Here is a 144,179-nt window from a genome sequence, read left to right on the forward strand (position 1 = left end):
CGTAAATATAGATATAGATGTATCTCTATATCTATTAATCTGTCTGTTGGTCTGTCTATATCTCTTCCTAATCCCATTCTCATTCATAGGTGAGTGCTTTAGAGTATAGAGAGTATAGAGGCTAGTATACCTGCTGAAAGGTGTAGGGATTATCTTGAGGGGTTGGGAGCAAATTCTACTTTTATTATAGTGTTCTACTACCTAAGCATGCTCTCCCGTGAGTATGAACAGTATCAGAAGAAGGCTTAGAGGATAGTGTAGCAAATCACTTGACTTGCAGCTTGTGAAACCAATTTTTTTGGAGTGTGTTGGGGGGAGATCTCAAATTATTCCCCTGAGATATGATGTAGCTTTTTTTGCTAGGCTTCTTATAACTTGATCTGCTTTTCATCCAGTCTATTCTCCACTCCTGATGCAAACTCTGCCAGCACAAATAGTACTAGCTATTAAAATGATGCAAAATCCCAAACCTCTGAATCCCTCAAACTCCCAAGATCCTCTTCCAGCTGATGGGATTCATGGAATAGCAAAGCTGAGACTGAAGCATGTTCCTTTCCACATCTTCCCTTAATTGATTGCTTCTCAGGGTTTTTCTGGAAGGTTTCCACCCAAAGCTACCCAATTTTTTTTTTTAATTCTCTAGGTTCTAAATTGGATCACTATTTGAAGGTGACGCACAGGACATGGTGGGGTTTCCTCAGACAATCTGAAAAAACATTCTGTGGCAGTTAAGTTGAAATGGAATGGATCAGGCCTTATTCCCTTTTAGTTGCACCTCTCTTCTATGATTCATTGAAGCTATGTCCTAGACTGATAATGATATCTAGGGTAAATGTGGAGGGAAATACTTATAAGAGCAACATCAACATCTGCTATGGCTCCACCTTTCTACCTAATTCACAAAAGGTCCAAGTCATGAAATCAGCATAGTATTTATTTTTTGTAAGTCAAACTAAGAAAAACACTTCAGAAACAATTATTTAAGATGTAAACCTGGAAGAAGCTGACCTTCAGGCTGTACAATTTACATTGTATGAATAGTGCCCAGGAGCCTCTCACAAGAACAATAATGTTTTATTTTATTTTTTGACTTAGGACTTTTGCATCCCTAATATGCAAAATCCCTAATATGGCAAAGTTTGCCAAAAATCAAAACCTATCCTATTTAATTTGTATTTAGCCACTTAATATTTATTTTGTACTTATTCTGTATATAGGATAGCTGGGTGGCAAGTGGATTGTCCACTGGGTGTGTGACCCTGAGCAAATCACTCAACTTTATTTTTCTCAGTTTCCTTACATCTAAAACAAGGTGGGGAAGGAAATGGCAAAACACTCCAGTATCTTTGCCAAGAAATGCACAAATGTAGTCACAAGTGAAATGACTGAACAACAACATTCTCTATATACATATTTACACATGGTATATGTATATGTGTATGTACATCTGTTTTCCCCAAAGTAAGCACCTTGAAATGAAGAATTTTTATATTTTTTGTCTGCATATTATCAATACCCAACACAGTGTCTGACATAAAGTAAGTGCTTATTCAATTGTTGATCAATTAATCAATAGATTGATTGACAAATGATTTTTCATAATTCTATGGGCCATCTTTCTCCTCCTCAGCCCCAAAGATCATCCATGTTTTGTTCTTCTCACAATTAACCTTATGAATTATCTACTGTCTGTTTCATGATTTGAGAATTGCTTCTTCTGCTCTACATCCCAAATGTATTCCTTGAAATTATCATAGAGCTATAACTAATCATTTTTTGTGTCCAAGTCAAGTAGTGTAAATTATAACTGCATGAAGAAATTCAAACTTTACCTTAGATAGCTCAGTTTGTGTGGAGAGAGAGTTGAAAGGGGAAAATGGTTCATTTATTTGTTTTGGATGAGAAACTGAGGCTATTTAGTAGCTTTTTATTTTAATAATTCTGTATTTGACTATCTGTTGTTTTTAAAACTGGAAGACTACAAAATACTACCAGGATCCTGAAACAAAATAGTAGCTATCATATCCTATTAGTAGCTTTAATTACCTCTTTGGATTAACATATTGTATCTCTGAAAGGTTCCTCTTAAAGCATGGTTATACTTGAGAAAAATAATTGCACCCCATTAGCACAAGGAATATATGTGTGTATACATATGTAATATACATATATGTTATGTATATTCATACTATGTGTGTATATATGCATATATACATACACACATATATCAGATTACTCATCAGAGATAGAATCTGAAAGATTAGAAAGCAGGACTGACTGAGATATTGAAGAGAAAGAATAAGATATTACTCTTTTTGGTTTTTGACAGGGTGCTATTCTGAGTAACTGGTAAAGATAAATCTTAACTACTTTAGAATTTTGTCTAAGTTCAACCCTATCCCATCCTTCTGTCATTTATGACGACTATTCTCTTTCTGAGAGAAGAAATATCTTCTCTTTCCTACTTCAAGCCTTCAATTCCTTCAACTGTCATCTGTCTTTCTTTTACAGGATCTAGAATGATCTTTCCTTTTTTAGGGGTAAGAAACTAAAACAGGGTTTGCCCCATGTGGTATCCATTACATGAAAACCATGGTAATGTAATTCACTAATCATAGTCTAAGCAGCATTAGTGAAGAACCTAAGCAGCATTAGTCAAAAGCCAAGATTAATGTACTGCCTGCTTCCTATATTTAGAATGGTGAGCTATAGCGGATATATAAGGATGACATGTTAAAAAGTATATGGGTCCTATGATTTCATTCTCATGCAGATTGGGTTCCCTGAAGCCATGGAAACCTTAGGGAAAAGTAAACTTTTGGGGCATTTTCTATCAAGAGAAACTGATGATGAATTTGATGTTCTATAAGATGTATTATATCTATAAAGTTTCATTGGGTCCACCATTAATAAAACACAATGCAGAACAAGGGGGAATTAGGTGACAAGAAACCAATCAGAGCACATGCTAAATTTACTTTTCGAATTCTTATTCGAATACTTATTCAAATAAGAATACAACTGTAATGCATTCAAGAAGCCACTTTCTCAGGTTTTAAGACTTTCTAGTCTACTCATCAAGTTTTAAAGAACATAAAGTAAAAAGAGATAATATTTGTCCAAAATCCCAAATCCATCTTGCTATGTGTTGCTCTCTGTCCCCAGCTAGCTATCATACAGACATGTCTAGTAATCTGGTAAACTGGGCATCTGGGTACAGCTTGTTTAGTGCGACATCCCCCTTATTATTCACCATATCATTTTGTCACAATGTTGGTCAGTATATTCAGTATATCTTGATAACTAATAACTTTTTCTTGTTCAATTGTTTTTAGTTATGTCCATCTCCTCGTGACCCTATTTGGGATTTTCTTGACAAAGCTCCAGCTCATTTTACAGATGAAGAAACTGAGGGAAACAGTGAAGTGGCTTACTCAGGGTCACACAGCTAATAAGTGTCTGAGGCCTGATTTGAACTCAAGGTGATCAGTCTTTCTGACTCCAAGCCCAGTGTTTTATCCACCGTGCCACCAAGCTACCCTAAATACAACTACATTTATACATTATTTTAAGGTTTATAAAACATTTTCCTTGCAACAGTGCTGTGAGGTAGCTAGAATAAGTGTTATCATTATGCCCATTTTACCACACTCATTTTGCAGATAAGGAAACTGATCAGGAAACAATGTAAAGGTACATATACTTCTTATATATATTATTTCTATTTTATTATTATTGTTGGTCTAGATATATAATTTCATTGTCGTAGGGATTTCCTGACGTGGAAACTCCTGATATCAGTTAAGAAATCCTCCCTTCTCCACACTCTGGGGCATCCCACTATAGCATCCCATCTGGGCAACTTCCCAATACCTACATCCTCCCTTTAAAATTGCCCTCTAGATATGAACAGACAATTTTGAGATGATGAAATTGAAACTATTTCTACTCATATGAAAGAGTATTCCAAATCACTATTGATCAGAGAAATGCAAATTAAGACAACTCTGAGATACCACTACACACCTGTCAGATTGGCTAAGATGATAGGAAAAAATAATGAATGTTGGAGGGAATGAGGGAAAACTGGGACACTGATGCATTGTTGGTGGAGTTGTGAATGAATCCAACCATTCTGGAGAGCAATCTGGAATTATGCCCAAAACGTTATCAAACTATGCATACCCTTTGATCCAGCAGTGCTACTGCTGGGCTTATACCCCAAAAAGATACTAAAGAAGGGAAAGGGACCTGTATGTGCCAAAATGTTTGTGGCAGCCCTGTTTGTAGTGGCTAGAAACTGGAAAATGAATGGATGTCCATCAATTGGAGAATGGCTGGGTAAATTGTGGTATATGAATGTTATGGAATATTATTGTTCTGTAAGAAAAGACCAACAGAATGAATACAGAGAGGCTTGGAGAGACTTACATGAACTGAAGCTGAGTGAAATGAGCAGAACCAGGAGATCATTATATACCTCAACAATGATACTGTATGAGGATGTATTCTGACAGAAGTGGATTTCTTCGACAAAGAGAAGATCTAACTCGGTTTCAATTGATCAATGATGGACAGAAGCAGCTACACATGAAGAAAGAACACTGGGAAATGAATGTAAACTGTTTGCATTTTTGTTTTTCTTCCTGGGTTATTTTTATCTTCTGAATCCAATTCTTCCTGTGCAACAAGAGAACTGTTCGGTTCTGCACACATATATTATATCTAGGATATACTGTGACATATTTAACATGTAGAGGTCTGCTTGCCATCTGGGGGGGGTGAAGGAAGGGAGGGAAAAAGTTGGAACAGAAGTGAGTGCAAGGGATAATGTTGTAAAGGATTTTTTTTCAAAATAAAAAAAAAAGAACTCACAAAAAAATAAAATAAAATAAAATTGCCTTCTACAATCCATAGCATTAAAACAGAAACTCTAATATGGAGTCCATGAATTTTTAAAATACTTTACTAATTATGCATTACCACTTGTATAATTATTGTTTCCTTTATAATCCTACTTCTTTTTTGTATTTAAAAACATTATTCTAAGAATGGATTCAATGGCTTCATCAGATTTCCAAAGGTGTCTGTGATACCAAAAAAAGGTTAGAAACCTTTTTTAGACGACCTGAACCCCTAAGAATGTGAATGACTTTGCCCATTTCATAGTTAACATGTATCTGAGCTAGCTTGTATCTGAGTCTAAATAACTCCCTATTTATACTACGCCACCAAATCAATATCTCTATATATTATTTCCTTTATTTATTGTTTTTTTTTTAACTTTAATTTTTCCTAGCTTTATTCAATCAAGCCAATATTCAATCAGTTAAGGGCCTTCTATGTGCTGGTACACTATGCTAAGCCTTGGGGAATCATGGGGATACAATACATATGAAACAGTTTCTTCCTCAGGGGTGTACTAAATTAATCAGGAAAGGTTTTAAGCAAAAGAGACTTTTGAGCTGAGACTTCAGGGAAAACAAAGATTTAAAAGGTGGAACTGAGGAAGAATATTCCAGGGATGGGTGGATGGGGGAAGGAGAGCATATAATGCAAAGACAAAGAGACTGGAGGTGAGGTATGTACATATAGAATTGTAGGAAGGTCAATTTGGCCAGACCATGAAGAACATGAAGCACAGTAATATGCAATAAGGTTGGACAGGTAAAAAGAAATATATGTTCCAACTTCAAATCAGAAATTGAAAATCTCTTTTTTGAAATGAAATTGAGATTTCTTTCTTTTCTCTATCAAAACCTGCCAACTTCCTCCCCCCCCCCCCCAGCTGCATTCTCCAACTTACTCTTTCCCCTCAAGGGCCTTATTTGCCATGACATTGGCCCTGACCCCAGCTTTCCTGCACCCAACCAGCAATAGCAATAAAACTCCAATGAACAATCTCTTTAAACAATTAAAATTGTCTAGATCGTGACATTGCTTTCCACCTCCTTTTCCACCTCCAACAAGCATACTGCTAGTCCACAAAGAGATTGTAGCCCATCCATAAATGTTTTTAATGTGATTCACTGAGCCAAAAAGGTCTTGTTTACTGATTACTGAAACACTATTTATATCTTATGCTGTTAAATCCCTAAGGAAAGAGAGAGAGACAGTTATGCTGAGGCTTTAAGGCAAATAGATACGCAACAACTAGGTCAGGAAAATATTATTTGGTGTGATGGTCTCACTCAGGTATCTAGTAGGTATAGATTCACAGCAATGGTAAACTCCTTAGCATTTTATCATTTTTCCCATACCCTTTTAGTTTACAAGCATTTCATTCTCTGTCACACTTATAAGAAAGGTTTCAATAAATTCTGGTTTCTTTCAGGAGAGTAAAATTGCCTTGAGTGTAATAAAAAAGGGGGGGGAGGGGTGTTATCCCTCACTGGAAGCCTTCAAGCAGGTGCTGGGTTAGATGTTGTTGGATGTATTGATCCCTCACTGGAATCCTTCAAGCAGATGCTAGGTTAGATGCTGTTGGATGTATTGGAGTGACAGCTCTTTTTAAAGTATAAATTAAATTAGATGGCCATTGAAGTCTTTTTCCATTTTAAAATCCTGTGATTCTGTGAATGTTTCTCTTAGTTCTTCAGAGAAAGGTGGCAGAATCAGCACTTTTTTTTCTCTTGGTGGATTGTGAATATAGATGTAGCAAAATGGAGCTCTATGTGTATGATAAAGCTGGCTAAGATTTCTGGCTAGGATTCTCTCCTTGTATGTCTAAAAGGAAGACAGAAGAGACATCTCTAGCCTTTTCTCCCCAAACTCTTCTCCAAATGAGACATTCATTCCTGCCAGAAGAAATGGGTTTGAGGCCAGAGGTCACTCTGCTTTCCTTAGAGAGGAAGGATACTGGACTAGAAGTGTATCTAGCAGCTCTCCCTTGAATATGATTATTCTAAATGTTACAATCAGGATCCATCTAAATTCTAATCACTTTGTCATTAGAAGGGAAAGAGGACCCCAAGCTTAGATCTAATATCAGTTTCACAATAAACATACATAAATAAACAGTGGAGAAATTAATTTATCCAAATTACAGAAACACAGAAATCAGAAAAGTGTCCATAGGAGATAATAGACCAGGCAGATAATATACTCCATCCTACTGGAAGGGAGATAACTCAACTTGATCAAAAAAAAGGGTCCTGAAACTCACCAAAGGGGAAATTCCTTTAAATCTCTAGAGTAGCAAGCTCTGAATAGGAGGAATCATGAAATGATTTGTTCATAGTCATACAAATTTTAAGAGATTAAATGAAAGAGTATATTTATAGTTTTATTTGTAATCTTTTTCTCTATTCTACTATGTTACAGAAATATTTGCTCATTTCTTAAGTTTGGAATAAAATGAATAAATCTCAAGGATAAAAAATTTTTTTAAAGAATTCTTAGAGCATATCTATCTGATACCAGTGTATTGAGTCAGTCCATTGAAAAGAGCAGCCATTTCACTGTTTTCCCATTTGGTCTACACTTGGCTAAATAGCCAGTTTGATTGGATTCCTGAGTGATGTGATCAAGGATTTTGAGAATAGCTTATTGTTTATACCTAGCCTCATTTGCCCACAGTTATCATTTCTTTCCTTCCTGGTCTTATTTCATTTGAGATCTGAATTTCCACGGATAATCTTGGTTTGATTATTTGTGTACACTTTGGTAAATCATGAATCTAACCCTTTATTTACACTCTCCAAGTGCTTAAGTCCTAATTTCAGAAAATGGGCTACCTACTTTTGAATACCTTGGATGCCAAGCCATTACCTGTACAAGGGTCTGCAGGGGACCTCTACTTCTTTGTAAACCAAATGCCACACATCTTCTAGATAAAAACACAAATTTAAGGAATTATAAAGCTTGAAGTCTTTAAAGGGAATTTGTCTAGTCTGGGGATTATTAATTGTAGTTTATATCAGGCATTACTTTGGCAGTTTGGTGAATCGTACGTATCCTTCTCAGGTAATTTTTTTAACAAAATAAAATCAAATGCATAGGATTATAAACAAAACAAAATACACTGAAATATACTTATCAAAACATTTTAACAGAGCAGGGATCCTGGATTAACAATCCCTGATCTGTCTATAGTTTCAGAAAGTGGTAGTTCTAGAAGAGCCTTAGAAATCATGTTCTCCAACTCACTTATTTTACAGAAAAAGACATTAAGAGTCAGAGAAGTAAATGGTTTGTTTGTCCAAAGTTGTCCTAAAACTGTTTCGAATCCTTAATTGTCAATAAATCATAATAGTGTCAAAAGATTTTGCAACTGGAAGATATCTTAGGGATCATACATTGTTAGAATATTTTTATATAGTGGAAAAATTTTCAGGACATAGACAGGACAATAGGATTATAGATTTAGAACTCTAAAGCTCCAGAGAATCCCTGGTCCAGAATTTTTCTATCTTTTTTGTCATGAACCCTTTTGCTAATCTGTTGAACCCTATGAAATCTTTCTTGGAATGCCATTTTAATGCATAAAATACACATACAATTATTTAAAAAAAAACACCAATTAAAATAACTACCAAAATATTGTTTTAAAATACAACACAGATTGGGGCCAACTCTCACTTTTCAGGTGAAGAAACAAAGAAGTTATTCATGTGTTCCAAGTCAAACAGATAGTAAGCATCAGAGATGATATTTGACCTAGGATCTCTGATTATAGAGTTGGGGCTCTTGATACTATTCCCCAAACTCCTAAAATGGGAAAAAGAATATTTGTAATCCTTTTTCAATTCCTGTCAGCATCAAAAACAGTGATGGGAAAAACACTTTGGAAAAAGTTTAAAATGATGCATAAAGTCAGACAACGTTGATGAAAGAGATGAGAGAAGTACCAGGTTTCTTCATGGAGAAGACGCCTAGGGTGCCCTTGCCTGCCCCTACAGGAGTCTGCCTGTCTGTGGAGACTCTGCCTTATCCGTGTATGGCTGGGAGTAAAGAAAAATCTGATTCATTTCAAATTCCACATACACAGGGTTTCGTTAGGGGGAAAAAAAAAAAAACATGGCTTGTCTGTATGAGGGGTTGCCATGGAAAGTGCTATTTTCATCTAATATGAAAGTGAAAAGACACATAAAACAGAGGGAAATGGCCAGAATGTGAGCTCGAAATATCCCTGGGCAGCACTAGCTTCCCAGCATTTTTAGGGAAGGCAGTTTCCTTGCGTTTATGCGACAAGAATGAAAACTATGAAAGGTCTCAATGACCTATTCCTTCCATTTTCCCATTGAGAGAGAAAACATGCTCCAAGCCACGGGCCGCAAGGACTGATCCAAGTAAGTGACAGCTTCCTCAGTGAATGATAGCCTGAAGAGGACAAGTATATAACACGCCATGGCCTCCAAAAAACACAGTCCCTTGCCTTAAAACAATAATACCTGTCTCTCCCTCCACTTCTGCCTATAAAATGAATGCATTAAAGGGGATTAATAACTTGTGGATGCCTCTTTTCAGAACATATCGTATACCAAGGGAGGATGGAAAAGCATTATGGAGACACCCAGTACGTTCCAAGAAAAACTTCACCTAAAAAGCCAGCACTGAATAGTCTTGGCATTGGCTGGCTTACCCACCTTGTGTCTGATAACAAGTGCCCAAGTGAGTGACGGAGAATTTGGGGGCTGTGTTGGCCAGGGTGGGGGGAAGGGAGTGGCTCTTGGCACTTGGATAAGCCAAAGGTCCAGGGCTTCTCTCCAAAGTCCCAGAAACCAGGGAAGCAAATATTTTGCTAGTGCATCTGGCTCCACTGTGGTCTTGCTGGCAGGACCTTTCAAGTTGAAAGAACTCTGAGGCTGAGGACATAGAGGGAACATTGGAAATTTTAGAGAGGAAGTAAAGGTGGTGGGGGAGAGAGCAGAGGAACTATTATGTGTTTATTTTCCATACCAGCTTTAGAGGAAAATAATTTCAGGCATCTAATCAACATCTTTGAAATAAATACAAAAATATGAGAGAGAGAGAGAGAGAGAGAGAGAAGAGAGAGAGAGAGAGAGAGAGAGAGAATCATATATTTGCATCTGGAAATTGCTTTAAAGTCAAATTCTTAACCTGGAATCTGTGGAATTGTTTAGATAATTCTGTTTCAATATAACTAGTTCTCTTTGTAATATTAGATTTTATCCATTAAATAAAAACATTCTGAGAAAAGATCCATAGACTTCAAAAGACTTCCAAAGGGACCCATGAAAGGAAGGGAGGGAAAAGAGGGGAAATATTTATTAGGGACCTACTATATGCCAGACTATGCTAAGTATTTTACAAATACTTTCTTATTTTATCCCCACAACTCTGTGAGTTAGGTGCTGTTATTATGACCCCTTCTATATTTGAAGAAATTAAGGCAAACAGAGGTTATTACCCCAGGGTCACTTAATCAGCCATCGTCTGAGGACAGATTTGAACTCATCTTCCTAACTTCATATCAAGTACTGTATCCACTGTACCATTACATACCAAAAAATAAAATTTTTTTAAAGCTTTAAGGGTCTATAATCTCCTTTCATTGATGAGGAAACTGAAAGTTTGAGATTTTAAATGGTTTGACCAAAGTAAAATAGCAAATGGCAGATCCAGGATTTGAACCTAGATCTTACAACTTCTGACCCAGCTGTCTAACTCAGCCACCACAAATTATTAGAAGCCATCATCAAGCTCAGTTTGTATTATACTATGATGTCAGGATTCACATTAACTAGTCAACTAAATTGCTTGCACTGCTAAATAGAAATGGAAGTTTGGGTCATTCTAAATGATAAATGATCTAAAGAAAAAAGTCATTATGTAAACCATTCCCATTTGGTTTGAAGTTATACTAAATGACCTCTTTTTATTCATTTATCTTTCTTTTTGTGTATTGTTTAGGCTAATAAGAAAATGGTGTTGCTGGCTGAGAGACAACATGGCATAATGGTTAGAAAGCTGACCTTCAAGTCAAGAAGATTCAAATACCACCTCTGATACATACTGATTTTGTCACTCTAGATTAGTCATGTAATTTCTCAATATCTCCAGACCTCTTTCTAAAATTATACTTGTAGCTGTTGAGTCATTTCAGTAATGTCCTATTCTTTTTGACCCCATTTGGAGTTTTCTTGACAAGGATATTGGAGCAGTTTGCCATTTCCTTCTCCATTCAATTTACAAATTGGGGAACTGAGTCAAGCAGAGTTAAGTGCCTTGCCCAGGATTACACATCTAATAAGTGTCTGGGCTAGATTTGAACTCAGGAAGATGAGTCTTCCTGATTCCATACCCAGCATCTATTCACAACACAACATGGCTGCCTCAAATTATAGACGAGGTGTTAATAAACATGGGTAGGAAGGGGAGATTCTGCTGAAATGATGAAATTCTCCCCAACAACAACTTGAGGAAAAAGTGACCCAGAAGCAAACTGGGGGGCAAAGAGATGAAATCCTTTTGGGATTTCAGAAATAGCAACAAACATCATTAAATGCCTCCTGTATTCAGAATACTGTACTAGATTAATTGCACATTTTAGATAAGACACGTTTATCCTGGTACAGTGATGGATCTTCTATTATATTAGGGAAATTTCACAATGCAAATAATGATAATACACAATATTATGTAATAAATTCATTAGCAAGATTATAAAGCAAATTGTTAGGTGAGATTTATGGGAGAAAGTTGCTATGGATAGAGTGAGTTTCCTCCTCTTTAAAAATGATGTGATTCCTAAAGCACCTTCTATTTTAAATCTGTGTCATTGATGACCCATAAAGGCAATATTCCACACCATCTTCTTCATGTGGAATTACATTGTCGGAACTTTGGGCAGTGTGTCTTTTGCTGCAGCAACACAGATTCAGACAAACTCAAAGTTTCTAAGGACAAATCTTTCCAACACCTCCAACAATTGTTCTACAGCCATAGCTTGAAGACTTCAGTGAGAATGAATTCTCTCCTACCTAAAGCAGCCTATTAGCCACTTTGGGATGGCTATGATTATTAGGATACTTTTTTTGTAGCATCTTCATCATGATCATCCTCATCAAGGTACCTTCCTATCATTTGTCACCCTTGTTCCCAGTTGAGAGCCAGCACCTAGGACAGTGATCATCACACTGCAGGGACCTCCACAGGGAAAAATGTCTTAACTGATTCAAGCTTTGTTTTGATGTTTTACTTTATTTCACTTTGTCCTGCAAGTTTAAGTTGTGACATGGGTTATTATTTTGGGGGTTTAAGATAGTATCAGTATTCTGTCATTATTCTTAAAATAAGAAAAACCATTTACTAAATCATAAGCTTTTAAAGCAAAATATGGTCTTAAAGATCATCTTATGGGACCCCTCTCATTTTGTTCTGATAAGAAAACAAGGCACAGAGAAGTCAATTTGAAGCTTCTCTCCTACAAGGAGACTACTGAATTCTTCTGTCCCTTCACTTTCCTAATAACTTTCATCTATTCCCTATATATCTTATATGCACCTATTTATTTACATGTTGTCTCTTCAGTAAAATGTATTAGTCCCTCCCCCTCTTTCTTTATATCTCTAGCACTTAGCATTATGCCTGGCATATAATAAGCATTTAATAAATGTTTATAGACTGATTTACCAAAATCAGCACCACTAGCTTGGGCAGAGCTACAACTAGTATTCAGGTCTTCAGATTTTCTATCTAGTACTATTGCTGCCACCTACTTGGCAATTGAAATTAGATTTTGCTTATATTCTTCCTAGATTAGAATTCCAATAGAATAGGACTATAAGTAGTTTTTTGGTTGGTTGTTTTGTCAGTCAGATAAAAGGTAAAGTGGAAAAATGTAGGAGTTGGCATCAGAAGGACCTAAGCTTAAACCCTACCTCACATTCTGTGTGATCCTATAAAAGTCACTTAACCTTCTGAGCCTCAGTTTCCCAATGTATAAAATTAGGATAACAATAGCATCTACCTCCCGGGGTTGTTGTGAGGATCAAATGCGTTAGCATGTGTAAAATCATCCTTTATATTTTTTAAGACTTACCTGTGAAAGGGACTGTTTCTTATCTCTACTCAATTAATGATGAGTTTCCATCCATAGCCCTAGTGGCACTAAACAAGGGGCAATTAAATAAGGGATGAGGGAATTAGATGTTAACTTTGCTGTTTCTCTGCCATTTCATTTACACTTGTTCATAGATTCATAGAAACTGAGAGCTAGAGATCATCATCTTGGAGCTTAAAAAACTTTAGATAGTTTCCCTAGCACAGCTATGTGACACAACTCTATAATGTGACTGACAGTTCCTGTGTGACCCTGAGCAAGTCACTTATCCCTGTTTGTTTTCATTTCTTTATCTGTAAAATGAGCTAAAAAAGGAAATGGCAAACCATGCCAATATCCTTGCCAAGTAACCCTCAAATAAGGTCACAAAGAGTTAGCCACAACTGAAAAGGACTAAACATGGCTATTCTAATATCTTTGTGTTTGTAATTTTCAGAAGTATAAAATCATTGTAAAAATGCATCCCACCTCTCTCTCTTGCAATGTACCATAGTTTTTATCTTCCTATAGGAATGAGAAAAGTAGCATCCAAAACCTCTAATGTAACCTCCCGTTGATTTTCCCCAAGTTCCTGGTAGTTAAGAGTAATTGTTTCTATCAATTTACAGCTCACAAGACCCCATTTCTATTAGATCTCCTCCAAATGAGTTAGAATAAAACATTTAACAAAACAATAAGACAAAGGAACTTTACTGAAAATAGAATTAAGTTAAATTCTAAGAGTTAAATCAAGCTGTAAGCCCTCTACTCTCACTTTCCATTTCCTAAAGCTACCTCCTTCCAACACATACATCATAAGAAGTACTGGTCACAACTTCTGTATAGACATTCTAAGATAGTCATATTGGAGACATAGAGTTTCTTTTCATGGTATGACAATCTTGGATATTTATGGTATGGTGTAGGCAAAGGAACCAGAGAATGTTGTAAAGAAAGAGACTGGTTTTCCTTTTAGCTTAGAGATTGAAGAGTGTTGTAGCTTCCTGAAAGAGAAACTGAGTAATTAGGGCATCAAAGCCCTGGTGCAGATAAAATGTTCTTCCCTGGCTAGCTTGCTCCTATCTCCTCCATCTCATTCACTACCTTCCTTGCACACTAGTCAACCTGTGCATACTGAAAACTGCTAAGCTGCCCCTAAGTTTCTAGGAGATGTAGTTCCATAATAAGCATGCCCTATTTCCATGATGACCCCTTCCAGATCATTATGTGTCTTCTTAGAACAGTTTCCTGTTCAGCCAAGAGTTCAACCCACGGTCTAGGATAAGATTTCTTTTTGTCGTGGTTAATTCCCTGAAATAATAGAAAATTGACTTGGGAGCAATGAGGAGGTTGACAATTCTGTGCTCCCTTTAATAAATATGCAAAATTCTTCAAACAGATTTGCCTCCATTAATTCTTCAATCTCCTTGTTCTGTCTCCTGCCTATCCAAAAAAGGGATTCAGTACTTGACATGTGTTTTCTGGGTTAAATGTCCTTTGAAGTCTTCAGAGGAATCATGCTGTGTAAGTCTGCGGTCTGATTATTACCTGTTTGGAGTTTTGGAACCTCTCATCACAACAGAGCCTGAAGCAGGCTAAAATGAACACATTCCCCTGAACTATGCCTGAGAGGCTCAGCTAATTTTATGAATAAGTATAGCTGGCTCTTAGAAATAATTTTGTTTAAAGTACCAAAGCTTATCCTTTTTGAAGTCCACTGCTGAACTACACCCTGATGTGAAAGTGATAGAGAAGAAAACTTTCCAGAAGTGGTAGATCATTGCTCTGAGTGACATGGTGGGGTGAATCAGAAACCATCTGCCCATTCCATCTGGAAGCAGAGAATAAGAGTGGACATGAGCAAGGGACAGAAATAGGGGAAAAAAAGAAAAAGAAAAAAAAAGCTAATATGGTGTGGAGACACAATACTCAAATCAATGTCTAAAGGCATATTTTTCAGCTCTGAAGAGGGAATGTGATGTAATGGAAAGTGGGCTGCACTAAGAATCAGGAGAATCAGAGTTCAAATCCCCCATACAAATCAATCATATGATCTTAAGAGGAAATGACTAAGACTCATTTTCCTCAGAGCCAAATTTTGGCTTCATGTCAGGAAAAACTTGCTAATAATTTGATCTGTACAAAAGTAGAATAAGGTTCCTGAAGGACTGGTGAGCCCCACTTCTTTAGATGAAGTCATACATAAAGACTGGAAAGCCATTTGCCATATCTTTTATAATGGGGTATCCACTGGGGCATAGATTGGATTAGATGGTGACTAAACTTCCTTCAAACTCTGAAATTCTGTGATTGATTCATCTGCTACATGTGTTCATTTATACCCATCTTCCTTAACTTATTCTACAGAGTTATTGTTAGGATAAAATAATAATTAATAATCAAAACTTATTTACAACATCATTTTAAGCTTTACAAAGTATTTTCTTCACAAAACCCAATGATGTAACATATATGTGTGTGTGTATACACACACAACATATACACATACATGTGTGTATGTGAAATGGCTGCCAAACCTTTAAGAGCCATACAAAGTTCACCTATTATTATATTCCCTTGGTCCAAAAATAATCGGCAATTTTTTTTAGTGAACTTTCTCCCCTTCTACTCCAAATAAGGGACATTTCCCTGTGGATAAAACTCAATTTCTCAACTGTTTATTTTTATATGAGAAAAAAGTTCTTCTAAATAATCTTCATTTCAAATGGTGTATAGTCTGATAACTTGCTGATTAGTTTATGGATAATTGCCATTTAGGACTTAATGAACATAAAACTAAAGATACTTTTTGTGGATAATATTCAAATACTCATCTAGGTCACTCCAAAATTATCCTACTATGTGTCCAAGAAAGATACATGAAACATACAAAATAGCCGCATTGAGTACATTGAATCTCTCTCCATGGCAGTGAAAAAGAGTACTGGAAATAGTGTTGAAAATCTGAGTTCAAATTCTGCTTCAGAAGCTTAGAAGTATTCAAATCATTGAACCACTCAACTTTGATTTCCTCATCTATAAAATGAGCTATAAAAGAATAGCACCTATCTTACAGGTGTAAAGATTATGGAGATTAAATGAGCTAATTTTTACGAACCTTAAGGTATTCTAGAAATGCTTGCTATTATTATCATTAATTACAAAGAACATTTTTTATTCTCCTTAAGAAAAAGGTTATAGACATAAAAAGGAAGCCAAATGTTACATAATTATAATGTGATGACCAACCTTGGTCCCAAATAATAGTGCTTAAAGCACATCAGCCTTCCTTCAGGAGAGTGGAGGAAAAAAGGTTAGAATATTGCCTGTGCATCAGATATAGTCTCTATGGAGATGATTTGCCTTTGGTGCCAGGTCATAGAAATATTTCAAGTCATGACTATAAATTTTATAAAAAGGAAAAGATATAAATATATCCATATACAGATTTTTAAAAATAATTTATTCATATCATAGATTTAGAGCAAGGTGAGAACATAGAAGTGATCTAATCTAACCCCCTCATTTTATAGATGAGAAAAAATATGAGATTAAATAACCAATAAGCAAAATGGCAAAGGTAATATTTGAACCCATAATCTTTGAGTATAAATCCATTGCCTTTTCTACCATAACAGTCTGTTAAATTAATAACCACTCTTTAAAAGGAAATTAATGAAGATGTTCATTAGCCTAGTCATTAGTCCATATTTGAAACAAATAGGATTTTTTCCCTTCCAAACACAGCTCCTGTAAAATTGTATTTACCTTGGAAACCAAAGTCCACACAGTTTGGCAACCTAAAAATTATTAACAACCTAAAAATGCTTATATTCACATAGAAGGGAAGCCCCTTTTAAAGTTTAGATTAACCCATACCTGATGACTTTATTATATTAATAAAACAGAGGCTTTTTACCTAATGGCTTATAAAATAATTACTTCTGGTTATTGATAGTGATGGTCCATTCTTTTAATTAAAACATTAAAGACTCTACTACCAAAAATAAATATTCTCATACAAAACACGTCCAGGCCATAAAAACTTTATAAGGACTTCATTGTTTTAAGTGTTTTTAAATCAGTGCTACAGAAACAAGTCATTTGCTTTTAATAGTTATTTCTCTAAAATGATGCTCAAATTTTTAAATAAGTCACATTTTCAGTTCTTGTTGAAATGTCAGCCTATTTTCCTTTTGGGCCCACCTAATTTTCTTTAAGCCCCAGTTACAATTGGGGTATTTCCGCTACTTGCATTAGATGAGTTGACTAATAAATACAGATTGAGAAACCATGTGATATAAATTCATTGAGTCATACATTGTTAGGAATCATCTGCTCAAATTCTCTCATTTTACATGTTGACATGTAGAGTCATTAACTGATTTGGCCAAAATCCAACTTCTAGTTAATGTCAGAGCTGAGATGCAAACTTGGTTCTGTTGACACTTATAGCCTTGTCTTTCCACTACACAATCCTAAGCAATCGGGAAGAAGCCAGGAAATCTATGTTCTAGTTCTGAATTTTCCATTCATTAGCTATATGACCTTAAGCATAGTCACCTGAGGCAGCTTAGTTTATGTAGATGATCGAAGGTTGAATTTAGAATCAAGAAAAGCCTGACTTTAAGTCCCAAAGTGACCATGGTCATGCCATGTGACCTTCTGTGCCTCAGTTTCCCCATTTTAATGGGAATAAATACTTGCAGTACTTACCTCACAGGGTTGTTGTAAGAATCAAGTAAGATAGTACTTGGATTTTAAAAGTCTCAAAGTGCGGTGTGTTGGAAAGACAGAATACCGTATTGAATGGGTTCTGGGCTTGACAAAGAATTGAGTTTGAACCCAGTTTCTGATACTATGTGTCTAACCATGGGCAAAATCAGATAGCCTCTTTGAGCTTCGCTTTTCCTATTTATAAAATGAGGATCAAAATATTTGTTACATAAATTTCACAAGGCTTTTGTAAAAATAAATGTGCACAAAAGTACTTGACTTTAGATATATAAGGCACTATCCCAGTACAATGTGTTACAGTACCTGCCTTCTTCAATCATGTACTCTCTTTCAATCAATGTTTTTGGTAAATATCCTCTCACTACTGCAGTTCCGGAAGTCCTTTCAGTATTCTTTCTGCCATAATTAACCAGAGGACACATAATTTGGAAACAAAAGACATTTAATAGCTTAGAAAAAATAAGTGACAAAGAAAATCCCTCCCTCGTGCACACATTTCTATGGAAACCACTCCAGAGAGGAGATATATATCCAGGAGCATCTAAATTATGCTAAGAGCATTTACAAGGAGATTATGAACATTTGGGTGTATCACTGGAGTAATGAGTGCTCCTAGAGTGATGTTTCTGTTGGAAGCCTTCAATGACCCTGGCTATTTCAGAGGCTCCCCATTCTTCCCCTCCTAGATAGACATCTATACATCCCTATATATGTACACATTTGTACAATACACATATACATATGCATATATATACATATACACATATATACATGCAAATATATACACACATATACACAGATACACATGCCCATACAGGTCCACATACCCATAAGCATATACATACAAATACATGCACATATATATACACATACATTCACACACACACACACACACACACTGATATTGTCCAGCTGAATCAATGATTTCAGATACAAGTTACTGTGTTAAGCTTTGGGGCACTTCTCCCACTCTTGGTACATCCACTGATCCTTCACTGTCAGGATGCTTTCTGCTGCCATATGCTGTTCATCTGCAGTGTTGTTATTTTATCTGAGTACTATGTTTCTCTTCATTGTCATTTGCTGAACTTCTGCTACTATGGGGCTCTACTTCCAGAAAGGAGGGCTAAATAAGAAATATGCTGCAACCAGACAGGAAGTCAATTGTTAAAATTTCAATGTGAGCATTTATATCTCAAATTAAAAAGCTCAGATTAGGCCCTGATTAATTGTTTTGTTGATTATTTAGATTTCAGAAAATTAAAGAGAAAATGTTTAAAATGTGGATTAAACTTAGAAGTGTTATCAAGCATGTATTTTTCTAGAAAGCTGATTGTTAAACTTTTGCCAGCATACCTTTGGAGGGCTTTTTACTTCTAATTGCCTCAGAAGTATCTCCTTCTTTGGTGGTTGCCCTCTCTACTTCCTCTCCAACCCTAAAGGAAAAAAATCCTTAGGCTTAGGTTAAATCTGTCTTTTGAACTCCTTTGATTTTATCAGAGCTGCTATTCTGTTAGTTTATTCCCTTGTCTGAATTAGAATGAGAAAATTCCTTTCCATTTTCAGATGCCAGTCAGGGTCCTCAGAAACAACCACCATGGGAGCTTTAATTAGCAATGTTGGAAAAGCAGGATGGGGTTAGGGACTTTATGTTCCTCAATCCTGCCAACATCAAAATCTTTGCTCTTCCTAAGCTATTATTACTGAAGTAACTATTGCTGCCACCATTCCTTGGAGTAAATAGTTTGTTTTTGTTGCCTTTTGCTAGGTTTGTGACTGTTTTTATTTTGAAAGTGGAGCATCTCAGTAAACTCTTTTTTGACCAGTATCAGCAAAAAATTCAGAAGATTCTTTAATATTCTGTACCCTCCATTTATCACCTTATCTGATAATGTTGAAGTATTTTGTAAATTAGCCAAAAGAAATAGAGACATGGTCTTAAGCTGGAGACTGGCTGATTAAGTCTATGGTTGTTTCTAAAACTAAACTTTCTGTCTCTTGTACAGTACAGTATTACACGGGGACTCTACTCTCTAGTTGGCCATACAGGAGCATCCATAGGAACTGACGAAAAGAGATATAAATTTCCATTCAGATAGATATCCTCATACATGAGAACATACACACCTACCTACCAATGGCATATTTATTTTCACAGTGACAAATGTCCTCAACCTGATGTAGAATTTAAAAAAAAAATGATTGAGCATCCCTTCTTGCCCTTATTTGAGGACTCTGATTTCTAAGGGTCCCCCATTCTATTTTTTGGCAAGGCAATTGGAGTTAAGTGACTTGCTCAGGATCACACAATTAGTAAGTGTTAAGCATCTGAGGACAGATTTGAACTCTAACTCCAGAGCCAGTGCTACCTAGCTGCTCCATGGTCCACTATTCTTATATACCTTAGTAACCTAAAGAGAGAAACTTAGGTACCTTCCCTAAACTATCCCCTTATTCAAACCTTTGCACTGACATCTTTCCCTTCTCTTCTCCTAAGACACCATTTTTTTTTCTTCTGATAACTTTATCTGTCCCACTATTTAGTGGGTGCTAGTGATTTAAAGTGTTATGAATAAATAATATATTTCCTTTTTTTTTTAACTGAGGCAATTGGAGTTAAGTGATTTTCCCAGGATCACACAGCAAGGAAGTGTTAAGTGTCTTGACTTCAGGACTGGTGCTCTATCCACTACACCAGCTAGCTGTTCCATATATTTCCTTTTTTTTTTTTAAACAAGATTTAAAAAGCTACAATTCCACAACTCACAAGAATTACTGTTACTATGGCAACTGAAATCACTATCACAGACTAATTGAAAAGTTCTAGTCAAGAGGAGTCTTTTTTTTTTTTCTGCAATACCAAATCTTTCCATGGAGGTAGATGTTTATCCCATCTATCTATACATAGAGCTTTCTCTGTGTCATACCTACTCCCATTTCATGAGTATTTGAAAAGGCACCGTTTGCTATCCATCTAATTTTGTCCAGATTATCAAGAATATAGAATTATTATATAACAATTAATTAGAACCCTGGAGAATGTTCAGGTACCACATTTCCCATTACAAAGAAGTCTTGGAAATTTTGATTAAGTCTCATCCTATCTTTGGAAATCTTTCTCCTGTCAAGAGCGAAGTTCAAGCATCTAAGAAAAACCACAGAGTTCAGTCTCTGTCTTCATCTCTAATATTCATGAACATAGGACAACCATGCATATTTAGACCACACCAGAGGGCAAGAGGACATGCCTTTTATAGACATATTCACTTTGGGTTTTGGGGTGTTTTTTTAAGAGCTGAAGAGGAAACAGTAAAAGCCTGTCACTTCTGGAAAACTGGCTAATGACCTAACAGACTAGCAACTGGCCATATTGCTTTGATAAGACTGTCTAGCCCTGTTTATTAACCTCCAGGAAGGGAGACAACTCTGGTATGTCCCATGGCTTTAACCTGGAAGCTATCAGGTTGCTGAACTTGGAAGCTGGCAAGAAGAGATTCCCTGAGCTCACTCCAGTGGAATGAAAGGTGCCTAAGTTGAACAAAAGCATCTGCTTAAACAAGATCACAGCTAGGGCTTTAGAGACAAGAGCCACACCTAGATTCTATGGTTGTCTTTGTTTTGAGAGGTTGGCAACGGCCCCTCCAAACTTGAATTGGGCTGATTCTTGGCACTTGGGTGGTTTAAACTACGTCAGAGATCACTTTGAGTTTCCTTTTTTTATTTTCAAAAGGAAGATAGACATTCTGATTCCTGCTTTCTTCTTGAAAGTCATTCAATACAAGTTGGCAAGCAGGGCTTGCCCTTGAACAGAAAAGGCTATTGCCTACATAGCCTAATTGGAAGAAAACCATTCATTCCTACAATGTCAAAATTCCATTCTTAGTCCTTTAGGTTTTTCTTCCTATACAATTCCCATAAAATGCAAAATAGAGTAATCAATTTTGGTTGAATTACTCTAACTAGGTATTAGTGACATCAGATCCTTTTTGTTCTAGTAGGAGGATTTTGGTGACAAGGAGATGAGAGAGGGAAGATTAGAAGGATGACAGGATAACTAGAAGGCATCTTAGCCTCCTTCACAATTTCCTCTGGGTCCCATGATGAGAAAGATGATCATGGAGGATCTTCTGTCAGATGCCAAATGATCTTCCTTAAAATTCTTGTTGCTCTTGGATCTTTCTTGAGTATGATTACATTGGGCAGACAGAGCAATCACTCACAGTGGGTGGCTGCAAAAAATAGTGCAGCATAGTAATAAACCTATTATTTTATAAACAAAGGAATAAGATAGCTCAAGGTAAAGAAGTATGCTTTTATTTCTAACGGTTCAATGTCGTTCTTCCATCTTCCAGGGACTGATGGATATACATTGTGGACATCAGCAGCAGCTTAATAAATGTTAATATTAATTGACCACATTATTTATTGGAAATACGATAAGTGATGACAGAGAAAATGCTATCAGGTTGTCCTTGTGAGTCTCATGGTGGGTCTTTTGGTAAATGGAAATACTCAAGTGTTATTATGGCAACAATGTAAATGGAATATCTTTATCACCAGAGGAAAAAAAAGAATTCTAAACAATTCCGAGATATACGAATCAATAACAGCCACTATATTAATGACTGTGGGTGGTAGGCAACAGCACTGGAGGAGATTCACAGAACTTACAGTTAGAAATTTTGGTGTGAAAGCCAACTTATAAAATTAAGGCCTGAAGTTATTTAGTCTAGAACAAAGATGGTTATGCTGAGATTTAACTAGTGTTTTCAAATTCTTCTGAGAAATTTGCTAACAGTTAAGAGTGACAGAGGTCAAGAAGTTATATGGCAACAAGATAAAATTAAGTGAGGCAAGAAAGATGTTCTGGAGCGAATAACCATTTCCAAATCTCCCCAAGAATAGTATCTTATGAAATAAAGTATTTCATTATAATGAACACAAAACTAATTCTCCATTTAATCTCCCTAGATTTCCATTTTCTTATGTGTAAAATGAGAGGGTTAGATTATGTGGATACTATGTTTCTTCCAGTTCAAAATTTATGATACAATGAGGCTATTTAAAGAAAGGGATTCAACAAGATAATTAAAGATAGATAGAGACTTAGAAAGGACTTCAAGACCTTCTAGTCTAACTTCCTTTTTAACAAAATCTCTTCCAATTCTAGGCTCCAATTTTAATTCTTTGCATTTTTTTTTTAGAAATGCCATTTGGAATCAAGAGAAACTTCGGGTAAAAATTGGATTTGCTGTCATTTTAGTCATATTTAGTTATCAATGACATCATTTGGAGTTTTCTTGGTAAAGTGGTTTGCCATTTTCTTGTCTAACTCATTTTATAGATGAGGAAACTGAGATAGAGTTAAGGGACTTGCCCAGGGTCACAGAACTAGTAAGCATCTCAGATTGGATTTGATCTCAAGAAGATAAGTCTTTCTGATTCTATGCCCAGAATAATATCCACTACAATTAGGTACAGTTAAAAGTGTTCATCTGCTATTCTAATTGTAGGGCATCTTTCTTTGCTATTATGTCCAATTCACCATGTTGAAAATTAAATATCATTTCCTCCAAAACCAGCTTTATCGCTGGTTTTGCTATTGTCCTACTAGTGATTTTTGAAGGATCTTGGAGAATCAGGATAGTACTGTAGGAGTTTAGAAGGACAAATGTTGAACCTATTTACAAAGGAAGGAGAAAAAAAATCTGTGAAATACAGGCCTGTGAGTCTGACTGAGATTCCAAAATATCATGATTTGCTTCAGGAAGTAGTGGTCCTTACAAATCAATGAGACGTGTACTCCTATCAGCTGATGAGAGTCTATCATCAAATTTTCAGTGTGAGCATTTATGCCTTGGAAATCATCAAATGCTACAAATCAAGTCTTGATGTATTTTTTGTTATTTTTCCAAACTTAAGAAAGTGATGGAGAAGAATGAAAATAATGCAGACTGAATTTTAATTTCTCATACATGTACATGTCTCCCCAGAGAGGAAGTTGCTAAACAAGCACACGGCTGGTTCCATCTTATTGGAGGATATCAAGCAACAACTTGATGTTTGTTTGTTGAAAAAGTTGTCATGGGAATTCTTTTTCAAGTTGGGATTGTATTTGTTGGCTTCTGATGTCCATTCCATCTTTGAGATTCTGTGATTCTCATCTTCATTTCTGTCACTACCACTCATAATCACCCTGCTTAGAAAGTGACTAAGTTTCTATGATCTCCCTGTCTTTCTTTATCCATAGTATCAGTTCATTTGGAATCACTTGAGTTATCTGGAGTGATACTTAAGAGACTGCATGCTTTAAACTATAGTGAGTTCTAGTCACCACTCCAGTTGATGTACCATTCTACCACCCCATAAGATACCATTATCCAAGACCCTTTGAGATTCCAATGCCCTTTGATTCGTTGCCTTTACCTGATAAATCATTCACATCTGGATAACAGATGTGGTTTTTATTTGGTTGTTTTAGATTTTAGGGTGTTTTTTTTAAAATGTCATAATAAGTACCTATCATACCAACGCTTTTTCATTATCTGTACAAATAAGTACTAGTCTAAGACTCCAAGATTCCATCTAGATAACTACTTGTGGCCAAACTATTGGTTTGGATTTAGGAATGAAGGAGAAGCAGAGCTATATCTAAAGTTGCCATTAATAAAAAAGTTTAAAATTATTTATTGTAGAATCAGGGAGGTACTAAGGGATTTTGGAAGGGCGAATGTTGAAACAGTTTCCACTGAAAGCAATTTCTCTAACACATCAAAATTTAAAGGGTACTAACAATACTTATACTCTATCAGGGAAAAACAATTGGACTTAGCTTCTAATAAATAAGAATAATTAGTTCAAATAAGCAGATGCCCTTCTCCCACTTTCAACTACTGGTCACATCCTAAAGGAAATTCTACCAGTCTTTTGTTCCCAGTCTTGCTACCATTATTGTAGATTTCCCCCGATGTATTCCAGATTTTCCCATGTGCTGGGAATAGAGAGACTGGGGCATCTAGGTGGCACAGTGGATAGAGATCCCCAACCCTGAAGTCAGGAAGACCTGAGTTCAAATCTGGCCTCAAACACTTTACATTTCCTAGATGTGTGAGCCTGGGCAAGTCACTTAATCCTGATTGCCTCAGAGGGAAAAAAGGGGGGAATAGAGAGACAGTATTCTAATGCTAAGATTTCTATTTTACCTCAGAGTGGTAGTCAGAGAGCTCTTCTCCCATGTGGCCTTATAAGCTGAAGACCAAGATTTTTCTGTGAGATCTCTTTTCCCATAATCAGTGTTTATATCATAATTGTTAGTTATTATTCTGAACAGAAGAAATTTACAAATGAATTCAAAGTTTCCAACCTCCAAATATGACTAAAATAGTGGCAACAAAGACAGAAATAAGGGAATGGGAAAGGAGATGGTTTGGGAAAGAAGAGAATGAATCAGATAATATAATTTGAGTGGATGGCCAATGAAAAATGGAAATATCCTATACAAAGTTGGGAATATGAGATTGGAGTTCAAATGGAAGGTCAAAGGAAATGTAAACTTTGGTATTATTAGACATTTAACAATTCTTATTATTTAATTGATCTTTCAATAGTCAACTAGCAGTTACTGAATATTGGTGATGACCCCAACACTGTCCCTAAGAAGCCAACATCTGGATTCCTGCTCTGGTATATACATTCTACTCTAGTATCTACCCAACCTAATATGAACAATTTATAAACCTCCCAAGTGACAAAAGTTTACTAAGCTAACTGATCACCTACCACAAAATCTGACTCATTGAAGTCAAGAACAATTGTACTACTCTAGGACAAACTTAGGTAATATCTTATTTCTATATGAATCATTTCTAAATGATGTCTAAATATCTCCAAATTATCTGACAATCCCTTAACTCACAAACTAATCCCAACAGAGAAGGGTCAGAAGGGAATGGGACTAAACTATGTTCTCTGTGGATGCAATTTATTTTCATGTGAAGTTTAGGCCTATTTTTGCAATCAAGTATATGAGTCACATTTTTTTGGTTCCTGGAAAAATTTAATGTGTGTAATAGATTGCTTTAAATCTATATTAAGATCTAGCAGATGAGAGGTGCTGTTTGGATACAATCTTTTCTATTTTAGTTTCTTTCCTTCAATGTGCATTCAAAGTCCACATCAATGTGTGGCTGATATTTCTGGCTTCAGTTATTCTTGTTGAAAGTGAGGCTTTCTCTCTATTCTAAGAAGAGACTTCCAATGGATTCCTTCTCCTAATTCTGGAATATATCAATGCAACTTCACCAGCATAGAATGTTTAATCCCACTCATCTCTTGCCAATTGATGCTTTCCTTCATCTGATTTCTCAAAAGCTATTTGCCTCTCAATAGGCTCCTTGGCTGTCCCCAGATCTTCCCAACATTTTGGCTCCTGTTCTACAGAACAGGAGTTAGAGAAAGCCTCGAGAATACCCCTTGTCAGAGTACACAGTGACTATTGTTAGAAACTCCAGACCTGGCAAATGCACTTCTTGCCTTATGTTGGGATGAATGAATATTCCCATTGCATGAAAATTCAGAGGATTAGAGATCTAGAACTAAGCAGTTTTAGATTTATAGATTTAGACCTTAGAGACTACTGAGTTTGGCTCTCTTATGTGAGGGTAAGAAAACTCTAATCCATTTAAACTGGTTTACTTACAGTTCCTTATTCCTCTTATCCCAGCATCTTTTCATAGTTGTCTTTACAGACAAGGCTCAGCCCTTTCATCTTTTAGCTTCTTTGGTATCAATCAAGAATTAGTTTCTGCCTTCCGAGGGCAGGGGTGTCTTTCCTGGTCTCTCCCTTCCCCAACTACTCTTTCCCAATCTGATTGATTTCATCTACTCTCTATATATCCTGTATGTTACTAGTTAATTATATATTGCTTCCACACATTTACATACTTAGAATGTCTACTTCTTGAAGACATGAGTTAGTGTTGGATGTTTTTATTTTAGTTTTTTTTTACCTTTCATTGTAACTCCAGGACTTAGTACAAGGCCTTTGAGATATCAAATACTTTTATCCAAAACCAAGCATCAGAGAGATTTAATGATTTACCCAGGATCATTCAGAAATCAAATGGCTAAGGCAGGATTTGAACCAATGCTTCCTGATTTTAAGTTCAGAACTTTACCCACTATATTATACTGCCTCTCTACTTTAATCTCTTCCCCTTACTTTACATTAGAAAACTGAGAACCAGGATGGTTAAGGGACCTCCTCAAAGTGCCATATGTTGGTAAGTGTCTTCCTCTGTTTCCAAACCCAATGTTCTTTCACTGTGAATCTCAACATTCATTGAAGGAAATGTCAGACATTGAAGGAAACACAGATGTAAGACATAACAGTGCATAAAGAAGTTTAGTAGGTAATTTGCTTATGCACAGGACATTTCCAAACACACACACACACACACACACACACACACACACTAAAATCTGAAAAATAAATTTATGAGGAAACATCAATAAAGGAGGGTTAGAAGAATGATTGCTTATTTCTTTAAATGCTCCTATAGTTCTTCTGTGTGTATGAGATGTCATCATATAGATACTCTCTCCAACAATACAGATCACACTTTCCATCTATAAAATGAGAGTATTGGACACTACAAGCCCAAATGTTTCTTCTTGTTCTAAATTTGTGAAACTATCCATGCCTAATAATTCAGTGTGATTCCTTTCTATGTTCTCCCTTTAATCTGCCATATTGTTGTTCAGTCATTTCAATTTTATATGACTCTTTGTTATCCCATCTGGGGTTTTCTGGGCCAAGATATTAGAGCAGCTTGCCATTCCTTTTCCAACTCATTTTACAGATGAAGAAATTGAGGCAAACAAGTTTAAGTGACTTGCCCAGGGTTATATACCCAGTAAGAATCAGATCAGATTTGAACTAAAAAAGATGAGTCTTCCTAACTCCAGGGCTGGCACTCTAGCCAATGTGCTACTTATCTGATCCTTAATCCACCATAGAATCATAGATTTAGAGCTAAAAGGTGACCTTAGAAGCCATCAAGTCCAAACTTGTCATTTTCCAGATAGGAAACTCTTTAATCCATCTAAACAGGCCTACATACAATAGATGGGGTATACCCAACATAACAGAGGTCTTCCTTTATCTTCCTTTGGATTTTGCAAGTGTGGTTCCACCCCATCCTTACAAATAGATAGCACTGCTAAAATGTGCATAGATTTTAGGTACTGTGTTTCCCCAATAATAAGACCTATCCCAAAAATAAGCCCTCCCCTTACTGTGTAAGAGTCCTCTAAAATAAGCCTTCCCCTGAAAATAAGCCCTATTGAGATTGCTATTGTAGTGAAGGTGATCCCCTGCACTACATGCTACATTACGGTACCCTCTGTATGCACCATCTGCTCTCCGCTCCCCTCCCCCCCCGGTGAAATGCATGCCACGCTCCGAGCTGCATCCAATCAGAGTTGCAGCAGTGAGCACGTCTTCCTGTTCTTCCCCAGTGATTTGCTTGCTGGCGCCATTGAGAGCAGTGCCGCAGAGGAGAGCTGAGGCAGGACAACATAAAACCCGGTATGTAAGCGGGAGTGAGGGGGCATGATGGAGGATAAAAGGGGCATGATGGAGGATAAAAGAAGAACTCAGGGGGCATGATGGAGGATAAAAGAAGAACTCAACACTCACTGTGCTAAAGAAATGAAGAACTTCCTTGCAGAGAGAAGAATAGATCAAGTAATGATTCCTGCAGGAATAACTGCCTATCTCCACATCCTTGATATTGCAATAAACAAGCCATTCAAGGACCATTTGCGCATGGAAGTCAATGACTACATTGAAAATAGAATGGAAAGAAATCAGGGTGGAAACTTTGTGAAGTCCTGAATGCAAGTAGTCGTGACTTGGGTGAAGAAGTCATGGGATAAAATTACTGACAGTTGTGTCACCAAGGCACTATGAGCAGGTCACCTGGACAAGACATGTTCATTTAAAGAGAGCTATATTGCTGGACATGACAGATTGGGTCCACTTCTTCTGAAGGAAATAGAGGTGCAAGATATCCAGGATGGAATTCAGGGTATGGACACTTATGACGATGTTGTTGAAGAAGATGACATGATCATTATTGAATAAAGGTACTTTTTTTTTGTTCACATTTACCTGTTTATTAAAATTGCTGTCAATGTTCATTAAAATAAGCCCTCCCCTGAAAATAAGCCCTCTGGTGTTTTTCTGTCCAAAAAAATAATAAGACAGTGTCTAATTATCGGGGAAACACGATAATAGTTACCAGATTCGTTGATGATCTTTCTCAAGAGTTGTAGTAAAATAATATGCTGAAAGAGATATAATTTTTCTGGCAGGAAGGAAATCAAATCTCAATTAGCTAGGCTCATTTCCTTAACAAATCCGTCATTCCTACCTTCATATTATCCCTCATCTATGCACTCTTCTCTCCTCAGATATTGCCATCACCCTAGACAAAGTTTCATTAGCTCCCACCTAGATTATTGCAGAGATCCAAGTCTTCCTTCACTTAATTCATCCTCCACTCAACTGTCAAATTGTTCTCCCTAAAGTCAAAGTCTTATGTCACCTTCACAGTCAATAAATTCTAGGTTCTCCCTGTTACTTCCAGAATCAAACATAATATTCTGTTTCTCTTTTAAAATCTTCCTAACACTGCTCCCTCCTTCCTTCTAGTGTTTATAATATACCTTACTCCCTTCTAAGTACTTTACTCATCAGTGATACTCTTCTCCCTGCAATTTTCTCACACATGATTCCAAAATGATTCCAGGAATTTACACTGGTTGTTCCTAATGTCTGGAACTCTCTCCCTTCTATCTTTCTTCTAGCTTCTCTGGCTTCCTTCATGGCTCAGCTAAAGTCCCACCTTCCACAAGAACACTTTCCCAGTCTATTTTCAGTCTACCGCCTTTCCTTTGAAATTATCTCCAATTTATCTTTTCTGTGTCTTATTTGTATATATTGTCTGGAATGTTGTCTACCCATCAGACTGAGCCTCTTGAGAACAAACTTTTTTTCCCTTTTCTTTGTATCATTAACTTTTAGAACTAGTTATCTCATAATGGAGACTTGATAAATGTCTGTTGACTTGATTTTGTTATTTTAATAACTGGCATTCCTATAGTACCCTAAGATTTTTAAGCATTGTATACATGTAAACAATTGCTGGCATTTCCATGGTACCCTAAGTTTATAAAGTATTATACATATGTGAACAATAGGTGGTGCTGAAAACTGAAAAAGGCTGAACTTTCAATTATCCCCTGAGCTAGAGGACCTAACTGAATAGGTATGGACAACTTGTTTCCCCCTCCCTTTGTGTGGGTGAAGCTTCCCTACTAGTGAACTAGTGAAGTAGTAAATTCCTTTTGCAGGTATGTTAGTTTTATAACCCAGTGAGGGAAAAGGAAATAGTGGCTGCTGGGGAAATGGGAAAGTTAAAATGTGTATACTTTGCTCCTTTATAGTCATTTCACATTAATTTTATTTTGAGAGATATCCGGATTTTAGACCCTTTGCTAAGTATCTAATAGTTTCATTCAATGGTCATGACCACAGACAAATGGATATTTGGGAAAGATCTTAATTTAGAAAGGTCTAGGTCACCCATTACATCCTGTGCTATTACTGGTTGTCTTGCTACTGGCCTCCAATGACTGCAGAAGAAAGAACAAGGGTGATGACTTAACACAGCTCTGCCTCTCTCCAACCCAATTTATGTGCAAGTCTAGACATCACGCTGATAACGTCATTGATCATTGTCAAGAATAAAAGGTGAACAACAACATAGACACATTTTTCCCAAAGTATGCTCTCCAAGTCCATACCCTAACTTAGGTAAATTTTTTTGTCTATGGAAAGTAGTGTCATCTATAAGCTTAAACACTAAGTGAAATACAATAACACACTGATTTTCCATTAATCAACAGTAGTTTTTTTTTTTTAAACCAGAGTAAGAAACAAAGTAAAACCATATAGAACAAAGGTATATTGTTCTCCAGTTCCTGAAAAAAATCAAGGGGTTTCAAATGAGCACAAAACCCACAGAAGGAAAGAGGAGGAAAAAGAAGTAGCATCAGTCTCTATCCCTACCCTAATCCAGAACCACATTATAGATTTCACTCAGGACAGAACTCACCCTTGAGGTATCCACCCTGCCCTTGCTCAGGACTTATTTGCTATACCTCCACCTCCTCTTGATGGCTCTGAATTTGCTTCTCTTGCTTATGATGGAATGTGCCTTTTTTCCTTATTAGCTTAGTTAGATATTCTGGCTTCTATATTTCCCTCCCCATTAATCCCTTTCCTAGGTTGAGTTCTGAGAACCATGAATAATCTCTTTCCATACTATGTTGCAATTCAATTTTGAGTGGCCACTCTACTCAGTGTTTTTCTTTTTTCCTTCCCCATCCTGACACTCCTTCCCTGTCTATCTCCATCCTTTATATTTGAATGATACTATAGGTCAGCAATGTCTCTGTCTTGTGAAAATGAATGGAGAAACCGGAAACACTGCATTTCATTCTGATAAACTGACCATCTTCCTCCAGATTTCCTTCCCCCCACTGTCATCCCCACCCTCGATGAGCTGAGCTCATTGTACGCTTCCAGAGACAGTCACTGGAGAAGCATGGCTGGCCTTCGTCAAGGGGATTTAGTGCCTTCATGCCTTGTTAGTCAAGTATAGTACAGACTCGTCATTCTGCAGCACTCTGTGATCAGCTTGCTTTGGAATTCTACCCCTTGACAGTCTAAGCATCACACTGGTTCTCAGCAAGCCATTTTTCAGGATGTGCCGTGGTGTGGCAATCATTCTGAAAATCCTCATGTTAAGAAAAAGATTCAGAAAATGATCAAATAATAATGGTTTTACCAGTCACTTTTCTCCCTCATGGGACTCATGGAGATTTCTTTTCAGTGTTTCTCTGTCCAACCATCAGAATGAACTGTGCTCCACAATGTACATCAGGCCAATCCCTCAATAATTACAGGCAGAATGTCCAAGAGAGAAGTTCTGATCATATCCTTCTCTCCCTGAAAAATTGTCCAAAGTAGAACTTGTCCTATATATTAGCTGAGTATCACAGGATTGAAGTTACAAAATTAAGAGGACTGTCATTTAGCTCAAACCCAACATTTTACTGATAAGGAAGAAAAGTTAAAGCACGTCTTTCCCAAAGTCACAAAGATAGTAAATAGCAAAAGGTCCTCTGACTATGAATCCAGTGTTCTTTCTACTATACCATGCTGCCTAGCACATAAATAGTTGATACAATCTTGCAGTACCCATTTGTATTCTCCCCTGTGATATGTATTCTCCCCTATTCAACAGTCTTATTGGTATTATTTTTCTCTTTTTTTCTACATATTTCTCCAGTCATCTTCCCAAGACTTAATATTACAGTTCCAAAGGGCTCATCCATTTGAAGTCAAATATGTCAAACATAGTGTAGCCAACTTGGCAAATAATCTGCAAAATATCATATAAGAAATGTAAGAAGTGAGGGAAGAAAAAACTCAGGTAAATTCAAATATTTGAAGGTGCTTTGTGTGGGCAAGGGAAAAACATTTTGTATATCCCCAGGAAAAAAAGAACTAAGAGTGGGAGAAGTTATTGGAGGAAAAACACAGATCTGAGCACACAATATTAAATTAAAATCCTTCTGACTCTTAATTAATTTTCTCAAATAGCTGTCCAATACTAGCTGCTAACGTGTTAATAAAGCAAGGATTTGAATCCTGCCCCAAACCTTGTTAGCTTTGTGGACCACCCTCCCCAGACAAATCACTTACCTTTCTTGAGTCTGACCACTCCGAGTCTTAATTTTTCTAATCTTCAAAATGAGATAATAATAAGGCAGCTAGGGGCACAGTGGATAGAGCACTTAGCCTGGAATCAGGAAACCTCAATTCAATCTACTTTCAGATACTTGCTAGTTGTGTTAGTGGTGTGTCCCTGAGCATGTCCCTTAACTCTGATTTCCATCATCATCATCATCATCATCATCATCATCATCATTATCATCATCATCATGTTCTTCATCTTCATCAATTTTAATTTGGGTTAGTAACACTTTTTTATCACTTAATTTATCTTTGAAAAGTATTATGGATGCATTAGGTTTTACATTATAGACTATTCAATGGTAAATGCCTAATAAGTATTTGTTGATTGATTGCTCCAACCTAGTTCTATAGATCTCCTGAGAATCATAATCCCATGGGAAGAATGTGGAGTATTTGGATTTACATTTTTGTCCCTGATATATCCATGGAGTTCACATCATTGGGTTAAAATAATGTAGTATCAGAATACAGTCAAATTAGTTTCTCTTGAATTAACTGGACCAGATCAGACTAACTAGCCTTTTCACTTAAAGAACAGATCCTGAAGTTAGGGGAATCAGGACAGGTAAATTTTAAAGAAAGAAATAACGAAAGAAGGTAAGAGATGGAATTTATTTTTATATCTACCTCACTTATACATAATAAGGTACAATAATATGTATCATGTACATAATATTTATAATAATAACAAAGGTTTATTGAATCAATTATGCTATACTCAAGAGAATAGGTATAAATAAGTGTAGTTAAAGATAAGAATAGATATAGAGATGATGGATGAGAAAATGAAAGAGGAAAGAAAAACATAAACTTCATCTATTGTACTTGATGTATTTCTCTCACTAGCAAACCATAAAACTGGCTCCCTCATTTTGAGGGTCCCAAGCTGATCAGTTATGACTTCAGAAACCTTCAATCTAAACTGAGTGAATGTTACCTTTGTACCTAAGTCACTATATTACCCTCATCATCTTTTTGCAGATAAAAAATCCAATATTCTGTGAGGGAAATTATTACCTGTAAAAACAATTTACAAGAGTTCAAATAGAAAAAAACTCTAATGAAGGTTTTAATTATAATGATGTGATCTAGGCTTTGTCAAGGAACTGTCTTCAATCTAAGAAACAATGATTTCACCGTGCTTAATTTGCTCAAAAAAATATTGACTGGAACAGTGTGTCTCAAACTTTTGTTCTCAGTATCCCTTAATACTATTAAAAATTATTGGGGACAGCTAGATAGTGCAGTGGATAGAGTACCAGTCTTGAGTCAGGAGGACCCAAATTCAAATGCGGCTTCAGACATTTTATACTTCCTAGCTGTGTGACCCTGGATAAGTTACTTAAACCCAATTGCCTCACCAAGAAAAAAAGAAAAAAAGAAAGAGAGAAGAAGGAGGAGGAGGAAAAGGAGGAGGAGGAGGTGGAAGAAGAAGAAGAAGAAGAAGAAGAAGAAGAAGAAGAAGAAGAAGAAGAAGAAGAAGAAGAAGAAGAAGAAGAAGAATGAAGAAGAAGAAGAAGAAAGAAGAAGAAGAAGAAGGAAAAAGAAGAAGAAGAAAGAAGAAGAAGGAAGAAAGGAAGAAGAAGAAAGAAGAAGAAGAAGAAGAAGAAGAAGAAGAAAGAAGAAGAAAAAGGAAGAAGAAGAAGAAGAAGAAAGAAGAAGAAGAAGAAGAAGAAGAAGAAGAAAGAAGAAGAAGAAGAAGGAAGAAGAAGAAGAAGAAGGAAGAAGAAGAAGAAGAAAAGGAAGAAGAAGAAGAAGAAGTAAGAAGAAGAAGGAAGAAGAAGAAGAAGAAGAAGAAGGAAGAAAAAGGAAGAAGAAGAAGAAGAAAAGAAAAAGGAAGAAGAAGAAAGAAGAAGAAGAAAAAGGAAGAAGAAGAAGAATAAAGAAGAAGAAAAAGGAAGAAGAAGAAGAAGAAGAAAGAAGAAGAAGAAGAAGGAAGAAGAAGAAGAAGGAAGAAGAAGAAGAAAGAAGAAGAAGGAAAAAGCAGAAAAAGAAGAAAGAAGAAGAAGAAGAAGTAGAAGAAAAGAAGAAGAAGAAGCAGAAGAAGAAGAAAGAAGAATCAGAAGAAGAAGAAAGAAGAAAGAAGAAGAAGAAAGAAGAAGAAGAAGGAAAAGAATCAAAAGAAGAAAGAAGAAGAAGAAGGAAAAGAAAAAAGAAGAAGAAGAATCAGAAGAAGAAGAAGAATCAGAAGATGAAGAAGAAAGAAGAAGAATCAGAAGAAGAAGAAAAATAAGAATCAGAAGAAGAAGAAGAATCAGAAGATGAAGAAGAAAGAAGAAGAATCAGAAGAAGAAGAGAAGAAGAAGAATGAAGAAGAAGCAGAAGCAGAAGCAGAAGCAGAAGCAGAAGAAGCAGAAGAAGAAGCAGAAGAAGCAGAAGCAGAAGAAGCAGAAGCAGAAGCAGAAGAAGCAGAAGCAGAAGAAGCAGAAGCAGAAGAAGAAGCAGAAGCAGAAGCAGAAGAAGAAGAAGAAGAAGAAGAAGAAGAAGAAGAAGAAGAAGAAGAAGAGAAGAAGAAGAAGAAGAAAAGGAATGAGGATCTGGAAGAAAAAAAGGAATGAGGATCTGTCCTAACAGTTTTTATTTGTGTGGATTTTATTTAAAGTTTAGAAATAAAAAGTAATTTTGGATTTATAGATCTTCTGAAAGGTTTCTCTGGATTCTCTGGACCATATTGTGAGAACACTGGGCTAGAGGAACAAACCTACTTTCCTCTTTAAGGTCCTTCCCACAGGAAGTATAAGATAAATAGGGGTCTTGCATGTGTGAAGAGTTTTCTAATAATACAAATGAGAACTAATCACACAGAGAAGTTTTAGCTTTTCCTGGAATCAGGAAATCTGAATTCATCTACTTTCAGATACTTGCTAGTTGTGTTAATGGTGTGTCCCTGAGCATGTTCCTTATGCATGTAATCACCTTATGAATATTTTACATTTATTCTGCAAGTGTGTCAGGGTCTATACATAACACCATAGAAGATAAGCTTCTTGAGAGGAAGAAATGCCTCACTTTTTGTCATTCTATCCTCATCATTTGGCACAATGTTTGACACATTATAGGGTCCTTAATAAATGCTTTCTTGACTGAATAATTTATTAGTAAAGACAATTGAGAAAGATCAAGATACAAGGTCTCTGGAGTCAGATGCAACTCAATAATTTTCTATTTATTTTCATTTTAATTTTATTCTGAAGTTAATTACATTTCAATGATACACAAAGATGCCAGTTGAATTCAATGTCTATATTAACAAACGGTTATCTATCATACTATTTATTATAGTAATGATAGTGAGAATGTGTCTTGATAATTTTCAAAATCTGTATGCCACAGAGACAGTGAAAAGAACATTGGTTGTGAAGTTCAAAATGAGAATTTAGGCAAGTCATTTAATTTCACATGGTATTCAGTTTCCTCATCTCCAAAATCCCCATCAAGATGAACAAGATGACCTCTAAGTTCCATTTCAGAGGTGGATCTATGATTCTCTGACTCAAATATTGGATTTTCCATCCACTCTCAGTTTTTGGATTAGTTAGTCTCTGAGTTGCAATTTCTTCATATTAAAAATTAAGAGATTATATTAAAAGACCTCTTTACAATGCTCCCAATTGTAAGGTCCTATGACAGAACTCCTATATAGGGTCAGAGCTAGAAGGAATATTAGATATCAAGTCTAGCTCCCTCTCTTTTTTAGGTGAGGAAACAAAAACTCAACAAGATATAGTGAACTATCCAGGATCATAGAGCTAGTAGGGATCTGAGATGTGATTTGAACTCAGATCTCCTGTATCCAACTCTAGCCCCTCTATCCACTATACTAAATAATAGCCTCATCCTTCATGCCCAGTATAGCTTCTTTCAAAACTACATACATAATCCCTCCATTTGATGTATTTCTCTCATTAACTAACCATAAAACCGGCTCTCCCACTTGGAAGGACCCAAGCTGATTAGTTATGATTTCAGTAACCATCAATATAAACTGAGTCAGTATGTCACCCCTGTTTAAGTCTATATATAATGAACCAAAACTGAACTTGCTACAAAAGACCTACAATATCCTCACTAGGAAAGTCCCTTATATTGAGTTTGTCCATTGTTCCTGACAAAGACGTTCAAAGGAATTCTTAAATAATGATTTGGGAACCACAAACATTTCTTTCAATCATGACAAGTACTCCTTTTCCATACTGAGAACATCCCATTCACACACATGTCTCAAAAGCAAGAGGACTTTTTGAAATAACAAACGACATGAATCTAGGTTGGATTTTACAGCCAATCCAGCATTAGTGCTCTGAAGACTAAAGAAAGATCTTTTACAGTGGTCTTCAGGACCCTAACCCAATACTGACTCAGAAGATTTATCTGGCAATGAAAGTGCCTTTAAACATGAATTTGGGACCAATGTTGTGGAGAAATTGAGCCAAGGTGTGAATATGAAAACAGAGGAATAGACCAGAAGTTCATTCCAGTTGTAAAACCTTTCTTTTCATGACATTATGATTTTAGTTTATCAGGGTGACCAGCCAAAATCAGTCCCCACAAATTGTAATAAGCAACTTCTCGGCCAAAGCTAACTAATCTCTAAGGTTTTTAATTCAGGATGGATATAGTCCAAGAAAGCCTGTCTGAAGTTCTTAAATAAGAAGATATGTAACTTTGTCTTGACTGTTGACAGAGGAATGGGCTCTGTAGCTTAATAGAAAGAGGATTGAAGTTAGAATCAAAGAACCCACAGTTGAATCTTGGCTTTGGCATACATATGTGAACTGGAAGAAATCCTCCTTTTTAGGGTCTGTCTTTTTCTATTAAAAAAAAATGAAAGATTTGTAGAGCATGATCTCTAAATTTAGGAGTTTAGATTACTTAATACTAAAAATCATTGTAATGAGAACTCTAACCAAACCTTCCTGGGCTAGATCAATGGAATCTAATTAAAATTTGCTTATATTAGAACATTATCATTAAATTATTTATTTATTAAAACATTTTGAAATATATATTGATGAAAGAGTTTCAAATTGCTGGAGGATCATGGAAGTTCATTGTGTGTTTTTCACACTCTAGTGAGGTATTATGCAGTGAGTAGTGAAAAAAAACCTATAATTAAGAGCTAGAAGACTCACCTTCTCCAGGATCTGCATTTACTAGCTTGGACAGCATTGTTGACTACTCTAAGACTTATTGCCTCATCTGTAGAGAGAAAAAAATTGTTATCCCCACTCTCACAGGATAATTATGACAAAAAATATTTTATGAATCTCAAAGCACTGTATAAGAATGAACAATTTCAAATGGAGTCATAATGTGTTATAGAGAAGTGAGGCTTTAAAATCAGGTGTTTTTTTTGAGATGGTAAGAGTCAATCAACTAGTATTTATTAAGCATCTACTAAATGCTAGGAATATTCACTTTTTTGAACCTCATCTTGGAAAATGGGAACAGTAGTACCTGTCTTCCTAATCTAATGAATCTGAGCAATTGATAGATTGAAGGAGGATTGTTTGTACACAAACACACACATACACACACACACACACACACACACACATATGTTAAAGTAATTTAAGAAATGGGAATCTGGTTATTGACAAGCTTATATGGTGTACTGAAACAGCAATTGCCTAGATTTAGGAAATAATGTGATATAGTGGCAAGTGATATAGAATTAAAATTCTAACACTTGCTGTATGACACTGGGAGAGGCACCTAACCTTTCTGTGCCTCAGTTTCCTCATCTATTTTGGGCATCTAGATGATACAGTAGATAGATTGTTGATGTTGAAATCAGGAAAACCTTCAAATACTTTCCCCAATACATAGTAACTCTATGAATCTGGTCAAATCACTTAATCAGCCTAGCTTCCATTTTCTCACTTATTAAACTTGAAGACTGAACTCAATGGCCTTTCAGGCTTTTTCCATCTACATAGATGATCCAGATTCAAGCTTGGACTCTCCAATATTCTAGCTATGTGTCATTTTATCACAGATAACAATTCCTGTACTGCCTACCATGGGCAGCTAGATGGCACAGTGGATAGATCACTGGACCTAGAAACAGGGAAACAAATTTGACCTCAAACTTTAGCTGTATGATTTCGGCAATTCAGTTAACCCTGTTTGCCTCAGTTTCCTCACCTGTATAATGAGTTGGAGAAAGAAATGGCAAACCACCCCAGTACCTTTGTCAATAAAACCCACAAATTGAGTCAGAAAGACTAAATTAACTAAACAACACCAATAAAACTACCTGTTAGGAAATTCAAACTAGATAATGAACGAAAGTGTTTCGTAAAGCAGCTCAGAGGCTTAGTGGTTAGAATGTTGGGCTGAGAGTTAGGAACATCTAAATTAAAATCCTGCATCAGATAATTACTATGAAAATTCTGAACATTCCATGTAAATATTGTTAGTATTATTAAAACCTAAAGTATATGTAAAGATCAATCATTATTTTTAATATTAACTGGAATGAGCAGCAGAAAATATTGCTGAAGAAGTGATGAAAATAATTTTATTTGAGAATTTGTTTGTTTTTTTCTTTTTAATTATAGCAAGGAATAACATCTCTTTTACTGCTCTCTTTGATTCATTTAAGACAGGTCCAAATAGAAGGTTTTCTGGCTTTCAGCCATTGCCTATGTGATGCCCCTGTTCCAAGGCCCTGCTATAGAAAGGGCTATTCATGGTGAGGTTATCCTCATTAGTCAATGCTTATCTTGGCTCATGTCTATTTGCATTCCATTTAATAAGACCCCACTTCAGGGGGGAAAGAGGGAAGTAGTCCAGACCTGTGATTTCATCAGTATAAGGAGCACCCATGATAGAAATTCCTTCCACAGAAACAAATTGGTTAGTGTTAGGGGAAAAAAATTCATTTATGTAAATCTGTAAGATTTGTATCCTTAGAGAGTTGGGTGGAGCATTAAAAGGTTCACTGATTTACTCAAGGTCACATAATTAGTATGTGTCAGAAGCAAGAATTCCTGACTCTAATGTGAGCCTTATCTTTTACTAACAGAATGATAATTTTTAACATGGGAAGACAGGAAAAGTTCTTCATTGGTTAAATAATAGGACCAAAGTAATAAGGCTTTACTTCTGCTTAAAGATTTATTAGCTCAACCATTGGAACAAAATAATCTACAATAATGCTGCTTGGCTTTAAAGTCAATTAGCTCAATTGCTTCTTTTTTTAAATGTATTTACTTATTTGTATTGTCTTTAAATATTTTTGAATCTAAGCAAAATAAGAAAAAAAAACAGGACAAGAAAGATAGAAAAAGAAAAAAAATGAAAAAAAAAAAATCCCCGGCAGAGCATGGGAAAGATTCAAAATATATAACAATAAATTTCCATTTCAAGAAAACGTATATAATAATAGAAGAACATTGTATTTACAACTGCCCATCTTTTCTTTGTTTTCTTATAGATTTTTTTTTGCTCTCTGCTCTGAACTTTTTACTTAATTCTTTTTTTTTCCTCTCCCCTCCAACCTCCTCCAAGCAGGCTGCAGTTAAGTATGGATATATTTGTGAATACATACACACATACATATATGCACACATATACATACACAAATATATACATGCATATATTCCTATACATCTAAGACCATATTAAAATGACTTTTAAAAAATGAAATGACTTCTTCATTTAAAGAAGAAAACACTGAAAACTAAGGTTATATTAACAAGGTTAATAATAGGTAGAAGTTATTTAGCACTTTAAGATTTGAAAAGTCCTTTATATAGATCCTCATGACAATATTGTGAGACAGTTGCCATTATATTTTCATTTTTATAATGAAATGAGATACAAGATGTTAAGTGACTTTCCTCATATCATACAGGAAATCTGTTGTGAAATTTCAATCCTGGACTTCCTGACTACACGTTCAATGTTTTATTCACTATACCAGTCAGGTGCGTCTAGGTTAAATGATTTGTACAAGGTCTCACAGATAATAAGGGATGGAAATAGAATTCCAATGCAGATACTCTGATACAAACTCAGAACTTTTATCACTTTGCCCTTCAGACTTAGAAATGGGTATCATTAACAACTCATTTTTAAAATGCCACCTGCCAAAAAACAATGACAAATTAACAGAATCCTTAAGAATGACCTATGGAAAAAAAGGAAAAGGTGGTCAAATGATTGGCCATTTTTTATTATTTTTAAGAGAAATTAAAGCCCCTTTCAAGAAAGTATCCAAGGAATAAAACCTTAAAAAAATACTACCGATGAAATGACCAACCTTGACTATAAAGAATTGTTAATAAAACATATGGGCAGCTAGGAGAAACAGTAGATAGAGCATTGGACTTGTAGCCAGAAGACTTCTACTTCAGGCAAATCCCAGGTGTGTGATCCTGGCAAAGTCAATTAACCTCCTTTGATCTCAGTTTTATCTCCTATAAAATGTGGATAAGAATAGCATCTACCTCCCAAGGTTATTTTGAGAATCAAATGAGATAGCATGTATAAATACTACAGATTATTATATAATCTTCTCTCAGAGAGGTAGAGGATTTAAGTATAGAAAAATATAATATCACATATGATTATATATCATTACTTTAATATACTTTGTAACAAGGAAGGATTTTATTGGATGATGATATTGAGAAGTAAAAACTATGTTGTTTTTTTTAAAGCATCAATAAAACATTAAGAGGAAGGAATGATAATATACAAGGCATCTAAGATTCTAAAGAATGCATTTATGAAAACTAGTCCTCTCCATCCCCTATTTACCTCCCCCACTCCTGCCCAAATTCTCCTCTTCTGCTAATGAGCAACACATCTTGGAAAGCTGTTAAATAGCAAATTTCATATTCTAGGTGTTTTGCCCCCTAGATAATCACTAATATCTGGCAAGGGAGTGAGGTAGACAGGTGGCAGTGCCAGGTTCCAATCAGGAGTGAGAAAGGAAGATAAAAAGAAATGTGCTCTCTCAACAGGATTAAAGGGGTCTGGGTTTAATCCCTTGTCTGGAAAGGGAAAAAATGCTTTCAGGGCCCAGATCTGTGATACTCATTAAAAACAAAATGATGGTCCATCACCAGACAAGGAGGTATAAAAAGAAAAGGTTTGGCTGGCTTCATTTTACAGGAGTCACTAAGTCACTAACCCAATATCATCAAGCAATTTTCAGCCCAAGTTGAAAAAACTTCCCTTTATATAAGGTACTAGCACTACTGCCTATAGCAGACTGATTCAAAATAATAATGTTTTTCTTCCCTACTCCACCACACCCTTCTTCATTCTCCATGACTTTTCCTCTCTATGTACTCACCAGTACTTCCTAAAGTGAAAAACATTTCCTATGGCAAATAATAATGATTGTGTTGAATCAACTTGAACTACTCTCCCTTCTCTCATTTTCTTTGTAAGATCCCTCACTTTTTTCAAGAGAGAACAATGGCTACAGCCTCCTAGAGACCTCTCCTCAAACATCCTATTATTTTTTATAATTTATAATTTTTTTTTATTTTCAAAACATATGCAGGGATAATTTTTCACCATTGATCCTTGCAAAACCTTGTATTCCAAATCTTCTCCTCCTTCCTCTTCCCCTCCCCAGGATGTCAGGTAATCCAATAATGTTAAACCTATTAAAATATATGCTAAATTCAATATACACACATCCTATTATTACCATTCATTCCCTCTTGAAATGATTTTGTATAGAGTATGCAGGTAAGGGAGCAGAGAGGGACAACGTGATGAACCCTGGGGTCAGAGATCTTTGGTTTAAATCCTGTTTCCTATGATGTGCGTCACTTGAGAAAGTTTTGCCTTCATGGGCCACAGTTTTCTCATATGTAAAATGTAGGAATTGGACTCAGTGGCCTCTGAAATCCCAATTCTCCATCTGTGAACATTTTCATATCATTCCAAGAGAACGTAAGCATGACGAGTGTCTCACTTTTGTCTTTACATCCTACTACTAGTCCGAAGCCCTGCACATAGTAGGTGCTCAATGCCTGCCGATGGAATTGAATTATTGAACGGATGGAATTGAGCCCCGCCACCATTCTCATGAATGAGCTGCCTGCCAGGGGAATCTATGGACCAAGGAATTGGCTCACACAGTGACATTATCTGTAGGAGGTCTGTCATCCCTGCCAAGCTTTGTAATTACTTGCTCCTCGTTCTGTTTCCAACAAATTGTAAATCACCTCCAGGGCTGTATCTCCCAGATTACCAGAAAATGTTAACAGGCCTTGGAAAAAATTAGTAGATTTTGAGTCAACACTAAGACTACAAACCTTGCCCCCTTTCTCTTAAGTCAGAAATGGTGGGAAGGGGAGCATGGCTCAGAGTTTATTTTTGGATCCAGTTTAACTAAATAGACCCGTGTTTTCTTGGTCAAATCACACTCCCTTTTGGCCTGAATGAATGACTAAAGGCCCTGCTCCTCCCCTCTCTTTTCCTTTAAAGGCAATGGTAGAGGGTGGGGTGGGGCTGAGGGTGGAGGGGAAAGCTGGGTACAGTCTAGTCCAGATCCCGAGAGTGTGAATTCCCGTCTCCCTGCACACACAGCAGCTCCCAGTCCAGTGGGACAGATGTGAATCAAGCCTCAGGCAGCTGGCTCAGCTTCCTGAGCCTGACGTCACACTGGGTGACACCTCTCCCCTCTCCTCTCTGCCTCCCAGGCAAAAGGGACAGTAGGAGCAAAGCCTGAGCCTGGGATTGGTCAGAAAAGTTGGCAAGTGCTCGACGATTGGCTGGCAAGGTTTTAGAGGGAGTCCTGTTCTCCAATTAAAGCCGCCTGAAACAGCCTGGCTGGGTACAGAGCTCACAACTGGAACTAGAGTATTATTATCCATCTCTCAACATCTCCCAGACATCAGTCATTCAAACAAGAGCTGTCAGAAGCGCTCCCCACAGCTCTCAGTGCAGTCAATCCATAGCACTGCAAAATCTGACCCTGCCTCTGTTCAAGAAGAAAAGGGAAAATTGGCCATGGATCTGAACCCTGCAGTCCAAAAGGTGAGTTGAGATTTTATTTAACCTGGTTAACTTTCTTTTTCTACCTTTCTGCTTTTCTGAAATTTACTAGGAATTCTCAGGAGGATCAAGTATTTTTTTTTTCCCCCTGATTCTCACTAAACCCAATGTCACCACAAAAAAAGTTCCAGCTACCTCTAGGCACCAAGGTAATGGGCTCCCAAAGCCATTAGTTCACAGTCACTGAAAACCAAACTAGATCCTTTGAGGTAATCTGATTCCCATCATTGCCTTCATGAAAGTTTAAACAGAAGCTTTAATTTGACAGATGAAACTTGTCTGTTCTCCTACTCTCCAGTACCAGGGAGGGAAGAACAGATTTTTCATTTTTCATACTGAAAATGTATTTTGCCAAAAGGGAAATTCTTCTTTTGCTTTCATCCTTGGGGTTTCTCCTCCACTCGTTCCAGTCATAGCCAAAACTGCTTCTTCAGTGGCTGACATTGGCAGCTGGAGCAGCAATTCAAGCACAAGGGAACTGATTTCTGTCCCCCGGGGTCTGCACATTTCCCTCTTGAGAAGGGCTGGCCAGAAGCCCAGCAGGCAGCGTGAAAAGAATCACAGGTCACAGGAAATCAAGCTGAAGGAGAAGGTTTCAGTTGTTCCTGAGGCTCAAAAACATGCTATTTACCTGGCCCATGGTCAAAGGGAAAGGAAAAGTTTGAGAATCACAGAATGCTAGAGAGACCAGGAAGGGAACATAGAAAGTGTCTAGTTGAACCCTCCTATTTCATAGCTGGGGATTTTGTGACTCAAAGATGAGATAATACTCACATAGCTAGATGACTAGAACTGGTTAGGGACTAGAACTCGCAACTCCTGCTACCTAAAGCACTTTCCATGTCCTATGACACACCATGTAAGGTTAAGCACTGAAAGGAATCTTAATAGTTCACCTGCTCCAACCCTTCATTTTAGAGAAGACAAGACTGGGAACCAGATAGAGAAGTGATGATTTGTCCAAGATCATTCAAATAGCAAATGGTACAACTGGTTTTTGAACTCTGACCTTCTTACTCTCAGACCAGCGTTCTTTCCAATACACCTCACTAAAACTGGAAAGTGGAGAATTCACCAGGGAACTTAGGCAATGAGAGAAGGTGAAATGCCAATCAGTCGATGTATTTCCTTGCTATTAATTCTGCGAAAAGAGCTATTCACATACAGTTTTCCAGAGGTGGATCATTGAAGAATCCCTTTTATGGGTTGATCCTCACTGCAATCTCTCTCCTTGATCACATCTGCTTAAAGGCTTCTCTAGAACCCATAGACCAGAATCTATAAATTACACGGAGAAAGTCCATGATCTGGAATACCAGCAATAATCATTATTCTCTTCCAAGACAATATCTAAATTCAGTTATAAAATAGCAGGCATTTTATCCACCTGCTTAAAAATCCACAGAACAATAAATAGAACAGAACAGAAGGATATCTGTCTGAAAACCAAATCTGTCTGAAGTCTTATCAAAAAAAGAATTACACAAATAACAATAGATGTTGATAAATCATAATAGGGCAGTAGCATAGAGCAATTTGAAGTATTTACTTGGGTTATCTCATTTGAGCTTTCAAATAATTCTGTGAAATAAGAGTCATAATACTTAATCCCATTTTACAGATGAGGAAATTGAGACTTAGAGAGGTAAAGTTACTTTGCCATGGTCACAGGATGTCAGTGTGGTGATGTAGTTTGTCAGATTATTTCAGTAAATGATCAGAGTCCCCAAATAAGAGCATGTATACCCAAAATATGGGGGAGGGGAAAATACATTATCTAAATAGTGATATGATCTAAATAGTGATAAGCGATCGTCTTCATTTTTCTTTCATAGAGTAGGGAATTATGAAAGATTATTCTACCAGCAGATAATTTTTGTCCAAACCTCTCCTCCCTAGACCTACTGAAGAGAGCAAAATTTCCTCTTGAAATTTTGTAATTTTGTCTTTTGGCCCAAGCCGATTAATTGCTAAGAAGGATAGCAGGTCCAAGCCTGCTCCAGCAGCAGGCAGACAGCCCTTTTGCAGTCCTATTTTGTTTTTTGTATGGCAATTTTATTTTCTTTTGCATGGGAAAACAGGATTATCTGGTTTAGAGGAAGAACATTTTCTCCTCCTTGCCACTCTCAAATGCCAACTTCCCTGGCCTACACAGAGTGGATTTTCCATTAGGATCCAATTACAGGCTTAGAAAAGGTATGTGACGGTGCAGACATGAAAGGAAAGATATTTAATGCCTCTTGGGATTGTGACAATCAAAAAGATGAGTATAGCTTTAGAGGTTACCGAATGTCTTATGTACCAAAAAAAAAAGAAGGAAAAATAGTAGGTGGGGAGGTGGCGAGGATTGGAGGAAGAGCATGGTTGGCTATTCTGAAAAGAATAGCAGTCATAAAGTTTCATGTCTCTCCAAATGCATGTTGGAATGCTTTATTACCTTTTTACTTATTAAATTCACAACTGGGCTGCCTTATACCGTTTGCCTAGTGGATACACAATCACAGACATTTTGAAATACTTTCATAAGTATTTAGATTTGAAGAGGATATGCTTACAGATGGAGTCATTTCAATGAACTTACAAAAGATAACAAAATAATTCCTCTCCCCTCAAAAAAAATCTAATGATACTAAAGTGCTTCAAGAGCCCTTGCCTTGGTGATTTGATTTTTACTTAATATAATAAACTTAACAGCTGCACTTGGAAGTCGATGCATTTGCTACTCAGAGAGAGGGGTGTCTGAATGGAAAGAGCGTCCTACAAAATGGGGAGATTCTGTAGTCATAGATTTAGAGTTGAATGGGACTATGGAGCTCACCATATTCGACCCCCTGCTTTTGCAGATAAATGACAAACATCTGACCTTTCCACGGTTATGCAAGTGGAAAATTGCAGGATTGAAATTTGAACCCTAATCCTTTGGCCCCAAACCCATTGTTCTCACTACCCAACAACATTGTCTGTCGCTATTAGATATGCCAGTCAGTGCTGGGTCATTCTGTTAGGCACAGACTTTCAGAATCCATCTCATGAAAACCATACCTGAACAAGAATTTCTTTGACAATAAACACTATATTCTTCAATGAGAAGGAACGCGTCACCTCCAGATATGGCTCCTTTCACTTACACATAGCTGGACTCGTTAGTCATGCTTCTTTATGTCAAGCTTAAATTTGCCTTTTTCAACTTCCTCTCATTGTTCTTAACTATCCTCTAGGACCAAAGAACAAAAGTAATCTTTATACTCCATGGCTTCTGTTTTGATACTAAAGTTCCTATTAACCCATTAATTCATTAGTCTTCATACATCATAAAGTTGAGGCAATTCCCTAGAGCAATTGCCTTCCTCTAGAGCCCTCCAAGTTTATTGACACAGCCCCTAAAATGGACCACTCAGGACTGAACATATACTCCAGATGAGGTCTGAACAGGGCTTTTTTATTAATTGATATAGAATTTACTAATGTCTTTGGAAATGGAAAAAAAAAATAACAAAACCTGATGTTTATATTGCTCATGAAGGGTTTTTTAAAGTAAATTTGTAGTGATTTCTTTTGATTCCTTTAGAGTTTGCAAAACACTAGGATCACATTTGAGGCTCACCACACACAACTCTTTGAGGATTACTGGTGTTATTATTCTAATTTTTTAATTGAGGAAATTGAGACAAAATAACTTGTTTATGATTATACAGCTAGCAAATGTTAGTATCAGGAGCTGAATCCTGGTGTCTCCTAACACCAGCCCAAGGTTCTTTCCACTACACTGCCCTATTAACTACGTTGACATTTTATTAAAGAGTACTTGCAAGAATAACATTGATCCAAGGTATTTGCTAAGGAATTTTGCAGATCTGAAACAAGGCATCAGGAAGCATCTTATCGCTTTTGTGGGTGTTGTGTTGTCTTTTAGGAAACTAAGGCTAAGAAGCTGTACAATTGATAGAATTATAAAGTATCTATAATTGATATAAGCAAAAGAACTCTTAGAAATCATATTTTATTTTTCAGTCATTTGGTCATGTTTGATTCTATGTGACCTCATTTGGGATTTGCTTGTCAAAGATACTGGAGTAGTTTGCCATTTCCATTTCTGGCTCATTTTACAGATGAGGAAACTGAGGTAAACAGGATTAAGTAACTTGCCCAGAATCACACAACTAGAAAATATCTAATGCTCTGTCCACCTACCCTCCCTGATCACTATCAACTTTATGCAATTACAATGTTGTAGATTTAGATATGGAAGGAACCTCAGAAGTCACAGGGTCTAATTATCTCATTTTACAAATGAGGAAACTGAGGCTCAGAGAAAGGCTTTGAGTAAAGTAGAGAGAGCAGCAGAAGAATTCTTTCAATGTCTATCCAGCCTGAGTCTGTCCAGAACCACAATAATGCATGAGCAACTGTCTTTTGGACCAGTTTTCCCATAGGCATTTCCTAGGCAGATTATTTAATTTCTTAGAGTCTCTATTTCTTCATCAAGCAAAATGCAGGCATTTAATAAATGACCTCTAGGTTCCCTTTGGGCTTGAAATCTGTGATACCATGTGGCTTCTCAGATCATGTTGGGTGTCTCTAGACTTTTCCCCATCAATCTTTCTTCCCATTATCTTGCTCCAGGCTAAATCTCCCCCTGGTACTCAGTGGACCTTTCCTGATTTCACCTCTCATTCCTACACTGTGCTTCTTGGCAAGGTCTGCAGGCAAGCCATCCAACATAAACATGGCTCCTGGGGAATTGACATTGGCTCCTTCTGTCTTCAAAACATACTAAGCCATCCCTTAAAGACTTTAATTACTATGACATTGGAAGGATGCCCGTAGGTACAGCTCCTTAGGCCCAAAATGAGCTAGAGGAGAATATTCCCTGTGCCAGTGCCTCTGAGAATCAACACTGAAGATGTGATTTTTTAAATTGTGGATTTTTATGGTATTATGGGAATATGCTTCAGTTCTCAGATTGGTTGAAGATTTGCAACTGACATGCAAAAACAGCCAATTTTAGATTACCTGTGGCTATGGGGATCATTAAAAGTTAGAGAATAGCCAGCAATCTAAGCTTTTAAGCCTTTAGTTTCAGAATCAGCACAGAGCTTACCAATCTAGCAAACATCTTTTAGGGGAATACTGAATTCAGGGAACTGTGGTAGGTGCTGGCATCACAAAGAAAGAAACAGTTTGGTTCCTGCCCTCTAAGAGCTTACATACTGGGGGTAGGATTCAACATATACTAAGTATATTTAATTTGTAGAAGGAAAAGAGAAAGAGCTTATCTGATTCTATTAGTATGTAAATATATTCACTTATTGGAGTTGTCTTCCTTTCACTCACTGCTCATCAAATGATGAAAAAAAAAAAAAAAAAAAGCAAGTTCCTCAAAACTGTTTAAAAAAAATAAAAAGAAATGGTTCCTGGAAAAGAAAAGACTCTAGGAGCAACATGATAGCTGTAATAACTTTTTAATTGATTTCTTTTAACTATTTGCCTCAATTCTCTCCCCAACTCCAGTCCATCCAAAGCAATCCAAAATACAAGTCTGACCATGTCTTCCACTACTTACTATATTCCCATGACTCCCTATTCCTTCCAGAATTAAAGACAAAGTAGTCTGTCTGGCATTTAAAACCCTTCACAACTTGATTCCCTTCTTGCTTCTCACTGGACAGAGAAAGAAAGTGTTTTGCCCAATCCACCCAACTAGTGATAGGTAGAACTTGAACTCAGGTCTTGCTAGGTTAGTCCAAAAACATATCTCTGCTGGAGGTAAAAGAATGATGCTTTGAAGGCTCTTAGTTCAAGAGCTAGAGAGGATTTCAGAAGCCATCTCCTCCAATTCTTTCATATCACAGTGAAGAATGCTGAGATCCAAGGACTTCAAAGGATCTGCCCAATGTCATATAATATTATGTCAGAAGCAAAATTTTAATCCAAGGTTCTGTGGATACAGATTTCAAAAGACCCAAAAGCCAATGTGAGAAAACTGCTATTTTCAAAAATGTCTTCATTTAAAAAAAAAAAAAAATGAAAACATTCTTTTTCTATACCTGACAAAGACTTTCTTTCTATTCCATTCAAGGGCTTCATTAAGATGATTAAATGGGTTTGACTTTGTAAGGATAATTCTTAAACTAGTCTCTGAGGGGATAATATATACACATCCTTTAGCTCTGGAATTTTCTAGTGCATCTGTTGGCAATTTACAAAATTAAAAAAAAAAAAAAGCACTATCAAGGGCACTTAAAGTACTCCATAGTGAAGAGAATATGGGCCTGGAGTCAAGAAGACTTGAGTCCAAATGCAACCTCAGATATACTTCCGAGCTGTGTGACTCTTATCAAGTCACTTAACTATGTTTGCCTCAGTTTCCTCATCTGTCAAATGAGCTAGAGAAAAAAATGGCGAACCACCTTAGTATGTTTGTGAAGAAAACCTTAAATGGGGTCACAAAGAGTTGGACAACACCAAAAAAAAAAAAACAAAAAAAAAAAACAACAGCTAACCAATAACAATGAGCTATCAATCTCATCTCATGTATGCTCGATGACATTTCTAATAGTTTTCATCAGCACTCTCATCTCATTCAAGCCCATGATGGAAGAGTATAATTTACTAAAAAGTCACATTTTCTAAATTATTATTGGACAACAAAAGAAGATGGCTTTAAAAGAAACATGTCCCATCTGTGCAATACACACATATGCACACACACAAACACACACACAAATACACACACACACACACACATACACACACAAAGTATTTGCTTTTCTTCAAGCAGCCAAGTTTCTCTGGACTACTAATTGAATTTCTGACCAAGTTGCTTTACCTTTTAGGGATAAAAATGGGAACAGGTAGAGGTCCAGGAGTATATATTCTGCGAAAACAGGGATTCTAGAGGTCAATGGTTATTATTAAAAGGCTTTATGTGCAGATTGTAAATTACACAAAAAAATCTGATCCAGGATTCACCAAACAAGTCCCCAGATGTTATACAGAAACTCCTTCCTCTTCTGACCACCCACTTTGCACTGCTCTTTATTGGTCCAAACCAGATGCTTATTAACAACAAGCTAATGCCATCTCCAGGGACTAGCTACTTGATGGTTGCCTGAGGCTGCTGTTGCTCCTCCATGCCATAAGAATGTCCCCTGTTTCCCCCATGGACTTCTAAACTCTGGAGGCAAATGGGGAAAAATAAAGGTGATAAATTTAAAGGAACTAAAAACACAATTTTAAACTTGAAAACTCCCTAAGGAAAGACTACAAATTTGATATTCACACACTCAAAATATGTTTACCACATGTAAATATGGTTCACTTATTTCCTATATCTAGATTTGGCCTTCAAAAGAATCCTAGAGATCCTCTGTCTTGAAGCTTCCAGGAAATACAAGTCCAGGGCACGTATTTGGCCTCTGGGATGTGTATCGTTGCTTGTCTAATTGGTCTGACTCATGGTCTGCCTTGTAACATGTGAATCAGAACCAAACAAAACACCGGACCCAAGCCCCCACTCGGACATACTTTAAAAGGAAATGCTATTTCTATTTCATAAGCCTCTGAACACTGAGGAACCCGTTAGTAAATCCTTCAATCTGAAGAAAGAGAGCTGAACACTGGTTAGATAGCAGCTGTTACCAATCCTGACTGTTTGTTCATAAATTGATCTTGGTTTCTGTACTTAAACATTGGATTTTTTATTAAAATTCCCTTTGAAGATAGAGTATGAATTAAGCATAGACTGGTAAATTCAACACAAATTTAAGTACTTACTATGATCTAGCCAATGAACTTGAAATTGAAGATATTAACACAAAACAAAATGATCCTCACTCTCTATGAGCTCACATAACTTTTAATCTAGGTGAAGGGAAGGGAAGGAGACTATATTAAGCAGATAAATAAATACAAAGGTATTATTATTGTTAGTAAACAAAACAGTCTCCTGCCCCCAAGAAGTTTAAATATTACTAGGGATTAAATATTCAATAAAGAAAATAGATTGATAGACAGATAGGCAAATGAGTAAATATAAAGAATAAACAAAATTATCTCAAGAAGGAGTGAATACAGAGACTTTTTTTCAAGAATTTGAGACTCTATTCCATGGAAGGAACATTGTATTTTCTCCTGGGAGTCAAAAACGAAGGCAGTAGCTGAAAATGACAGAAGCAGATTTCAACTCATGGTTGGGAAGAACTTCTTAGCAAACTACATTGTCCCAAAGTTCTGTAGGCTGAGTTCTGGATAAGTAAATTGACTCTTCACCAGAGGTCTTCAAGGCAAGAACCCTTTGAGATCATAAGATCATAGACTAAGAGCTGGAATGCAAGAATTGAAACCATTGACTTTAGAGTTAAGGATGCTGAAAGGTTAAAAAGGATGCATAAAAGTTAAAAATGGCTAGCTTAAAGTCACAGGGATATTATTTTCCTAAGTTGGGATTTGAATTCAAGTGTTATTATTCCAAATTCAGCAAGAAGGTTTAGTCCTTTTGTTCCCTGCCATACGTGGATTTTTCATCATTGGGTACAGTCCCTTCTTTTGTCAAAGAATGACAAAGACTTGGCCAAGATCTCATGTCTATTTGTCATGAGTACAAGAAACAAAGCTAAGTTCTCTAAACTACTAATCCACTGTTCGCTCCTCTCTCCCACACTGCCTTGAATGCTAAGCTAAAAGACAGACATGTTTTCTTCACTTCTTGGCCAGGAGAGAGAGCTATGTCATCCCTCATTCTTTCTATCTCCACATGTCTAGGTCAAATATGGATATCCTGTAGCCTATAAAAGTCAGTCCTAACTTCACTGGTTATTATCATATTATATGAGCAGACATAAGAGAAACAATATAAATCTTGTAGCATGTCCTTTGTACTTTATCATTTTTTGAGTGTTTTCATCTTTGATTTGGAGTCAGTAGATCAAGGTTCAAATTGTGTCTCTGATATTTCCTAGTAGCATAAACCTAAAGCAAATCGCTTGCCTCTCTGAGACTCGGTTTCTCTTCCTCCAAAAATGTAACTAATAAAACAAGGAAAGAAGAATGAAATAAGCATTTATATAGCACCTACTGTGTGTCAAGCAAAGTTCTGAGAACTTTTAAAAAATTAATACTTTCTCATTTGATTCTGACCACAACCTGCTCTAGCCTATCGCAATAGAAATGGAAATACACTATTCATCAGGATATTTTTCCCCACATTAGCCTTGAGAGGAAAATAGATCAGGGATTGTTGTCCTTCATTCATAGGATTGATCAGTCATTGAAGAGGGAACTGAGAGAAGGGAATTGAACAAATTCCCATAGTTAGATAGTAGCAAGGGCAGGATTCACCCAAGCAACTCCAAATTCTGTGCTTTCACATCAAGCTATCAATAAAGAACTTTGGACATTGAACCCTAATGAGACCAATATCAGGCCTTAGGCAAAATTGTGAAGTGGGTGGGTACTAGATTACATTTTATCCCTTTCATAAACTACTCCCATTGACCCCTGGGACGTCTTTCTTATACAGGTTTCCCATCCTTACAAAATCACAAACTCTCTAAGCTACAAAGGAGCCTAAATGCTTTTTAGTCTAAGCCAACCCTGAAATGTTTCCTTCATAACATCTCCCACAAGTCATCATCCAGGCTTGGCTTGAAGAAATCTTGCAATGGGAATCCCATTCCCCCTGTCAGCTCAGTACCCTTTTGAAATGCTCAAATTGTTAAGACAATTATCTACATTAACATTGTCTATCTCTTTGACACTCCCTCCCATTGGTATTAGTTTTAGACATCAAATGAATAAGTTAAATCCAGAGTCACACTAAATAAGACTGATCTCTCTCCCACTTGCCAAACAGCTATTATGCTCCACCCCCAATTAAAGTTATTAAGCATTTAGTAAGCATCTACTGTGTACCAAGCAATGTGTTAAGCACTAGAGGTGCCAAGAAAGGCAAAATACAGTCCCTTCTCTCAAGGAACTCGCAGTCTAATGGAGGAGACAATATACCAAGGGGAAAAAAAAAAAACACCTATGTATCAGTAAAATGGATGTGTGTGTGTGTGTGTGCGCGCCCGCGCGAGTGTGTGTGGTAAATTGAAGATAACCTCAGAGGGAAGATACAAACGTTACTAAATAATGGGAAAGGCTTTCTGTTGAAGATTGAATTTAAGTTCCTTTACCCTAGTGGTTCTCAAACCTTTGTTCTCAGTATCCCTTTATTGTATTAAGAAATATTGTTCAAAGACAAATTATTGTTCAAATATTGTCCAATTAAAATTATTTATCCAAAGAGTTTTTATTTATGTAGGTTATGTATGTATGTGTATATATGTTTACCATATCAGAAATAAAAACTAATTTTGAATTTGTAGATCCTCTGAAAAAGTTTCAGAGATGCCTGGGATACTTTGGACCACTCTTGAGAACCATTGTCTTACCCAATCTTCATGTAAACTCAAGGGCCCTCAACATCCTTATTGCCCTCCTCTTAACATTCTCTACTTTTTTCAATGTCCTTCTTAAGATGCAGCATTTAAATCTGACCCTTTACCAAGTCCTTCCCTCCCCAAATTAACCAATTCTGAGTTCCAGGAATTCATAAACCTACTTCAATCTCTGCTACCAAAATAGTTAAAGCTACTAGAAGATTGCTGTTTTATACTGTCCTAGGGATTACAGTTGCATTTTTAATGGGCTTCTTTGGAGCAAGTGACAAAGAGGACATAGGTAGGTTGGTATTATTTTGGGTTGGGCAGGCTTTTTAATACTTTACATCATGCCATTAGAGTGGCTACCTTTACTACCTTTGTGTAGGGCTTTATCTGCCCAAAATATTTTTATTTTTGTATAAGACAAATAATTCTTTTATGAACATTGAAAACTTTATCATGTGTTAGCAATGTTAATACAACTAGGGGAGAGCGATGCTTAATTAAAGAAGGATGATCCAAGAAGAGCAAAGTATTACCTCTCTTCTCCCTGAGTAAGCATCCTGTCCTTAAGATGTTCTCATCTATTTGGACAGCATGACTAACAGGTTTTTCCAGGTACTGATTCACAAGGTTCCCTACAGAGGTCAATGAGAACATGAGTCTATGAGAAGCCAAAGGGAATCGGATCTGTCTCATGACTTGTCCAACTCCCTTATTAGGAAAGTGACTTCCAGAGATCCCTGTCTCCCCCTTGCCCTGGTTTCATTAAAGACATATTGTCTGTCACCTGTCTCTCCAAATACATGATTGTACAATCCTGTTTTATTTTCTTATTTCTGGCTTCAATGTTTAAATTTGTATAAAAAGTAATCATTTCTTATATTCAGCAGTTGTCTCGCTCAATTGAGAATGGACTCATAGGATTATGTTTTTAGAACCAGATAGGACCTTAGAATTCAGTCCTTTCATTTTATACATAAAATGAAAGTCCAAAGTAATTTACCCAAAGTCATGCTGCAGGCAGCCAATAGCCCATCTAGAGTTTAAATCCAGGTCTTTTGACTTCAGATTTCAGTGTTCTCTGCAATCTCTTTTGAGTAAAGAATTGAATTTTTAAAGCTGATTGTAGGGTAGGGTTTTTTCTTTTGAAACTATAGTTGTGATTTATACAGTATAGGGAAATAAAAGTGAATAAAATCTCTCTCTGCAATCAAACCAGCACTTGCTCTTCATTTTATAGGCATTTCCACATGTCCAGATCATTAGGAAGTTAAATGACTTGGGGAGAATGAATTTAAACCTAGACCTGCTTCATACCCACTATGTTTACTAATTCTGGTGCCTCTTTCCTCCACTGGATGACTTGCAAGAATATACATTTCATGGAAGGGCTTGTGATTTAGAGTTACAAAGCACTAGTATACTCTAGGTCTACCTCCTATTTTTACAGATGGAAAAACCAAAGCTTAGAAAGTGAAGTAATTGACTGGTCTGAGGTGACACAAATAACATAGAACTGATCCAAGATCCTAAAGAATGGTTCCCTGCTTCCAACTCCAGTAGGGGAGAGGGGCAGCTACATGGTATAGTGGATAGAGCATTGGATCAGGAGTCAGGAACATTCATCTTCCTGAGTTCAGATCCAGCCTCAGGCATTAGCTGTATGACCCTGGACAAGTCACTTGCCTCAGTTTCCTCATGTGTATAATGAGCTGGAGAAGCAAATAACAAACTACTCCAGTACCTTTGCCCCCCCCGCCAAAAAAAAAAAAAAACTCAAAACAGGATCACAAAGAGCTAGACATGACTAGACCCTAACAGTGCTCTGTACCTAACAGGTATATAACAAATGCTTTTGGAATTGATTGAATCTTGAATTCATCTTTGACCCATTTGTCCAAACTTTGGTAATCTAATAGTAGGATCAGAAAGAACATGAATCAGTGTTGCAGAGAAGTAAATTTCATTTTCATTTCCCATCCCATCTATCTGAATACTAATTGGGAAATGAATAACTTTGCCCTCTCCTTCACTCTGCTTTGTGGCCTGAGGATACATGTTTTAATTTCCCTATCCATATAGGAACAGAACTCCCTCCTTTTCATCTGAGCTCTTACTCTCTTTCCCTTCTAGCACAAATCCATTCCACGACAATGAGGTGGCAAAAAGAGCCTGCCAGTCTGGCACGGTGAGAACCTGGGAAGGCTGTTACTTGAGAGGCCCACATTCTGAGAGGAAGCCCAAGAACAGTTAGTTTCTTAATGTCCTCATTCCTAGTGAGCCTCGCTGTTTTAAGTCTCAGCTTTGCTCACTGACCAAAGGCCCCAAGAAAACATAGGGAACATATGAGAAGAAGAGGGATCAAAAAATGTACTCACTAACTCAGTCCAGGAATGATGATCTATATAACCATTCACCTGCCAAACACGGTACTCTATGTCCTGGCAAAAGACAAAATATACCATTTAAGGTGTCATGTGGAAAGGACATGCTCGGTACTTCACCTTTAGTTTTGAAACCATTTAAATAATTAGAGGAAAGAAAACTTGAATAGGAATCTTTAATGAACTGTGAAGAAAAAAAACTTTTCTGAAATATGAGAATTCAGTTAACAAAGTCCAAAATCTCCAGTTAGAGTCAGTTCCCTCATGGCGTTCTCATTGCAGATTTTGTCAGGCGGTAATGTATATGTTTTCTCGTGATATTCTGGAGCATTAGAAAGCCTGTCCTGTGCTGAAATGCTGAACACACATGGTTTTGATATCAAAATGCCACTTGGGTGATTGTTCTTGACTTTTGACAGTTGCTTATGGTTACATTAGAAAGAAACAGACAGTCTACGTGGTTCTCTGCCAGTTATCTGGAGAATGAAATTAGAGGGATCATCCTTCTGTTTATAGAGGCCCAGGGACTAGACAGGGGTAGATGGGAAAAGTATCCCACCTCATCCTTGCCTCCCTAAACAGCCATCAGAGTTAAATGGATGGTGGAAAATAATTCTGTTGAAATAACTTGGAACTTGCTAGAAGGAACGTGGAGCTAAGGATGGACTAACCAGACTAGAACTTTTCAGTCTTAAAAGAAAAGAATGAAATGGGAATCTATGCAAGTTTCTAAGCACTTGAAGGGGATCAAGAGAATGAGTGGGGCAGAAGGGTTTCCCCAAATCTTGGAATCTGAAAGTGTCAAGAGTTCTGGGTGCTTCCTTGAAACTTCCTGTTTAAAAGCAACTCCTGCAGAAAAAGAGGTTACTTTGGGACAAATATATAGCTAATAGGGATTTTAAGGGACATTATGTCCATGACCCCAAGACCCCAAGGGAATAAGGAATCTGAAGTCAGAAAGATCTGAATTCAAATTTGGACTGAGATACTAACTGGCTGTGATCCTGGGTAATTTGCTTAAATTGCCATTTGCCTCAGTTTCCTCAACTATAAAATGGGGATAATAAAAATGTACCTCAAAAGTATTGCTTTAAGAATCAAATGAGATAATATTTGTAAAAATATATTTACACATGCCTGGCACATTTCTTTTCCTGCAACTGAACTATAAGGTCTTTGATAAAAGGAACCTTTTTTGTATTTTCCCCAGGCTCTAACACAATGCCTGCCATGAATTAGGGACTATGGCAGGTGTTTAATTAAAAAAAAAAAGAAAAAGAGTGAAAAAATATTAGAAGAAAAGTTGGAAACTAGGCAAGTTTTATGAAGAAGGATTTGAGCTGGACTTTGAAGGGAAGAGAGAAAAGAATTATGATGCTTATGGTTGAGAATGCTGGAAAAAAATTATATATTGCCTCAGGTATCTGTTAATAAATATTAATTAAGTGCCTTATTTTATATCACTGGGAATACAAAGAAAGGTAAAGAATAGCCCTAACTCCAGTAGCGGGTCACTGGTACTACAGGTGGTAATCCTTACTTTAAACAAATTACCCTTAGCCAATATTCAATCCAAAGGGCCCATTGAAATGAAAGCCAGAGTCAGTATTAGAAATTCTGGCACCTGAGACAAATACCACAAAGTGTGCCCAGAGAAAAATATGTGAAAGATATATTGAATTCATACTTTAAAGTGGGGAAGAGATAATGGCCAAGGAGCATAGAGATCCTGGGATGCTATCAAAGGAAAGACATGGTTGGAGACAGAATTGGAGAGTTGGAAGGGACCACTCCACTCACAAGGGAATCCTCCCTCTAATATACTCACCAAGGAACTATCTATCCACTACTTGAAGATCTCCAAGGAGGAGAAAAATCTATCACATCTCAAGGCAATCCATTCTACTTTTGAAAAGCTCTCATTATTAGGAAGCTTTTTTATTATTTTTTTCTGATATCAGCCTGAATTGACTTCTTTGCAATACATACCCATTACTCTTGATTCTGCCCTATAGGACAAAATAAAGCAAGGTTAATAATGTCTAGCAATTACTGAGGCGGAATTTGAACATAGGTCTTCCCAATTAAGAATCCATAGAAAATAATCAAGTGTAATTTCTCCACAATGTAAAATCATGGATAAGAGGACTTTTAATATTTGAATATAGTAATGATTCTTCTAAGACACCTGAAAAGTCTATTTCTAGGAATTCAGCCATGGATACAAAAAAAGCAGGATAAGGTTGGGCCAGGGAGGACTTCCCTTGGACCATAGCCAAATAAATAGGGGAAAGATTCACAATATGCCACCTTCTTATTTTAACTAATTATTATTGCTAGTTGTTTCTACTTGTAGACAGAATACAAGAACTGTCAGTACCTTGGAACAGAGGCAAGCAATTCTGACCTAATTATGATTCTGATTATAGAAATTATAGTCAGAGGAGAAATAGAGAAATTTGAGGGTGTGGGGGAGGTAGAAGAAATGGAAATGAGAACCTTTTCCAATTAAGACCCCTAGACTTTAAATATAGTATACAATGATTTTGGCCAGCATCATTATTCTCCTAACTTGTTTTGTTTCGTGACTACTTACATAGATGAGCCAGAAACTGGTCCACTTTAATTATGGCCATAGATTTAGGTTTGCAAGGAATTTTAGAGGTCTGAAGGTAATAATAATAATGATAATTAATATTTATATGGTGCTTTAGTATTTACAGAACACTTTGTATTCAACACCCTGTCCTCATTTTCAAGATAAGAAAACTGAGGTCAGGAAGCTAAGTGATTTGCCCAGTGTCACAGAGCCAGCAAATGTTTGAGTCTTCCTGACTCCAGGGCCAATGTTCAATAGGGACTATCTCATGCTTCCTTAATTGTTTCAAAATCTATGTCTTGAACTTCAGTTAAACCACCCTACTCTGCCCAGGAATCTCAAGAGGATAGACTTTTCAACTGAAAATTCTTATTGGTCCACAACCATTATGTTAGCAATAGCTCGCTTTCTTTACCATTAAGTGAGTCTGAGTTTGTGATCCAGAGTGACAACTTTAAAAGTTACCAAAAATCTGTTGGAAATTACTGAAAGTTTACATCATTTCCTAATTTTCAGTTTCTTAAGTTTGTTGGGTTTTCAAAGCCCAACTTAAGACAACTGGAAAAGTTCTTTTCTCATTGCATTACAGGATGTCCTCTCCCCACCCCCATTTCCTTTCTTTTCCAGAATTCTTTTTTTTTTTTTTTTGGCCAAATATATGCTCTTCAGTGTACAAGACAGTAGAGACTCTGGAACCATCCCATGTCCTTTTGCACTGCACTCTGACTGTTGGCACTCCCATTTTTAAAACAAGGCTCTCATCACCTATTGCTCCTTTGTAATTTTGGCCAAGTCCTTGTTTTCATGGGAAAAATCCCACTGTTTTGAAAATTAAGTCAGCTAGGTGATGCAGTGGATAGAGCACTGAGTAGAGAATCAAAAAGACTCTAGTTCAAATCCAGCTTCAGACATTCACTAGACATGTGATCCTAGGCAAATCATTTAACCTCTCTCTGTTTTAATTTCCTCAATTGTAAAATCGGATGATAATAGCATATGTTTTCCAGGTTATTGTGAACATCAAATAAAATCACATTTGTATAGTGCTTAGAGTCAAAAAAGACTCTAGGTCAAATCTAGCTTCAGACACTCACTACATATGTGATCCTGAGCAAATCACTTTACCTCTCTCTGCCTTAATATCCTCAACTGTAAAATGGGGTGATAATAGCATACACTTTCCAAGTTATTGTGAGCATCAAATAAGATCACATTTATACAGCACTTAGCACAGTGCCTGACCATAGAGTCAAAAAAGACCCTAGTTCAAATCCAGCTTCAGATACTTACTAGATATGTGATCCTGGGCAAATCACTTAACCTCTCTCTGCCTTAACTGTAAAATGTGAATAATAATAGCATATGCCTTGCAGGTTATAGTGAACATCAAATAAAATCATATTTACACAGCATAGTGCCTGACATATAGTAGATGCTTAATAAATGCTTGCCCCCTTCTCCCTTTTCCTTTTGTAAGGGGAATAATCATCCATTTACTTATCAATTTTGTTAGCCCAATTTTGGATTTCAAAGGACAAAGACAGAACTCTTCAAACAAATGAACTAACTATGGGGCTTACATATATTATATAAATAGATATGAATTCAAATATTAGCTTTACAACTATTTGTATGAACTCAACCAGGTCATTTCAACCATTTAAATCGAGCCAAATAATTTCAGCAATTTGAGCCTCAATTTTCTCTTCTATAAAATGAGAGTTGGATTAAATGACATCTATGATTTCTTCCAGCCTAAAATCAATGATTCTCTCAATCGAAGCCATTGGTAATACACAGGAAAAGTATGTTAGGAGATATGAGCTAGAACCCTTTAGGAATGTGTGGTTTTTTTTAAGGCATTTTACCTCAATTACTTTCCAATACATCAATCCTCAGTAATCTGGCTGAGGATGAACATAGACTTGGCAAAAAAAAAAAAAAATTAATGTCAGTGTTCAGGGGCTATATCTCAATCTATCACTCACCTTAACCCATTTAGTGTATTTCACTGATTCCCTCTAAAAAATTGGAGCCTATTTGGACAATATTGCAACCTCTACTCATTTTTCCTAACCACAGGAATTTGTCTTTCCTAACCATGGGAGCCCCTCCATATAATCAATATAATGAACATTACTGGGCAAAAATTAAAAAGAGAGGAAAATCATTCCTTGAAAACACAATTTCATATCGCTTAAAAGAAACTCTTATTAGAGAAGAGGCAAGGAAAGCAATTTGAAAACAAGGTTCATTTTAATTCTGACCTAACTTTTTACTTAGCTTGTCTTCAAAATTCAAACTATGACTTTTACTATTTAAGATATGATGGTTTGTTTAAAGAAATCTTCTTCCTGTCTATCTCTTCCTCATTCCCTTTATTGTCTGGTAAAAATGCTTAAGAAATCAACAATGAGACTAGCAAAAATACTTTTACATAAACAAAGATTTTAGAATTATTTTAAAAATATACATTTGTAAAGCAGTTACTTTTTTAAAAAGCACTAAAAATTTAAAATATCCAAGATATTTTAGCTCCTTACTAAAGATATCTTTTCCTGAGGCAAACCCATTTTTAAACTGAAAACTAATGAAAGTATATTATCCTTGAAATCCTCAGTCATCTTGAATTAGGCAAATTTTTTTTCTTTCCTTTTCATCCAAATTTACCCCTAGTAAACATCTTTAAAAATCATAAGAAGAAGACAGGAGAGCCTTATAAAACATGGGATATTTGTAAATCTAGACTAGGGAAATATCACAAAACATGGGATTCCAGATGTTTACTTATAAACCAGCCTGGTTAGAGTAGAAAAGAGAGAGAGAGAGAGAGAGAGAGAGAGAGAGAGAGAGAGAGAGAGAGAGAGAGAGAGAGAGAGAGAACAATAAAGACAATTCATTTTTTAAATGTCAAAGATAACCTTAAGGCATCATTTGATGGTAGGGATCATTTGTGTTCAATTAAGAAATAGAAAAATACAATTTTTAAAAAGCAGAATGAAGAAGATCCATTACAATAGTAACTTTTGGCTTTGGGGTTTCCTTGATCTTGAATCTTCAAAATTGGATGGGAAATCCCTGCACAAATGATTCCCAGGAGACTTCAGTTACCGACTGCTTGTAAAAAAGTATATGTTGGCAAAAAAAAGGAGTCCCCAGAAGGAACACAAATCCTAAAGGAAAAGTGAACTTTAGGGAGCTTTTTCATCCATTCAAATTCAATTTTTCTCTTTTTAGATAAGACCAAATCAAGTCATTCCATATTAACCAATTTTTTTTTTCAGTTCTGAAACACAAAGGTTATATTTGGGATGGGAAGTCTTCAGTCATCTTAAAAGTTCCCTTATAATTTAAGAATTGTTAGGGATCTAGCAGAAAACATTTTCCTTCCCTGGCTACTAAAATAAGCCATAAGTCCTTCAAATAAAGGCCAAACAATTTGTTGGAAATGTAGGCAGTTTACAGTCACATCAGAGACAGGGTCACGATAATTCCACTGATTCTGCCAGTCTGCATTTGTCTTTACCAGGGGCAATGTCTCTGTCTGGTTCCAAAGGAACTAGTGTCAAAGGAAAATATTAGCATAGCACTAAAGTCCTATCAGTGCTATCCAGTCGGGGTCTTTGTACACATAGGATTTCAAAGGAAGACTTTGGCCACAAGTACATGTAAACATCAACTATCAGCAAGAAACTGGCAAGAGAAGGACTGGTTTCCTTTCATTGGTCAGTCATAATCATTTTGTTTAACATTCTTCTGGCAGACTGAAAAGGGACCAGTATACTTAGCTGGTACTCCAGGATGGCTTACTCATGGAGGCTTCCTATTTTTTCATGTTGAACCCATTAACCAAAGGTGGTCCTGGCACCTGGTTGCCAAATGCTATATTGAGGAAGACTTGGTCCATAAACAACTTTGCTTCACTCATAGGATTCTTGGGGTTACTTTGTTTTTTTCAAAGCAAGGTGGTCCTATCTTTTAACTTTGAAAAGAGAACATGTTAACTATCAAGTGTAGTCTAGACAACCTCCAAGGATGCATTCCAGTTGGGAGAGACAATGTCAAAAGTTAAAATTACACAGAACTTCTGTGCCTCCTTTGTTAAACCATTTCTAGTATCCAGCTATTCCAGTTATTCCCAAAAAATGACTTTTTCATTCCTTTTTAACTTATTTGTCTTTGTCTGAGATGATTTTTTAAAATCGTTGAAATTTTTTTTAGTTTAGTTTTGTTTTTAATTGTGATAGAAAGAATTAGAGAGACTGGGAAAATCCATAAAATTGGAATATTCAGTTCTCTACTAAGAGTTAAGCGTATTTTGGCTATATATCTTACAAATTAGTAAGATAAGAAAAGTCATTTTCATGTAATTCTGTGAACCAGAATGTTGGGATTTCAGAACTAGAAGGAACTTCGGTATTCTTCAATCCAATCTACATCTAATTATTTAAAATTCCTTCTATCACATACCCAACAAGTAATCACTCTTCCAAAGACTCTGCCAACAGCTACTTGCAGCTGAAGCAGGAACTGTGGAACACCTTTAGCTTGGTAAGACATTAAAGACCTCAAGGTTCTCTGCTGTATCCTGGGCCATTGCCAGTGGTCCTAACTTTTTCTTTGCCACTGATTTTGATGACTCTGGAAGAGAAAGTGAAGCTGGTGACTTTGCTTTACTCTGCCTCATTTAAATCTAGTTCATACACAAGTTAAGACATCATCCAGTGATATTTTTGGTCCTCTTTAAAAATGAAGGACAATGATAATTAGTATTTCCAAATATGAACATTAAAATAGTAAATGACATTATAAAAATGGCCCCAAGGTCTAAAAGTGATATCTATGCCCTCTGATCAATAAATGATATTTCAACTGCTGAAAAGGACAAATCAATATTCTCACTGATGTTGATACTCCCTTCAATACGTCTATTCCCACCTGTCCTGTGTGAAGATCATTTGTATCTTTGTGTAATTCCCTCCAGGGGGCTCATCCAAAATATAATTTCTTTACATCCTGAGGTGAGTAGTAAAGCACATGGGACATCCATAAGTTATTTAGCTTCCATACCTACTTTGCCATCAAAACTAACTTTCTTTTCTGATCGTTCTTGTCTTTCATGACATCTTTTACATTGTCTTTCCTTCATAATTTCTTGTTTGTGTGTTGCTGTCTGTTCATATCCACTTTTTGGGTGACCCAGAACTTCAATTATTTAGAAATGGCAGTCTTCCATGATTCATGGACATATAACATCCTAAGAATAATATAAAACACTAATCACTCACATTTTTATAATTCTTCACTATCTGCCCAGAACTTTCTTAATAATTCTTAGAAGTACCATTGCCCCATTTTACAGATGAGTAATTTGAGAGCATCAGTGGCTTGCATATGTTTACACAGTTGGTCTGTGTTGGGAAATTCTGCCTCTAGATCACACTCAAATGTATTCAAAATAATTTTATTATTAAATATATTTTTATTTTATTTCAATTCTTTGGACTCAGGTCCATTCAAATAGGATTTATGGAGCATAAGTACCAGATTAACCAAAATGCCCCATTATATTATAATTCCATGCCCATTCTGGACAGAAAGGTGGCCCAGTGGATAGAGTACTAATCCTAGAGTGAGAAAATCCATTTTCCTATGATCGAATCTGGCATCAAACACTTACTAGCTATGTGACCCTGAGTAAGTCATTTAACCCTGCTTGCCCAAATTTCCTCACCTATAAAATGAACTGCAAAAAGAAATGACAAAATATTCTGCTATTTGCACCAAGACAACCTTAAACAGGGTCACATAGACATAAATAAAATTATAAAACAACTGAGAAGCAACATGTTATTCCTAATAACAAAGACTTCTCAAAACTAGTCTGAGTTTGATACCATGAAGAATGGAAGTTTTCAGGTTTTATTTTATAGAATAATAGTTCATTATTATAGCTTTTTATTGATTTTTATTTGTTTTTATATCACCTATATTTCCCAAAGTCCCCTTCCCTTGTGAGGTTAGACCATTCTTAATTTGTTTTTTCCTTGTCTCATTGTTGAAAGACCTGAGCTGATTGCATAGTTACTCTGGCAAATTCATTACTCTTACCATATGTCAGAAATGAATCTACAGCCACCCTAAATTGTCTACTTTTCAAAAGAAAAAAAAAACCACTTTATTTGGAATACTAAGATAACCCTGAGAAGACATTTATCAGATCCCTACACTTACATATAAGTAGGTCTAAACTTCATTTTTTTATAAAAGAAAAATGAATAGAGTCAAATTATAGATGGACTGTTTAGACTACCAAAGAAAAATTCTACTCAAGCATTTTAGTTATTCATTTGCATATAATTAATGCAGTAGATCTAAATAATTCATATCTATTCACTAAAGCAAGTCTAGTGAGACCTCGCTTTGATAGCCCCATAGTTCAAGCTATTAGATGAATATACTTGAATTTAATCAACTTCATTTAACAAAGAAACATAAAGCAGAGTTTTCAGGAGTTCAGATGGAGCTTCATCCTCAAATTATTTCAAATTATAAGATTTTGCTGCATTAGTATTTTTATTTTAAAAGAGTAGGGAAGACAGAATTCATCCCACAAGGAAGGTTAGCCCAGTGAAATAAAATAGAAATAAAATAGAAATAAGATAGATAGATGGGGGCCATTGACATTAAACAGAAAAGGCAAGGCACCATTGCTGTTATAGACTTTTGGAATGGCTCCTTAACAACTTAGCCAACTTGAAGATAAACAATAAAATATCAGAGGAGATTTAGAGGCAATCAGGTGGGACTTTTGTATTAAAAAAAAAAAAAAAAGATAGTAGTGATCGGGAATCCTGGGGAATATTTCTCCCTATGTGTGTTTTTCCCATGTTTTCTTCCGAAATTCTTCTCTTTCTGGAATGGAGATCAATAAGTGTATTTCATGGTATGGGACAGATCTTGCTAAATTATCTTGAGTCAAGGGTTAGAGCCCAGAAACAGCAAAGTAGAAAACAGTTTAAGATGAATCTCTTCTTTGAAGGTTGGAACTCTCCGCATTCTTAGAAGAATGTTGGTAGACATTAGTATGTGACATAGGAAAGCAATGAAATAAGGTAACAATAAAAGAGAAATCTCTAAATATATTTGGCATTTCCAAGTCATCTTCAGCAAAGGAGGGAAGAATAAGACAAGTGAAATCACATCCTTTCCTATTAGGAGAGGTAACCATCCTCCTCTTCTCTAGGCAGCATGGAACCAATTAGCCATAGTTTCCATGTCTAATGATGCACAGTTTTTATAAGAAGAATAACTATGAGAAACACTCTTTGGAAACATTCTTATTTCCAGGAGCACCATTTTGCAAAAGTGTGACCTGATCATTTGCTATACTACATACTCCCTAATTCTACTAATGGCATTGGAGGAGATTGGGAAGGAGAATGGTTTGTGTTTATGGATGTGAGTAAGGTATTGGGGATATAGATAGACTGGAATTTTCTGCCACATTCATGAGATATATAGACTAATCAAAGAAAAAGTTCTGAGGAACATTATTGTGGAAAAAAGGGGTCTATATTTTGGGATCTGTTCCTCCTACTCTGTTTGGTTATACATGAAACTGTTGGATGAAGAGTGAGGATGACTTCAACTTGTAACCCTGGACAAGTCATTGGACTCTAAACCTCAGTTTCTCCATCTGTCATGTGAAGGGAATGAACTGGATGCTTTCAAAAATCCCTGGCAGCTCAAAGTCACTGTTTTTAAGCCCATGGCTCGGACCCCATCGATGTTTTTAAAACTTTTGAATGAGGTTAGACATCCATGTGTATTTGCCTCTTATTATCATGGCTCTGAGTGTTAGGCAATTCCTGGAACCAGCCCCAGGGCACGGAAAACTGGCTGTACATTTTAGACAGAGAAATCTTTCACTTTATAATGTTTCCTTCTCTCCATATGGAGTTGCTTTGCTAAGTATAACTACCCACTTACTCTTGCTCAAATTTCATAACCATATTAACCCTTCATTTACATTCAATGTCAATACTGGGTGAGGAGCATGGAAAGTAACCAAATTTTTCACATATTTCATAAAACTAACCTACTTTCTCTACTGATTTTTAACATACACAATTATCTGTAATGTGGGCAATTTGCATGATTATACATTTAAAAGACTAAAAGTATTTATCTCTTTTAAAGTAATAATTTGACAGCTAAGTGACAAAGCATTAGGCTTAAAATCAGGAAAATCAAATGGCTTTAGACACTCACTAGCTATGGGACCCTGGGCAAGTCCATTTACCACAACTGGCCTCAGTTTCCTCAATGTAAATGGTGATAATAGCATTTACTTCCCAGAATTGTTGTGAGGATAAAATGGGATCTTTTAAAAATGCTTCTCATTAGAGTGTAGCACATAGTAGGAACTTAGTAAATCTCATTGCTTTTTCCCTTACCCCCACTAAAGCACTCCTACCTTCTAATGCTTTTTTTTCTAAGAAGCAAGTATACTTAGTAGTATACAAAAATAAGTGATATCCTGCTTTAGAACCAGAAAACCTATGTTCAAGTGATTCTGTTGTTGCTAATCATCTGTGTGGAAGCAAGTCACATTCTCATTCAACTTCATTTTCCCCATCTGTAAAATGGATGTAATATAGTCCTATATCACAAGGTTGTTGAGAAGTTTAGATGAGATATTAAATGTAAATAACTCAGAAGAATTTAAATTATAATATAAATGTAACTTGAAGCTATTATTCTGCCAACATAAATAGGATCTTCTCGATGGAATCACTGGAAGGTCTTTCACAGCTGGAACTAGAGGGTACATGTGTAAATCACGCTGCATTTCCCACCATCACATTGAGTTGTCTGAATATTAGTTTTTAAAAAAAAGCAAGAGAGAGGTAGAAAACTATAAATGAAAAAAGCTCAGGATATCTATAGAATAAAAAGAAAATCTGATTAACTCTCCAGATGAGAGGTTGTGAAACAGAATCCCATTTGCATTCCTTATTTCTTATCCTGTATCTGTGTGACAGATCAATACCAATTGAATATTTGGAGCAGAGGAGAAATTTCCTAGCATCTAACTACCTCTATGGGAGATATCACTGTGAGTTTAAATAGTAGGGGAAAATTCCACGGGGGAAATAGACTAGAACTAGTCAATGAAGTATGGAAAGCATTTCAGACTAGAAATCAGGGAATTGGGCTCCATTTTGGCTCTATCACCACAGAAGTGTTCTTGGGAGAACAATAATAAGAGCTAGAGTTTCTATAGCTCTATAGGACTTCCATAATACTTCCCTCACAACTTAGTAATGGATGGAGGGATAGATAGATAAATAAATAGATAGATAGATAGATAGATGAATGGATGGATATAAAATAAAGATGTAATTATCCCCATTTACTTATCTAGGGCCATAATATAGATTAGGCTTGGGAATCAAATTTCTGTCTTCTGATGCTAAGACCAACACTGTTTTGAGATGATTGGGCTAGTAGTATCTGAGAGTTTTTTTTTAAATCTGTGAGCCAGATTTTCTTTATTTGTGAAATGACTAATCAAACTAGTAAAATTCTCTATATATTCTAAAAATGTATGATTCTGTGAATGGGTAGTGTTGGATTAAGAGATAAGAAGTAGGTATGACTTCAGTGAGGGAGAGCTCACAGTGAAGTTCAAAAAAGAATAATGTCACAAAAGTGGAAATGACTAAGGCTTATTGAGGAAATAAAGGTGCCCATCTAATGTAGAAAGTTCATGGTAGGGGGTTAGGAGGAGATAAGTAAGGTGGAGGCAAATTGAGTGAGTCTGATGCTCTACTTTAGAAAATACCAATATTCTGCTCTCCATCAAATCCCTTAGTTCTTTATATCAGGAGCACTTAATTAAAATTTAATAAAAAAATTATTTTTATATATCATACATCACTATTTAGGCTGGTATAGATTATGAACTCCTCAGAATAATGTTTTTAAATGCATAAAACAAAATACATTTATATTCCAAAAGAAAGCAACTATAGTTCTCAAAAAAAATTAACCAAGTTCATACACTCCAAGTTGAGAACCTCTGATTTAATACATCCTAAAATTAGATGAACAATAAGAGAAACTACTTAAGAATCAGGAATGAATTAGTTGACTCCTATTGTCTGTTTGTGTGTTTAGTGATGATGGTTTCTAGGAAACTTGTCTTCAAGGTATCTTGAAGATCTCCCTACCCTGCTTCCTCCTCCACCTACATTCAGAACTCAAATGTGATATTTCTCCAGATTTTTATTGGTGCAAAATGTATCTGGCATGCAAGTCTGCCTTTCTCTTAAGGGGCACAAGTTTAAGTAGTGAATTTTCAGACTGGCCTTTCATGGGAAAACTATGTGAAACCAGGGCTGTTGTCCCTGTTTCCCTCTAAGGAAAGCCATCATTCTGGTCCATTGCCCATTGACAGTTAGCACTCATCCATTAGAAATATCCATCTTTGTGTTGCCCTGAATATTTACAAAAGGAAACACTTAAGTTTATTTCAAGTAACAGGGCTGGCTTTGAGAAACTCAGGACCCGGGTGAGAGTCACCAATTTGTGCTCTGTACCCTTCAAACCGAATCTCCCAATGCCCCCCTTCCCGTCAGATAGATGATTTCGCCATCTTTGGCCCCAGCTGGCCCGCTGTCATAAGTCAAAGCTAAAGACCGTGAGAAGATCTAAAATCAGAGGGAGTTTCTCTCACCCTCCCCAGGCTGACATAGCCAGCTGGGCCACTGTTAAAGAATGGCATCTTGATAGCCTGCCTGTTGGAAGACTTGGATTGGTCCAAGAACGGCCAAGCTTATGTATCCTGGGATAAATTACAAAGAGACCCTTCCCCTGAAGCAGCTTCCACCCAGAGATTTTCTGGAGGAAGACCCCTTTCCTTTCTTTTTAAGAGGACTTGATTCCCTTATCATCACCATAGTCCCAAGACTGTATCTTCTCCCCTTTGTGATATGCTTTGTTCTGTAAGCTCTCAGAAGCATTACAGTTTGGAAAGTGAGAACAATGAGTCTTAGCAATGTTTCTCATTTTAAATCAGTTTAACTGGACCTTATCATCCATTATTATGATTTGCAAGTCTCCTAATTAGCATAGATGAAATCAGGAAACATTAGAGCAAGTTTATGATGTATTATGGAATTGTTGCTTGGAAAAAACAAAACAAAAATAAATGTTTTCCTTTTTTTTTTTTTTTAATCCATGATAGACTACAGTAAAAGTAAATTCAATTGTCACCACCCAACAAACCACCCATGCTCTAAGTAACTGAGTTCTAATAATCTAAGGGAGGGTGCTATTCTACTGATTGAATTAATGAATGAATGGAAATCATTTCTTTATCACTTTTATATCAAGCACTGCAATCATTGCTGAAGATACAAAGAGAAAATTATGACAATTCCTGCTCTAAGATCTCAATCGGCTTTATCACAAATTTAATTTATCCTATAGCATGTAGGGCTATGAGAACTTTGCTCTTTTTTTCCTGAGGGTGAAGGTAGGATGGAGTACAGGAAACTTGAGAGCATGAGGAACTGGTTCATATAAGCATTGAGTAGCCAGAATGCATAGTGAAGGCACTAGTACCTGGGTATCCAGGTGAGCAGGGGAATATTGGGGAGGACAGTGTAAGTTACTAGAAAACAAAGCCTGTTTTTGTTTTGTCTTTTTCATGTTTGCTGAATTAAATAGATTCAAGGAGAGAAAATCATTTAGGAGAAAGGAGAAACAAAAAGGAAAGGTAAATTAAGTAGAAAGAAGACAAAGATCACAATCTTGGCGAAGGAGATTCATTTCTACTCTACCACACTGTGAATCTAACTGGTACTTAGGCACCAACTTAAAATCTTTTTTAAAAAGCACTTAAGTAAACAAAAACCATAAATAACTTTTACTTTCTTTGTATCTGAACAAAAATATTTTGCTAAAAATTAATCTATGGAAAGTTCATACACTGATAAAAATTAATGGAAAAAAGTAATGGAAATAAAAATATAGAAGAAAACAAAAGAAAGACATTACTTTATCCCATGCCACGTCTATGTCCCACTCTGTAGAATTGCTTTCCAGAACTCTCCATAGGCCAGGGCTCAAAGGTCAATGACTATTTCTAAGCATAGCATGGGAAATTAAAGCAGTCAAACAGGGACATAAGGAATGTTACAACTATGGGGCTATCCATCACTCTTCGTATTTCCACAGATTATAGTTCTGGTCCTTGTCAACACTTGGACCCTGAAGGTTAAGGAAATCTCAGTCTCTGGACAAGGTCTATGTGCCTTCAAACTTCCTAGCAGTCAGTTCTACAGAAGAAAGAACCACAACTCAGAAATGGGATGTAGCTCAATTTTCTGGTGGTCAACCAAGAGAACCTTGATTCTTTTCAATTTTTACCCATTGCTCCTAGTTTTTCCCTCTGGGAACCAAGTGAAACAGTTGGAGATTTCTCTTCTCTAAGTAAGATTAAATATTCCTCAGAATCAGAAAAAGAAAAGGAGGAGGAGAAAGAATAGAATGAGTAAGAAGCATGGATGATAATACCTTCTACTGATCTGGTGCTCCAAAGCTTACAGAGCAATACACTTATAACAGACTTGTGGAATTGGTTATATAAGTATTATTACTATTAGGATTATTTAAATAAGTAAATCTGGTTAGGTACTGTAATTTCACCAATTTATGAAATGCTCAGTGTGTAAATTGTCTTCATCCTTGATAGCTGGTACCTTTGTAACTTATCATCCTAGAGTATAACCAGAGACCTTGATATGTTAAATGAATTTCCCATCATCACAAAGCTACTTGACTCCCAAACCAATCCTCTCTCCAACAGAACATATTGCATCTCCCCAAGAATTATTATAATCTCTGTTTTTCAATTTGCTGATCTACCTACTCCCCCTACCCCACACAGACTTTTTGATAAACAGATCTGATTTCTTTGCCCTTTTAGAACTGTCCTTGATAATCATTTATCACTCATTCCACACAAATAGGTATGGTAGGGACTGAGAGAAGGGGGCATATGTTGACGTTATTTGGCTTTCTTGATCCTAAATTTCCCAGGGTAGGCTCAGACCTGCCTAGCACTTTTGGAATTCTTGACATAACTGTGTTTTATCAGATGCATTAACATACAGTAAATAGAAGATAAAGACTATTTTGCATTTTGTTGTGGCTGTCCCCCATCACAGGCAAAAGCTCCACAGCAGACATTGTCTTCCTTCCAAGTTATCCCTTTAATCTTTCCTTTTAAGTTATTTTATTCTTGGCTCCTGTGAAAAAGTATAAATTCTTTTGATAGACAGTCCCCATTTAATAACCTATATGATTTTAAACATTGTTTCTGGGTGAGTTTTCCCCCAATAAACAAAATCATCATTTTTCTGAGTTCCTTCTCACAACACTATGGTTTGTCCAAAGCTTGCATTATGCTGATTTCTGAATAATGGCAGGGAAAAAGCAAATGAGAATTTATTATGTTCTGCCTTTTGCCAGTGGCCTGGCTGCAACTATAACCAGATTGCCAAAGTGTATTTCTTCCCTGGTAGGGACACTTATTTTTTTCCTTCCTTTAGGGGCTTCTGTCACTATGGAAACCATCCACAAAAAAATATAACAGAGAAATGTGTCAAGACTGAATTTTCTATCTTCTCAACATACATTTGAATCAATGATCTCTTTTCTCTTTGCTGTCTTTTCTTTTCCTTTTTTGCTTCTTACTCGTTTTATTCTTTCTCCTCCTCCTTTTCTTTTTCTTATTCTGAGGAATATTTAATCTTACTTAGAGAAGAGAAATCTCCAACTGTTTTACTTGGTTCCCAGAGGGGAAAACTAGGAGCAATGGGTAAAAATCGAAAAGAATCAAATTTTGGTTTAATACCAGGGAGGAAAACAACTTTCTAATAATTAGAGTGATTTCAAAGTAAAATGGGCTTCCTGGGGAATCATGAGTATTCCTTTACTGGGTGTCTTTGAACAAAGGCTAGATAAGTAATTGAATATATTACAATAAGGTTATTTGGTTTGGGTTTTGATCCTATTCCAACTCTGAATTCTCATGAGTCTATGGGGTATATATATCTATATATTGACCCCTTCACATGCTGTGCACCATGCTCCATAACGGGAGGTCCTTGCTCTCAATTAGTTGATAGTCTAAATAGAGAGATAAGACTCACATGAGTGGAAGAAAAAATAAGGATAAAATAATTTAAATTATAATGTAAACAAGTAGTAAAATAGGAGTTCAAAGAGAACCTCTTCTCAGGATCTCCAAACTGAACAAATATACTGAAATCTAGCTCTAGTATGAGAATAGGACAAAGCCCTTCCTTCTGTGGCATCTGTGGCTGTTAAGGTGGCTCATTGGATAGAGTATCAGGCCTAAAGTCAGGAAGATTCATCTTCCTCAGTTCAAATCTGGCCTTAGACACTTATTAGCTATGTGCTTATGGGGAAAATTGCTTAACTGTGTTTGCTTCAGTGCCTCATCTGAAAGAAAAGGAGGAAGGAAAGAAGAGAGGGAGGAAGGGAGGGAAAAAGGAAGAAAAAAGAGCTAGAAAAGAAAATGGCAAATGACTTTAGTATCTTCAACAAGAAAACTCCAAAAAATAGTGTTTCAGAGAGTCAGACACAACTGAAATGACTGAACAGAAAAAATCAGAGGCATTCCTCCAATACTTTAGTGAATAAATGTGCATTTTCTCTTCACAATGTGCATCCTCTCTCCATAACTCTCCCCATCTCTCACTATCTTTCTATTTTGCTAATTAGGAGGTCTAGTATATTACAAAAGGAAGAGAGTTGAAATCGGAGTCAAAGGACTGCCCAAATTCCCTTTCTGCCATTACTATAAGGTGACTTTGAGCAATTCATGTAAACTTAGGGTTTCATTTTCCTCATCTATAAAATTAAGGAGTTAGATTAAAAAACTGTAGAGTTCCTTCCAGCTCTAAGTCAATGATCCTTCCATAAATTCTCCTTAGAAATTTTCTTATGGAATAATGGCATTAGAATTTACCTCTAGTTCCATTTTTATATGTAATAATGCAAAACATATACATATTCAAGGGGAAAAGATATATCATTTTAGAAACATATAATGTGACCAGAATAGCAATCTTCCTTACTCTGGGAAGGGCTTTCCAGTTGACTATCTATAAAAATCTCAAGCCAGGAAGAGCTTATTAAGAGTCTAATTGAATATGTAAGTGGTAAAACAAATTGTTGAATGTTTGATTATGGGAACCTAAATTATTGTCTAATAATCTACTTTCTTTGTATGACATAAGAGAATCCCAAAAGTCTAGTTAAATGATGCTATGCATTAGATGGACCTGGCTTGTCTTGCAGTTCCATAATAACATACCATCCTCTGGAAAGATAAGGCTGCTACTAAGCATGTGAATAAGTTTCTTTTCCTTTTAATTTGGCTACTCATTCATTTTCCCTCCAGTCTTCCAACTCACTGGTAGGTGAGACTTTCCAGGAATCATGACTGAAAATGAAAGGAGTGTTGAGGTTAGGGTCAAGGACAATCAAATCCCAATTTTGCCACTCAAATATTTGATTTATAGTCAGAGGACTTGTCATTATCCAAATCTGCCACTACTGGATAGGTGACCACTTCAACTCCCTGGGCCTCCATTTCCTACAAAATGAAAGGAGTTGGGTGATTTGACTCCTAAGATCTCCAACTCTAAATCTATGAACCTATGATCCTATCCAAGAAGGTAATGGTCTATATTGGTAATTGGCTGAGAATCAGGAGAGTGATTTCTGTTCCCACCTCATGAAAACTTCATAAACAAGTCACTTCATTTCTTTGAGCCTCAGTTTTCCCATTTGTAAAATGATAGAATTGTAGTCGATATCTTCTGGAGACATTCCAAGATTTAAAATTCTATAATGTTTTAAATATGTTTTACTTTTTGTTGTTGTTGCGTTTTTTTTTTTTTTGTTTGTTTGTTTGTTTTGTTTTGTTGTTGAGGAAATTGGATTAAATGACTAGCCCAGGATCATACAGCTAGGAAGTGTTAAGTGTCTGAAGTCAAATTTGAACTCAGGTCCTCCTTTTTTCTGGGCTAGTGCTCTATTCACTGCACTACCTAGCTGCCCTTTGTTTGTTTGTTTTAAAAACAGAAATCATTTTAATCACTAATTGTAAAGGGCCCATATTATCTCCATTGGTAAAATTTAAGCATTCTCATCCAAAGAATAGAAATTATCCATTTTCTAGAGTAGCAAATTCTACCCACTGACTTCATCAGACACCAAATCTTTGCCTTGAAAGTTGATAAAGATCTATTTTATAATGCTTTTCAATTCCAGCATCAGTTTGGTTCTAAACATGTTTAAGTCTGATCAAGTTTTTCTCCAAATACATATTATACTGCTCTTTCCTCCCTAGAGCTTACTATCCACATTGAAGAGACAACTATAATAGAAGTACATAAAGGATCTCAACAGAACACACCATGTTGACCACGTCCAGCTAGAAATTATCATTTGGAGTTTTAGGTCTAGAAAAACAGCATTTTTCAGGATAATTTTCCCAAGTTCCTCTTTGAGAAGGAAGCATGTTGAGAATGTATGGGTAGACATCAGGGAACTATTTGTGCATTTTTTACAGATTGGGTTCAATACACATTATGTACTGTGGCTAGTTGTCTCTTTGCCCTATAACAAATACAGAATATCTTCCCTTCATCAGAAATGGAGGCCCACTTGGATCTAGCCTCCACACATTAAACATTTCAGCAAAAATATTTAAGTTCTATTTCAGACCATAAACATGTGGTGGAATAAACATCTGTTTGTGTTTGCCACTCTGATTTAATCATGCTCTGTCCATAAATCACAGATAGATGAAGCAGAGAGCCTAAGCCCAAAGATTCCATTGCAGTGAGGGGAGGGAGGGATAGAAGGAGATGGGAAATGGGACAGGGGTTTAATTCACTTCTGAGCATTTGAAATGTTGCCTTGGTGATTCACAACAACAGCAGAGGCCCTGGGAATTAGCACCCCCATATTTCATCCTGAAGAACCCCACCCTTTCAGATTTACATCCCGGAGAGCTACTTCCCTAGCTGCCCTTCATGTAGCCTTGGTAAACAATAAGTGATGGCTTATTCATCTCAAGCCCTCTGTACTCTACACAATTCCTTGGCCCTCTAGCCAAGTTTTTTTTTTTTTTCTTTTGAGGTCAAGCATCCCAGTCCAAGATGTTTTGAAGGAAAACACCCTTTTTTTTTGTCTCTTTTTTCCAGATGTCCCTAGGCCAACAGCAATCAGCCAGAGGTGTGCCTTGTTTGAGATGCAAAGGGACGTGTGCGGGCTTCGAGCCACATCCTTGGAGGTAATGGAGCGGCTGTAGGAAAGGCCCCTGCCTTCCCTGATTTCCTAACTGTCCTCTTTAATAATGTTGGTCATCCCTCTATGCCAGGCCTACTTAGCTTACATGCCACACTAAGTAGAAACAGTTCAAAATGGCCTGTACTGAGTCCAAAGTGAATGCACTTCTTACTTTTCTGAAATTTATCTTATTCAGCATGAGGCCTTGTCAATTTGAAAAACAAAAAAGAAGAAAGAAATATTTGGCAAATGAGAGGAAGCACAAAGCCTGAGATTAACTCTTTATAAACCTTTTAAAGGCTTCATATGCCTAGTTCTATTTGATTCAATTCAGTTCAACAGATATTTCTTAATTGATTATTTACATAGTTGGCAGCATATTAGATGCTAAAGAAAGAAAGGAGGAAAGGAAGGAGGTAAGGAAGAAGGAAAGGAAGGAAGAAACAAAGAAAGAAATAAGGAAGGAAGGAAGGAAGGAAAGAAGGAAGGAAGGAAGGAAGAAGGAAGGAAGGAAGAAGGAAGGAAGGAAGGAAGGAAAAGAAAGAAAGAAGGAAGGAAAGAAAGGAAGGAAAGAAAGGAAGGAAAGAAAGAAGGAAGGAAGGAAGGAAGGAAGGAAGGAAGGAAGGAAGGAAGAAGAAGGAAGGAAGGAAAGAAGAAAGGAAGGAAGGAAGGAAGAAAGAAAGGAAGGAAGGAAGGAAGGAAGGAAGGAAGGAAGGAAGGAAAAGAAAGAAAGGAAGGAAGGAAAGAAAGGAAGGAAAGAAAGGAAGGAAGGAAGGAAGGAAAAGGAAGAAAGGAAAGAAGGAAAAGAAAGAAAGGAAGGAAGGAAGGAAGGAAGGAAGGAAGGAAGGAAGGAAGGAAGGAAGGAAGGAAGGAAGGAAGGAAGGAAGGAAGGAAGGAAGGAAGGAAGGAAGGAAGGAAGGAAGGAAGGAAGGAAGGAAGGAAGGAAGAAAAAAGAGAGAAAGAGAGAGAGAGAGCACGAGCACGCGAGAGAGCAAGAGGGAGGGAGGGAGGAAATTAGTTAAGAATTTCACAAGAAACTTATATTGTAATAGAAATGTGGGGAGAGGGGAGAGAAGGAGATAATGTATAGGCTGATAAACATGTGCAAAATTTATACAGAGCAAATACAAAAGAATTTTAGTGGGGGAGAATAACTAGGTCAGTCAGGAAGGACCTGCTCTGCTCTTCATTAAACAGCTTCCTAGTTTGTTTAGCACTAGCCCTGTCTCTATCCCTTCCCCTACTTTTCCTTACAGCCAGAATCATACATAACTATGATTTATATTATCTTGGTCAAGAGTATGGCAGAGGAGGTCACCTGGAATGAACCAACCAGGCAGAAGAAGCATGCCCTTGGAAACTGTAAAGTTTCTATAATGTGGAAAAATTAGCTACAGCTGTAAGGTCGGGGAGAGCAGAGGAGAGGAGGAAGCGTGTTCCACATCAGGGCCCCATAAATGTCAGGGCTCTAACACAAAGGCTCTACTGCCCCATTGTACCGTGATTATGGCCATTCATTCTTGGAAGCAGTCACTCAGCTAGTAAGCAAGCGCTAATTAACTGCTTAAATACGCCAGGCTGTGTGTAAAGTTAGGGATATAAAGAAAGTAAAAACGAATTTCACCCATTTCAAATGCGGAGACAAAATACAAATATCTATGGACCCATATGTCATATACAGTGTCAATGGGATGTGATCTTGGAGAGAACAGCGTGGAAAAAAAAAAGTGAATATTCCAGGTTGTTCTAGATTCAATTTAATTCAACAAGAGTTTATTGAGTTCCTCTTAGTATTCTAGAAAAGAAGAAAATGAAATGGTCTTTACTCTCTCAGATCTTAGGCTCCAGTGGAGGAACTTGTGTGTGTGTGTGTGTGTGTGTGTGTGTGTGTGTGTGTGTGTGTGTGTGTACACACACACAGAATAAATACAAAGGTTTTGATGGGGAAAGAATACTAGTGAAGAGAGGAATAGAGAAAACTTATAGAAACTAGCTTCTGACCTCTCTTTGGTCGGAAGTGAGCAGTTGGAAGAGGTGGAGGTAAAGGAGAACATTCCAGGGATGGGCATTTAAAGCCTGGGCAAAAGCACCCAGGCTAAAAAAAGACCTGAGGCTCTTAAAACGCATTCAGTCCATAACAGACTCTACTTGTAATCACCAAGGCAAAAGAGGAGATCAGGAAGGATTTTCCCTTCCCTTTTCTATCCCAATCCATGTTGGCTGCCCTTCTGATGACATGTTTTTCTCTTCAAAGTTTCCCAGAATATTTATTTGAACCTAGATAGAAATGCCAAGAACAGGGGGGCACTGGTATATAATGGGATGTTTTTTATCCCTCTGCCTAAGGCCGGTCGTTCTTTACTGACACTGATGCAAAATGCGGGCTATGTTGTTAATCAGGGAATATGTGTGAAGTAAGCACATTAGACAAGGGGTTCTCCAGAGCATATAAAAATAATTGTGATACATGATATGTACACGCCTCTACTAAAGTCCATCCCTGGTGCCTCATGGCCTAGAAATGACCCTAGATTCTTGAAGGCCAAAGAACAAAATCCCTGCTGGAGGGTCTTAGTTAGAGAGCTTTTTAGCATAGACCTGGGGGTTTGATTGGATTCAAAAACATTTATTAAATACTTATTATGAGCCAGGAATGAACATATGTTGACTGTTTGAGAACCAATCCAGCTAAATTAGGAAAAGCTATAAAGCAGATGGTTGATTTTTTCTTTTGTCTTTTTTTGGGGGGGGGGGTTAATGGGGGATTTTGTTTGTATGGTTGTTGTTTTGTGGGTAAGGTGATAATCACAACAAATTAATGAAACCACCTACAAGAATCATATCATGGAGGATCTCTGTATCCAGATTTATGGAATTAATTATAATTTCACAGTGCCTTTCAAACACTTTCAGAAATATATAATCTTACCTCAGTTTATGCTTGAAACATTTGTGAAGTATTCAAGAGAGATGACATTATGTTCACTCTATTCATGAGGATACCACCTGAAATTTCACCCATATTATATCACAAATACAGAAAATAAAAGTCAAGTTGGCCATAAAAAAAGAATTTATTCTATCTAATCTTGAAAATACCTCTTTTTCCATACTTTTCTATTTCTATTAAGACTACCACCATCCACCTTGTCACTCAAGCATCCTTTACTCTTCCTTCTACCTTACCCTCCATCATCAATCAATTGCCAAATATTGTAAAAAAAAATTCTACTTCTGCAACATCTTTGCCATTCATCCTCTTCTTTCCATTCACATGGCCCTTATATCTCACTGGAACGTTGCAGTAGCTTCCTGAATTGTCTCCATTTATAATCTTTTCATTTTCAAATGCATTCTTCTTATAAACTTCCAAGGTAAAATACTGATTTATTTCATTTACAACGAGCTCACATAAAGAGAAGGAATGGAATAAATGTAGAATACAATCTCATTTTATACTTAAAACTATCTTACAAGGCAGATGCTATTACTATTCTTATTTTATAGTTGAAGAAACTAAAAGAAACATAGATTTTCCCTTGGGTGGGTAAGTCAGTTAATCTGTTTCCCTTAGTTTTTTCAACTTTAAAATAAGGATAATAATAGCATCTACCCCGCAACGTTGTCTTGTGATTTATGCAGGATCATACACTATGTAAGGCTGTATTTGAACTTGGATTTTCTTGATTCTAGGCACGGTGATCAATTCACAGAGCTATCAGATGCCTTTGTGATTTAAAGTCAGGGGTGACCTATGTTTGGCCCAAAATGGCATTTTACTTCACTGAAATCCCATTCTGAAGTCCTATATTGCCATGGAGTTGATACTGAGTACTCAAAGCATATTTAAGTAGAGGATAATTCTATTGGATCCTACCAAAGTGTACAGGGTTCAAGCCTGTTGATGGGCTTTCATTCAAGGACTACCCTCACTTTGGAAAGGCTCACCTCTTGAAGATTAGGTTTGTGCAGTTTTTAGAGATAACACTAACAAAGTGAGCATATCTCCTGAAGTTTGAAGGAATTCAAACACAAGAAAGGTATAACAGAATAAAGAGCTGTGCTCAAAGTGAGAAAAGCCTTGGATTTAAGTCCCACATTGTAACACATGCTGGTTGTGTGATCCTGGGCAAGTTCTTTGAGCTTTAATGTCCCAGAAACTCCCTAAAAATAGAAATTGCAGAAAAAATATTAGATTTGCATTGGAAGAAAGAATTCCTGCACTGGGACTTTTTTTTAAAAAGCTTTAACCCTACCAAGAAACCTCTTGATATGTTAATAAATACTACTATGACTAATGATGATGATAACTTCTGATTATATGTGGAATTTTAAAATTTATAGACCCTTTTATATACATAATTTCATTTGAGCCTCACAATAGCCCAACAAGATTAAATGATTTGTCTATACGGCCAGTAAGAGTAAGAGGCAGGATTTGAACCATGTCTTCCTGACAACTATATTCTGATATTTTGCCTCTGGAGAAAGGGCAAGAAAGGCAATGAAGGTAGACAAGAAGACTATCGTTTGGGAATTGAAGCAGCCCAAAACAAGATGACAAAGAATTGTACTGGCCTAGAGCTACCACAAATTTCTTAGTCTCTGAATGGAACTTTCAGTCGAGCTAATTTGCTATAAAGGTTAATTCCCAGTTAACAGGGAAATATGATTCCAGAGTACAGTGTTGAGGGATTTCTTTAGTGCAAATACCATTCACAGTATGTATGTCTAAAGGGGTTGGGTTTTCTGAACATGTGGAGAATTTCTGATTTCATTTAATTTTAGCCTTCATTTAAAAGCAATCTAGCTTTAGCATTCTACATACCTAGAACTTTCTTACATGTCACTGAAGGGAGAAAAATCCCAGGTGGTAAAGGGGGAAAGAAATTGGAGAACAGAAACACACACATACATAGTACGAGGATCATGTGGCAATTGTTTATTTTTAAGTGTTTTTTTTAAGACTATGGGGTTAAGTGACTTGTCTAGGGTCCATATAGTGTCTGCTTTTTATCTTAAAAATGTTCATTTCTCTTAAGGCCTACTTGTGGTAGACTCCTAACAACCTCCAACTCTAGAAGCAATTCTGAACCAGAAAATTCTCTGCAACAATTTCATATTTATCTAAATTTTTAGCAACCTGTCTTGAATATGATTCAATTTCTCTATATTCCTTTTCTGGAAGAAATTATTTTCAACCTATATTTGATAATAATGAATAGAGTTTCTTACCTCAGCTAACTATGGTGCTGTATATTTTATAGTGATGTCTTTGGATTGATGCTTAATTGACATTAAGTAAGGCAGAGTTTCACAAAGTCATCAGCTTCACTCTCTTCTAAAGCCATCATTTTCCAAAGACATGACAGAGTCAAGATGACTGGTGATGGCTCAAGATGCAGGGGATGACCTTGGTGTCTTTGAAGTCAAATCAAGTTCTAGGCACTCTACAAATGAAGAGTTTTAGCTGGCCGTTGGGACAAATTTTTCTCATCAGCCTATTCCATCAGGAGAATCCTCCACATACTTGAGGTAGACACCCCCTAACTCACCATAGGGTTTGAGACCCTTTCATTATCCCCAACCTGGTTTGGCCCATTTGTTGAAATGGTTTACTGGGATGCGGCCACTATGCTTGCTAACAGCTACTTGGAGCCACAGGTAAGGGTTAGGTGGATCAGGTGGACACCGAAGGTGGAAAGCAGCCCTATAAAGAGCTGGGCAGCCTTCATCCCAGAGGTACGAGCCTTCCCTGAACACACCTGTCACCTCTCTATGTATTTACTATATTTTTAAAAGAAATTCTAGCCTGTCAACCCCTTGATACCTACAGCGAATGCAAGAATGATAGAGAGGGGGAAAATTAGATTACCTTCTACTCCAAATCTTTCATTTTGTAAAGGGGGAAAGTGACACAAAAAGAGGTAAAGTGACTTGCTGAAATTCACAGGACTAATAACTGACAGACTTAAAACTAGCGCCCAAGTATTCTGACTTCCAACCTACATTCCTTCATATAACGTTATGCTCCCTACAAGAGATATTTTTAATTCATTATGTACAAGACCCTATGCTAAGCAATAGGAAAACAAAGATAGAAATAAAATATAATTTGCACTCAAGGAATTCATAGTCAACTGGGATAAGAATGTGTATATGAAAAGCCCTTTAAAATACACATGCAGCAAATAAACAGTAATTTTCAGGAGATAAGACTAATAACCAATATTCAGGAAAGATCTCACGTCAAAGGCAATGCTTAAAACTAAGTCTTGAAGGAAGCCAAGATCCAGGGGTGTGGGAGTGTATCCCAGGCATGAAACACAACCTAGAAAAGGAAGTAGAAGTAGGAGATGTTATTATGTACATTGAACTGAAAAGAGGCCAGTTTAATCATAATGCAGAATTATTGGAGGATAATATAAAATTATTCTGGGAAGATCAGCTTCAGTCAGTTTGTGAAAAACTTTACATGCTAAAGGATTTTATATTTTATCCCAAAGATAATAAGGGGGCTAGGGAAATGACATGTGCAAATCTGTATTGTAGGGAATGTCCATTTCAGAGTTCTACAGAGGATAATTTGGAGGAAGGGGACATTGAAGGCAGAGTGACTTTTGCAATAGTCTAATGCTTCTAATTTTACAGATGAGGGAACTGAGAACCAAAGAGTCTAAGTCCAGCACAGAATCCAATTTTTTTCTGTTTCATTTTTCTTTCTACTATTCCAAATTTCCTCCAAATCCCTTTGGTATACCCAAAGCTTTTCCTAGAATTATGAGACAATATGCTATGAAATATAATTGCTAAGCTCAATTCCCATTCTCATCATTTCCTAATAGATTTATACAAATTAAAATTCATGGGATGTTAGTCTAACACATCCTTGGGCATCCTTACAACTTGAAACTTTTATAACCTAAAACATCATTTACTGATCTTCTTGAGGAGACTCAGAGAAAAAGAAGAAGAGATTAAAGGGCAGCCCTAGATGGGGAGTCAGGAGACTAAGCTCCTCATTTTGGTTCTGCCCAACTGGGCTGCCTTGAGAGATTCGATTGTTTCCTCTGAGCCTCATCTTCTACATGCTCTTCAAGGACTTTCCCAATGCCTAAAAATTCTATAACTAGATATAAACTAGGTAAAGCCAAGCTGGCTTTTCATTCATGTAAATGAGGCAGCAGAACTAGAGTGTGGGAACAAAGTATCTTCCCTTTTAAGAAACTACCCTAAAGCAGAATTTTCCAAAAGAATAAGAAGCTTCCCTTCAGAAACCCTCCTAAGAAAAGGAATATAGAGTAACTAGAGTTTAAAAATGGCAGATACTTCCTTCTGTTCTATGTTCCTGTTCTTCATCCCTCCCTCCCTGCCATCCCCTCTGTGACCTTGTCATCCTCCCATGTCTCTGCTATCCCTTGCCCCACATCCCTGCCATCCCTTCTGTGTTTTTGCCATGCTCTCTTTGTCTTTTCTCAGAAAAGGACAAATATAAATATAAAATGTGCCTTGAAATAAAACCTGTTGGCAAGACATGATGGTGCATACCTGTAATCCCAATTACCGAAGGATCCTGAAACTGATGATCTCATGATCTGGGGATGCAAAGGGTTCTGCTGATGGGGAAGCTGTGTTAAGTTCAGCATTTAATCTGATGAGGTCCTGGGAATGGGAGATTGAGGGGGCTGCCTCAGTCCAAGTGAGAAATAAAACACACAGAAAAAGCTCAGATGCTGATCACTGCTGAACTCCACATAACTGAATAAGCTTTTAATGCATAAAAGTTGAGGAGTCAACAATTTAGTCTATCTCCAGTAATCCTTTGCAAGGGAAAGGACTGATTTTTCTACAATTGAACAGTAACAGTGTCTGGATATCTAAGGTTTAGCTGCATGACTTAAAGTAGCCAGATTCTAACATGAAAAATATTTGACAAATATCAGAATTTCAGTGTTACAAAATGATTCTTCTTTGCACATACACTGACACACAAACATACACCCCTCAGATTCTTCCCCTCCAAGTTAAGTAAGATTTCATCCATCCCAATATCCCCTGCTTAGCTTTTAGCCTTTTAATAGGTTTCCTTTCCTCTGGTGCTGTCCACTCTTCCCTAAGAAACCTCACAGCTGCCTTCTGTCAAAAGTACACTAGCTTAGCCAAACGTACAAATGTCTGTTTTTATGGGGCCCATAAATCTTGGGGGAAACTCCTAGGAGCATCTTTTTAATGAATGAGCCTACCCCTGTCACTACAGGGCATAAAAATCAGCTGGTTGGTTTTTTTGTTTGTTTGGTTGGTTAGTTTGGTTTTTAGTTTTTCATTTATTTATTTATTTATTTATTTTTGCAGAAGAAAGGTGGGGGACATTCTCCATTTCCTCATGGGAAAATAGTAAAAATCTGTCTCATATTTTACATTCCTCGCAGAACTATCACGCTGACTTTTCCCAAATAAGGTTTTCAATCACAAAGGCGGCTCCATGTCTAGGGTCACAATCTGATCCTGCCGCTAACCTTTCCAAGGGATTTAAGTTAAACTTTGAGCTTTCAAAAGAGCAAATGCCGCCCCAGTCCTGCTCATAGCCAAAGGATGATCTCACTTGTCCCACCATCCTCCCCCCCACAGGAAAATATGCAAGTCATGTAAATGCAGCTATGAAGATCACAGCCTGAGCTCTGAAATGGAAGATGATCGGAAAATTGGCCGCTTGCTGACAGATTCCAAATACTCCACCCTCACAGCCCGAGTCAAAGGCGGAGATGGCATCCGCATTTACAAGAGGAACCGGATGATTATGACCAACCCTATTGCAACAGGGAAGGATCCCACTTTTGATACTATCACATATGAATGGGCTCCTCCAGGACTGACTCAGAAACTGGTAAGCACATCTCTCTAGTCATGAAGCACCTCCTGAAACTCTGAATTTGATAGACTGTTGCTTAGTAGCAATAGAAAGAGATTAAGTCAAATCATGCCTTTCTTCTGTTCAGATAGCATATCCAAGTCATATTTCTTATAGCTTGTTACTCAACATTTACAAACACAGGATATCAGAGGTGGCTGGTTACCAACTGGATGACCATGGCAGTGCCCTGGATCACAACTTCGTACGCTGTGGTTGCTGGTCATGTAACTGACTGTGAGGGTTACAAAAAATTTGGCAACAGTAAAAGGTTTCTAAATGCAACAGCCAAAAATCAATTCAAAATCAACTATGCAATGAATATGAGATGCTCTGGCAATATTTACCTGTGTTATATTGTGATTTTACTCCAACCTTGGTTTTGAACACAAAATATATACTTCGCACTTCGCATGCATACGCTGCCAGAAATGCCTCCCTTCAGATTTGGGACAAAGTCATATAAAAATTTCTTGGATAAAAAGGAGTTATGAATGAAAAAAAGTTTAAAAGGCCCTGCCCTAGCTATTAGTTTACTCATTTGCAAAATGACAAGATTATAAAGAGTGGTTCCTGAGGTCCTTTCCAGTCCTAGATGCATTATCATTTGTCTATCTATTCACTTACTTGGTCAAAAATTCAATTCAATTCAATTATATTTAATTAGCACCTGTCTCTAGGTAGGCACTAAGTTAAGTACTGAAAAAATAAAAGTAAATTTCATTATTTCTTTCTCTCAAAGAGCTTACATTGTTCTGGGGAAATACAACATTAAAAAGATAAATGAATGCAAGTGTGAGAAGCAATATGAAACATGGCAGAAAGCATTATACAGTGAAAGGAATGCTAGATTAGGAAGCCTGCAGGTAGATTATACCAGGAAGGAAAGAAGGAAGGAAGAAAGAAAGGAAGGAAGGAACATAAAACATTATTTAAGGAATTTGAAGTGGGAAGATACCCCAGCAGCCATGTAGTTCAAACCACACACTAAGTCCCATTGTAACATACTAAACAAATAAGAATGTAGCCTCTACTTGAAAATTTCCTAACAGAGGAAGCTCCCATGGCCTATATTTCCAGATTCAGCCCAATCCATTTTGAAATGGCTGGACTTGTAACTAGCTTTCAGTTTTTGTTTCCTCCCCAACCCAACACAAAATTGTATTTCCCTCTTCGCAAAATTCCACTGAATTGTTCCTGGTATTGCCTTCTTCTTGGGCCAAATAGAATTACTTTTAATTCCTCTTCCATATGACAAACTTTCAGATACTTGAAGGCAGTTCACACTAAGTCCTCACACTTTCATGATGAACATGTCCACTTCCTTTATTTATCCGCATAGGTCATAGATGCAAAGCCTTTATATCTTGATTGCACTCCTCTGAATATTCTATATACTTTGGTAAAACTCTCCATTATTCTGGTCTTCTTTTGCCTCCTATGTAAAATAAGAGAGTGGAACTAAATAATATTGAAAATTCCTCATTTACAAACCCCTAATTTTAAAATCATGCTCATCTATAGCTTGGGGTTTCACAGCTCAAAAAGAAAGGTGAGGAGGGCAGGTAGATAGCACAGCGGATAGAGCACCAGTCCTGGTGTCAGGAGAACCTAAGTTCAACATGGTTTATCGCCATGTAAAAACTCTGTGACCACTTGCTGGAGAAAGAATTCAGGTTCAGGTACAGGTTGGCCAAGATGGCAGCTGAAGTCCCTACTGAAGCTGAGATCTTATGAATCAGAAATGCATTGCTTCATTCTAACCAGGCTTATCCTGCATGGAAAAGAAAGTACACATCCTGAGCAGAGAAAGTTTCCTCTCCCTTTCTTACCCAAGAAGGCTGGATTCAAAACAAGAAAAAAATAAGATTAATTCTACCCTCATACTGAAATGGTTTAATCCTAGTAAGGGAGTCCCAAAAGAATGGAAATGCAATGGAATTTTTGACAAAGATTTTAGAAATGTTATAAAAAATAAAACCCAATATTCCTTCAACAGAACAACTGTGATTTTTAAGCATTTATTCAAAACCAAAAAGATCAAAGAAGTCTGGGAAAGCATACCTCTAGGTAGGAAAAATCCAGGATAGTTTTACAAATATAGTTTAGTCGAAGTTTTTTAAAGTAATATTTAACTTTGGAAACATAATACACAAATATTTCTAAGATTCCTAATATACTTAACATGCCCTTCCTCTGTTGTTATTTTGTTTCATTTTGTTCTTTAGATTTTTAAATGGAATTTTCTTCAAATGGATGTTTCTAACCTTATATTTCATTCTTTTTGCCTATACCTTACTTCTCAACAAGATGCTTTCTTGAAAGAGTTTAGTTTTATTTCTGTTTCTTGGGTCATAAATACCAGTTGTTGTTTTTTTTTTTTTTTTGGGGGGGGGACCTATTAATAGCAGGGTTCAAAATAGATGATCGTCAAGGTGATATTGTCATAGAAAACTAAATATGGGAAGGATTTTAGAAATTATCTAGTTCAGTATTTGAGCTACAGATAAGGAAACTGAAACTCAAAGAGTCTGATTAAGCTACTCAGATATATGCAGCTGATTATTGGCTGAGCTGGGCTTAGAACTCTGGTGTCCAGACTCCCAGTGCAATGTTCTTTCCACTACAGCATACTTAATGAGCATGATATTCTAAATTTGTACTCCCAGGTTTCTTTTCCACTTTAAACTGTAGTTCATTCATTTCTTTGTGTCTGCTGACGCCATTATTGATGACTGATGGTCTGAGCATGTTGACTATCATGATTCAGCAGTTAAGTCTACAGACCTACAGATTGCCTACTTTCCTCAGTAAATCATCAAATGGCCCTCTGCATCTGGAATTGCATTTTTGGTTCCTCTTTAGAGTGATCTTAAGGGCACATCTGAATTCATTCATTAATTAAAGGCTCAGGCTGAACTGTTTTAAAGTTACCCAGTGGCCTCTTTGATAATGGCACAAATAATTAGCAGTTCAACTATAATATACACTCAAGATTGAAGTGAAATTAATGTATTTGTATTCTTTAACTTAACACGTGAAAGAGTCCTTAACAGATTTTCTTTTGCCTTTAAAATTAATATTAAGCATGGAATATTAGACTATGAATCTGAAGATTTTACTGTGTAACTTGGGACAAATCAATTGCCCTCTCTGAAGAATTGGATTATAATTTCTTTTAGAATTCAGGTATAGCTTTTAAAGTTGCCAATATGTTATCCCTGACCCACCACCCATAGAAAAAACCCAAAGCAAAGTTTGTTTTCCCTTTATGAGAATAGGTTCATTCTCTCACCCAAACTGGTATGTGGTAGTTCACAGAAAATGTAATCTCATGATCTGAGTCTCATTCACACCAAATTCTAACCTACCCAGCCAAATGTCATGAACCATGCCCCAACTAGTCTTGAGCACTTAATGTTCTCATTTCCTAGCAATAACATCACCCTCACCCAAAAGACCATCATATTACCCATCAACAATATATATATAACTGGCACTTACAAAGTATCTACTCAGAATGAGGTGCTTCACGAGATAGTGATACATGAGACATGGTTCTTCAAAAACTGATCCTCTCATAGGGAGATGACATCTACAAAAATAACAATATAACTGAATATGAAACATGACTACAAAAAAAAAAAGATATAGAACTCTAGGCAAGTTCTGGGAGGAAAAAAAATTTAAACCATTATCTTTGAATAGTGCTTGAACATTGACAGTGGCAGGTAATATCATAGCAGAAACACAGTATGTCATGGTAGAAAGAAGATTGAATTTGGAGTTCAGAAAAAAAGAGATTTAAATCCTGCCTTAGACACCTATTAGCATTGTGAGTGGGGACAAACAAACAAAAAAATAAAATAAAACCACTTTTCAGAACCTTAGAGTCCTTAAGTGGGAATAATAATATTACACTATCCTATATCATATTTTTGTTGTAAAGAAAATGCTTTCCAAACCTTAAAGCATTAGATAAATATGAATTTTAAATAGTTTCATATGAATAGAATTATAAATAGAACAGATCTGACCAGAAACTGACTGTCTGCTGGATAAAAACTTGTAGCAGCCAAACTGCTCCCTTTCCATCGCCCAAGGCATTTCCTCCAATCTATTCCCATACATTCCCAACTTCTGTTCACCAAGCTCCTGCAATGCCCACCCTTTACCACTGACCTTGAGTCTGACTTTCTGAAACTTTTCCCTTTATCCAAATTGACCCACAGATAACAGAACCAGAAGCCCATTTGAATACTAGTTCTGCCATTGGCCATCTGGGTGGCACCCCACAAGACACTTAGCCTCTCTAGTTCTCAGTTTCCCCAACTGTAAAATGAAGTTCATATGAATAACCTCTAAGTTTCTTTCTAGTTCTAGGTCTATAATTTATACTCAGAACCATCAAGGTTATTGACAGGCTAAAACACTTGTCAATAGTCACATAGTGAGAATGTGCCAAAGGCAAAGATTGAAATCAAGAGCCTACTAACTCCAGGGCCAGCCCTTTATGCACTAACCCCAGGCTGCCTTTCTAAACATAAACTAGACCAAAATCATTGCTGAGCTCAGCTCTGCTTTTATGATGTTATGGGAAAATCCTGAGCCAAACCAAGGTCAGGATGCCATAAAATTAGGATGAATTAAAAGTCAAAAGGGAAAAAAAGCTCCAGATCTGATAACACATTCCTTGCCTTGCCTTATGTTTGGACTCTGAATAGCACAAGACAGATATAGTAACAGATGTCAGAACCTCCAGGTGCAGTATTCTAAAGGGTAACAGGCAAGACATGCTCCTCTCGGGCTGCTATTTCAGCAATTCAATCCCTAATTTGTCCTAGGAAGCATGATTCTCTTTTCCCTTGCTTTCCTACATTTTCCTTGTTTTCCTCTGCCTCCTTCCCTTTTATTCCCCTTCCTTCCTCTTTCTTTCCTTTCTCTTTATCTCCTATTTCCTCTCCCTTTTCCTTCCTTTTCCTTCTCTCCCTTTCCCTGTATGTAGAGTGTATGTCTGTATGTATATAAGTATGTTATATGTGTGAGTGATTTTGTGTGCTACATGTATGTATATGTATTTGTATTATATATAGGGAGTAAATGTATACATGTGTGTGAATGCATATATGTATGTGGATGGTATATTTATGTGTGTATGTATATTATATACGATTGTGTGCCTGCATGTGTGTATATGTACATATATGCATATGTGTGGATGCTTACACACATATTTCATGAATATATAATGCATCTGTGTGAGCACATGTGTGCACATGCACATGCTCATGCAAGCCCATAGCATGACCTCATTCACATGCATGTATATGAGCATGCATGCATGCATTATATGAGTGTGTGTGTATATGTGTTGAAAATGTCTGTGATTACAAGGTGCTTTTGAATGAATGCCCCTATTCTACAGAAGAGAAAAATAGAATCAGAGAAATAATGCAGAGTCCAAAGCCACCGAGCATTAGGTTCAACCTTAGGATTCCATCCCTAGTCTTTCTGATTGGAAGATAAGCATTCCTTCAATAATGCTTCTTATCTAGCCAATTCCAAAGAGTGAAATTAGAACAAAATTTCCCACAATCACTTAAAATCTCAAAGGATAAATTTTCTTCTTTGGTTATAGTAAGGCAAGTTCTTAATGTTGACTTTGAACACTGAATGAAAATAAAGAAAATGGAAAATTGTGTTTTAATATTATTTCTCCCTCTTACTGCCTGGATCACTTTGGACAAGTTAAAGTGACTTCCTATCCCTCAGCCTCAGTTTTCCCATCTGTAAAATGAAAGAGGCAAATCGGATGATCCCTGAGATGGCTTCCAGCTCTCCCTCTCTGTATTGTTAGTGCTATTTCAAGAGCTGGATGCTCTCCAAAGTTGGATTGCTGGCATTGAGAGCAGCCAACAATATTCGGGGACAAATGGCAGTCATCAAATCCAAGAGCTCCCCCAGCCACCTCCTTTCCATTAATTTACTTCATCTAAAAAACAGCAAAGTCCCAGCAGCCTTTTGGCAGTAGAAATGCAATTTAATTCAATAAGCATTTATTAGACATCTCTTCTGTGCCCGGCACAGTGCTAACCACTGGGCAGAGACTCAAAGACAAGAATGAAACAGTCTCTGCCCTCAATAAGTATGCAGTCTACTAGGAGAGGATGAGGGAGAAGGAGTCACACACTCAGAATTGCAAAAACACAATCAGATGAAATACATGCAAAGTAATTGGTGGGAAGAGACAGTATTAACAACTGGGAAATTAAATGAAGGCATATTGTAGGAAGTGGCATTTGAATTTAGCCTTGAAGCGAGCTACAAACTTCTAAGAGATAGATGGGAAGAGGAAAAATGTTCCAGGAGTCATGGGAGAGGCAGCCTAGCAAAGTCACCAAGAGGAAGGAGATGAAAAAAGGAAGAGCACATGATCCAGTTGGGCTTGAATGTAGACTATATGATGAGAAGTCATGGGGAATAAATTGGGAAAGGCTTTAAGCACTAAACATCGAGGTTTGTATTCTATCCTAGAGAAATAAGGAGTCGCTGAACCTTCTGGAGCAGAGTAATGACATACTTAAATCAAATACTTAATATTCTCGATTTTAGGAATATTACTTTGGCAACTTTGGGAAGGATGGATTGGAGAGAGGAGAGAGACTAGAGCTAGGAAAACCAGGTGGGAGGCAATTACAATAGTCCAAGGGAGAGGAAATAATATCAATTACCTTTATAATAATTTAAGGAAGGAAGGAAAGAGAGAGGGAGAGAGGGATGGAGGGAAGAAGGAAAGAAGGGAGAAGTGTTGCCTAGTCCTCAGTGGTTCTGGAAGACTCATATGAGGGGCAAGTAAGAGTGAAGAACCAAAGACTGATGGCAATGAGCCCCATGTCTTTAGATTCCTTTGGAACTTTCAGAGCTGTCAGCTTGGAGGAAGATGCATGTTAGTGGTATCTTGGAAGTGTTATAGAAGCTCCTTTAACTGGAGGAAACCAAGCTACCAGAGGCCAGAAGGGTTTGCGAAGGTCACACTGCCAGTAAGTTGCAGAACCAGGATTTGAAGCCGGGGCCTCTGGCTTTATACCAGAACTCTGTGTCAAATTGATTCTTAAGCAAGTCACTCCTTTTGGGACATCTCTGATATAAGGGGATTGGATTGGATCACCTTTAAGGTCTTTTCCATTTCTAACGATGACCCAAGGAACTTATCTCCACATTTTCCACTGTTTTCTAAAAGGGAAGATTCCTGAATTGTCTTTTAGCATGATCCTATTTATATTTTTGCAAACCATTTTTGATTCTAAGGGCTAGGCAGAGATATCTCTGAAAGAAAGGGTAATTCATTTGGAAGATTTTTAACATTGAGCCAATCTTTTCAACTAACCTTTCAAAAAGCCAGAGGCTAATGGGGTTGGATTTCACAACCAGTTTTCCTGGAGGTTCAGGACAGCTCCAGGTAATTGACACTGAAGAAAATCTATCTCCTCATCTAGCCACCCACACACAGTTGGTCATTGGTTGGCTTCTTACTTAATCCCTAGCCAGCCATGCAACTGCTAACCATGTACAAGCACATCTGTGGCAGTTGTAAGTGTGATCTTTACAATACAATGGCAAAAGGCCAACTAGCCAGCCATGCTTAAAGCTACAATAGGAAAAAGGGTCTCCTGGGAAGGAAACTCCCTTCTCTCCCAGGCTTCTGGCCAGAAATCAGTTAACTCATTGGTTCCCCTAACTTAATGTAGAATTCTACTAGAATTCTACTGGGCATCCTGAATTCTCGGGAAAACAAATAGTTGTCCATCCAATAGATACTATAGAAAACAGTCAGGTAGTCAAGGTCATTTTACTTAAGTTGATAAGTTAAGATACAAAGTAGTATATATTCTGTTGTTGAGGACCAGATAACACAGCTAGCTTCCTCCCTCCTTCTCTTCTTCTCTCCCTTTTTCCCTACCTCCCTTCGTTCCTTTATTATTCCTTCCCTTCCTTCCTCCCTCCCTTTCTTCTTGCTTCCCTTTCTTGCTTCCTCCCACAATCCCTCCATTCCTCTCTCCCTCCCTTCCTCCTTCCATATCTTCTTCCCTCCTTCCTTCCTTCCTTCTTTCCTTCCTTCTTTCCTTCCTGATCGTGAAGTTTACCAGATTAATTTCTTTCTTAAGGACCATTCCTTAAAACCAAATCCCTTTGGCTCTTATTGAGTGGCTAATAAAAGGTCCCAGACCAAATCCCATTTCATCTTGGTTTGAGTCCTGATTGCCTCAGAGTGAGTATAAATAACAATCACAGTGGTTTGGCCAGAAACCCTGAAAGTCTACTCTTCCCAGACTGAACAGATCAAGAAGAAAATGAGAACTTTTTCTAATGCTCAGGAACTCTCACTTTCCCCTTTTGCAAATTACTTAAATCCAAAATTGACCCAGACATCACCAAAACAAAAGTGCCTTCTAAATGATCTAGGACTCTTGGTATTTAAATAGCAAACTCCTACAAGGGAAGGAACTAAGCTAATCTGATTTGGTTTTGTGTGATGCTCAGACTTACAGGCAGTGTCTAGATCCAAGCATCCCGGATGTAAATCTATGGAAGCTTTTACTGTGGTTTCATACCAGAGAAGATTTTGCCCTTTAACTTTATAAGACCATTTTAGAGGTAAAAAGACATCTGGGAAATCATCTAATCCAATAATTTTACAGAAGAAGGACCCCAAGGGATATTGTGCCTACATGCCTCAGGTAGTAACTAGCAGATCCAGGTTTCTCATCCAGGTTTTCTGATTCCTCAGGATTTGGATTCAAGATCCAATGCATCTTCCACCATTCCACAAGGCTGACAAACAATTCCTCTCTAATCATAGGAAACTGAATGCTCTTCACTTGGCTCTGGGATTAATAGAAGTAAATATTTGAGACTTCTTTCAAACAGAGGCTCTGGTAAACTGTAGACAATCTGAGAGCCTCAACCTCAGAAACTTCCCATGTGGCAATTCCTTCACCAAGGCAGATATCAGGCTATCAATGACTTAATAAATAAATCCTAGGAAATTGCTTGAGCCACATAGAGGTTAAATGACATAACCATAGCTGATAATTCTCTTTTAACCAGAGGAAACTGCATAATGTTGACCTGGTTCTGAGATGAAATAGAAGTATTTATTTATCTTTTTTAAATCATAACCTTAGTCCCAGGGGATCAAGTAAACCATAGGCAAATGTGAGAGCCTCAACCTTGGGAGCTCCTTAAGTATTGAATTCTCCACCAAGACAAATCCCAACTCATCTATGATTTAATAGAGAAATCTTAGGAAGTTGCTTTTAAGAGATTAAAAGCCTTGAACATAAGAACAAATGCTATTTTTGTTGTGGTTATTATTATTGTTACCACATAATTAATGTATGTCAAGAGATAGGATTTGAACCCAAGTCTTCCTAAAAGTGCAGCACTCTAACTACTATTGCTGTGCTACCCCAAAAATGGAAAGAAGAGAATAGGAACTTTCCTTTTAAGATTTCACTTTCTCCTCTGTTCTGGTCTTTAACATGGTTAATAATTATTTTCACATAATGAGTCAAGAACCAGCCAATTATGTGTAAGACAATTGATTATATTGACTCTCCAAATCAATTTCTAAATTTTATTTATCTTGAAACATGCTAATTTTACTCTTTAGGGCATAAACATCAATGCTTTTGATCTCAGCAAACTATGTACTGCTTTTAAAACCCATAATGATTTCATTACAATTTTCTAGGAAAAGCAATATAAAATTACACTGCCAATTTTTAATTAAATATGCTGCCTGTATATGAAATCGGGAGCTGAATTTCAATTTCGAAGGAAACAAAATTCATTTAGCAAAACCAGTAAGATAGAATTAATGTCAATTTCAATTATATAATTGTTTAGGGAAATAAATGGCCCTGCCACATGTTGCCCTCCTCAGACCACATCTGAGTATAGTGCTGAGTTCTTGGTACAAAGAAGAGCATCTAGAGAGTGAGGCAGTGTGGATAATGAAGAAACTTAAGTCCATGCAGATAAAGAGCCACTAAAGGAAGTAAGAACATTTTAGGCTAGAAACATAGAAGATTTGGGGGAGGGAAAAATAAAGAAGTGGGGGAATGTAAGGAAAGAGAGGGATGACAGTTATCTTCAACTATTTGAAGGTCACTTGTATGGAAGAAAAATTAGATTTGCTTTGCTTTTAGACCCAGAAGTCAAATTAAGAAAAATGGATGGAAGAGATAGAGGCAAATTTAAGCTCTGTGGCAGGAAAAACTTCCAAACAAAACACTCAAGAGTGGAATGAAATGCCCATTAGGAAGGAGATTTCCTATCATTGGAAGTCTTCAAGAAAATAGGGACTGAGTGTTTGTTAGGTATGTTGATTGTTCCTAGGCTGCCTACAGTATATGGACTTATAGAATAATTCGATAAACTTCCTACTGGACCGCATATCATATCTTGAACAGTATGAACTCTTCATCCACTTTTAGTTTTTCTTGTATGAACCACTAGGCCATAGGTCTCTTGCTAGTCCTCTCACAGAGAAGCCTTAAAGTGCTTCAATAAGAATGAGATAATAGCTAAGGTTCTTTCAAACCCTCAATCTGTGACTCTATAATCCACACAAAAATAGTATCTGGAGAAGCTTATGTGCCATCCAATACAATCCAATAAGCACTTACTATATTTCTATATGTGTAAGACACTGTGCTATGCACTAAGAATACACAAAACAATGAAAACTAATCCCTGCCTCAAGAAGTTTATATTATATGAGATGGACACAGCAGTAAAGAAACAAAGAAAATCTGAGGTCAGAGAGAGCTCTACCAGTTTATAGAAGAATTAGGAATTTACTATTGTATTAATTTTTTTATAATCTTGATAATTTTCCATATCATTGAACAAAGTTATTTCTGAGGTTGTATCTCTCATAGACCTTTGAATGATCTTATCCGGGGCTATGAGTTACCCTTTGGGAAGAAAAACAAAGTTTTGCTCTACTAGATAGTGTTACTTTTAATAATAAGCAAACTCTAGCAATAGCAATATTTTATATTCTGTACACCAAAGGTTCTTTAACTTCTTCTGTAATAGACCTCATCAGTAATCAGGTGAAGCCTTAGGATTCTTTCACAGAAAAATATTTTTAGACATATTAAATAAAGTGCATAGCACTATCAAGGGAATCAACTGATACAGTTTAAAAGAAAAAGGTCATCGACCTCAGAAAAGGAACCTATACTCTCCGTCTTTCAGATAATTATAAGATTATGAAGAAGGGGCCAGTTGTAACTTAGCTAGAACACAGTTTATGTGAGGTAGAATAGTATGAGAAAAGAGTAGGCAGGTAGGTTGAAGCTAGGTTGTAGAGGGTTTTAAATATCATGATCAGTAACTACTCGATTTTCTCAGAGTTGGAAGCGATCTCACATTAGTTTAGTACAATCCATACCTGAAAAATAATTCCTTCTGTAACATAATTAACATATGGTCATTCAGTCTCTGCATGAAGATTTCCAGGGGAAATCCACGACTTCCCAAAGGGTGCCATTTTACTTTGGTATAGCCCCAATTGTTAGGAAGTTTGTTCTTAATACTAAACCTAAATTTGCCTCTTTGAATTCCTAACCACTACTCCTAGCTCTTCTTGGTGAACAGAACAAATTGAAATCTGTCTTCCACAGGAGAGCTCTTTTAAATATGTATAGAGAGCTATCATGTTCCCATTAAGCATTCTCTAGACCAAGTACCCCATATCCTTCAATGAATCCCTACATGCTTCAAATTTGAGCATCTTCACTATCCTGGTTGCATTCATATGGACATAGTACAGTGATCACTGTCTTTCTCAAACATAATGATGTCCAAAACTGAACTTAATATTAACTCAATATGATATGACTAGGGCTGGGAAATTTTCTCCCTTCATTTTGTAGGCACTGGGGAGCTTAAAAAAAAGATTTTAATATAGAGGAGGTACATCATCATTGTCCTGTATTAAGAAGATGACTAGCAATATATGGATAATGTCCTGGAAAAGAGTTAAAGGCAGGGCAAGAGGGAACTCATGTAATTATCACATAGATAGGCAGACAGATAGATAGATTACATATATTATGTGTGTTCTATCTTCCTCTCTTTTTCTTTCCATCCTCTCATCCCTTCTAGATTTTTAAATTCTAAGTCATTAAGACAAAGTTTAAATAATATTTGTATCTATCTCATTCTCCACAAATTCTTTGCACACATTAAATATTAAATAAATAGGAGGACAAATGAGTCTAGACTGGCTTTTGAAGATCGATTAAGATTTGGTAAGTCTAGGGAAAGAATGAAATAGGGAAAACAACATAAATTGAGGCATCATGGGAATGATCATGGAATGATTTTTGTCAGAGGGGAGTTCTGGTGGACAATAATGGGACTGGCCTGACAATAACCATCAGTGTGGGAATGGAAGCAGGTTTCATTACTTCTCACTTTAGAATGAAAAGTTTTATAAATTGATACTTGAGCAGCCTGAGAACAATCCACAATTTCTAGTGGGTAAGTATGAAAAAATGATTTTCTTTTTAGCACCTGCTTTCCTATTAACATGGTGAGATAGTCCAAGTGATAATAATATCAATTATTCTTTGCAGAAAGATATGTTGGCTTTTAGTGCTTATTTGCAATGCTCAATTAAAGATTGTTCTGGGCTCTAGCCATGTCCTGTTTTTTCACTGGCAGGCTATCCACTATATGGAATTGATTCCAAAAGAGATGCAGCCAGTCACAGGGACTGAAGGAGCTTTCCTCCGCAGGCGACAACTCATGAGGCAGCTGCCAATTTACGATCAAGACCCTTCTCGATGTCGCAGCCTTTTGGAAAATGAAGTGAAACTGATGGAAGATTTTGTTAAGAAATACAAAAGTGATGCCCTTGGAGTGGGAGAGGTAGCTCTCCCAGGACAAGGTGGGCTCCCCAAAGATGAGGGAAAGCAACAGGAAAAATCTGAAGGAGCAGGAAGCACACCACCTACCACAAATGGAAGTATTGGTGACTCAACAAAGGAAGTGGAATATGTAAGTATTTTGCTTACTCTGCATTTCGATTCCCATGTTTCCTTCTCTCTCAAGCTAAGGGCCAACCCAGGCTAGAATTAATTTAATTTAATAATCCTTTAAATTAATTTAATTTAATTAAAAATTAAATTAATTAAATTAAAGACTCTGCTTTGTGCCCAGCAAAGAGGTAAGCATTGGGGATACTAAGAATGAAAGTCTTTGTTCTCAAAAAGCTTACATTCTACTGGGATGTAGATGGATAAGCAAATCTAAAATATATTCACATGAAATACAAAGTTATTTGAAAGGATATCATTATTAAGGAATGTGGTAGTTGAGCTGGATTTTGAAAAAAAAAAAAACCAAGACTTCTAAATGTAGATGTGAAGAGGTAGAATATTCTAAGGATAGTCTGTAGTCAGATCAAATACAAAGAGGAAAAGAGGTTTCTTCCAATTCTGTCATCCTATAAAATAGTTGAAGTTGCTGCTTTAAGGGTTTTTTTTTTTTAATTTTGTTTTTGTTTTTGCTTTGCTGAGGCAATTGGGGTTAAGTGACTTGCCCAGGATTACACAGCTAGGAATGCTTTATGATTCTTACAATAAACTTTATGTGTCTTATTTTATTCAAGCCTTACAATAACCCAATGAAATATGTTGAACTATATTTGGTTCATTCCTGTGATTCCATTTGTGGAGGGAATTCCCAATGAGGAAACAGCTGTATAACTCATAGTGAGAAAAATTATTATTTTACTATTATCCTAATAATCAATTATTAAACTAAGATCCAAGCTTTATTTCTCAATTTTCTCATTAAGGCCCAGCTCTTGTTAAAGAGCTGGACAAGATAGATTGAGGAGATTATCTCTAGCCTCAAGAAATTTCTGTTTAGAGTGTAAAGAGAATTCATTCAGGGTGAGTTCTCACTTTGTGGAAAGGATCTTCTGTCCTTGTTGCCCCTCCATTAGAATATAGGGTGACCCAGTTCATGAAGAAAAAAAAAAACAATGGATGGATGGAAATGGATTTCTCTGTCCAGATTGTTGGAAACTGCTGAATGTCATGATTAAGTCATGTACTTAATAGAAGGCTTTTAAGATTTCTACTCCACTTCCCCACTAAATGTCTACTAATCAGGGTTGATTGTCCTTAGTGAGGGACATTCCTTTTTACAAATGTACTTAAAGCTTCCAGGGTCTCCATTGGGCATCTTAAATTACTAAGAGAAACCACTGGTCATCAATTTATTAATTGCCAACTAAAGCAATGTTTTCTAATATATATATATATATATGTATATATGTATATATATATATATATATATATATATATGTATGTATGTATATATGTATGTATGTATATATATGTAAGCTATTTCTATTGAGATTAATGTTTTCATCAAGAAATACCATCTTAGACCTCTTGTCATGTGTTAGTTGTCAAATACATATTTTCAGGAGCTTGGGGAATATTGACTCAATTTATCCCTGCCCAGGAGTTTTCTGTGTGGGAGATCCTTTTTTAGACAAATTTACATTTTGGTTAGCATTTAAGTAGTCTTTAAAACAACAATCAACCTCTTCTAACAGTGTTTTCTCTGAGAACTTAGGCAAATGGTAAAACTGAAGGTTACTTTTTTTTTTTTCCCTTTGGCTCTTAATGGACAATGATTTTATAGTTGTATTTAAGAATAAATGGCAGCCCAATGGCCCAGGGAGAAAGACAGATCCAATTGCATTGCTCTATTTCATAATCCATTTGTTTCCCACCAGCTGACTGCCTTAAAGCTGGAACAAATTGGATAGAATGCCAAAGAAATAATCAAGTTTTCAAACTCTCTGCAACCTCCCTGAAGGAGAGCTAGAAAGGACCTTAAAGTTATATTCCAACCATCTCATTTGCTTTTGAAGAAACTGAGACCCAGAAAGGCTGTGACATATGCAAAGTGCAATTGCCAGCAAAAGGAAAAACTGAGATTTGAGTATCTGAACTGAGAATCTAAATCCTTGGACCCCTTTTCATCATGTAATGGTGTCACGAATCTTGCCATTCATTTTGCTCGAAAACAAGATGCACTGCTCTAGCAATGCTTTTGATTTTTTGTTTGTTTTCCCATGTTCCCCTAAAACAGGAGTCCTTAACTTTTTTTATGCCATGGATCCCTGTGGCAGTCTGATGAAGCTTATGGACTCCTTAGAATAATACTTGTTGCCTACATTTGTAATTGAAGAAAATGTTCAATTTCAGTTACGGTTAGTGAAAATAAAGATGTGATATAGTTTGTTCCTATGCAGGATCACTTCAACTCAGGTTAAAAACCCTGGCCCTACGGGTCAAGTGCAGGACTCTGAGACAAAAGGCTATAGATTTAAAATTGGGAGAGCCTTTAAACACCATCTAGTCCAACACCTCACTTTATACATCAAAAGAAAAGAGAGTTTTTGTAAATCTTAAAGCATTATAGAAATGCTAGTTATTGTTAGCTATTATTATAGTACAGATGAAGAAACTGAGTTTCTGAGAGATGAACAGACATGGCCCACCTGACTTAGGTGGGGTAGAGTCAGTATTTGAACCCAGCAACACTGAACTGGACATTAGTCATTTAGGAAATCTAGAAGGTGGAACTTGATCTGGGGAGAGTTTGGTTGCTCTTCCCCCGTCGTGGGGAGACTATACTTTGTCCAAGTTTTAGTACATAGCATTAGGGAAAGAATTTCCCTTCTGTGAGTCCCTGTTTAGTCTTTGGGAGTAGGGAGCAGAAGCTGGTAAGAGACTGTATGTGATGGTCTGGTAAACTGTCTGTTTCTTATTTAGAATTTGCTCTAATATGTTAACATTAGATTCCTTTGTGTGGATACAAGTGGGGATGTCCCTGCCTCTGCAGTTTGGCCTGGCGCCTAAGAGGGGCCATATTTTGTGGATTAAGCTGCTCCTACAAGAAAGCCTTTGTGCTGTGAGCCTTGTTTGCACCTGTTTATTTTCTGCTCTGCACTTAAAACAAAATTCGGGGTGGGGGTGGTCTTAGAGGAAGTGCTGTAAGTCTGTGCCCATTTAATAAGAGAAGCTAATTTGACCAGAAGTCAGAAAGGCAGCTAAACCTGTAGGACTAAAGTCTATGGAAGATCTAAATTTTGTGGGGAAATCATAATCAAGATGATGATGTATAAGAACATAGAGAAGACAGAGACAAAATGAGGGAGGAAAAACAGTGGGAAAGGGAGAGAGAGACAGAGACAGAGACAGAGACATAAAGTTGGGGTACGAAGAGGGTGAAAGAGACACAGAGAGAAAGAATCCAGAAAATTTTTCATTGAATTTGCTCTTAAGAATTATCACTGTAGGGCGGCTAGTTGGTGCAGTGGATAGAGCACCCACTGCACTAACTAACTGCCCTACTATGATAATTTGTCCTGAAGTCAAGAGACCTCAAATCTAGTCTCAGATACTTAACACCTCCTGGCTGTGGAACCCTGGGCAAGTCACTTAACCCTAATTGTCTCAGCAAAAAACTAATTAATTAATTAATTATCATAGTAAGGTAAGTCGGGCTTATTTAAATTAGAAAATTGTCCTTTCCAACAGCTACATGGATTTCTAAAATGAAGGGATGGATGAGATGCATAACAAATCTCGTCTAATGTATCTGAATATCAGCAGTGTTTTAAAAAGTCACAACAGTCTGTCTCTATCCAATGAATTAATATGCATAAATGTTCTTTACATTATATAAATGCTATTATTGTTGTTGTTAGCTTGTAGAGAAAACAGAAATATGAGCTGACTGGTAGTGAAGGAGACAGAGCAGTACAGAAAAGGCTAAGGGTTCTGCAATTGGTTCAGATTTTACCTCTGATACTTAGTACCTGTGTGGCTGTGGACAATTCATTTAATCTCTCTGGGCCTCAAGTCCCTGTCAACAAAATCAGGTAGTTGGAATAAATGAGCTGTAAGGTTTCCTCTAGATCTGGAAACATTTTTTAAGGTGCTGGTCCCCCGTTACAATGTCCTTCACTTCTACTGTCAGGTAGCTCATCCTAAGATCCCATCTGTGTCCATAATGATCCTGTGTCATCAGCCTACTTTAATACATGTCTTCTGGAAAGAAGATTCCTTGAAAATATTCTTTTTAAAATTTTTTTTTATTACCAATGTCTATTGATCAATAACTAAACATTTATTAAGCATCTGATATGTGCCAGATAACTGTGCTAAGAACATAAAGACAGTGAAATAGTCCCTACCCTCTAAGTGCTTATGTTCTGTAAGCCAATCCAAATAGTACACATAGAAATTGTTGCTGTTGTTTGTCCTTCGATCTCAAAGAGGACCATGACATGCAAGTGAAATGAATTAAAGTGAGCAAGGGCTGTGCAAAGTCATCAGGCTTACTTTCTCCTCCAGAGCCATTTGGGGCCAATGGCAAGATATCAGGATGAGTGGAGATGACCTCAGGAGGAACTGAGTTCAAATCCATCCAATTCATCCATCAAATCCTTTCATCTACTTAGCACCATGGGCAAGTCATTTAACTCTGATTGCTTTATCCATGCCCCCCAAAAAACTCATAGAGATATGTACTAAATGCATATATATATAATTCCTGAACCCCTTTTCCAGCAGAGCTACTAGAGCAGATTTTCATTTCCTTTTCCAACTCATTTTACAGTTGAAGAACTAAGAGAAATAAGGATTAAGTAACTTGTTCAATGTCACACAACTAATAAGTGTTTGAGGCTGGATTGAAATCAGGTCTTCCTCACTGAGCTATATTCTTTCCATTAACCAATCCCAATAAAATGCACACATTCCAGCCAACTTTTCTGGACTGATTATATACTATTCTACCTCTCCATCTTCTGATGTCCAGATGACCAGCCTGAATCATAAGAAATTGGTTAGGCAATATATACCTACTTAAAGACTGTATTGAATTCCTTCATCTACTCATTGGTTCATTCAAGAAACATTTATTCAGCATATTTTAGGACTATAGTCAAGGAACAGACTTTTCTTGCCTTCAAGGACTTTTTTAGGGTAATGATGTGTACATAAAATGAGGAGATTGGGCTAAATGGCCTCTGACATTCCTGCCATCTCTGTTTATGATACTATAAATACATATCCAACATATTACTATAAATAAATTCTAAAAATTAATATAATATAATTAATTTATATATTATATATTCAGGAGGGTCCTAGCAGTGAGAGAGAATCAAGAAGGGCTTCATGCACTTGATCTGAGTTTCAAAAGAAGCCAAAGATTCTAAGAAGTGCAGATATGGAAAGAATATAGGAATCAGGAAGCAGGACATCAAATATAGGGAAGTATAATTAGTCATCCAGTTTTAATAAAACATAAATCCAGGTCAAGGGGAGAAATGTGTAATAAACCTTGGAAAGGTAAGTTGGGCTCAAAGTGTGAGGATATTTAAATACTAAACAGAGAAGTCTGCCCCTTAATTCCAGAAACAATAGGGAACCCTTTGGATTTTTCAGTAGGGGAAAAATATAATTAAACTTTTCTTTGTCTTTTTTGAAGAAACCCATGAAAAACTACCCTTTTCTCTAGATACCATGTTAAAGATGTGACAGAAACTAAAAAGGAAAAAAATTCAGGGACAGTATATGAAAAATGAATATTATGTAAGGAAATATTGTTTAAAAATATACAACTTAATAATTTACCTGTCATCATTCATTAACTATTAATTGGATTGTCATTATTTTCTCATTAAATAACTGCCCATTAGTATTAATTGCCCATTATAGCAATTAGACAAACTTTATAATTTAAAAAAATTGAACCACACTTCTTACCTTTAATTTTCCCACTAGTTTAGGTGGAGGAAGTTCTGGTGAATTCTTAGCAGGTCCTAAATAACAGGAGGATCAATGTCACTACTGTCTATCAGAATCTAAAGGTTTAAATAACAATGCTAGTTAAATTTGTAAATTTCTAGTCCTGTATTTTGAATGGTTAAGATGAGGAGTCAATCCTTGAATATTTCTCCAGTTTCCCTATCTCTTCCCCGAATACACTTCCATAAGTCATGGGCCCCTAATAATTTGGTTTTAAAGAGTATTGTGTCTGGTAGGCAGTCAGCCTGAGACAAGTTTGCCTCAATCTCATCACCATCCCTTGTTTTTCAAGACCTTGACCCACAGAGATGAAATTTAGAGGTGTCCCCAGGCTTAGGCAGCTGGGCTAAAATCATGAGTGTCAGCATTTACGTCAAATGGGCTCATTCATTTCATTCATTTAGGCTTTCAGAAGGCTTTTACATTAATAGGATTCCCAAGTTTCCAAGCAGATACTTTGGCCCAGGAATTCTCCCTTCTTCTACAAAGCACTGAAGTATAATGAAAGTTTTGTTGGATTTGCAATCAGAGAAACTTGGTTCAAATCTTATCTCTGTCCTTTATGACCCTAACCAAGTCATTTAGCCTCAACTATAAGAGTTATACTAGGAAGACTATAAGATTTTTTGTTTTGTTTTTAATCCATATTTCCACTCCATAACTCCAGTTAAAGAAGCCACTGCAGGTCATAAAGTTTTACTTAATCCCCATTAATAGATATTAATTTTTTATTGTTCTAGAATCTCTTTTGTAAAGTCAAACTATTACATTAAAATCTTGAAATAAAGAGCCTGATTGGGGGGAAAAAGGAAAGAAAAATAAGGACATTCCTTCCATTCGTAAAAATTCCACTAATTTGATCTGGAATTTGACAGTGGGGACAGGGAACACATAGAGTCCAATCTCCCAGAGTCTGAGCAGATGAACGTTCAGGGGCCATATAAGGCTGGGAGGGTCCCGAAATATATCCTTGTCCCAATCTTAGCAGCCAAATGTCTGGGATGCAGATGGAAACTCCAGGCAACTTGAGAGTTTAGTTGGAGTTTGCATAGGCTGCTACTAAGGTACATTCTTGTGGGCAAATGAATCTTCCAGGATGTTGTCCAAGCAAATGTTTTGCTTGTGGGTTAATCGACTTTTTTCTTTCCTGTTGAATCTTCTCTGGAAATTTGAAAACACAGCTCTCCTCAGTCACTAAAAAAATAAAGTATCATAGGATTTAGAACTGAAAAGGACTGTGGAGATCATTTCTTCCAGCCTAGCCCCATTGAACAGAGAAACTGAGGTCCAAAAAGTTAAAACTGAGGTTTGAATTTGTTTTCAAACTCCCTTAAATGTTTATGCATCATTTAATCTATAAGACGAAAGAAGAAAGAAAAGTTGAGAAAAAGCAGAGTTGGAATAGACATCTTATTTATCCTCCCCCCCCCATCAGAATAGCCCTTAGAATAGTCTTAATTAATTACCAGCTTTCTGGGTTTCCTAAACCCTGTTCTTTCTTTCAGCCTAACCAGTGCCTTTTTTGGCAGAACCAAGTAATTACCAGTTTACCACTCCATTCAGTACTACAATCTCATAGATTAAAGCTAGAAAATGCAATTTGGTCCAATTGCTTTTTTTTATGGGCGAAGAATTTCTTACAGTCTCATATTCAGAGAAGTTTGAACTCAGGGCATCTGGCTATAAATTCAGTGTTCTTTCCATTGTATCATGTTATTTCTTCTTTATATGTGGAAATAGTCCAAAGGACCATTGGACCCTATAGTTCATGAGGCTCAAGGGCACCTCATAGATTCAACAGCTATACTACATATGAAATCTACTTCTCAAAAGCAAATAAGATACAGTGACTTGAGACATTTCAAGTTAGAAACTGTTGATGTTTTTACCCCGATGGTAGAGAACATCGTGTTCAATAACAAATCCATTTGTTCTTCCCAAAGAAGCAGAGATGGCAGATGAAGGAGGCATATATAATAACTATTATAGATATTATACATATTTGTCCTTAAATATTCTCAGCATGAAGAAGGGGATAATGCTACAGACCTCAAAAACAACAAATGGAGGAAAACCCCTCCCTGATGATCTGTTTGGTTGCTAAGTGAAGATAGTGAATGATCACCATAAGAGGAAACAGGGAGATTGTGTTTATAAATAAATTGGAAGTATTTGCTTTGGAAAGAAGCCAGAACTTGGATTTAAGGCTCTTGTGTTAATATTTACTGTGCTGTGATAGTGAAATTTTCAGAATCCTCTTTGGATTAATGTGGGTCAGCAAGTGAATAAGGAGTTTCCAAAAAGAAACATCATATGATGTAGATATGACTCTTGGCTGTTCAAACCACTGGGATTATAGTGTTAAGCCACCACAGTCTAGAGGGATTTTCTCAAACATCATTTTAAGATGGTGAAGTTTTAACCAAAAGAATAGTGTGTAGCTATTAATCATATTAGTCTGCTATTGCTTGAAACAAAATATAAATTGATTGCTCCTACTAGAAAGCCCCCTAGGGATGCTATCAAGAATAAAAAGAAATTTTATGATTATCAGAGAATTTTTGATTCTCTCCATTTAGGGATTTTATCGATTCCAATCTCTTACCTTCTTCTCCTACCATGTAAACAGCGACTGCTTTTATCTTTGTTTTCCCAGAATTTTGCTGACTGTTTGAACAAGAGTTGGGCATTTAATAAACACTTATTGAATTGAATTGTTGGGAAAGGATACAAAAGTACTAATTGGTTTGTAATTCTGTGTACTATCTGGGAGGATAAAAGATTTACAAGGCAACTAAATCATGCAGTGGAGAGTGCAGGGTCTGGGAATTGGGATGACCAGAGTTTAAATCCAGCATCAGACCTTACTTCTTGTATGATGGGAAAAATTATTCACTTTTTTTTTACACACTTTTTTCAACTGTAAAGTGGGCATAATAATAGCACCCACCTCCCACTATTGTGAGGTCAAATGAAATGATATTTATAAAAATACTTAATACAATATGATACATAATAGTCACTTAATAAGTGTTTCATCTCTTCCCCTCCCCCAATCTAGACAAATTTAGAAGGTAAATGCTTAAACTCTGTAAGTGACCAGCTTGTTTTAAGTTCTTTGAAAGCAAATGGTATGATAATTATAAATGATCTTTATCTATCCCTCAAGAAGAACCCAGATAATCTCTTCAAGATAACACTGTCTCATTCTCAGAATACATTTGAGAATCACAATTTTTTTTTCCTTTAGAAGATTCATTAGACATTTCTTACCAAAGCACTTTGACCTTTCCTACAATTTGGAATTTTTTGTTGTAGTTTTCTATAAGAACATTATATCTCTATAAGAACATTCTATAGAACATTTCCATAAGAATGTTATGTTTCCTTTTTCTTTACAGTCAAGAACATACCACTCTTGTCTTGAATAATGCCTGCCTCTCTGATTTTAAAAGTTCTCCAGGCTTTAAAGGGAGGCCAAAAGGAACATATAATCCAGTTTTCAAAACTTACTATCATGATATTCTACCCTTCTGTAAGATATTAGCTTCAATTCTACCTGCTCTCCTCACTATGCTCTTACAGCATGTTTATTATGAGATATTTAATTGTTCAACCAAAGCACAATGATTGGGGTTCAAATGGTGCTCAATTGTCCTACCTCATTCTGCAGTAATAATGTGACTTTGCTCTCCATCTGACTTCTTGCTTTTAACACTGTTTATGAAATATCAACTTGATTAAGTATTCCTAATCTGGGACTCTGGCACCAATTCCCATTTTCCAATAATAACAAAGGGATTCAAGATTTCAAAGGATAGAGAAAGAATCTTGTGTCAAAGTCCAGAAATTTGGGGTCAAATCAGACCTGAGTTCAAATTCTTACTTTTCTCCTTATTAGTGGTATGACCTTGCACAAGTTAGTTACTTCTCTGAATTTCAGTTTAGCAATTTTTAAGATAAAAAGATTGGATAAGATAACCTCATATGGCTCTTCAAAATCATAGATTTCTGTTATTCTATGTGATAAATGAGGACTGAAGTTATCAAAGAAGGCTTCATGGAAGAGACAAAATAAATAAAATAGAACTTAAAATTAAGACCAGATTTGAATAAGGAATATGTAGAAAATGGAGGAGGTATGAGAAAATCAGAGGAAGAAAAATGTACTTTAGTCATACATTTAAAACTGAAAAAAACTCAAAAGCCATTAAATCCAACTCTCTCTTTTATAACAGGCTAATAAGGCTTAAATGACTTTCCAGAAGTTCTACAGCTAGTAAAAATCTGAGGAAAGATTCAAATTCAGCTCTGCTTTCCTCCATGCCTTCCACTTTCTCCATTGGCCATCTAGATCTAGATTCTATAAATTCAGAACAATAAGGTTTGACTACAATGCATAATGTCCCTTAGGAAGGATAGCAGTTTAACAAAGTGGCTGAATTGACCCATGTCCTAATGAATAAAAACTGAATTTAGGGTGAAATATCAAAGGAAAAAAAAAAAAAAAACATCATCCTTGAGCTGACACATGCTTCGGCGGTGAGACCAGAAGAAAAAAAAAATCTTTGGGTCTTATGCTTTTCCTTTCTCCATTTTTATTAGCTCATAATTAAAAGTAATAGTCATGATCCCGTCCCAACTCCATGATGAGATCAGAAATTTGGGGTACTAGAATTCTTCTGGGTCATCAAAGTCACTCTCTGGAATCTCTTAAGATTTCACAAGAAAGAGACATGGAAAACAGCTCATGGCAAAAAAAAAGGAAATTAATTCCTGACATGTGCTGACAGACCTTATTATTTGGGACATCTTGTTTTCATAAAATGGCAATTAGACTGTTTGCTTTAAAGGCTACTGGAAGAAATAAAGTCTGTTGTAGAGATGTTGTAAGATAGTAGAGGCATTGACATTCCCAAAAGCATTCTGGGGTAACTGAAAAAATTGAAACCCATAGCAGATAGAGCATCCATGAGAATTAATGTAGCTAGGTAAATCAAGATTATAAGAGATCAGAGAATCTCCTTCAAGGAAGAGACAGCACCTAAGACAACTCTGGTATTATAATGATGAAAAAGCTTTGGATTCAGGGGTAGAAAATCTGGATTCAAATCCCAATTGTGAGGTTGGACGAGTCTCTCTTGGTCTCAATTTATACATTTTTAAAATTGTGTTAAAGAAGGGATTGGATTCCATAACCACTAATTTCCTTCAGCTCTAACTCTTCAGGTCCTTTGATATAGGATTGACCTGCTTTAGACCAAGTCCAAAAGTTCACCACTTTTACAAATAATCAGTTGTAAGGACCAGACCATGTCAAAGAGTTGCATGTCAAAGAGAATCTAAGTCTCTTGAGATCAAGGGCTCTTAGGGTTTTAATCTTTGTTTCTTAAGTGCTTAGTAAAATTCCTAGCATATAACCATAGCTTTTGATTAACCTGAAATGCTTACCTTTTTAGGTAAGGCTGAGGATGGAAGTTGGGGCGATCTGGAGAGCTCTACCTAATAATGGGGCATGCTGGGAATTTGTCCTGCCTCTTCTTTGGAATGAGCTACAGACTCTTCCATTAGTCCCAGGGCAGAAAACATTTTGCAGTTAGAGAACTCACCTTGGTCTAGTTCTTCTAAATAATGTACCTGTTTCCCATTGTTCTGACAGGCTTTCCCTTCTTTAATCAATAATGCTGTTTTATATGTGTATAGATAGATAGATAGATAGATAGATAGATAGATAGATAGATAAATAGATATAGATATATAGATGTGTATATATATATAGATAGATAGATAGATATACACACACATATATATGCTCTCTCTCTATATATATATTTATATATACATGTTCTCTCTCTCTCTCTTTATCTATCTATCTATCTATATATATGCGTTAAGACTAGTTATTCCTGGATCACGGCAATCTTGATGTTTTCAGAATAAAAGTTTGTTTCAGAAGATTTGTGCTAAGGCATGATCCATTTCACAGAGTAGCAGCATTTTATAGTTGAAAGGGTCCTTCAAAAGTCATCAATCCAAACTCCCACCCAGTAGAGAAATTTTCTGGACTGCAAATACCAGGCAGACCTAATTATTTAAAAACACATACTTCAGGCCTTCAGGGACTCCAGACAATAGAAGAAAATTCAAAACCCTGAGCTTTCCTTTATAAGACTCGGTGGCTTTTGAACATATACATCAGAGTGGGGAAATAAGCTAATTCCTTTCCCATGGGAGTCATGACCTTAGAAATTGTAAAACTTTTAACGTTTTTAGCCAGCCAGGTAGAAAATGTACTTTACATCCAAATAGCATTCACAGCATACTCTTCCCAGCTATTTTTAGGTTATCATGAAACTAATGAATTAATCAATTAATTCTAAGACCCCTGGTTAGCTCCAGGCCATCTAGAAAAGTTTGTATACACAGTCACATTAGGAAGTCATATTAACTGTGCATCACATTAGATCTTAAGGAAAAGATCTTAAGGAAAGCCTCTGAAGGCTCTAAAATGGAATTTTACAAAGGATAATTTTAAGGAAGTAGGAAAAAAGGAACAATCATTTTTATAGAGCTTATTGCTAAGCACTATATATATATATATCTATAAATATATGCACACATATGGATATTCTTATATAATATGCACAACATATATATATATATATATATATATACACACACATACATATCAAATAAGACTATATATATATATATGTAAAATCTCATTTAATCCTCATAGCAATGCTCTGAGTAGATGCTATTATTATCTGCATTTTATTATTGAGGAAACTGAGGCACAAAGAGGATTAAACAGCAAATAAGTGTCTGAGGTCATATTTGAATTCAATTCTTCCTAACTCCAGGTCCAGGGCTTTACCATTATGCTTTTTGGCTTGGCTTAGAATCAGAAAATCTGGGTTCAAGTCCTGCTCCTAACACATCTTGGCTACCCAACTGACAGGTCACTAAGCTCTGAGTGCTCTAAATGACTCTCTAATAACATTACTTGGAAGATACCAACTTGGTAGAGGGATTTTTTTTTTTGGCAAAAAGGAATTTACTTACTAGGGGAATTCTATTCTCCAGTGAATCAATCAACAGGCTTCATAGGGGCATTTGCAGGTGGGATTTTACTACTAATAGGATGGACATTAATGCCACCTTTCTTGGCTACTTCACAGTGCAATCATGAAAATAAAATGAGAGGAGTCAGTCAACAAGCATTTATTAAACACTATGAACAAAACAATATGCTCAGCTTGGGGAATACAAAATATGGTTAAAAGGCAGTTTTATGTCTTGATGGAGCTCACATGATGTTAGAATTCTTACAAGGTGCTAAGGCAGAGGAACTGATAGAGACAATGGTTGTTCAGCAGGGTGCTTAACAGTTCTCTAGATGTAATTAGTACTTATTAGAGTTCACACCTTTAAGAGAGCATATATAAGGAGGAGCTCGCAAGCCCACTAAGAGACAAGCCCACTCAAAGAGGAGGAGACAGATTCATTCCATCTTCCACCTTTGTGCTGGCTGGAGACTGAAGCTAGAGAGGCAAAGGACTAGTGGCAAGAGCTCTCAGAACCAAGGAGAGAGATAGGCTTCTAAGAAAGCTAACCAGGCCCAAGGAAAGAGACAAGACTTAAAAGGAAACAATAAAGGACTGGACTTTAACTCCTGCCTGAATTTGAGGTGATTATTACATTGAACTGAAACTAAGGCTGCTCCCAGAAGCCCCCCAAGAAACCTGCTCCCAAAGAACGATTATATTATAGAGAAGAATATTACACATTCCAATTAAGGCATGCAAATAATAATGTACATTCAAGATCTACATGGTATAGATGGAAGGTCATCTCAGAGGGAAGGAAGCAGGAGTGGGGAAGAAATGTGAGCTCAGAAAGGCTTCCTGTATCAGGCAGCATTTGAGCTAAGTCTTAAAAGAAACTATGAGGGAAAGAGGGAGGAAAAGGATTATAAGCATGGAGGGGTGGGAGATACAGTCCAAAGGTTCAGAGAAAGGAAGCTTAAATGCCCTGTGCCAGGAACAACAAACAGGCCAATGGACCTGGGATTTAGAATAACTAGAGGGGAGTAAAGTGTAAGACTGGAAGAACAGAAAGGAGATACATTAAAAGAGAATGAAAAGACAATTTTATATATGATCCTGGACATACTATGGAGCCATTGGAGTTTATTGAATTGGAAATGGTGGGTATAAAATGGCTGCTTCTGTGCTTTAGGAAAATCATTTTGATGGCTGAATGAAGGGTGGATTTCAATGAGTGTGGGAGTAGACAGGTGATCAGTCAGATTTGGCCAGGGAGTTTGAGCAAGAGATGCCAAATGGGGCTGTCACAATTTCCCAATGTGGCAAAACCAGGTTAAAAGGTAACTGAGAAATATGAGACGAAATAAGTAAAAATACAATATTATACAGATGATGTTATTTTTGGTTTTCTGAGAAAATATGAGGTCCATAAAAATCCCTTCCTATTTGAAACTGATACCACTGATCAGAACAATTCTGTTTAGTACTTAAATATGTTTGTCTCCTAGTGCTTATTTTTTATGCTTCTGAGCTTAATTTCCCCAATAATACATGTATTCATAACTCATAAAGGGAAGAGAATGTATACTTTTAGATTGTGGGACTATTATATAGAAATGCAGGTGAGAAAACCCCTTCTACCCATGAAACTGCTTCATTGACACATTATTTAAGGGGTACTTAGAATACCACATGGGTAAGGGACCCATCCAGGGTCATAGAGACAATATGTATCAATAGTATAATGTAAACCCTACTTTCTTTGACTGATGCTGACTTTTCTTTATCCTACTGCCTCTGGAATGTTTTTTTAAATAACTTTTTATTGACAGAGCCCATGCCTGGGTAATTTTTTTTACAACATTATCCCCTGCACTCACTTCTGTTCCGATTTTTCCCCTCCCTCCCTCTACCCCCTCCCCCAGATGGCAAGCAGTCCCTTACATGTTAAATAGGTTACAGTATATCCTAGATACAATATACGTGTGCAGAACTGAACAGTTCTCTTGTTGCACAGGGAGAATTGAATTCAGAAGGTATAAATAACCCGGGAAGAAAAACAAAAATACAAGCAGTTTATATTCATTTCCCAGTGTTCTTTCTTTGGGTGTAGCTGCTTCTGTCCATCCTTGATCAATTGAAACTGAATTAGCTCTCTTTATCAAAGAGATCCACTTCCATCAGAATACATCCTCAAACAGTATCGTTGTTGAGGTATATAATGATCTCCTGGTTCTGCTCGTTTCACTCAGCATCAGTTCATGTAAGTCTCGGCAGTCCTCTCTGTATTCATCCCGCTGGTCATTCCTTACAGAACAATAATATTCCATAACGTTCATATACCACAATTTATTCAACCATTCTCCAATTGATGGGCATCCATTCATTTCCTCTGGAATGTTTTTAATCCTCCCTTATATTCCCCACAATGTCCAGGAAAAGCTCTTTATATATTTTTTGCTGGTTTGCTTTGTAGCGTGGGACTGAATTAGGACACCCACCCACTGTGTGCCTTTTTGTGTTCTGCTTTTAGATCTGTGAGCACTGTAAGCAGGCTGCCCCCTCAGACTGCCCTGTGGTGTATGCAGACCGAGCTGGTTATGATAGGCAATGGCATCCTGCCTGCTTTGTATGTGCCAAGTGCTCTGAACCTCTGGTGGACCTGATCTACTTCTGGAAAAATGGGGTTCCCCTTTGTGGGCGCCATTACTGTGAGAGTGTACGGCCCAGGTGCAAGGGCTGTGATGAGGTAAGCATATTATTTCTTGCAAAGATAGTCTTTCCCATGCATCCCATATATTCTGGGGAAGTATCAAGTAACAGAGGGTCATAGAACTCAAGTTACAGTGGACTTCAGGGGCCATCTATTCAATAGAGAAAAATCCACAGAGGTTAAATGACTCATCCAGGAATGTGCTGGAGAAACAGAGACAAAAGTGTAATAGTCCCTGCCCTCAAGAAACTTATATTTTACTAGGACCACATGTCATTGCTTTGTACCTCTTGCCCTAAAACACCACCATTAGGAATACAAAGGAATTATATATATATATATATATATATATATATATATATATATATTTTCCAACTTTTGGGGAGAAATGATATCTCTCCCATAAGTAAGCAAATCTCTAGTCACACAGAAGTTTTGGTGATGTAAAAAATAACAACATAACATAGAAATTACAACTATAAAGAGCTTTATCCAAATCCAAGTATAGTCACATCAGTCATCTCATTTAGTTCTTACAGCAAGTCTATGATCTAAAATGGGTAGCATCATAAACCCCATTTGACAAACTAGCAAACAGAGATCCAAAATGTTTTAAAGATTTAGTCAAATTTCAAATCAATACCAAGTATTTTGACTCCCAGTTAAGCATCCTTTATTCTTTTTCTGAGACTTCAATAAAACATGACCCCTTTTGGCCTGTTTTTTTCCCCTATTCCCTGTGGTTTTATTGTTCATACCAAACTGAGACAACCAAGATTTCTAGGACTGAGGTCATTTCCAAGACCATGTGAGTATATTGAAATATAGTGATTGGGAGTTTAAATGATCTACCCACATGATTTTGACCTACACAAACTTCAAATTTATTCACTTGCTTCTGATGCCCTCAAATCTTAATCAATGACCAAGCCCTGGAAGATCACTAGTTCCACAAATTCACTGCATTTGGATTTACCTCAGTCAGAGAAAATGCCTTTTTAGAAGGAAGGGTTAATCCATCAGGCCCAGGGGAACAAGGGGACTGAGAGCTGGGTTTTGGTTTCAATCCAAAGAATATCACAGGATATCATGAAGCAATAAATTGACTGCAAGTAACCTCAATCCCCAAGTGAAGAATCTTTCACATCTGTGGCTGGGAATGCTATATACCACATCCCCCAAATACCATGTTTATACACAGAGAATAGTGGAAGAAGTTCTCTCCTGACTTTCTTATGGATCAATTTAAAGATGATTTTTGTTTGTTTGTTTTTTAAATAGTCTGAAAGCCTAGACTCTTAAGTCTATGATATTGCCAGGTCATTTCCTTTTGTAAATCTGGGTGAGCTCTTTTTTCCCTGCCCAAGAACTGAATTGAGTTTTGTGGCTTATTTTTTTCTATTCTGTCAGATTATATTCACCGAGGACTACCAGAGAGTGGAAGATCTGGCCTGGCATCGAAAGCACTTTGTCTGCGAGGGTTGCGAGCAATCATTGACTGGCCGAGCTTACATTGTGACAAAGGGCCAGCTTTTGTGCCCCACCTGTAGCAAAACCCAGCGTTCTTAAGGGGTGTCCCCTTGGAGCCTGAGTGGAGGGAGACGGCCAGAATCCCTGCCATCTCACCCTGAGGCAGAAGAGAATGTCTGAGCTCAAGCAAGCAACTAATACATATTTCAGTGGGATATTTTTTAAAGGAAAGATACTTGTGGGTAGATAGTTTCAAAACCAAAAAATGTTCTGTGTAAACATGGGGAAGAAAGCTATTTTCAGATGAAAGGAGAAGTGCTACATGGCACCACTGGTGTTTTATAGAAGGAGTTTCCCAAAATGCCAATGTGAGAGGTTAGATCATATAGGAATAGAATCTGAGTGCCTTTTTCATGAACACAGGAGCTCCTGAAACATCAAGGAGTTAGAGGGGGGTGGGTGGGATGTTGGATTCCAAAGGTTTTTTTTTCAGCCTCCTTTTCAAATATAATTCAAATTTCAAAGTGCATTTTTTGCATGTTAAGCTTATTCTCAATAAAAATTCTATTAAATCAAGATATTTCTCCTTATTTGGCTATTCACACTGTCCATTGTTTGAAAGATTTTGGTTAATGATCATTGTATATACTAACAGCAATGTTGTTTTAACTAGAACTTTGGGCAATTAAGTCATTTTGATTATTACAAATATCCAAATTAATTACAAAGGACCTATGAAGGAAGATACTATCTGCATACAAAGAAAGAACTGATAAATAAAAATGTGTATAGAATAATTTTTATACACATACACATATTGTGTCTACTGGTAACAAATAGCTAGAGAAAAAGCAAAAAAAAAAAGAAAGTTACATTACATCTCAGAGTTAATTTATGCTGGACCATCAGAATAGAAGAAAATAGAAGACTAGACACAAAAGATTAATCTGCAGGGGGAAAATAATAAACATTACTTCTTACTTGTTCCTCCTTCATTTCCCTACCAAAGAGCTGAACCAGATGCTTTTACCAGAGCTGTAAAGATGGTACTGAAAAACCTTATAGAAACAATCCAATCTAGAGGTTCTGAATCTTTTTCATCTCATTGATCTTTGGCAGTCTGGTCCATCTTCAAAAATAATACTTTTTGAATGAAGTAAAACACATAAGATTGCAAATGAAACAAACTACATTAAATTATAATTACCAACAAAAGTAAGTTTATGGACTATGGAGTAAGAATCCTTGATGACCTGGCTTCTTCACATTATAGAGAAGGAATGGCTATTCAGAGAAATTATGACCTGTCCAAATTCTCACAGATAATTAGTTGATATCAGGATAAAGATTAAAAATCCAGTTTGTTTAATTGTCAATTCAACACTCTTTATACTACGTAAATTAAAGAACAGTAAAAACCAACTGGTCTACATTTTACAAACTTTCATTTTAATGATTTCAGTATAATGTAGTCTGTTGAGGTTATGTCTGATTTGGTATACAATGTGCAATAAGGTTTTAATGAGGTGATTCTGTCACTTTCCCCTGGGAAATGATTATCTGGCTAATGCCAAATTCCACATTGTCATGTGCTAACAAGGAGATCACGGACTCCCTCTGGGAAGTGATAATGAGAGGGAAATGGACTTTAAAATGCAGGAGGACAGGAGATGAACCCAAAGGTCCAGATGTCCCACATCTGCATTTTCATCTTTTAAACCATCAAAATTCAGCTGCATTGGAATTACAAACATGAGCTCAAGATACTTTACCTTATTTAACCCTAATCCTAAAAAGCCAGGTAATAAGGGTATAGGTTTACCAGAAATACTTTTCAGAAATTTCCCTCTCTATTTTCTTCTCTTTTCTACTGCAGTCAAATTTTCAAGTATCTTAAGTCACTTCTACCTAGAAACCCTAGGCTAATCATGTTTAGGGACTATTCATTCATACAATCATTGTAAACTTAAAAGAGAGAGAATTGAATAGAGAAAGAGAAAGAGACAGAGACAGAGACAAAAAAAAAAAAAACAAAGAAAGAGATACAGAGAGAGACAGAGAAATAGAAAGACAAAGAAGGATGGGGAGAGACAGCACAGGGACACAGAGAGACAGAGAGAAACACACAGAAAGAAAATGACAGACACATACACTGAGTGAGAGAAACAGAGAGAGAATATCAAAATTATCTAAAATTATTATTATTAGTCCCTGCCCTAAGAGTAAAGATATAAATGTTGCCTGGATGAAGCAACATTTGTTTCCATTATCTCAGTCTGCTTAAAAATATCATATATCTATCATCCAGGAACTATGTCTGGATCTAATGCTAATTCCCATTTCCTAGATTCATTTGCCTTGAATACGTGACTCTTTCACAGACCTTCTTTCTCCCTAGCTTCCATGTCTATCGCCTGTTTTGAGCCCCACTACCTGCCTCGCCATGAATCAATCCCCATATTTTAGACCTCATATTACCTTGATACCTCGCTGTTGGCCTAGTTTCTGACTTCACCTTGCCCTACTGTAGCCTTACTCTGACTAAACTGATTCAAAGTCTAGGTACGCTCCTAAACCAGCCTCCCTTCTATTCCTGATTCCATCTTGATTACTACTGTTCAAGGTCTTCCCTTCTGTTTTACTATTATAATTAAAAAAAAATGTGTGTTTCAAGTTTCATAAAATGCTTCTCAAATATTATCTTATTTGATCTTTGAACAAGTCTGTGAGGCAGATGCTATGTAAAGATGTTATATTAAAAAAATGTTATTTTACATGTAAAGAAGGTGAGGTCAAAAGGCATTAAGTGACTTGCCCGTTTTTGTACAAACAAAACTAATGCAGACAAGATTAGAAGGGAAGCAATAAACTGGGAAAACATTCTTACAGTCAAAGGTTCTGATAAAGGCCTCATTTCCAAAATATATAGAGAATTGACTCTAATTTATAAGAAATCAAGCCATTCTCCAGTTGATAAATGGTCAAAGGATATGAACAGACAGTTCTCAGATGAAGAAATTGAAACTATTTCTAGCCGTATGAAAAGAGGCTCCAAGCCATTATTAATCAGAGAAATGCAAATTAAGACAACTCTGAGATCACTACACACCTGTCAGATTGGCTAGAATGACAGGGAAAGATAATGCGGAATGTTGGAGGGGATGTGGGAAAACAGGGACACTGATACATTGTTGGTGGAACTGTGAACACATCCAGCCATTCTGGAGAGCAGTTTGGAACTATGCTCAAAAAGTTATCAAACTGTGCACATCCTTTGATCCAGCAGTGCTACTACTGGGCTTATATCCCAAAGAGATACTAAAGAAGGGAGAGGGACCTGTATGTGCCAAAACGTTTGTGGCAGCCCTGTTTGTAGTGGCAAGAAACTGGAAACTGAGTGGATGCCCATCAATTGGAGAATGGCTGGGTAAATTGTGGTATATGAATATTATGGAATATTACTGTTCTGTAAGAAATGACCAGCAGGATGAATACAGAGAGGACTGGCGAGACTTACATGAACTGATGCTGAGTGAAATGAGCAGGACCAGAAGATCATTATATACTTCAATAACAATACTATATAATGATCAATCCTGATGGACGCGGCCATCTTCAACAATGAGAGAATCCAAATCAGTTCCAATAGAGCAGTAATGAACTGAACCAGCTACACCCAGCGGGAAATGAGTATGAACCACTACATAGAATTCCCAATCATTCTATTTTTGTCCACCTGCATTTTTGATTTCTTTCACAGGTTAATTGTACAATATTTCAAAGTAAGATTCTTTTTGTATAGCAAAATAACCGTTTGGACATGTATACATATATTCTATTTAATTCATGTTTTTAACATATTTAACATGTATTGGTTAACCTGCCATCTGGAAGGAATTGGAAGCATCTTGGATTTTTTTTAAAGTATATTTCAATACATAAGTTTGTATTCATGCTTTAAACAAATAGTATAGTTCAAAAATGAGCAAGAAACTAAACAAAAGTATGACCAGCACTAGCATTAAATTTTTTTTCCAGATTCTTAATGTTAGTCTAACATAGTGTTAGTTACCATGCTGCACTGAAAAGTGTAATGGCACAATTGGAATCATAATTCATTAAATACTAAACCCTACTTCCCCAGAATACTTAGGCTGGTCACAAAATCAAGAATGCATAAGTAAATACATAAGCATAACCTGTTACAGACAGTTATTTGTACAAAATGCTCTTAGCAATACATAAACTGTCTCCCAACAGTTATGCTCATTGATCGACATTCAATCATACTGATAAAACAGCATGTCCTGAAAATATGGGCACATGTTAAAACAGTAACAAGACAAATCTGTTCACCATTACAATTGTCCCACAGTATGATTGACTACAAGATCCCACTTCAGAAACAAAAGCATTTTAATCAGTATAGTGCATGATTGATTCAACGTAATTTCCAGGGAAAGTGGAGAGAAGGAGGAGAAAAATTGGAACAAAAGGTTTTGCAATTGTCAATGCTGAAAAATTACCCATGTATATATCTTGTAAATTAAAAGCTATAATAAAAAAGTAAACCCCTCCAAAAAAAAATTGACTTGCCCAGAATTACCCAGCTGATGAGAGTCTGAGATCACATTTGAAGTCAGGTCATTCTGACTTTAAGTCTGGTATTCTATCCATGATACCACCTAATTTCCTCAATCTACTACTCACTATATTCTTGCCACTAATGTTCCTCAATAAGGTATCTTACAACTTGTTTTAGAGAGGTCTGGGAATTCTTTGGTTATTCTTCTTAGGCATCGTTGCCATATTTCCATTAAAAAACACAGTGAGAAAGAAGTCCCATGAAAATGAGTAAATCACATTGATTGGATTTGTTAAATTGATGGGGTTTTTTTCTGTCCAGGTTATATATGGCAACAAAGATGATATGAAACCAAAATATATCAATAAAAATTGTTAAGGGAAAGGGGATGTATAGAAAAATGTGTAGTATTTTACTTGATAGGCTTTCTTGAAATGGAAATTTATTGCTTTATATTTTGAATCCTCTGCCGTATACACGGATTTTTTTTTCTTTTTTAATTTGTATTTAAATTAAAAATAAATAATGAAAGAGAAAAGAGATGATGGGACATTTCTACATTTGGTCAGAGGCTAGAACAAGTGATTTTGAAGTCGTCACTCAGTCGTTAAGCATTTATTAAGCACTCACTGTGTCCCAGACATTATGCTAAGCCCTGATGATACAAAAAAAAGACAAAAATAGTGTCCTTATTATAAAGATATTCTAATGAGAAAGACAATATATACATCACTTTGTACATAAAAGATATGTATGAGATGGAAGATAACATGATCTTAGGGTCAAGGCGCTTAAACCATAGCCTTATTTTAATATGTTGGATTCTTTTGTAATCCCATGTATTTTTATGCATATAGATACATTATTCTGAGAGGAGATCCAGTCTAGTGTTTACCAGATTGTCAAAGGTATGCATGACCACAAAAAGGTTAACTTTAGAACTTAGAAGAAAAGGCTTTAATATGTTAAAGGCCTTTTGTAAAAAGTAGGATTCGAGTTAAATCTTGAAAAAAGCCAGAGAAAGCAGAATATTCCAGGAATGAAAGAGTATAGCTAGTTAAAAAATATTGAGAATAGATAGAATGTTGTGTGGATAGAACAGTAAATAGGTCTGTATAACTCATGGTATACAGACCCACTTACTATTCCATCTACACAACATTCTCTGGAGGGAAGAAAAATATTAAATGATTGGAAAGGTAGGAAGAGGTCAGGCTATGGTTTTAAATGTCAAATCAAGGATTGTATATTTGATCCTGGATATAATGGAGAGATCCTGGAGTTTATTAGGGGTGGGTGGTGAAGAGAGGGAGGCTGGTCAGATCTTCATTTTAGAAAAATGCTGAGGGGAAGGTACATTAAAATAGGGAGACAATGAGGTAGAGTTTTTTTAAGACTGATGATGGAAAATAATGATAAGATTCTGTGACTCCATAATTCACAGTCTACTACAATCTTATGTACAAATCTAAATGTATAGTTTAAGCAAGCTGGGTAATTCTGATGTTATCCAAACACGTATTCTTCAGATATAGTAGAGATCAAAGGTCATATATAAATTTGTACTATTTCTGGCAGCTAGTATGATTTATGTACCACCAACCTTCCAATATGCTGCAAAAGAAAAATTTAGAGATAGGTAATTTAATGATATCATGAGGAGTGAGACCATCCAACAGCTTTTACTACTTACCAACAAAATTAGATCCCTAGAGAGGAAACCTTGCTTGTCCACATTACTACCATTTATATCTATCCTGTCGACCAGGAAAGTTTTAATTGAGCAAAGTTTTAAGGAGTCCATACCTTCACATGGAATCACATACCTCTTTTCAAGGAACAAATTGGCCTACAAAGCAAGGGGAAATTTATTTTCTACATTAGGTCTGCCTTGAAATAGACAATACAGACATAATTGAGACATATTGCAGTTTTGGCACACCACTGCAATAAAATTGAGTCACACATTTTTTTGGTTTCCCAGAGTATATAAAAGTTATGTTTATTCTACACTATAATATATTTAGTATGCAATAGTATTATGTCTAAAAACATATACATATATATGTCAATTAAAATACTTTATTACTAAAAATGTTAACCATCATCTGAGTCTTTAAAAAATTGTAATCATTTTTTGTTGTACATCTTACCTTGATGTTGATAGTTGCTGACTAATAGGGTGGTGGGCAATACACGCTTAAATCCTTCCTCTATTTTTAGCTTTCCATAGATACCAGCATAGCAATTAAGATATCTATGTTCCTTTACTGCATAAATAACTACCATACTATATGATTAACCCATCCCTTTTTCTATATATTAATTTCTGGATGATATCCCTTAAATTATTTTTGTATGCAAGTCATCATTTGTGTAGTGCTCTTTCAATGTAATCCCAACTCACAATGGTATTAGAAAGATGGAGTCCCAAAAAAATTGACTGCCACCTTGAGTTCTAGAGATATCCATATCAATGATTGCTTCTAATACTGTAATCCAGAAATTCCCACCAGTGTGTTCTTCATTAATACCCATCTAAGAGATCCAACTAGTTCTTAGAAAATAAATAAAGAAACCCACCCCCACTTCTGGCATTCTATTCAATAACTGGAGTCCACTTCTCCTACAAAGACATTTAAAACAGAGTGGAGCAGAGTAGATTCAGATTTAGAGGAGTGACTCATTTGTATAGAAAACACACCTGGCCAAATCACTCACAACTGAATAAGAGAACCTTTGTCCATGTCCTCTCTTTCTCTGGAAAGTCCTCAAGAAGTTCCCTGCAGGATAGAATGAGTCACTCTGCTGCTAAGCTAGTAAGCTCTCCACAGAACATGTTCAGCTAGACAGGGAACATTTCAACTGACAATCGGGAGAATACATTATAGGCGTGGGAGAACAGAGAGGATATTGGGAGACAGAAAGTGATAGTCAAATTTGTCATGATTATAAATAAGCCTAGAAAAGTGCAAAATTGTAAAGAGCATTGAATGTTCAAAGACAATGGATTTTAACCTCATCTGAGGATAACAGGATACCACAGAATATTTTTGAACAGATGCTCGACAGGATCGGATACAGGCTGAAGGAAGTTTACCTGGCAGTACTATGTTGAATCAATTGGAAAAGGGATTTATTTCTTCATTTTTACACCTTGATTATTTCCATTGGCTTGTGTAAATTGTGACCATATTTTTTATATAATACTAATTATGTCACAAGATAAACTTGATATTTTAACTAGCTAGTATAGAGGATGGTGAACTGGATTGGGAGACATGTGAAAATCTAATAGAAAAGAAGTGAATCTGATTTGTCTTAGGTAACCCAATAGATATAATTACTGAATAAAGATGAAGTTGAAGGAACTAGGGATATTCAACATGGAGAAGAAAAGTATAGTTATCCCTTCCACATTGCAACTTTCCCCATTTAGAAGTCAAAATATGACAGGTCAACATAAGAAATTAAATGGGGATTTGGGGGTGAGTTTTGCAGAAGTCTTAGATGAGTCAGGAAGGCCAACAAACAACACAGAAAAGGTTTTGGAAGTCAGAAATACATAAAACAAATACATAGCATTATATAATATCAACTCAAATTTTATAAAAAGGTATTATAAACACCCCATAAAAGAAAAAAAAATCAAACTTCTCTGGTACAAAAGGAAGGACGAAAATATTATGCATATTTCCAGATGGCGGCAGTTGTATGTCCCTAAGCCCCACATTGTGGAAGGGATAACTGTACCATATGAACTTGAGCAAGTGTCCTCAACTTTCTAAGATTCACGTTTTCTCTTCCAAAAAATAAAGGAGATTAGCTGGACTAGATAGCAGAGGCAGTTAAGTGATGCAGTGGATATACTACTTGGTCTAGAGTGAGGAAGGCCTTAGTACAAATGTGGCCTTAGACACTTACTAGTTGTGTGACCCAAATCACTAGCTCTGTGGGCAAGTCACTTTACTTGTCCTTCAGTTTTCCCCACCAGAAAATGAGGACAATAATAAACACCTACCTCATAGTTGTGAGGATCAACTGGGATAATAATGGTAAAGTATTGAGCAGTGTCTGGCACATAGTGGATGCTTAATAAGTGCTTATTCATTGGATGATATCTGAGCACCTTTCCAACACTAAATATAGGATTCTGTGAGAAAACTGAAGCTCAGAGAGGGTCCCATGGCTAATAAAAAACTAAAACAGGATTTGTAACAGATTTGTCCTAACACCAGACTATTATGCATTGTTTTGCATTGTCTCATGTTACCTCATGATGCAGCAAGTTTTCCATCACCAGAGATAGTCAATCAGAATCTAAATGGTCACTTTCCAAGAATACTCTGTAGAGATTCCTTCATTGAAAAATTGAAATATATAGCTTTTTCTACTCCAAGATACCAAGATTCTGGATTGCCCAAGAAGTTGCCATAGCTGCTTGGAATTTATTTAATTTAACATTCCCACTATCTTCCAAGTCTTTCCTTCTTCCATGTTCTCAATTTTTATACCTATAAATTGACAACATTGAACTAAGGGACCTCTAGAGATCCTTCAGCTAAAACAGAACATGAGTCTATTATTCTAGATCAATATATACAACTTGTGGGCTTTGAAATCTAGAATATGTAAACTTTCTACTCATACCGACACAGACACAGAAGGGAACTTCCTTCCTGTGGAATTTCTTAAGCCCACACCAAATATTTTATTTTTCTTAGAAGTTGTGTTAATTATTGATGAGTTACAATAAATGTCTTAATAAAATTGCATTATCTAAAAAAACCCTTCACAGTTTTTTATCCCATAAAAGATGAGGAGGTCTTACTGAATTCCTTCCTTCTTTTTTTGGTGGGAAGAGGGGAGCAGGGCAGAAGCTTAATAAATATGAGGGATGTGTTTCCAAGAGTTCAAATAAGGAAAGGTTTAAAATAGCAAAATGACACAATCAGCTAATTATTTGAATATGCTACATTTTACTCACTGTTGGCAATCTATCTGGTTTTTAATAAAAGATAAAAATTACGAAAGTTTAGTGACTAGTCTTTGCCCCTATATGGGAAAACTCTTTGCTTCATTGACAGGAGGTTGTGGAATCTCTCTTCTCTAACTGATAAGAAGAAGAGCAGGAAAAGATAGATCTGAAGTGACCCCTAAGGACTTGGCTTAGCAAGAGTGGGGAGGATGCTAAGCTTACTCAGTAGGATATATACTGACTTAAAGTGGATGCCAAATGGGAAGGATTTCATTTTTCAGATAAATTGCCTGTGTGGCCTCTCTCTAAGAGAGTTTCATATTTCTTTCCCTTATTCTTTGGAAATAATCTCTTCTTCTAAGTGAAACTTGAGGTCTGTGGTCCTCTTACCTTAGGATTAATATGGCCTACTGGGAAAAATATGTTGTCTATAAATGTGTGCTTCTTTTGGCGTAAGCCCCCTTCCCAGTTCAGCTTAGCACTGCTAAGACCATCTAAAATGGGCAAATTATAGCACATGAGCCAAATTCAGCCCACCATCTGTTTTTGTATGGCCCTCAAGCTAAAACTGGTTTTTACATTTTTAAATAAAATTTTATTGTACTTAACTAAGAAACTAAAGAAGCTTATATTCTTTTTTTATATTTTTAAATAAAGTTTTTATTATTTTTTTTAAAAGAAAAATCATTCTTAACTCACAAGCCTTACAAAAAGAGGCCATCTGTCTGGATTTGGCCTAAGGGCTTGTAGTTTGCTGACTCCTGCTCTAAACTCAGATTTTACTAGATAAGGAAAATGAATTGTAAAAAAACATTTAATCAGGACTTTTTAAAAAAATAAAGAAAGCAATATCTGCAAACACATTGTCTTTAGGTTCAAGTCCCATTCCTGAAGAAATAATGAAGAAAAGAAACTAATCAGAACCCTTGGATGTAAATATTTTTTTCCCAGTTTTCTGCTTTCCTTCTACTCTTGGCTGCATTGAGTTGGTACAAAAACTTTTAAAATTTAATATAATCAAAATTCATAAAATTGATAAATTCAAAAGATGTGGATTTTAAAAAAATAAAAAAATAAAATAAATTTATATTTCTCCAGTTTGAAACATAAAATTTACTATTAGATTGTTTCCTTTATTATTTCTGTTTCTGTCTCACTCTTTCACTCTGGAATAAGATGTAAATAGCCTTCATTGTAGCATGTTAGCTTGTAGTTTACATCTGCTGCCATCAATTTGTTCAAACTCAGTTCTTTGCTTTCAACAACCATTGATCTTTGTGCTATGGAGTCTAAGAAATTTGTGATAATTCCTCAGTTTCTAGGTACCATAACTGTAGCCTCTCCACTTGACTTTCTCCTCTCTAAAAGTCTCCATCATCCTTATTAAGCAATCATCCCATGCTGGAAATTTTTAGTCTCAGTGGAATAAAATCCTGGAAACTTGAATCCGTCCCATTCTTGAAGCCCAGAATCTAATGGAAAATGTAGTTCTCTCCCATGGGTGTTCACTTATTAGTTTATATTCAAGATAGAGTATTTAACTGGGAATAATCTAGGCCAGTGGTATCTAACTCACATAGAAACAGATCCCTGAAGTGGTAAAATAGAAAACTACACATTATCTATGTTGCATTGTATTTTAATTTATTTTAAGCATTTCCCAATTATATTTTGTTCTGGTTTAATTGGTGCTCAGGTGAATGTGACCTAAGGTTTGAAAGCTTGACATTTCTACTTTAGACACATCTTTCCAGTAATTGTCTGTGTGATCTTGGTAACTTAGCATCCTGGATACCCAATTTTTTCTTTCACAAATTAAGGGATTGGACAAGAAATTCTATAGGGCGCTTTTCAACTTTACTAGTCTATCACTCTGATATTTGTTATGAGTATACATGCATTATCATCTTGAGTAAGGACTTTGGTACAAACAACTTAGTATACTATCCTAATTTTGTCCCTGAAAAGCAATTGTAAATGAATCATTCGTTCAGTTTCTTTAAATACATTACCACTGTTCCTAGTTTGCCATGTTCGTTTTCTTTGTCTTCCAAACTTTTAAAACTCAGTGAGCTACACAGTGATTAGGCAACTTTCCCAAGATTAAATAGGTTGAGAACTGAGATCCAGGATTCAAGTTTTCTGACTCTAAATCTAATGTCCTACACACTAGTTTAAGTTGAATTGTACTAAACACCTGCTGCCTTCCAACCAAAGTCACAAGGCAAGATTTAAATCCAAATCTTTTGAATTTATGGCCAAAGAAGCACTAGAGTACATTAAGAAATGCAAAATGAGTAATTTTGATTATATTAAATTTTAAAAGTTTTTATACAAGCAAACCCAAAGCAGCCAAAATTAGAAGGGAAGCAGAAAACTGGGGGGAAATTTTTACATCCAAGGGTTCTGATAAAAGCCTTATTTCAAAAATAGAGAACTGACTTAAATTTATAGGAGCACAAGTCATTCTCCAACTGATAAATGGTCAAAGGATATGAACAGACAATTTTCAGATGAAGAAATTAAAACTATTTCTAGTTATATGGAAAAAATGTTCTCAATCACTATTGGTCAGAGAAATGCAAATTAAGACAACTCTAAGATACCACTACACATCTAAGGCTAAGATGACAGGAAAAGATAATAATGAATGTTGGAGGGGATGTGGGAAAACTGGGACACTGATGCATTGTTGGTGGAGTGGTGAACTGGTTCAACCATTCAGGAGAATAATTTGGAACTATGCCCAAAGGGCTATCAAACTGTGTATACCTTTGATCCAGTAGTATTGTAATGTGGGAGACACCTGACAGTGGCTGCTGGAGATCCAGACCTGCAGAATGGATCTCCTCGTGTGAGAGAATGATACAAGGAGACTGAGAGGCCATTGTGTTGTCTGACCTCTCTCCTCTTCCCTCTGCCTCCAATTTATTTCATTCTAGTCCACAAGCAAAACCTTTGTCTGTAAAGGCTGCCCCACAACTCCCTCAAGAGTCACAATCCACAGCTGAGGAAGCTCTCGGAGAATTGACCTACCCCTTCACCCAGGCGTGGTCCTTAACTCAGCAATGTCTCTACTGGGTCTATATTCCAAAGAGAACTTAAGAGAAAGGGACCTGTATGTGCAAAAATGCTTGTGGCAGCCCTCTTTGTAGTGGCCAGAAACTGGAAACTGAGTGGATGCCCATCACTTGGAGAATGGCTGAATAAATTATGGTATGTGAATGCTATGAAATACTATTTTTCTGTAAGAAACGACCAGCAGGATGAATACTGAAAGGCTTGCAGAGACTTACGTGAACTGATGCTGTGTGAAATGAGCAGAGCCAGGAAATCATTATATATTTCAACAAGATTATAAGACAATCAATTCTGATGGACATGATTCTTTTCAACAATGAGATGATTCAGGCCAGTTCCAATGGTTTTGTGATGGACAGAGCCATCTGCACCCAGAGTGTGGATCATAGGATAATATTTTCACCTTTTGTTGTTATTTGCTTGCATTATGTTTTCTTTCTCATTTTTTTTTCTTTTTGATCTATTTTTCTTGTGCAGCACAATAAATGTAGAAATGTGTATAGAAGAACTGCACATGTTTAACATATATTGGATTGCTTGCCATCTAAGGGAGGGATTGGGAAGAAGGGAAAGAGAAAAATTTGAAACACAAGATTTTGCAAGGGTGAATGTTGAAAACTATCTTTGCATATACTTAAATTTTTTAAAAATTATTATTAAAATAAATAAATAAAGCCAAATCTCCCAATATCAATTACTTGTGTGACCTTGGGCAAGCTATGGGATCTCCTTGGGGCTGTTACCTCATCTATAAAATAAGAGGGTTAGACTAAAGAACCTTTGAGATTCCTATGATCACATGATCCCAACATCAGGGCTCTCACCTCTATCTCAAGAAGGTAGCAATGACTTCCTTTTTATATTAGTTTAGGTGGTGGGGGACTAAAGATAGAAACAGTGCTACAACACTATCCAACAGTTTTTTTTTTTTTGTCCAACAGTTTGTTTATGCCATTTTCAGTGTTTTTGTTTGGCATTTTCTTACTCTTTTTGCAGCCTAAGAACTTTCCTTTCTTGAATCTCTTATAATTAATACATGCTTTCTGACTTATGGGAAACTGATTAGATGCTCCTAAGTGAAAACTTCCCATCCCTATAAGAGCTCTGACTCTCCTCAGAAGCAAAGAGTCACCCCACTCCATGCAGTGAGTTTGGGAGAAGTGGTCAGAGCTTGGTGAAGTGATACCATCAATCCTGAGAATGGACTGTCACAGGACCTCTTTGGAATTCCTCTCATATTTATGTGCAAGAACTGCCTCCCCATTTCTAACTGACCCTCTGTAACCTATAGTGTTTACCTGTACAGCCAGTTATTGAGATCAGATCCTGCATATCCTAGCCAATTCCAGATTTCCTTGTCCTCTTGATGACTTTGCACACTGTACTTTGCTCTCTCTGGATTCTGGCTATATCTGGTGCTCTTCTTTTAACCCCAACACTTCCCTTCTTTTGGGCATCTTCAATTAAAACAGGTAGTTTTTCCTCATAAGTTAAAATACTCCAGATAAAAGGGCTTATTGTTTTGGATATTTATTAGCTCATTTGATTTGTCCTTAAAGTCCCTTTTTTATCCCAGAAACAAGTCCACTTCAGCTGTATATATGTTATTGATTTGGAGATTAAACCTCCTTCAATATAGGTAGGTTATTTCTTTGCTCTCGAACTGTGGTTATTCTGAAATCTCTCTATCCCATCATCCAACCCTAAGAGGCAATCATGAGATTAGAGAAGGGACCAGATGTAACCCCATAAGAAAAGAAAAAAATCCCACATTCCTCTGGATATAAAAAAAAATCCATAATGAAACTTTATAAAATGAGGTAATCAAGATAAATAATATAAAGATGTGTCCCTAAGATCTGGCAACTAGAATCCCTTAAATCAAGAAGTTATTTTTCATTCTGAAAACTCCTCCAAATGTTTCTGTATGATGTCAAAATGAGATTTCTTGGAAACTCTTAGTCTTAGGGAGCATTTATAAAAAAAAATCAGTCAATATGTTGACACATCAAGATTATTCCATAAGGAAATTCCCCAAAGCCAGGCCTCCTATTGTTATATCTAAGCCTGCCTGAAGCCCAATCACATAAAAATAACACATTTTAGAGGAATATGTGAATTATGATCATAAATAAGAAAGCCACAGACACCAGAGAAAAAGAAGCTATGGCAGCATGACCTAGTTTTTATCCAAAACAATTACCTCTGCAAACCTTAAAAATATCACCACATGGAGTGGTGAAAGGAATAAGTTTCTGATTTTAAATCAGTGGTTTCTCAGAAAGGAAATTTCTTTATAAAAATATCATCATAATAGTAGAGGATAACAGTTGACTAGAGAAGTAGTTGTATTCAATCATGTCTGTTTGAAGTGATTTGTATGCAATCATCAGTACCATAACTAGGACAGGGCAATCAGAAACTTGCCTCAGAGCTCCAAAATTTAGAGAATCACTAGTGGTATTGAATTCTTTCAGCAGCATAAAAACTTCTTAATTTTGTATCTAGTTAGCAAGAATATTTAGTTAAAATAGAAAACTATTGGATAGTGGCTTCCATATTCTAGGCAACTGTACTCCTAGGTGAATTCTTTCCAGGGCAATTATGTTTCTCTATAAGTAGCTACTCTCCAGTAGCAAACCCAAAGTGCCCCAGAACTTCTGTTTGATCTTTCAAACACTGGCAACCAGAATTGAGGGTTTATTTTGTGGCATTTGGTCTAGGCACAGAAATAATTAATTATTTCTATTTTGTAGTAAATTTTCCTCTTCATTATGCAGATGCACAAAATACACAAAATACTGGAAAATTCCATTTGGGGCCAAAAAGACATGAATCCACTAAGCCAGAAGAGTGCATATTTGGCATTGGGCACCCAAAAATAAACAAAAAACAAAACAAACAAAAAATTTAAAAGGTCCACTGTGTATTAAAGACCCCAAAAGACATGATATAATTAAGCAAGTCATCAAAAATATTGTCTTTTAAAGGAGATAATTAATTTGCTTTGCCCAATAGGAACTGATTTCAAAAAAAAAAAGTATTCTAGAAAAGGAGCTGGTAGAAGCTGGAGAAACAAAAATGAATACTTAGTTTTTTACCTTGAAAAACTTGCAGTCTACTGAAAGGAAAACAATTTGTATATCAATAAATATTACAAAAGATAAAGTATGATTGGTCAAAAGTGAGGACAGATAAAATATTTCACAGAAATATGCAAAAGAGGAAATAAATTCATTATCTGTAACTTCTTTTATATTGGAATTCTCCTCATTGATAGATGCAGTTTGCAAATTCTCTATACTTTAGTAGATAATTTTCTATGTATGCTGCTAAAAACATACATTGGCTGGTAGTCTTATTCTCACATCACTAAAATATCTTGAAACTCAATATATGCTTATCTGGTCAAGTTACTTATTCTGTTTCATGTTTTCTCTATTGCTTCTACCTCCTTCCATTCCAGTTTTTTATTATCTATGCCCTTGCACAAAAGGTTCAAAAACAATAGGATACTGTGATTTCATTACTGAAGAACAAAATAAACAATTACAAAAATGTTGCTCAATCTGTACCATATCAAATCTGTTTGTTGTCCTTTTTGGGGATTCATCTGCAATTACTCATGGAGGTAATCTTAAGAATTATCTGAATTCTGTGCCAAACACTTGACATATTCCTTGTTTTAATCTGCTTTTCTTGCTTTTCTGTGATAATTTTGCTCATAATCTTCCATTATTTTCTAGTATGGATTTTTATAAATGGGCTAATACTTTACACTCATTTGATCATCAACTATTACATCTCTTCAATTATCAAGGATAGCATTTGTTGATTAAACTGTATCTGGCTTCTTTTTGCTTCCTCAAAATCTTAGCCATTTTAAACAGTTAAACTTGACTGGCACACAGTTAGTAGTCAGAATCGACATTTTTACTATTATTGACTGAATTTTCACAAATTCCAGCTTATTTAAAATAGTTTTTAGGCTGTTTAAAATTTGTTGTTCAATGATGTCTGCTTTTTCATGAGTCCATTTGGGTTTTTCCTGGCAAGGACATTAGAATGATTTGCCTTTTTCTCCTCCAGTTCATTTTACAAATGAGGAATTGACACAAATAGAGTTAAATGACTTGCCCAGAGCCACACAGCTAGTAAGTATCTAAGGCCAGATTTAAACTTAGGGAGGTGATCCTTCCCTACTCTGGGCCCACTGTCCACTACATTAAGTAGGAAAGGGCTTAATCCCCTTCTTTGCTATAGTAATTTCTTATTTTTGTTCTTTCTGCTTCAAGATCAGACAATTGAGTAAGCAATTGACAAGCCTCCAAGGGCATAGAGATTTCAAGAAAGCTGAATCTTTCTTGAATGAGCAAAGCATTGTCTTAAAAACTTTTCTTAGACAAAATGTTTCCCATCCATCTGTCAACATCATCCAAGATTTCATGACAGATTCAACCAGGAAGATTGCCTTGTTCAACAAACTCCTGAAAATTAACATCAAGTGAAGCATCTAGGCATGAGTAAGCTGTATTCTGCATCATTGGAGAGAAAAACTACATTTACGAGATCACAGACCTGTCTGAGTATTTGAGTACTTTTTGATGAGTATCTTGTCAGAAGGTATGTGTTTGCAAAGAGTGATTGCTAGAATCATAGAGTACTCTGCACAAGGTCAAGAGGAAAAATAAGGATTTCCTACCAATGCCAAGATCTTGAAAGGACTCTTTTTATGACTGACATTCTATTTATTGCACTGAATCCTAGAAATACAACAACAGTTTTAGTGAAATATGTAGGAATGTAGAAGGTCAATATAAAAATCCATATAGGAAAAACCAGGTTCTAGCACTAAAATTTATCCATAGTAGATGCTTAATAAATGTTTCTTGAATTGAAATAAAAGTAGATGAAAACACCAGTTATCCAGAATATGACATTCAATGGATGAGTGGCTTGTGGGACCAATCTGTCCAAGGAGAATTTGATTCAGCTTTGGTTGGGAAGAAGAGTAACTTGGATTACATTTCCGAATTTGAGTAGTACTTTTGGTCACTAAAAATCATCCACCACTACAAGAACCCATTTTCTTAAGTCCATTATTCTCTTGGTCATGGAAGAGTGTTATATTGGAAAAAGTACTGTACTTGGAGTCCAAAAAATTTTAGTTCTCTAGAGCAGGGCTTCTTAAACTTTTTTCACTACCAACCCGTTTTCATTTGAGAAATTTTTACATGGCTCCAGGTATATAGGTATATAAAACAGATATACAAATCTTTTTTTTACTGATATTTACTGTTTGATATCAACATTTACTGATAATAAATCATAATTTGATGACCCCTCACTTTCAATTACAAGACCCCCATATGGGGTTGCAATCCACAGTTTAAGAATCTGGGTTCTAGTATTAACTATATGATTCTGGGCAAATTATTTCATCATGATGTGCCTTAGACTAGTCCCTAGGATTTATCTACTAAGGCAGAAATACTCCAGCTTTCTTGGTTCTTAGCCTTAATCATTTTTTTCCACAGGTCCCATAGACCAAAAGAAAAATCTAACAGTTCCATTTATTGGGTTGTTAGGTCAACACTATAAACTACTCTATGATGTCCCCATGAGTTCACTGCAGTACTAAGGACTAGAACCTAAGCAATCTGTGATAGTTGAAGGAGTTGCCACACTGGGAATTTCCCTTGTTAGTGGAACCATAGATCTTTCTTAGAGTATATATAACTGGGGGTCAACTATGGGGCACAATCTTTGTCCATAGAAGAATAAAATTACAAATAACTCATGGGCCAATAGAAAGATATATATTGGGTATAATAAGCATTTATTCAAGTATTATTATTACTACTATTAAGGTAGCTAGGTAGCACAGCAGAGAGTGTCAGGTCTGGAGTCCAGGGAGACTAGTCTTCCTGAATTCAAATCTAGCCTTAAATAACTTACTAGTTGTGTGATTCTGGCCATGTCACTTAATCTTATTTACTTCAGTTTTCTCGTGTCTAAAATGAGCTGAAGAAGGAAATGGCAGACCACTCCAATATCTTTGGCAAGAAAACCCTACATAAGTCATAAAGAGTTAACCATGACTGAAAAACTATTATTAAGTCAGTGTGTGAAGTACTTTACAAATATCACCTCATTTTGTGCTTATTAAAAACTTTAAGAGATATATGCTATTATTATTTCCATTTTACATCTGAAGAACTAAGGCAGACCAAGGTTAAGTGACTTGCTCAAAGTCCCACAACTAGCAAATGTCTGAGGTAGAATTTTAACTCTTCCTGACTCCTAGCCTAGTGCTCTCTCAATCAGGTAATCAAATAATTTTCTGCCTCTATGCCTAATTGTCCATAAACTCCCACACTGCTGGGTGAGAGAATAAACCCTCATCGCTCATAATCTTGGGGCTACTAAAAAGAGGCTCACAGTTCCATCTCTCGGTAGTCAGCCATATCTCGTTGCTGCTCCCCTCTGGCTGCACAACTGCTGTCTCCAAGACTGTGGTTCTTTGCTTTTCTACAAGTTACTTCCATATGCTACAGCTGTTTCTTCTTCCTCCCAAGTGTTATCACTTTGGTGAGAGAGCCGGAGATCTAACAACATATTTTTTTTTCTTTTTTAATAATCAAGCTTGCACATAAAAGGATCCTTCAGCTAGTGATTCTCACTTTTTTAAAAACCACATCCACACTCCTTTCAATGAGAATCCCTTAGCCTCTCCACATTGTCTTAGAGTAGGGGAAGGGAATTTTTTCAATTTCAATCAAGCTTCTAGCAGCTAGCATCCAGGTCACATGAACTTTATTAAAACTTTTTTAATATAGATTTTTAAATTTTGTTTTTATTTTTATTATAACTTTTTTATTTATAAAACATATGGATGGGTAATTTTTCAACAGTAACCCTTGCAAAACCTTCTGTTCCAAATTTTTCCCTCCTTCTCCCCATCCCCTCCCCTAGCTGGCAGGTAGTTCAATACAGGTTAAATATGTTAAATTATATAACATAGATTTTTAAAATAGATTTCATCACCTAAATTTCTTCCATGTCCTTTCTCTCCCCCATTTTCCCTCTCTTTCCCTATCCTTTATAAGACATATTATTTTTAACAAAAAAAGAGAAAGAGAAAACAATTCTCCAAAATTGACCAACCCATTAAAATATCTGTAATGTTTCACATCCATAGACCTTCAACCTCCACAGAGGATTAGAGAAAAATGTATTTAGCTCTGAGTTTGATCTTTATAATTTTTCAACATTCAGTTTTGATTATTTTGTGGTGGTTGTATTATGGTGTATTTTTTGTTAGTTCTGCTTACTTTGTTCTGTTCATGTAAGTCTTTCTATGATTCTCTTTATTCCTCATATTCATTGTCTCTTAAAGTACAAATATATTCCATTATATTTACATACCACAATATGTTTTGCCATTACCTAGTTAATGGACTTCCAATTCTTTACTACTACAAAAAAAATGCTGTTAAAAATATTCATATGTTTATATTTTATATGTAATTTATTTATTAGTATATATAGAACTTTGCTTTCTATCAGTGACCTCCTTTGTATATGTTTACCAGTAGAATCTCTGATTCGAAGGACATTTCAGTCTCTTTATTTGCATAGTACCCAAATGCTTTCCAGAATGATGGTATTCATTTTTAACTTCACCAGTAATGTATGAATGTAATGGTCTTTCTACATACATTGACTACTACTACCCTTTCTCATCATTGCCAAAAAGAATGCTTTCTCTAGGACCTGAGTTCAGGTTCCTCCTTCTTATTTCCTTATTTTGTTATGTGAAGCCTTTGAACTTTTGATAAGTTTTATAAACAAACTTCAGAATATTATGGATTGGAGGGGAGCCAAAGAGCTGGAGTCCCCTTGTCCTTTATTCTAACCAATATAGAAAAGGTCTCTTTCACACATGGGGACACTGGAACCAGCTGGAAACTGCCCTAATCCTTTGGTCCCAATCTTTCATCATTAGGAGTTATACCTCAAAAATTGGCAAAGCTACAGATCAGGGTTTGATTTCTTCTTTAGTTAATTGTCTAGATTTAAGAAAGAAATTGCAGGCATGTTAAAAATTAGAATTAAATTTAAGTTTAGAGAATCACTGGTAAACACATCTCTGCTTTCCTCAAAGATGTAAATAACTGTTCTCAGATCTTTTCCAAGGGGTAAAGGGTGCCACAGATGCGGAGAATGATACAGAACAAGGAGATGGGTGGTCCAGACAAAATGTGGCCTCCTCTCTAACTCTGCTGACAGTCGGATCCTTTTGTAATGTCAGGAGCCTCCCAGGTGCAGGTTTTCTCACAGCTGTCTCAATCAGTCAGTGCTTCCCTCCAGGGAGAATCTTCTTTCTCCCCATCATTCATCAAATGTGGCTGCTGCTCTGGCAAGCTCCCAGCTTGCAGCAAGGAAGACTACATTTATAGAGTATAGAAGTCTGATTTCATAATCTCCTAAAGATTTGAAAGGTATGGAATTAAGAAAAGATGGAATTTTGATTTTTCTCCCCTGCATTCAAAGTTCAGGAGGTAAGAAGTAGGAATCAGAAAGACTTTCTCCCCTCCAAAAATTATTTAGAAATTTTCTCATGGTGCATCTGTCCAGTTGCCAGTGTCTTACTGCTTTGCTAACAGAAGGCTAAATATGGAAAGTATTTTAAATTCACCTCAAAATCTTTCAAGCAAAGATAAATACATCTAACATATTCAGACCCACATCAGGGACATCCCTGGCAAAGGCTTTTGAAATTCATAGAATCACAGAATGTTAGAATTGAAAATTTCCTTAGTGATCTAAATCAGACCCCTTATTTTTCAAATGAGGAAACTAGGCTGAGAGACGCAAGATGCAATAAAAGAGTACCAGCCTTATACTGAGTTCAGTGAAAAGTATGTACCACTTCTGCCATTTGCTATGTGACATGAGATTGCTTATTCAGTGGTACATTGGAAAGAATGCTTTCTCTAGGGTCAAGGGACCTGAGTTCAGATCCCTACCTCTTATTACTTCATTTTCTACTATATTCACTACTCTGGTGACAATGGGCAAATCCCTCAACAACTTAGGACCTCAGTTTTCTTCCCTGCAAAATGGCAGAGTTGGGATTTTTTGGTCTCAATCTTTCTTAAATTCAGAGCTAGAGTTTCTCTTAACCTGAATTTTCTCCTTTATAAAGTGGGAGGACTGGACTTGATGGCTTCTTAGACATTTTTCACCTAGAAATTCCATGACTTAATAAACATAGTTTTAATACAAGGGATTTATCCAGTTGATGTTGTTCCAAAAATATCATTGTATCAGTGTATGAATCAAATGAGATAATATTTGTAAAGTATTTAGCTGGGTGCCCAGCACATGGTTTGAGTTATTTAAATTTTTTTTTTATTTTAATTATTTTATAAGTTCCTAAAGCCTTGAAATGTATAGAATTAAGAAAATATGGAATGAAGATTTTCTTTCCCCCTGCATACAAAGTTCAGGAGTGAAACAATAGGAATCAGAGAGACTTTCTGCTCTTTTTTATTTGTTTTTTAGTTTTTAGTTTTCCCAGTTACATGTAAAAAACATTTGGGGGAGGGGTTATACATGTAAATTCTTTTTTTCCCATGTTTCTTATGAATCATGTTGGGAGAGAAAAATGAGAACAAATAGGAAAAATCACAAGAAAAAAAAAACAGAAGAAAAAGAGAAAAAGGACACATTAGCATGTGCTGATTTACATTCAGTCTCCATAGTTCTCTCTCTTGATACAGATGAAACATCCAAAATTTGTTGGAATTTTCTTGGATCACTGAGCCTCTGAGAAGACCAAGTCTGTCATAGTTTATCATTGCACAATCTTGCTGTTGCTATGCTCAATGTATTCCTGGTTTTATTTGTTTCATTCAGCATCAGTTCATGTAAATCTTTCCAGGCCTTTCTAAAATCAGCTTGTTCATAATTTTTTATAGAACAATAATATTCCATTACTTTCATATACCATAACATATTCAGCCATTCCTCAATTGAGGGGCATCTACTCATTTTCCAATTCTTTGCCACCACAAAAAGAGCTGCTACAAACATTTTTGCCCATGTGGGTCCTTTTTCCTCTTTTATGATTTCTTTGAGCTATAGACCTAGTAGTGGTACTACTAGATCAAAGGGTATGTACAGTTTTATAGCCCTTTGGCCGTATTTCCAAATTGCTCTCCAGAAAAGTTGGATTATTTCACAACTCCACCAACAATGCATTAGTGTCCCAGTTTTCCCCATCGCCTCCAATGTTTATATTAATCTTTTCCTATCATCTTAGCCAAACCAATTAGCCGCTGGTTTAATTTCTTCATCTGAAAATTGTCTGTTCATATCTTTTGACCATTTATCAAATGGGAAATGATGAGATTTTCTACTCTCCAAAAATTATTTAGTAACTCCCAGTGAGGAAACTTCCTTCACTAAAATAGAACAGCCTCTTGAATGAATGAATGCAAACTTTATTTAGTAAGTGCTTACTATTTGTCAGGTACTATACTCAAACTAATAATATAAATAATTATAAAAACTGAATAATCCCTGCGCTCTTGGATCTGACATGCCAATGAAAGACAATAGGGGGTCTGCTAGAGCCAGTACTGTTAAATTTTCAGTATGTTTCCATCTTAGGAACTAGGGGGAAAATAGTAAAATTAGAATTTCATTTACTGGGGGTTTTTGTTTGTCTATACCTAAGAAAGTGGAGAAAATATCACTAATGCAGATTGTTTATTTTTTTTTCCGATAGATCTGATTATTCAACATTTACCAACTCACCTTTGGTAGTATGATGTATAAAGAGGAAAAATTGCCAAGAAAGGATGAAGTCAAAAGGAAGTGGAACCTTAGGGAAATTAGATGATGACTTTTTTTTTTAAAAACAAAGATAATATTGGAATGTAGATTTTCTTTTCCCCTACATACAAAGCTCAGGGGTGAAATGATAGGAATCAGAGAAATTTTCTGTTCTGATTAGTTGAGGTAGAAGAGGAGCCTGGTGAAAAGGCCCAGTGGAGTGGTTGGAGGAGCCTGAGGGCAAGAGCCGGCAATCTGACCAGGATGGTAAAGGGCAGGAGTAAGCAGGTAGAATGCTAGAAAAGTTGCAATTTAGAGTCTCAGATCATTGCCTAGGTCAAGCAGAAATCAAATGGCTTTCCCTGAGTATGTCAACAGGGAAGAACCTTGAACCCAGGCCCAGAAAGCTCTCTGGCCAGCCTTCTCTCCACTGTGTCTTCCCAAAGGTAAGGATAATTATTCACATTACTCATTACTCTTTATGGTCATTGTCTAAACTTGCAATCAGCAAATTGAATTTGAGAAACCTGTATTAAACACTCACTTGTCTGCAAGCTCATTGCTCTTTTCTCTACCCCTGTTACACCTCCAACTTCCCCTGTACAATGAAAGGTAGGATGTCAGCCTAGATGAGTTATAATGAAAAACTCCCAGTAAATGGCTGGACAACTCCTGACTTGCCTCTGGGCCTCTGATGCCCATGATTACAGATGTTGAACTTATTACTTTATAGTCACCTTGGTAAGTGAACAGCCAAGGAGAGATGCTGAAAGCTGTTCCACCGATGGGTGTTAGCAACAGGCCCTAGACGAATGATCTATGGCTAATCCTTTCTAAGAAGCTATTGTTCCCTCACCGTGACTCTAATGAGGGCCTGTGTACAAGTGTGTTATTGTTGGACCAGATGTTTGCTTTACTGGGTCCCTACATTCCTCCAGCAATACACCCTGGGAGTTGAGCTACAGAAAGGAGCCTTCAGAACACGGGCGCTCAGTGTGGATCTGAGCATGCAAACCATAGAAGGTTTGGGCCAAGTTAGAGCTCAGGGCCCAAAAGCCTCTTTTCAACAGAGGCCTAGTGAAACAGTGCCAGGCTTGCCCCCTGGGACCAGCCCAAGCAAATTCCCTTAGACAGGCTTGTCTGGCAAAGGGACCTTTCAGCCAACCCAATTCAAAGACTCTTTAACTTGGGTGGAGCTAGCTTCATTCCCCCCCCCAAATTGTATTGACTTGCAAATGAAAAGTTATTTTTTAACCTCGAAAAAATTGCCGTAGTAATTTTGAGTCTTGGGTAATGAGACTTGTGTCCCTTGCTGCGATTAAAACAACAAAGAGATTTACTTGGAAGCATCTGAAGTGGGGAGAATGTAGAGGGAAAAGCCCATTTTCAAATGGAAAATCAAAAGGGAAAAAAAAACATTTAAAAAGAAAAAGTTCTACACACTGAGGCATTAATAGTAATAGTTGTCCTGGCTCAACTATCCACTAGCTATGTGATCATGAATAATTCAATTAACTCTTCTGGACCTCATTTTCCTCCTCTGTAATTCAATTCAGCAAGCATTTACTAAGACATGGACGAAGAGTCCGACACTAGTCAAAGCACTGGAGCCTGACAAAAAAAAAAAAAAAAAAAAAACTAAGCAGTCCCTGTCCACAGGAGAATGCATCCTACTGGGGGAAATCAAGAAAATAAGCATATAAAATATATGTTTTTGGGTAGGAGCAAGGAAAAGCAACCAAAGAGATCAGGAGATGGTGCCTGTAAAATGGGAACATTTTACTGGCCTTATGCGGGTGTTAGGGGAAAAAGGAATGTAACTGATATGAGGGAGTTTTGAATTATGAGAAACATTATGCAAATTAAGTGATCTTTATGGTTTGCTTCTCTAAGTCTTCCTGACTCCAACATTCCCCTTCTATCTACTAATCAATGTTGCTGCTCCTCTCTGAGGCTATTGGTTGCTTATTCAATGTTCTCCACTGTGTTTTCCTTCTTATAACTAAAAACTACAATTTTAGGAACTATGTGCTTATAGCTGGGGACTTAACTTCATTTTTTGTAGAAGTGGGGGTCTACTATGTGGAATATTGCATATGTAACTCCTTTTTGATATTGTTTTGTGTAGTGTTCCGGTTGGTTTTCTGGAGTTGTTGGGACCAACCTTCGTTTCAGTAGAGTAATCACCACAAGAATTGCTAGGTGTTAAAGTCCCAATTCTTTTTTTCTTTATTGTCTCCTTGCCTGGGGATTGGCTATCTTTCTTGAGGCCCTTTAGATGAGCTTATAATTTTACAGCAAGTGGAACCAGAGTCCAAATTTGAATCTTACTAAATTTATTTTAACTAGCAGATAAGACATTTGTTGTTTTAAATCTTTTATTTTAAAATAATTTACTATAATATTAAACCTCAATACAGTCAAATAAACTTGTTTTGCAACTATTTAGACTTAAGTAAATGAAATTTAATCTACAAAATGTTATAAATGATTTAGTGACAAGATTCATTTGTAATTAGCAATCCAGAATCCAAAGATTCTAGAATTATAGTTCTGGAAGTGACTTTTAAAATCGTGTGATTCAACTCTACCATTTTATGGATGAGAAAACCAAGGTCCAAGAAAAGAAAATTATTCATCAAAGTCATGTAGTTGATTAGTGGCATATTAAATATTAAAACCCTAGTCTCCTGACTCTTAATCCAATAATCTTACCAATTCATTTTGCTTCATATAGATAAATATGCTAAAGTCCAAAAGAAAGAAAAATTATCATAATAACTTCAACATAACTCCTGCAATTTATTTTGCATGACAAATTGCCCGCACAGTAAGATTTTCATAGAGAGTACAAAGGCAAAGTAGTCCAGTTTGTATTGAATCACTAAAACTTTCAAATGAATGGAGTTTTGAATAAATATTGAATGTCTGAAACTTCATCTAAGACCATAAAATTACACATAACTGAAAGATAAAGTCAAAATGATATAATAATAATAATGACCTTTTTGAAAGGACAGAATGTCCCCAACTATAAAAATACTATCACAAATCAAAAGCTTAAACATTATATTTTGGAACATGGAACACAAGTTCAAATGACTCCAATATACTTTCTAGAAACAAGTGAGATCTTTCATTATTTAAAAGTCTGAAATAGCTTAATGGTAACAAATAGCAGCTGCTGCCCTCAAGGGATAGACTTTCTGTTTAAGCTCTGTTTTTTCTTGCTTCTTTATTCAAGGACATGAATGCTCTCTGTTGGAATACCTTGAAGAACCAAGCTGTGTTAATTGATGTAATGCTTTTTTTTAATCCACAAGGCAAAGAAAATAGAAATAGTAAGAGAAAAAAAATTATTCCAAAGTTAAATTACCATGTCTGTTTTTAATTATTTGTATTTCAAGTGCAGTTCAACAGATAAAAGAAGCTGTAGTAACATAATGGAATTATGAAAAAATATTTGTGTTAATTGATACACCAAGTTCATCTTGTGTTAAATATATTAGAGATGGAAATCGCCAGTCTACAATGCCTCTGAGATCCTAAGATTAATCTGAGGATCACAGAAATGGGGGCTTGATAAAATTTAGAGATCATCTTGTCCCATCTTTTACATATGAGGACACTGAGATCTAAGGTCACTTGTCCAAAGTCACACCAATAGTAAGTAGCAAAGGAGACATTTGAACCCTGATCTTGTTCTCAATGTGGACAGCTAGGGATGCAGTGAAAAGCACTGAACCCACAGTCATGAAGACTCATTTTCCTGAATTCAAATCTGGCCTCAGACATTTCCTATTTATGTCATTCTGGGCAAGTCACTTGATCCTGTTTGCCTTGGTTTCCTCATCAGTAAAATGAATTCTTTCATTGTTCTTGTTTCCATTATTGTTTCCTAAGGCAGGCAAAAAAGAGTGCTGGATGCAAAATCATTTAAATCTACATCTATTTAAAAGCTGTGTAATAAAGGCAATTTACGTAATCTTTCCTTGATTCAACACCTCATACACATACTTCCACGTTCAAGGCAAAGGTATACAAAAAATAAAACAATATTCCAGAACCTTATATTCAACTTGAATGGACATTCAATGGACACAGATTTGTGGACTCGATTGTCTATAGATGAGTGGAAAATTGGAGGGGAAAGGGTATTAACAACTGCAGTCATCATGGAAGCCTTCACAGATGATAGACCACTCAAGCTGAGCCTAGAAAGAAGCTACAGATTCTGAGAACTACAGAAGAATGAAGCAAAGGCTTGTGGGAAACCATAGAGGCAGGGGATATAGAGCACAATATTCAAGTAACTAAACTAAATTTAAACTCCTTGAGGGCAGCAGCCATTTCATTTATATCTTTATATATATATATTGCTTAATATGGTACCTTATATATAAGTAGGCATTTAATAAATATTTCTTAAATTAAAATGAAATGAGGGAACAACTTGTAGTTGAGTTTTGCTGGAAAATAGAAATCATATAGTGAATAGCATGAAATAATACTAGAAAGAAGGTGGATCCTATCCTTCTTTCATATCATAGAGGATCCTAAATTTTAGATTAAGACATTTAGTCTGCACCATAAAACATACACATATATATGTATATGTGTGTATACATATTAGGATTCTCCATAATATGACTCTCATCATTCCAGTAGTATTATGCTGAAAAATGTTTGTAATTTATAAATATAGGTTTATATTTATACACATATAATTATATATATGCATATAATTACATATGATGCTATTATTATTTGTCCATTTTCAAAGAGGACCAATGACATCACATAGTGATATTTTGACTCTAGGGTGAATTAGCTTGAAATGAATTAGCAGAGTCACACTAAGGCATCAGCTTCACTTTCCCCTTCAGAGTCATCTGGGTCCAGTGGCAAGATATAGGTTAAAATGACTGGAGATGGTCCTGGATGAAATGGGAGACACTGAATGTCTATTTAAACTAAGGTCTTCCACAGGTCTCACGTTGACTGAGTCTTCATTGAATTGATTTTATTTGTACAAAAGCTTTTTATTTTAACATAATAAAATTATCTATTTTACATTTCAGAAAGCCTGACCCTTCCTTACCTTTTTAAAGAATTTGTATGTTATGCTACTTGGTGCATATATATTT

At 36.4% G+C, this 144,179-nt stretch overlaps 1 protein-coding gene across 2 annotated transcripts; it reads left to right on the plus strand.

Annotated features, from left to right (window-relative positions):
- Window positions 1-43,252: 43,252 nt before the first annotated feature.
- Window positions 43,253-116,119, plus strand: LMCD1 (LIM and cysteine rich domains 1). Of its 2 annotated transcripts, XM_051981360.1 has the most exons (6): window positions 43,253-43,643; window positions 76,393-76,481; window positions 85,106-85,361; window positions 98,127-98,462; window positions 113,894-114,109; window positions 115,484-116,119. In XM_051981360.1, exons 1-6 carry the CDS (start codon window positions 43,617-43,619, stop codon window positions 115,640-115,642), a joined length of 1,083 nt encoding a protein of 360 aa, XP_051837320.1. In that variant the 5' UTR covers window positions 43,253-43,616; the 3' UTR covers window positions 115,643-116,119. The 2 variants fall into 2 exon arrangements, with proteins under 2 accessions (XP_051837320.1, XP_051837327.1); XM_051981367.1 differs by lacking the exon at window positions 76,393-76,481 and having other exon boundaries at window positions 43,258-43,643.
- The last annotated feature ends 28,060 nt before the right edge of the window (window positions 116,120-144,179 follow it).

Source organism: Antechinus flavipes, chromosome 1, assembly GCF_016432865.1.
Source record: "Antechinus flavipes isolate AdamAnt ecotype Samford, QLD, Australia chromosome 1, AdamAnt_v2, whole genome shotgun sequence".
Taxonomy (NCBI): domain Eukaryota; kingdom Metazoa; phylum Chordata; class Mammalia; order Dasyuromorphia; family Dasyuridae; genus Antechinus; species Antechinus flavipes.

What these genes read in the sequence shown, in the direction of transcription:
- LMCD1 (XM_051981360.1), top strand. Translation starts at nt 43,617, where the DNA reads ATGGATCTGAACCCTGCAGTCCAAAAG. An exon ending in TGAACCCTGCAGTCCAAAAG is followed by an intron (nt 43,644 to 76,392) that starts GTGAGTTGAGAT and finishes TCTTTTTTCCAG; the next exon opens with ATGTCCCTAGGCCAACAGCA. An exon ending in CAACAAAGGAAGTGGAATAT is followed by an intron (nt 98,463 to 113,893) that starts GTAAGTATTTTG and finishes TTCTGCTTTTAG; the next exon opens with ATCTGTGAGCACTGTAAGCA.